This window comes from Miscanthus floridulus, chromosome 13 (assembly GCF_019320115.1).
Source record: "Miscanthus floridulus cultivar M001 chromosome 13, ASM1932011v1, whole genome shotgun sequence".
NCBI lineage: Eukaryota > Viridiplantae > Streptophyta > Magnoliopsida > Poales > Poaceae > Miscanthus > Miscanthus floridulus.
Genome location: NC_089592.1, coordinates 54,084,811 through 54,228,989, shown reverse-complemented (window position 1 = coordinate 54,228,989; position 144,179 = coordinate 54,084,811). Strand labels below are relative to the sequence as shown.

Here is a 144,179-nt window from a genome sequence, read left to right as displayed (position 1 = left end):
TCTCTAGGGATATGATGCAAGGTCACCATTAGAAAATTCTTCAAAAGTTCTCTGCACTCTTCATAATATTCTCTTAACACATTGTTCTTGCATTCATACTGATCATTCAGTTGATTAATCACCAACTCAGAATCTCCAAAGATTTCAACAGCAACGGCCTTTACTTCTATAAGAAGCCGAAGCCCTCTAAGCAACGCTTCATACTCTGCCTGATTATTAGTGACATGAAATTCAATAGGAACCGTGTACTCAAAAGTTTTTCCTTGTGGGGAAATCAAGAGAATACCAGCACCACCACCTTTGTTACAAGATGATCCATCGAAGAACAAGGCCCAAGGCACAATGCTTATCGCCTCAACAGAAAGATCCCGATGTTGGGTAATAAAATCGGCAATAATTTGACCCTTTACCGCCTTTGCCGATTCATACCTTAAATTAAATTCTGACAATGCTAAAATCCATTTGCCAATTCTTCCATTCAAAATTGGCATCGATAACATATGTTTGATCACATCAAAACTAGAAACTACCACGCATTCGGCATTCAACAAATAGTGTCGAGATTTGGTACATGAGTAATACACACACAAGCAAAGTTTTTCTGTAGCCGAATATCTTGTTTCTGGGTCTAGCAACTTTCGGCTAAGATAAGCTATGACTCTTTCTTTTCCTTCAAACTCTTGCATAAGGGCCGATCCTATCGTTAGGCTATCGGCCGCCATGTACAAATTAAAAGGCTTGTTAAGTTGTGGAGGTACCAGCACAGGTGGTGCCTTCATATATCGCTTGATCTCATCAAAAGCCTTTTGTTGCACGTCGCCCCATACAAATTTTTGATCTTTCTTGAGCTTTAATAACGGAGAAAAGGGTAAAACTATCTCTGATAGATTGGATATGAATCTTCTTACAAAGTTGATTTTGCCTAACAACGATTGTAATTCTGTGAGATTAGTTGGCGGCACAACTCTGTCTATTGCTTCCATGCTCTTTTTCCCAACTTCAATTCCTCCTTTATGAACTAAAAATCCCAAAAACTCACCAGCCGAAACTCCAAAGGCACATTTGTTTGGATTCATCTTCAAACCATGCTTTCTTGTGCACTCCAGAGTTTTTCTTAAATCGGCTAAATGTCTTTCATGATTTCTAGACTTGACTACTACATCATCAATGTAGATTTCTACAATCTTGCCGATCAACTCGTGAAAAATATAATTCATAGCTCTTTGATAAGTTGCACCGGCATTCTTTAACCCAAACGTCATGACTATCCATTCAAACAAACCAATATGACCAGGACATCTGAAAGCTGTTTTTGAAATATCTTCTATTGCCATAAAAATCTGATTATATCCAGCATTACCATCCATAAAACTAATGACTTCATATCCTGCCGATGCATCTACTAGTAAATCGGCAACTGGCATTGGGTAACCATCCATGGGAGTTGCCTTATTAAGATTTCTGAAATCTATACAAACTCTCATTTTTCCATTTTTCTTGTATACCGGTACTATATTTGAAATCCATTCTGCATACTTGCATGGCCGAATGAAGTTTGCTTCTATTAATCTTTCAACCTCCTTCTTCACATCGGCCAATACTTCCTCTTTGTATATCTTCCGTGGAGGTTGTTTGTAAGGACGAAATCCAGGTTTAATGGGTAACCGATGCTCAACAATGGAATGATCCAATCCAGGCATTTCTGTGTAATCCCAAGCAAAACAATCTTTAAATTCCTTCAACAGATTTATTAACTTTGATTTATATTCTGGGTCTAACTTCGCACTAATATACATCGGCCTTGGCTTAGAATCATCACCAACGTCAATTTCTTCCAATTTATCAGCCGACATAAAACCACGTCCCAACTTTCCTTTGTTGCCATCGACAGGATTTCCCATTAAAAATTGCTATGAGAGCCGACTACTTGGATCGGCTGTTGGCCTTCGCTGAAAACATTTACAGGACCTTCTTTCCACACTTTTCTAGAGAAACAATCGATGCCCTCATATTCTCAATAGGTAGATTCTGTGGTAGCAACACTCATCGAATTATCAGCATGTACAACTTCAACATCATCTCCAATCCATTGAATGAGAATTTGATGCATAGTTGAAGGAATGCAACAATTAGCATGGATCCAATCTCTGCCCAAGAGTAGACTATATGCCCCCTTACCATCAATGACAAAAAAGGTAGTAATCAGAGTTTTCGATCCAATGGTCAGCTCGACATGGATAGCACCTCGGGTATCGGAAGGATTGCCAGCAAAGTCCCTAAGCACCATGTCAGTTTTCAACAATTCTTCATTAGTCATCCCAAGTTTCCTGAAGGTAGTATAAGGCATGATATTGATAGCAGCCCCTCCATCAACAAACATCTTGGTCAAAGGCTTGCCATTGACATATCCTTTTAAATAGAGTGGTCTCAAGTGACGATTCTTGATTGGTTTGTCAAAAATAGCCTGCTGTGTTAATACAAGCTGAGCCATCAAATCCTGACATTCACTTTCATCAAAATCAGAATACACCTCTTCTTGGACATCTTGGCTTTCGGGAGCTATAAACTCTGATGAAAGGAAGAAAGCCATGCAAGCATTAGCCGAAGGACCACATCCATCAGGCTTCTTTTTAGGACGCCATATTTGCTTTGTTTCGGTAACTTCCTGTTCCAACTCCCTACTCCTCAACCGTTGCACTCTTCTTTTCTGACTTTTCCTCAGGCCTAGAGGACACCACTGTCCTTTTTGCCATACGTATTTATAGAAGTCAGCTTCTTCATCATGCACTCTATCATGAATCCAACCTGAACCTGTAACTCTTTTCCTTTGCTGATTCTCAAAGTCATCTATTTTTAAGCGCCGATCATCTTCAGGAACTTTCGTTCCAAGTCTTTCATAGACGGGACGACGGTTGACTCGAGATTGCCTATACTCGGAGTACTAAGCACTACACTCCGGACAATTATTTCTTGCAGGCAACCTCAAGCCTTCATTCCAACAATGCCTAAAGAACGAACAACCCCAATGAGACTACTCCTGTTCTGTCATGTATTCTTCTTGATCCCTTCGGTATACTTCTTCCTCATACCTCCGGCATTCTTCCATAAACCATTGTTTCTTACAGTATTCCTTCTATTGTTCCCTCTGCCACTTGTTTAGCAAAATACGTGACGTAACTCTGGGTTTGGAAGTTTGACCTTTCTCGGTTCGGCTATTCTGAAACCGAACTCGTTGCTGCAGCTCTTTACTGGTGACTTGTCAATCCGGGTCAACAGCACCACTCTCCTTTGCTCTATCAGAAGTCAACACTTTCACCTTGCCTTTACCTTTGAGATCATTGGCAGAGACCATATTCACAGAGAAAGAAATCATATTTTGTGGAAAAGGCTGATCATCAATTTTCATCTTGCCATCAAACCTCAAGTGTCCCTCTTGGATAGCTTTCTGGATTCGTATTTTGAACACTCGGCAATCATTGATAGAGTGAGAATTAGTGTTATGAAAGCCACAATACTTTTTGTCTTTCACTCCTTCAGGACGTAACATAGGATGTCCTTCTGGCAACTTGATGCGTCCTTCCTTTATCAACAATGCAAAAAGTCTGTCTGCTTTAGTAACATCAAAATCATAGGTTCCCTTTTGTTGTTTCAACCAGCGTTGACTAACTTGGGTGGGTTCCTTTGCCCAATTTAACTCAGCTGCAGCTATCTCATCTTCATCAATATACTCAGTCGCTTCATCCAAAAAGCCTTGATACACCTCATTAGTGGCATTGTTCTTCTGAAAGCGATTATCTCTCCTAAATCCTTGGGCTTGATTACTCATAGCTGCTAAACGCTGTGCAAGTTGGCCAAGATCATCAAACTCTAAACCGAACAACTTTTCCCTGATATTCGACAACATTCCTGCTATAGCTATTCCAGGTAGTTGATCATCTGGTAAATTTAGAGAATAACACATATTCTTGGTCTCCCTAAATCTGCGAAGATATTCCAATGGTGTCTCATTTGTTCTCATCCTCAGACTCATGAGATCAACCAACTTTTTCTCATTAATACCCGTATAGAAATATGAATGGAACTTCTGTTCTAGTTCTGCCCACGTACCAATGGAATGAGCTGGTAGAGATGTGAACCATGTAAAAGCCGGTCCTGTAAGAGACAAAGGAAAATATCGAATCCTCCAAGCTTCATCTAAAGCAGCTTCTCCAAGCTGCATTAAGTACTGACTAACGTGCTCTATGGTACTAGTATCATCTTGACCAGAAAACTTGGTTAAATCTGTTGGAGGTTTCACCCTTGGAGGTAACGCCACTCTGTTGTACCATTCTAGATAAGGAGACTTGTATGAATAGGATTGATTCTTTGGTTTCAAGCCGAACTGATTTTGCATCATATCAGCCATCCTATGCATCAAAACATCGATGCCTGGATCCTGACTTCCTTGTACTTGCACTCCAGAAGGCAATCCTGAAACACTTCTATACCCTGGATTTGGCACAGCATTGATAGCACTGTAATCAGTAAATTCTTGATACCCATCTCCATACATATTCTTCTGCAATCTGTTTGATGCTGGAGAAACTCTATAAGCTGAAGGTGGCACTTCTCCTGTGGTACCAAATGTCACCTGGCCATAGGTGGGATGTAATTGCTTTTCAGTGTGAGTCAATCCACCTATATTTGAAGGCGACGCTACTTCTTTTCCAACAGGCTTCTCTTGATGCTTTGGAACATTGAAAAGCGTCGGCCCACTGAGTGGTCCAACATTTTCTTCGAAATATTTATCAACCATTGGACCAAAAGTACTAATCATGATTGCTCAAAAGGTATTCAGAAAAGCCATGTGATGGTTTGTCATAGTTTCTCCCATAGCTTTATAAACTAGGGCTGCCATCTTCTGAGCATCCTCCTCTTCAGTGTAATCAGTTTGATGTGGAAGAAGAACCCTTGGCATTGACTGCTTTTGAAACACTTTATTGCTCTTGTTTTTGGAAAAAGACATCAAACACTTCCGTTGATATTGCTCACATGCTTGAAGCACTAAATCCTTGTAATTATCTGGCAATTCTGCCATGCTTACATCTAGAACATGATCATTGTTGATCTCAGATGCCATCTTGAACTAGCAGATTGTCCCACCAGGCGTGCCAAAAAGTGTGTTGACACAAAATGTGACGCACTGTGCCTCACACACAGCAAGCCGGAAAGCGTAGCTTCAATCGGGTTCCCAGGTGTTTCGTTATCCGGAAGCGTGCCAGTCAGTTTGACCTGAAAACTAACAAGGGATAAAACAATTAAATGTCAAACCGGAACATGTCGGGTAATACCAGACAGTTTCACATATACGGCCCTGAAGCCACTTACAACGACATACAGCTATAGAGAGCTGTCTGCCAACAAGTTCATAAACCATTCAGCTAATCATAAGGTGAATGCACGTAAAGACCTAATTGCCGAATGCATGTGCATGGGAAGACATGTTTGAACAAGTGAAATTAATTATGAGTTAATGCATAACCAAGCTCAGCAATCCAGTCGAATTGGGGTCCATGAAGAAGGAACGTACAAATAAAAACGATTAAACTAAACTAAAACCTGCATCTGCCGCACGACACCTAGTTTCGTTAAAGCTTAAACATAATTAACATGCATGAACCCACAACATGTGACAATCTAGATTAAAACAATTCAGCCATTATGAGCATGTTATCTATTTTGCAAAGGTAATATAAAAGACAATGATCGTTGAAGCACGAATAAAACCACGAGAGAAAGAAGGCCGAACGATATCAATCTAAATTGGGCAGAAGTGTGTTACGAATATATAAAAAGTTTAAAACATGCAACACTGGATAACTTAATGAATCTATTTAGATTTGCCATATCTAATATAGAGCCGATAACTATCTCGCTTTCACTAAGCATATTGAGCAAACGCCTGCCGCACGGTATCTACTCATAAACAAAGCGTAAGCAAAGACTTCTTGATTGTCAAGCAAAGATCCGCCGCACGACCATTGAAGACAAACAAGACTACTTGCATCATGTCTAAATCCACCGCATGATACTAAACATGATAACAAGGTTGTCAGAACTTACGGAGGTCGACGGATCGATGACTCCTCTCAAAGAACTCGACGACACGACAAGAGGACTCGAAAGTTGGCATGGGGCCGGTTGTATTAATTTAGTTGTGAACCCCTTTTACAATGGTCGAGGGTCAATATTTATACCCTAGACAAAACGTGAGTCCTAGAGGACTACGATTTACAAAGGAACTTTTAAACAAACTTGGAAACTTACGATTCCTTACCCTATTACAACTCTCATCTTTCCGATCGGTCTTGCCTGCCATCTTCTGTTTTCCCGAATGGAGTTACCGCCTTCTAGAGTAACCGACCGCACAAGCATTTAGCCGACCGCTTGTTTTGTTTGCCGAACACCCTTCTTCCCGCATGTGGGTCCACCTGTCATCTTCCAGAATCGACCAAAATCCAGTGTTAACAGGAGGATTTTGGGGTATTGATGGTTCGGAATTGATAGCTAAATCTTGGGATTGGAGTGGTTGTGATTTGGCTATTAAAACTTTTTCTTCTTGTTCGGGAGATGATTCCTTCTCTTCCTCAGGGAGTTCATTATGAATGCTAGTGCAGGGAGTCTTTTCACTAATTCTATCAAGCATAGATCTTGCTTCACTAACAGACAAATAAAGAAAAGCTCCTCTAGAGACTTGATCAAGGGTTTTCATAGAATCCTCGCTAAGACCCATATAAAAATATTGAAGGAGCATCAGGTCTAAAATAGTAAGGTCTAGGCTAGTGGTAATAAGATCATTAATATGTTCCCATGATGTGGCAAGAGATTCTTCTTCTAGTTGTCTAAAATTTAGAACCTCTTTCTGAAGGCTAACTACTTTAGAGATGTGAAAGAAACATAAACAAAATTTAGAGCATAATGTTTCCCAATCTCCTTGCATACTTCCTACGGTTTGACTGTACTAATGTTTAGCTCTTCCCATCAAAGAGAATGGAAAGAACTTCCATCTTATGGTCTTGTTAGACATGCCAGTGATACGTAAGCATCCACAGGTCTATTCAAACTCTTGTTGGTGTGAGTATGGGTTTTCGTTGCCTTCTCCCGAGAAGGATTGATCCCGAATCAGTTTTATTAAACATGGGCGTGGCTCATAGCCAGGTGTTAGGATAGGCTCTGAAGATTTTGGTGGCTTTAGGCTTGTGCTTGTGGGTTTAGCATATTGATATATAGGTGTATTATCCATGCTAAAAGAAAAAGAAAAAGAAAAGAAAGAATAAAAAAAAATGGTTAAGCTAGGTTCGTAGTTAATTCAGCAACCATTTCCCTAGCAACAGCCCTAGAAAGCTTGTTGGTATTTATTAACGCACACAGATAAGATCCACAAGCACACGGATAATGCTGTAGTTTTTACCTAGAAGTATTCCAAGTATCATATCTACAGAGAAACATGTGAGACTAACTACGGTGTAACTTAACAAGGGATAGCAACAAGGTTAGGATAAACAGGAGCGTAGAGAGGATAACTGAGGTTTTTGAATTCTAACTTGGGTAAGTTATGTCTTCTATTGTTCAACTGGGGACATTACTAGGAAAAGACACCAGTAAAGGACGCTTTCCTTCGTAACCGGGTCCTACTTGGCCTACAAATGGGAGGTACACTACAAAGGATCAACGATGCTATATAGTACTCAACAAGGCTATATAGTACTGATGTCACACACATGATCTACCTCTGATCCGGAATGTAGGGTGCATCCACGATTAACCTAAGTCTAAGCACTACGCTTACACTCATGATTAATACTTTACTCCCTCTAGAGCAGAAACAAAGCACTCAAAAGAGTCATGAACCTGATGAACAATATAAACAAAATGCTTGACACCTTTCAAATTGTTTTTGACTCATAACGGTACAAATTGACTTGTAGAACATCTTGACTGCTCAATATTGTTGATATGAGAGGGCAAAAGCATGGCACAAAGGGGTGCAAGGAGTCTTCTCTATGCCATCTCAAGTATTATCTAATGGCAAAACATTGACCATGTTGCTAATCTTGGTATCAATTACAAACACAACCTTCTATTTGGAGGGTTGATAGCAGTCCATAGAGAAATCCCAGATTCTGTACACTTTGGTTTTTAGTTCATATCTCACAAACTATGGCTCCATTGTGCACAAATTTTGGTAGGCATTTAGATCCAAGAGTCCTTTAACTATTGACCAAAATTCAGCTCAAACGAACATAGTTTGACTATCCAAACAAATCATCTACGAAAACTGCTATGTTCTAAAATTTTGGGACCGAACTATCAAAACATCTCTCAAATCCGATGCTTTACTCAACAAATCCCCAAACCAACTTAAGATATCGAAGTACCTTAAGCGAGGAATGAGATTACCAAGTTCTTTACTAGAGCAATCACGTGATTAATCTAACAAGCATTAGTAACCATATCAGGTGTATTAATTTGAGCATCATCATAACCATCAAGTTCCATCAATTAATGCTACGTTGCTGCTGCTCAGTCAAGTTCTCACTATCCGAGATAGATGGCGACTTGAATCGATTCCAATCAGCTGGGGAGTTATTCCTAACACAAACCTAGACATACCTACACCAAGGTAGTCTTAGGTCATCTTTGGTACAACTTAGGTATAGTCACGGGTCCGAGCAGTGCCGCACCCTCAGGGATACTACCAGTCTGCTAGGAAGTTTAGGCCTGGCCTACCCTTGCACTCATGCCACTGGTTCCTAGCACATCCTTACTGCCTCTGGTGTGCGCACTTTCACTTACCAAGTCCCGGCCTGAGTGAGCTACTCGGCTTCGCGGTCGAAACGAGTTATCCAGCCAACTAAGTGTTAGGCATGTGTTTAACATGACATGAGGATGTACAACGAATCGGTCCTTAACCGACATAGATGGGGATAAATAGGCACCAAGACCTCCATGCCTTGTTGCTTCTCTATCACAATCTTGCCCGATCTCCCTTTATTTATCAACACATGGTTATTTCCACGATAGCAAATATAGCCAACCGTGTTTTGGTATCCACCTATATCTTGTAGGTGACAGGAAATCACCTGACTTCTACCGATTTGAGCATTGCTAAGCATACATTTGATCCTGGACCTACATAAGGTTCAAGGTATATTTCTGGACAAGGTAGTTCTATGCATCAAGTGGTTCCAATCAACTCTTATAACCTAATGCATCAAACATAAAGGACTCAAGTGATATTTATAAAAAACTAGGAGGCTTAGAATGCTCTAGGGCTTACCTGGGATCCAACACTAGGTTAGTGTTTGTTAGACGACACTTGCTTGGTGAGCATCTCTAGTTCAGCCATGTACTCTAGGGGTCCTTCCATCTTCGAGATAGGTCCACCAACACCGTCTTCTGGTTCAACTCCATCATCATGTCCTTCACGTGGTCCACCAAAGAAGGTGTTCTATAACATTTTGAAAATATTAGTAAAAGCACTACAACTCTCCTATTATCACCAATACATGATTCCATTTTTAAATAAGCCAAACAATACAATCATTCAGATCTATACAGAGGACATGCAAAACCTGATAGCAAACTTCTAAAATCTATAACTCCTAAGCCATCAGGCCTAAAATCATAAAATTTTAGGACAAGCAATATATGGAAATTATATACAACTTTGGTATTCACCCCATTTATAGAAAACATCATTTGATCCATGAAGTTATCATCACAACAGAAAATGCACATGCAGCCATTTTAGAATATAACAATTTGATGTTTCACTTGTTTTGCTAACAAAGAGCACGCACACATGAGCCATTAAAGAACTTCAACCACCACTAACATACTTAGCAACACTTTATTGAACACCAATCAATCAAAGCATCACCTAATACATTTATAAGATTTATCTACAATTATGCTTTTATTAATCCTTTCTCCTAATAAACATATATATAATTTTACTAATATATGAGAAAAACTAGTTTAGGGCTGAGATTTTTACGAGTGGTAGATGTTATTAAAACATGGCTACTGCACGAATTTCACATGCTCAGGTTTTATAATTTAATTACTATGAAAAAGACAAATTGCTATTGCAAGAAAACATGTAAAAGCAAGATAAATCTAAAGATCATTATTTTCTATAAATATATAGCTATATTATGGTTTCTTAGGTCACAATATCACCATATAATGGCAAAGGAACCACATTTCACATTTTTGCATATATAAATTATTTATAAACCATTTAAAACCATTTATCAAGCATTAATCAAGTTAAATCAATAACTCCACCATACTGCATCTAATGAACATGAAATTTGTACCACATCACACATATATCATCAGTAGCCTACCATAAAAATTTCACAGCAATTGGAGCACCACAACTTTAGATATGAGAATAACAAGCAAAACAAGCTAAAATTGCCTATTTAACAAGATTAAATCAAAACATTATAAAAACAATACACAACTAGCATGTTTAATATTTTTATTAGCTAGATCATGTCATCACAAGATTAACACAACTAGAATTACCATTTTTGGACTCCTATAACTGAAGATATGCATCCGACAACTTAAAAGGATTTCTAAAGATACTTTATAAGAATAAATAAAAACATCATAAACTTTCTACTAACATATATCATATTATGACTCTAATGTGTATATCTACTCACAAGGATTCCAAAAGGTCCTCATTTGTTATTTTATAAATTTTCTACAATTTATTATGATTTTCCAAAGTTTTAGCCATAAAAGAAAAATAGATTTGCACCGAGGACCACGAACTTCCATGAAAATAAATTCTAGCGAAACAGTCCTTTTAGTCAATATTCACATGAGTCATAGACTTTGTAGATAACCCCTTGCACTTGTTCTAATTGTTGCGCAAGGTCCCTCATGCGGGTCAGAATAGAGGAGGCGAAGGAGGATCGCCGGCCAGGCGATTTTCGGCCGGTGAGGTCGTCGTCGGTGTCGGGGAAACAGTGGGGGAGCACCAGGGGGTCCATGTGCATCCATGGGATAGCTCAGCTTAGCCTGATGCAGCCCTAGGTGGCACGTCCATGACAGCAGCGGACCGACGGCCAGTGAGGACAGGCTCTAGGTCAGCCAACCTTGGCCAGTAGGGGCCGACAGCGGCGGGGAGCATCAGGGCTTGCTCGCGCACCTGTGGTGGGGGTAGTCTAGCTAGAGGTGAGCCAAGGTAGCTAGGCCACGTGCGTGCATAGCATGGAGAGACACTGCTCTAGCGGCAGTAGGCTATAGGCAGCGGCACTGCTGGGAAGGCGACATGAAAGAGGCAGTGCGAGGTGTTGGTGGAGGATTGGCACGCTGAGGGGCTGGAGGGGGATTTTGCAGAGGAGGAGCAGTGGCTGCGTGAGCTCTGCTACTCATCCATGGCGGTCACGGTGTGGCCATGGTTGGAGAGCGAGAACGAGTGGGGAGAAAGGGAGGGCGCTCGGTTCTCCAAATAGGCAAGCAGGGTGCGTTGGCGAGCATGCGAGCGAGTGCGAGGGCCCCATGGCGTGTCTCTTCTGCGCACGGTTGGCCATGAACACGAGGCACTTCAAACACTATCAAGCCAATACCACCACAAAAATACAACTGAAACTGCCAAATTTCCCATCCTCTATCTCCCGATCCGGTTGTATTGTGATCACGGCGCAAGAGGCAAAGTTGTAGATCATTGTGAGGTGAACAACATTGATTTTAGGATCAAGAGCTAACTTGGCCTAGATTTGGAGATATAGATCTTCAAAGGAGGATACCCAAAAACGGAACTCTGAATTTTGGTTTCAGGCTGACTGAAATGGCATTCTTCTCCCTCTTCCAAATCCTAATCCGTTTAGTTTTGGCACAAGTTGTAGTAACCAAAGTTGTAGAGCTACGTGAGATCTCCAACTTTTCTTAAAGTGTCCAAGTCTGATTCGGCCTAGTTAGAGAGATACAAGGATCCAAAGTGGAGTACCCGAAACTAAAATTCAGGGTTCGGGCATTCAGTCCAAACAGGGACAAAACAGTGCAAGGTTCTGTTTTTGAAATTCAATTTGAACATCCAAACGAGCTCCAAAAGTGATGAGACTTGTTTAGTTGTTTCCTACATAAAGTGTACTTCAACTCATATTAAGGAACCCACTTGAGGTGCCATGTAAATTTGGAAGATAAAATGTCACAAACTTGCCATCACGCTGCTACTGATCGAGGACTTAGAAAAATTTCAGAGTCAAAATAGCACTGCATTCAAAATTGAGACCACTATATGAGACACTTAGAAGTTGAATGAGGTCTTGGTCCAAAAATAAAGTTTGTTGTACTCCACTCAAACTTAAACTTTTATTTAAGGTCAAACTTCATATATGGTACAGAAACCATTTCTTCACCTTGGTCAAAGCAGCACCTCGTTAAACCCTGGAATTAGGGTTTACAACCAATTGAGGCCTTTTCTTGACATTTGCACAACATGAACTATTCATGACTTTTGTTGTAGAGTTCAATTAGAGTCATTTGGGCAAGGTAGAAAGGTTTTGTTGACATCTCATATTCCCATTTACTTAATAAAGCAATTCAATCAAGGTTATAACTTATCATTTCATGTGACTTCTTGATTTCAAACTTCATGAAACTTTTCCACTGGTCAAGATGGATGCATGTTGATGTAATGTACATGAAACAAGCATGTTTAACATTACTCATGCCTAACCTTAACAAGGGTCCACATGTAAGCAAAGGTGTGTTGTCCAAGTTCAAGTTGGGACTCAATTTCATAGATTGGACCTCAATACCTTCATTATTACTTCTAGATTATGAACTAGAGATCATAATCTTTGCTTGACATATCCTACTTACTTCTAATTTCCACTGCTTAACTCATGACTAACACCCGAGGTGTTACAGTTTATAATGGTTGTTAACTATCGTCAGCACCCAACAATTCGAAAGTGGTCTCCTTGCATCTAAATGATCTCCTTGCGACCCTTGAATTGGAATATTCACATGTGGTACAATGAAATTTCTTTAGTACACATTGATAAATGTGTTACAAGAGTGTGTTACAATTTTCTTGTTTTGTAGTAGTGAGAAAAACAACAAAGCAAGTCTCTTTTGTTCTTTTCTTAATAGAGCTAGTCGTCCATTAATTTGACTATTTGAGTATCAACTTGGCATAATTAAATCTTTGCTTGATCTGTTACTCTTTCATTGGGCGATTAAAGTAAACTAGAATATCCCACATTTATATGGACATGCCTTGCACAATTGATGAGACCATAGATATGCATGTGTCCATGTCTCTTTCACCTTTCAACTTATGCATCTTAAAATATCAATTATCATAATTTATGAGAAATAATCTTCTTCCTCTCTGGCAAAGCTCCCTCGATGCCTCCGTTCATCGCCACGCTAACTCAGTGGGGGACACTGAGCTCTTTCCCTTGCCCTGTCCAACTGCCTTCTCCCACTATCCAGCCGGCGGCACCATCACCACCACTGTCTCACCCCATGCCACCCCTGCTCCCACCCCCTACCGCCTTGTCCCATGCTGCCCCCTCACCCACCACCATTGGCGGTCTGGCCTTCTCTCGTAGCAATCCTTCTAAGCCCACCGAATTCGGGTAAGCTCCTGGACCATAACATTTACCTTGCCAAAGTTAAGAAAGAAAACCACATGACTTTCTTGGATTGGGTGTCATTCAAGTGAAGTTAGTTTTACACTTAAGAAAAGACTCTTGTAGATGCTCTTAGCCATATATTAGGTGGGTCAAAAAAGATTAGTCCCAAGTCCCAACAACATGATGGATTCATCGGAATGGGTTTCTTTATGCTGTGTAATGTTTGAGGTCTAATGAAATGCCCCAAGTCCATTCTACATTGGGTCTAGTCATGGACGAGGATGACACTGCCAAATTAAAAATGGCATCCAGGTCCACTTTTTGCAGAACATGCTGCCGGTGCATGCTTTGGTACTCCCCGTACCGACAAGGTCGTCACGCGTCAGCTTGGCTTGTGCAAGCACAACACGACAAAGCAGTACCCGCAGTCCTTTGGTTCATCAGCTTCAGTCAAGTCTCCTTTCAATATTTCAATTTTAATGATGTATCTCATCCCTTTCATTCATGTTTGACAAGTAGATATCGGACATGCATGCACATGATGAGTTCTCAAGGTTCTTTTTTGAAGCGTGTTCGTGAACATTGGTTATGTTGTTAGAGTAGGTGGCCCAAAAAAGTTTGAATAGAGATCTCAAAGAAAATTGAATTGACATAAGAGTTGATCAATCGATAAGAAAAACAAGGTCACTCAAGATAAATAAAGATAACAAAAAACCTTGATACTTCCAGCACTTCCATGGTCAAAATGATAAAAGTTTGTGACCGTGCCGTGCGGATTCAAGAACTATCTATTTCGATGGCTCCTAGCTAGGATGTTTCTAAGGAACCGTTTCTCTAGCCACGAAGGAGACCACCGGGCCCTGCTATGGCTGCCATCACCATAGGGTTCCCAAAGATCACCGCGATGATGATACTGATGATGGCGCCAACCATCTTCCAGAAGCGCTGGAACTCGGTGTTCTTCCGTGTTGTCCTAGGTAGGCTCTGCAGCAAGTGGTCCATGGAGGGCGCTGTGGCCTAGACAATCTACCCACTGCTGACCTAGCTCTAGCGCTCGGCGTCCTAGCTGAGGCGGGCCATCTCCTTCATGCACACCACGTGCAAGTCCTGTTAGGTTGATCTCCAGCAAGTTGGCCCAACGGCAAATTGGACCCTTGATCCACGCCCAGATCGGAGGCGCCCAGCCATTCTCCTGGCTGATGGGCCCCTGTCACGTAGCACTATAAAGAGGAAGGTGGGAGCCGAGGCTCATGGTACAAGGTTCACTGCTGCCACCAGTTCCCCACCGAGTCTAACCCTAGTCCGATCAAGAGGGAAATGCTGTGAGCGACGCGAAGTGCCATCATAGTTGCTGCCGCCACTGACCGCGCCTCCACGTCGATGCTTCCTCTACTCCGAGCATCTCTATGGCACCATGGCCACGACATTAGTCCGGCGAGGTACATCACCGAAGTCTTCTATCTAAGCCAAGAAGTTACCCACTAGATCAACATCTAGAGGTTCTATTTATCTATTAATTGTATCGGAGCCAGGTTTCTAGTATGTAGATCTAGACTGGGGTAGAAAAGTGAAAAGAAGTCAAGAAGGAGATGAATCAGATTGAACCCCAACCCTAACCCTAACCCTAATCCTAACCCTAACCCTAGATGGATGGACGAAGAAAGGGGAGGACCTACCCAATTCCTCGCTGTCGTCGCTACCACCACGCGTGGGAAGAAGCAATCGAGCCACGCTCGTCGCCATGCACGTGAGCCCCGACCGAGGGCACCATCACAAGACCGCTCGACGGTGGCGCGCTCACCCACTGGGGAGCGCATGCTTCGGCGAGGGGACCCACAGTGGCACCGCCCTTCTTCTCCCACGTCTATTGCTTTGAGGGCTGACAAAGGATAAAGGGATCTAGGGCTTAGGGAAGAGCGCATGTGGGGGCGCAAAGAGCACCACCGTGGTGCCACTCAACGGCGCCGTGCGCGGCTCCGGCCGCACATGTGCACCGGCAAAGGGAGCCATGGCGGCACCATCACTCTTCTCTTTGGCCACCATGTTTTGGGTGAGAAGGGGGAGATCAAGCCGATGGCTATGGCAAAGAGAGAGAAGGTGAGGAATGAAATGAGGTTAGGGTTTCAGGAGCGCGGCCGCGGATGCTATTTTTATTCCGAGCGAAACCCCTAGACGACCGTCGATCTCCATCCAACGGTCGGTAGAACTCAAACCGGATTTGGCCTGGGCAAGTGTGGAGAATCCTAGCCTAGGCCCGGGTTACAGCCTGGGCACAGGGATGGTGCGGCACGCGTGGCTGAATGGGCCACGGACTGTTTCATCAGGCCGGGCTGAATGAACAGTAAAGATTGAGTTTTGGTTTTAGTATTTTCAGAAGTAAATTTTGATGTTTTTTGTCAAATTTAAATCTTTGTCAAAATTTGAACCAACAGGATAATTTTTTCAGAGAGTAAATAAGTATAGTAAAATGCTTCTAAAAAGTAGATAAAGAATTTTCTCATATTTCCGCTTCAAAGTTTAATGTTGATTATCTTCCAATTAAATTTGAACCAACAGAAGAATCTAATTCGAAGAGCAGTTACATTTAGTAAATTATGATTATATTTATCTTCTAATTAAATTGGAACTAATGGGAAAATTTAAATTAGAGGAGTAGTCCGATTTGTTTATGTTAGATTATGGTATTGTTATTTTTTACCAACGTTGATGATAACAATAGTATAATGAATTTAAGTTTGAAGTTTAAATCTCTGATAAATTTTACACCAACGTGGTCAATTTTTCAGAGAGTAGATATGGACCAAGAAATGCTCCTGAACTAGAAGAATGTATTTTATTATCAAGTTTCCGCTGCAATGATGCTGATTATCTTCTAATTAAATTCGAACCAATAGGAGAATTTAATTTTGAAGAGTAGTTATATGTATTTCAAGTTGATTTATGAGTTTTATGCATTAATTCTATTTTCTGTCCAATGGTGATATAGAATTGATGCAGAAGCACCTTGTTTATTTAACCAATGAAATCACTCGGCTGCATGCCAATGGGCTGCAATGTTGGGCTATGTGAATGAAAAGGCTTGAGTCAAGCCAGTTTAGGACTGTTTTTTGTTAGTTTATTAATTTTCTGATTAAATTAGAACGAATGGGAAGATTTGATTGAAAAATAAAGTATAAGGGAATGTTTTTATGATAAGAGTTTCAATAAGTAACATGCATGTCTAATTTGACCAACGTTGGATTAAGCATGCGTGTTTTTATATAGATTTATCCCGCATGGGGAGAAGTTTGGCATAGTACTTATGCTAGTTCATCCTGCATGGCGGGGGAAGTTTTGTGATGACTCATATGTTTTTGTATTCCGCATAGTGAGAGAAGTTTGGGTAGCTCTTATGCTATCCTAGTATTGACCATGGCACAATAGAAATGCACCATCATGGTCAATAGTAACCAAAAGATAAGAAAAGATGCAAGTGTGACTTACAAAAGCACCACCCATAAAAGACCTCATTGAGTTCTTGAAGTGGAATGGGGACAGTGTACTCCTATATAGATCAAGAAATAACTTTATTTGCATGGCATAATCATGTGAATGAAGTAGGTCATAAGTGTCTCTTCGTTCATAGTTTTTCTGAATAGTTCTAGAAATTATGGCGGTAAAGTTTATGCCATATTTCAAGGGGGAGAATTGTGAGATGAATTAAGAGTAAGAATTAAGATCAATTAAGAAACTACTCTTCATTAAGAGTGAGATAAAGATGTTGATAAATGTGTACTCTTCATTAAGAGTGAGATAAAGATGTTGATGAATGTGTACTTTTCATTAAGAGTGAGATAAAGTTTTTGATGAATGTGACCGTCGGTCATAACAATGATACCCCTAAGTAGAGAAACAGCTAAATTTCTAGATTTTTTAAAGTTCTGAGAGGAAGATAGCGTAGTCACCATCAAAGATATTAAAGCGATGCTTAAAGTGCCATATAAGGTTTTAACAGATTGAACCCAAATAAGAAATTAGAAGATACACTATCTTTATAAAAGATGGGACGATCTGAGGGAGCATGGTATGCAGAGACCTATGACTTGAAGAGAAGCGGGACTGCGTGCCCACTTTAGTGATTCAAAACAACGAACTTCTCGATACCTGTTGATGTTGTGTGACTTATACAACATCTGTTGTTGGCTCTTCAAAGAAAATGAATAATATAAACAAGGATCTTGTGATACAAGAGCCTGTAGAATCAATTGCCTCTTGGCAATGAAGAGCAACAATAGTCCCACATGAAAGTGCCAGTAGCTGATGCCCCATAAGGTCTCTAAAAATTAGTCAATCAGTTTTCTGATGACTATGAAGCCGATGTTAGTGAAGAGATTCAAATGAAGGGTAATCCCACCTCATTTGAAGAAGCCATGATAAGCATTTACTTGTTTGGATGGCAAGAAGCTATGGAAGTTGAAATGAATTCGATCAATACCAACAATGTTTGGGACTTAGAAGAAATTCTTAATAGAGCCAAAATAGTAGGTTGTGAAAGGGTCTACAAGACAAAATATGACTTCAAAGGGAATGTAGAAAGATATAAAGCATGACTTGTAGCAAAAGGCTTTACACAACGAGAATGAATAGATTACAATGAGAGTTTCCTCTCCGGTCTTATGCAATGATTCTTTTAGAATCATAATGGTGTTATTGTCACATTACGATTTAGAGTTACATCAAATAGATGTAAAGACGGCATTCCTCAATGGGGATTTGTATGATAACGTTTACATGGCACAACCCAAAGGTTTCATCATGGAAGAAAAAGAACATATGGGATGCCGCCCATAGAAATCCATTTATGGGTTAAAACAAATCTCTAGACAGTAGTATTTGAAGTTGATAAAACGATAAGAAAGTTTGGGTTTAAAGAAAATGAGAAGGACAATAGTGTTTATGTGAAGTTCTAGAATGGAAATTTCTTTTTCCACATCCTATGTATAGATGACATCCTACTCACTAGTAGTAATGTTAATCTACCATTGGAGAAGAAGTCTTTGTCCTCAAGTTTCAATGTGAATGATCTTGGTGAAGCCTCATTGGTTCTAGGAATTGAAATTTACCAAGATAGATGAAAAGGGGTATTAGGACTATCATAAAGGCATACTTAGAAAAGATTCTAAAGAAATAAAGTATGCATGCGAGTAAACCTATGCCTACTCCTATAGTCAAGGGTAATAGATTTGGGAACTTTCGGTGTTCCAGGAACCGATATGAGATCGATCAAATGAACATGGTTCCATATGCTTCAGCTATTGGTAGCTTAATGAATGTATAGTAAGAACTTGACGTAGATTACGTATCTGAGATATTTTGGAAGAAGTCCAGTCCAGATATAGATCACTAGAATAGAGTTAAAAATGTCTTGTAATTTTTGCAAAGTATCATAGGCCTCATGCTAAGTAAGAAAGAACAAGTACTCTCAAATAGTTGTGGGTACAAATATTAAGTTTTGGCGAGATGTGTAGTGAAATTCATAGTAGTTGCTAACACTCACAGTTGGAGTATTATTGTGGAAAAGCTTCAATGAAACAGTTGTGGTGTCATCAATGATGCATACCATAGTATAGCTTGTCATGAGGTCTCAAGAACAGGCAAAAGTGGTTAAGGGAATATGTACCTAGATTTAACAATGGTAGTCAACAGCAATAACCATTTAAAATAGTTAACTCCTAAGACAACAGGTCAAGTGTGTTGCCAAACACATTAACATTAAGTTATATGTTGTAAAGGAGAAAATCCAGAATCATTTTGAAAGCATTGAGCATATAAGTACCAAACAAGTACTTATGTATCTGCTTACCAAAGGCTAATGACCCAGTGCATTTAGAGAACACAGTCGACATGGGTTTACGAGAAAGCCTATGATTTCTTTATAGTAAGGGCCAACTTGAGAATCTGTTTCAAAATAGAGAGGTGCATTGTAGTTGTTTAATCTAATGACAACTGACCATGATGATGAGGCACGCTCTACGCACTGATCTATGATGGAATGGGAAAAAGATAAAGTAAGTTAAGTTTAGGTCATAAGGTGATATCAAGGGGGAGAATGTTAGGTTGATCTCCACCAAGTTGGCCCAACGACCAATTGGACCATTGATCCACGCCTTGATCGGGGGCGCCCAGCCATTCTCCTGGCTGATGGGCCCCCGTCGTGCAGCACTATAAAGAGGAAGGTGGGGGCTAGGGCGCAAGGTATGAGGTTCACTGCTGCCGCCAGTTCCCCACTGAGTCTAACCCTAGTCTGATCAAGAGGGAAGTGCTGTGAGCGACGGGAAGCGCCATCGTAGTCATTGCCGTCACTGACCGCGCCTCCACGTCGCTGCTTCCTCTACTCCGAGCATCGCTACGGTACCATGGCCACGACATCGGTCCGGTGAGATATATCACCGAAGTCTTCTATCTAAGCCAAGAGTTTATCCACTAGATCAACATCTAGATGTTCTATTTATCTATCAGGTCCGCGTCCTCGCTGTCGACGTGGGAGCGGTACCGCGCCCGCCACTAGCGTCGCACATGCCGCATGGCTGCAACGACGACTTGCGATGGAGCTTGAAGAGGTGCACGTTCGCCTACAGGTGGCGCTCTAGCAAGCACGCGCAGCATGGGTGTAGGTCTAGGTCCTCATCGATGTTGTGGCAGATGAAGCCGCACACGCGGTCGCCGCAGGCCCTGCCGCCGCCTCTGGCGTTGGTGTCCGGGGGCTCGAGGACGAACACGAAGGTGGTGCGCTGAACTCTACTACAAAAAGAATTTGTAGGGGCGGCTGGTGATGGTTTGTAGAGGCGGCTCGGCCAGCCACCCCTACCATACCGTCTCTACAAATCATGCATTTGTAGGGGCGGCTATAGTACCAGCCGCTCCTATAATACCTATTTGTAGGGGCTGCTACAGTACCAACTACTCCTACAGTACATATTTCCACCAAAAAATTCAAATTACCAACATGTGCTCCCCAAATCATCCTGTGACGAGTAAAATACATGATCAAGTATCCTAACAAACTTGACTGTAATATTATGGGCCCAAACAAGATTGTTTAGCTAAAAGTTTCTAAACATCTTCTATAGTACAAGAATCACAATAATAACAAACAGACTCATATTATGACAACAAAACATATATCTATATCACAAAAAGGCTAAGCAAGCACTCAAGTGCTAACAAAACAAAAAATAGTGGTAGTATGTGTAGTACAAGTAGATATGTCTAACATGTAATAAATTGGCAAAGAGGGTCAGAAGTTTCTTCTCATTTCATCAAGAACTAATAATTCAAACATTGAAATAAGCCAAAGGAATGGACTACATATATGAGGACGATAGTATTGACAATCAGCTATGACCACAGCTTAGCTGTTCATGACAATCAATTTTATGCAAGAGTCCCATCACGGCATCTAAATCCATTACCTCGTCCTAGCTTATGTAGTATCTACAATTAGCATATAAACTAAACACAACAGTAGAAAAACAAAATGAGAAATTCACCTTGCCGCTGAATTTCTTCTCAAGCTCCATGATGAGCCTGACGTGGATCTTCCTGAAGGCCTTGCGCAGGTGGTACGGGACGTGGATCACAACAGCCTTCCTGCTCTCGGCAACATCCATCTAGCTGCAAAGTCACAACAAGCATCGTCACCCAATGTCCAAACCAAAAACCATAGGCTACTACATCTCAACAGGCGACAATAGATAGTAGGAAAAAACGGTAACCTTACATAGCATTGTTGATGTATAGGTCCTTGAGGTCGCTCTTGAGCTCCTGGTTGCCGTTCTCTAGGTCGAAGAAAGCCTACAGGTACAGCAAAAAACCAGTTGAAAACACATCACAACCCCAACACATGGGCAACCACACATAGAGCACCAGTCCGAAGGAAAGGAAACACAACAGTGGGTATACAACTAAAGCCCTCAGTGTGTGAGCCTAGCTACATCTAAAAAGATGTGGGGCTGAGCGCTAATCGAGAGAACAAATGGCCTGGTTATGGAACTATAAAATTCAGCTCTGGATCATGTACCCCTAAATTCCTTGATCTACATCATTTTTGGATAGGAAGCAGAAATATTGATTAGAATTATAGATAGCCAAATAGCTTAGTCAGGGCTTAGGTGCTCTGTTTCACGCAGCAGGAAGGGAAACGAAGCAGATAGCCAACTTAGTCAGGGTTTGGGTGCTCGGTTTCGTGCAGCAGGAAGGGAAAAGGGGCCAGCATACCTAAGTGCTTGTTGCCGGTGAAGGGCACAATGAAGAACTGGGCAAGTTCTGCATTTGACAAATTGGTTACCATCAAATGAAATACTGAAAGGCAGCAAGCACCAATGACAGGCATAATACAAAGATAGGACATTTCCTTTTACCTACATAACCATATTGGTACCGATTTGCAGTAGCAGGAACAAAAACGTTTTGTCCATACATTACTTCAGGAGTCATTCCCATCTCCATGCAATTCACACTTCTGAACAAGCACCTTGTTCTACTCCAATGTTCAGAGTCAGCTGGAATTAAAAGTGACAGGGCTGTTATTAACAAATTAAATATGTCATTCCATACAAATTAAATATGACATTGCTGTTATTGGCTGTTTTGAATGATTCACAAGGTTCAGATTTCGAACACTTCAACTAGTAGTGATCTTTTAGAACAACAGCAAGCATACATGGGACAAGAGTCTAAATCTTGGAGGGTAGCAAGTAGCTTATATGTATTCATTCATTCTTCAAAAAAGGAGGACAACAGGCATGTTTACTTGATTGAAAGAATATCAGGGCTAGGGTCTCCGTCTTGAAATAAGAAAGAGTTTCTAATGCTATCTTTTTGCATAAACTAGATATATATTCCTCAGTGTATCCCTTTCTTTCGATTTCATTCAAGATTGAAGTAAACAACAAAAGGATAGAATTTGCAGCTCGGCACTAATCCCAACCTAGTGCATAGCATATAGCATAGACAGATACAGAAGAAGTTGGGTTACCTTGCTGCCCTAGATGGAGTAGCCTCCGATCCTTTGCGTTGCTGGTACAGAAGGCGGCCTAGAAAGGAGAAAGGAGGTGTCAGTCGAGGAGGATCTAGGCGGCCAACGGGGAAAACAAACAAAGTAGCGGCAAGGCGGCGTAGATCCAGCCATAAGATTCAAAACCACATCCGCCGATTGACTAGCGTGCGACCACAATCGATGGTGGATCTGGCCGAAGAAGGATCTGGTGCGGTGCGTGTAGACTCACCCGAGACGGAATGGAGGGAGGGAGTGAAGTCGCCGACGGGGAACGATTCCTTGGCCTGAGGAGGTGTAGAGGACGAGATCCTAGAGGCGAGGGCGAGGGGAAGCACGTGGGTTGTGGTTGACGGATGGAGGCGCCGTGTGCGAGTAACCCTAGCGCTAGGTCGGTTTGGATTGGTCGGGCCAGGCTGCGGTGCTAGTTGGATTTGGGCTGCGGCTTGTTGCCGGTGAAGGGCACGATGAAGAACTAGGCATCGCGGCGGCGGCGTGGCGTACGCATCGATGGGCGGCCAAACCCTAGGACAACGTGGCCACGCCGGAGGCCATCCGCCTAGATCGACGTGCCAGCTCAGGGGCCAGAGAGAAGGCCACGACGTTCGGAGGAGGCGACCTCACCGGGGGGCGATGACGGTGGTCGATGCTCCCGAGAGCAGCGGCAGGGGGGCGCCATCACGCCACCAGTGCCTCGCACGGGGAGCCAGCGGTGGGGGCGGCCAGGACGACGCGAGGGGGAAGAAGGAAGAGGAGGGGGTGGCCGCAGCTACCACGCCGCGCGCGCCAGTGGCCATCGCCCTGTCGGTGTCAGGAGAGCGAGGGAGGGAGAAAGCGAAGAAGAGAATGGAGGGGGGTGAGAAGAAGCCTCTAAAACGACTGAAGCCTATTGTACGTGTAGTATTTGTCGGGGCGGTTGGTGATTGAGCCACCTCTATAAATCGCAACACCAGGGGTGGCTGGTGAGTGAGCCGCCCCTACAAATCGACCCATTTATAGGGGCGGCTCGTATCACCAGCCGCCCCTACTATGCCATTTTTAAGGGCGGCTGGTCTCATGGGTCCCGAGCACGCCCACTGTAGGGGCGGCTCCATCTCTAGCCGCCCCTATAAAAAAATTGTATCGTTGCTACAAACGTTTTTTGTAGTAGTGGAACATGGGTGGTGTAGGGTGGGCACTGGTCTAGCGCAGCAGGCGTGGAGGTCGAAGTTGCAGCGCTCGTGCTCGCACCTGTACCGGGAGCCGGCGCCGTGGCCGGGCTCCAGGCAGCCATCGCACGTGAACGGCCGGTCGTCGGTGTTCACCAGCTTCAGCGTGTGGTGCTCCGGGTGGGCTGGGTGGCCCCAGATCACCGGAGGAATGATGTCGTCTGTTATCATCATGGCAGATTTATTATTGCGTCACTCGTAGTCTACTCTTGTACCCATTTTGATACTATATCTGATGAACACTACAAGACACCTATGATATGAGAAGAGCTTATAGTCGTGGAAATGGTCCCTATTTATGCAGGAGGACAGTTGACATGCCCGTCGTCCTCCAATTAAGTATAGCTAGTAGTGTTAGAAATTTAGACATTTTCATTATCAGTTTAATCTAGAAAAATAACATCAGTAGGTTCATGACGGCATATATGTGCATGTGTATATCTTTAACGAATGCTACAGCATGTAGAGATGACATACAGATAAATATAGTAAAAGCGCAGATTACGGTAATAAAAAAATTAGATAGTACCCAGCAGAGGGTCCCATGCCGAGAGCATCGCAGGCTCCATTCGCACTAGTCGACATAGTGCGTTGCTCGAAGTCGTGGACCACAGTCGATGCAGGACGATGATCGCAGTGCAGTCCCACGAACGGATCACTAGGAAGAAGACGCCTTGCTGTTCCGCATGCAATCACCGGGAAGAAGACAGGTTCCTAGAGCGATCACCACTAGGAAGAAGACGTACGTGGATGAGCAGTCACGGATCGCTCCCCAAAAACCTAATCGCCGCACACCCCATGCAAGGTTCTCAAGCGGGCGAGGGTTCCAGAGGCACCTGCTCTCCCGCTGCTCCGTGCGCACAGAGGTACGGGACGAGGAAGCCAGAAGGCTGCTAAGATGTGGTTTCTATCGGGAGCGGTTGCGAAAGATGAAGATCTGGACTTATGGAGGACTGTGGATTTATGGCTGCGATAGGAAGGGAGAGAGGCAGCGGAGAATCCCAGGAGACAGAGAAACGGAAGCGGAAAGGATAGCAACTGACGCAATCAGTTCGCCTCCACCATCAAAGGGAGTAACTCCCGTGATTATGTGGATTAAGTGGAAAAAGACTAGCCATGCCCGCCCGCTCACCTCCCACCTACCTGCCTACCTTGCCACGGCCACGGCCTCATCCTGGCCCACGCCCACGGCAACGGCCTGGCCCGGCCGGCGGCGGCGTCGACGGCGGCGCGCGCATGCGTGTGGCATGCCTTTATCCTTTTCTCAGCTTCTCAATTTAGATGAATAATTTCCAACCATATAAGCTGAGTCAACGTTTAGTCAAAATCCCGTATGGTATTAAACCACACAACGCTTAATGTTATGTACCATAGAGTTTTATTTGATTTATTAAATATTATATGGGCTAAGCCCATATTATATCCAACAATCCCCACCAAACTCTAGGGTTTGTAACAAAGTAGTCTTAGAACCATATTTCTTTTATATACCAGTGTTTTAATGGAGACTGTTAAGTTGAACATCCATCTAGAGCAATAGTTTCACTCAGTCACAACTAAACAATGGACTAAGCCTTGAATCGCCAGTTTTGTGTGAAGTGAATGTCACTAAAGTCCTTAGCTGATACTTGACTGCAAAAGGCATCCCCTCTATTTGAAGCATATAAGTCATACTCCAGTGCCTTTCCTGAGTATTTAGAGATCACCCAAATCTCATAGACTGTGACCAGCAGCCTGACTCATATAGGCGTGCTCCTCAAAGGATGTTCTGTAGGACAACATCTTTGCTTTAGCAAGCCACTTGGAACATATTAAGGTAAAAACCAACATGCCTTACAGATAGGAAAGATGTGCATCAGAAATGAGTCTTACTAAGGATCTTTCCTCATAATTTACTACTAGCTTGTTTCACCATTCTACTTCACGGGATCTCCGATCACATAGAACAGGTTACCACTATAGTAAATTTCAAGTGGGTCTCAAACCCATCTCTCTCGATGTATTTTCTATCACATTGCGTGATAGACCCTTATTGAACTGATCTACCAGATTGTTAGACATGTGAACATAGTCCAACGCTATTACTCTAGAGTTTCTCAATTTTCTGATAGATTTTAATCGTCTCTTAACATGCCTTGTGGACTTCATGTTGTCCTTAGAACTGTTAACCTTCGTAATCATAGTCTGGTTATCACAGTTCATAGAAATAGCCGGTATGGATTTTTCAACAACCGGTAAATCCATAAGGAGATCACGAAGCCATTTGGCCTTAGAGCCAGCAGTGTCTAATGCTATGAGTTCTACTTCCACTATAGACTTTGTTAAGATAGTCTGCTTGCAAGACTTCTAGGAAACAGCGCCACCTCCAAGCGAAAACACATATCCACTTGTGGCATAAAGCTCATCAGCATTAGAGATCCAGTTGGCATCACAATAGCCTTCCAACACTTTTGGATGTCCGGTATAATGAATATCATAGCTCATGGTTCCTTTTAGATAGCGCATTACTCTCTCAAGAGCACACCAGTGATCATCTCCTGGGTTTGACACAAACCGGCTCAGCTTGCACATAGCAAATGAGATGTCAGGCCTTGTTGCACTAGCAAGATACATGAGCGAACCAATGATCTAGGAATATCTCAACTAATCCCTTGCTATTCTCTGATTTTTCCTCAATAGCACACTAGGGTCATAAGGTGTAGGAGCAAGTGCACAGTCACTAAACCCAAAGCGACCCAGCACCTTTTCCACATAGTGGGATTGTAACAGAGCTACCCCACCATCACCTTCTATCAGAAGCTTGATATTAAGAATAACATTAGCCTCTCCCAAATCTTTCATCTCAAAATTATTAGTTAAAAATTCCTTCACCTCCTCGATCACTTTGAGGCTAGATCCAAAGATAAGTATGTCATCAACATATAAGCACAAAATGACTCCTTCACCCCCACCATACCGATAGTACACACATTTGCCAGCTTCATTCACAACAAAGCCAGCAGATGTCAAAGTTCTATCAAACTTCTCATGCCACTACTTAGGAGCTTGTTTCAGGCTATATAATGACTTTAATAACTCACACACCTTGCCTTATTGACCATTTGCTACAAACCCATTCGGCTGATCCATATAGATCTCCTCCTCCAACTCTCCGTTTAAGAAAGTTGTCTTAACATCCATTTGATGAACGATAAGACCATAAGAGGCTGCCAGGGAAAGCAAAACTCGAATTATGGTCAGTCGGGCAATAGGTGAATAAGTATCAAAGAAATCCTCACCTTCCTTTTGAGTATAGCCCTTGGCCACAAGCCTTGCCTTGTATCTCTCGATAGTACCATCGGGCCTAAGCCTTTTCTTGAACACCCATTTGCACCCTATAGGCTTGCACCCATAGGGACGATCAACAATTTCCCAAGTTCCATTAGATATAACATAATCCATCTCACCCCATACTGCTTCCTTCCATAAGTCAGCATCATGAGAGGAATATGCCTCTTCAATGGTCGTTAGTGTGTCATCCACAAGGTACACAATATAGTCATCACCAAAAGACTTTGCAGTCCTCTGTCTCTTACTTTTTCTTGTGACTATAGTGTCATCCTCCTTAGGATTTTACATATAGGGTTCCTCGGTTTGTTCTATCGGAATAAAATTTTCATGCTCATGAGGGATTATAAATTCATGACTAGTCCTGCTAGGTGCATTTTTCATAGGAAACTCATTCTCAAAAAATGTAGCATCTCTAGATTCCATGATTGTATCAACAGTCATCTCTGGAACACTAGAATTTATAATTAAAAATATATAACACACGCTATGAATAGCATAACCAAGAAAGACACAATCAACAGTCTTTGGTCCAAGCTTTCGCTTTTTATTTATTGGCACATTCACTTTTACCAAACAACCCCAAGTTCGTAGGTAAGAGAGATTTAATCTCTTCTTCTCCCATTCCTCGAATGGTATAATTTCTTTGTTCTTTGTGGGCACTCTATTCAGGACATGACATGATGTCAATATAGCCTCACCCCACCATTCCTTAGATAGTCCCGCAGTCTCTAACATGGCATTTACCAAATCTGTTAGAGTGCGGTTCTTTCTCTCTACAATCCCATTGGACTGTGGTGAGTATGGTGGCGTCCTCTCATGAATAATTCCATGCACCGCACAAAACTCAGAAAATTCATTTGAGAAATATTCTCCCCCGCGATCGGACCGCAAACGCTTGATTTTCTTCTCAAGTTGATTTTCTACCTCAGCTTTATAGACTTTAAAATAATACAACGCTTCATCTTTAGTTTTTAATAAATACACATAGCAAAATCTAGTACAATCATCTATAAATATCATGAAGTATCGTCTACCGCCTTTAGTCAATTTGCCATTCATTTCACATAAATCAGAATGAACGAGTTCTAATGGTACCAAGTTCCTCGCCTCAGTAGCCTTATGAGGCTTGCGCGGTTGCTTCGATTGTACACACACTTGGCACTTAGAATCTTTGACTAAGTTAAATTTTGGGATTAAATTCAGATATGCAAGCCGCGTGAGACAGCCAAAATTAATGTGACAAAGTTGTGAATGCCAAATATTCGACTCATCCGAAACATTAACATTGTTCACCACTTTATTACACCCATCATCAAGCAAAGATAAGTGAAACAAGCCTCCGTAATCATAACCTTTTCTAACAAATGTTCTATGTCTCGACACAACACATTTATTGGACTCAAGCATAATTTTAAAGTTATCGCGACATATCTAAGAAGCACTAACAAGATTCTTCTTGATGGAGGGGACATGTTGCATGTTCTTTAATAGCACTGTCTTTCCCGAAGTAAACTTTAGAACGACCGTACCAGCACCAAGAACACGCGCATGCGAACCGTTTCCCATTAGCAAGGCTCCAGTCCTGTCAGCCTGATAGGAAGTAAATAAAGAAACATCAGCACACATATGAATATTAGCACCGCTGTCCATCCACCACTCAGGTAAAAGATAAACTGAGAGAACAAAAGGTAAAGAATTACCATACCCAGATGTTCCTCCTCTAGTCTCGCTAATTAACATGTTTGCTGATTTCTTTTTTTTTTTTGCTTATATTTGCGGTCTGGGCACGCACTTGCCCAATGCTCATCACTTCCGCAAACAAAGCAACCTCCACCTTTCTTGTTGTTTTTCTTCTTGAACTATGCAGTTTGCTTAGGCTTTGCATTGTTGTTCTCTTGCATATTCTTCTTCTTTTTATTACGAGATGCAAATAAGTTTTTCTTCTGCACCATATTGGCAGCGGAAGACTCAACTCTTTTTCCATGGTTGTCTTTTGCTCTCGGCCTCTCCTCAACATCAAGAGATCTAATAAGCTTAGTCATGCTAAACTCTTGTCTCTTGTGTTTTAGAGAAGTAGCAAAATCCCTCCAAAAAAGTGGCAACTTAGCGATTATACCGCCGACCACAAACTTGTCGGGCAACAAACATGGAAAATGTTCTAGTTCCTTTGCCAGCGCATGTATCTCATGAGCCTGTTCGACCACAGAACGGCTTTCAACCATTTTATAGTTATACAGCTGCTCCATAAGGTACAGCTCATTGCCAGCATTAGAAACTCCAAACTTTGCCTCAAGAACATCCCATAATTCTTTGCCTGATGTGCAAGATATGTAGTTTTTCTCATACTTGGGATAAAGTGCACTGATCACGGCGTCTCGAAACAGGTTATCGGCAGCCAAGAACTGTTTCTCCTCCACAGGAGTAAATTGTTCAGGCTTCCCCTATGCGACGTGATAGCAGTTCATCGTAGTCAACCACAATACCATCTTAGCACGCCATATCATGAAATTCTTGCCATCAAAATTATTTGGCTTCAAAGCAGCAGCAAAACCACCGACAAAAAATTGCCTAACATTATGTTTTTGGATTGTTAGTAATTTAGGCATTTTCATTATCAGTTTAATCCAGAAAAATAACATCAGCAGGTTCGTGACGGCATATATGTGCATGTGTATATCTTTAACGAACGCTACAGCATGTAGAGATGACATACAGATAAATACAGTAAAAACGCAAATTACAGTAATCAGAAAGATTAGACTGTACCCAGCGGAGGATCCCATACCGAGGGCATCGGAGGCTCCATTCGCACTAGTCGACATAGTGCGTTGCTCGAAGTTACGGACCACAGTCGATGTAGGACGATGTTTGCAGTGCAGTCCCATGAACGGATCACCAGGAAGAAGACGTCATGCTGTTCCGCAGGCAATCACTGGGAAGAAGACAGGTTCCGAGAGCGATCGCCACCAGGAAGAAGACGTACGTGGACGAGCAGTCGCGGATCGCTCCCCAAAAACCTAATCGCCGCACACCCCGTGCAAGGTTCTAAAGCGGGCGAGGGTTCTGGAGGCCCCTGCTCTCCCGCTACTTTGTGTGCGCAGAGGTACGGCACGGGAAAGCCAGAAGGCTGCTGAGATGTGGTTTCTATCGGGAGCGGTTGCGGAAGACGAGATCTGGACTGACGGAGGACTACGGATATATGGCTGTGACGAGAATGGAGAAAGGCAGCGGAGAATCCCAGGAGACGGGAAAACGGAAGCGGAAAGGACGGTAACTGACGCAATCAGTTCGCCTCCACCATCAAAGGGAGTAACTCCCGTGATTATGTGGATTAAGTGGCAAAAGACTGGCCCCGCCTCGCCACGGCCCAGCCGGCGGCGCACGCGCGTGTGGCACGCCTTTATCCTTTTCTCAGCTTCTCAATTTAGATGAATAATGTTCAACCATATAAGCTGAGTCAACGTTCAGTCAAAATTTCGTATGGTATTAAACCATACAGCGCTTAATGCTACATATCATAGAGTTTTATTTGATTTATTAAATATTATATGGGCAAGCCCATATTATATTCAACAAGTAGTGTCTTCTTACTTCGACTGGAAGGTACAGACAAATTAATTAAAGGATCAAGTGTCGTCGTTGTTGTTGTTGTAACGAGTGAGTACACTATCTAATGGGTCATCCATTTCAAAATCCGACCGTCCTATTCAGTGCTATGCTACAGAGATGTTGAGCACAAGTGTCGCGTATGTATATCCAGTCAATTTTCTTAGGATTATTAGGAGTGTATATTATATAATATAATATATATATATATATATTCTGTTGGCGTAATGACATGTCGTGAGTGTAATTGCATGGATGGCTACTTTTTCAGCGGACAAACATGCATCGATGGCACGAGTCACAGCACTTTCTGAGAAATTCACAAATCACAACAGGCCTGGTCAGTCGTACGCGGCTTATAATCAAGATGATCACGACGCGGCACATGCAATTTAACATCTACAAGTACGCGTGGCGTGTGCTTGCACAGATGGACTTGTCAGTTGTCACACATAAATCCTTCGTTAGCAAGCTGCATTTCTTTAATTTTGGTTGCGCTGACCTATGAAAGCAAGCTGGACTAAGACATTCTCTTCAGTTAATTGGCCAGCGTTGGTCGGCACGGCTCTACATACATTGGCGGAGACCCTAGCTACTGGTCGTCTCTGAAAATCTGAAGTCGTGGAATCAGAGGTTACCTAATAAGAGCCTTGGTTTCGATGGTTTATTAATTTTATTTGCAAGAAATTTCCTGATTAATAGGGCCGTCTACCTGTCCATGTTTTTAGGAGAATTTCACTTCTAGCTATGCTCCGCTTTGGCGAACATCTGTGCATATATGGATTCTTTTCATACATCATTTTCTTTTGCAGTTCACAGAAATAACATGCATTTTCCAAGAAATTACAAAAATAGTCATCATCCGCCATAGCGGTATATATATGCACAAAAAGTGGTGCAAGCAATTAATTAAGCAATTCGATCATTGTATAAGAAGAGATTGGAACTGTTGGCACTTTCACCCAAAGTATCGATTTCCACTGGGAATTTCAAGGGCACTAGGTAAGGATAGTATTTCATCCTAGGATAATGATGAGATAAGAGATGGGTATGATTTGGACATAGGAGGGACCTTTTAAACCGACAATAATCATGTATGACGAAATACATACACGATTAGAGTATACATGGTGACAGTGCTAGAAACTTTTATGACCATTATTATTATGCATAAATATTTATCTAAAAAATTGTAGTGTTTCTTTTTTGTACAAATAAGATATCCCTTTGAATTTTATTGACAAGCCCATGTAGCTGCCTGGAGTCGCCGAGCGGTGGTTCTATCACTAAATATACATAGCAACCAAATAAATGTTTGTATTGCAATATAACAAATCTGAAAACTAAAAAAAGGACACCAGATATTTCAGTAAAAAGAGAATAAAATTAATTAACCCTAGGGAGAGCATTAATCTCAAATAATATAAATGCTATTGGAGATCAATTTGGAGGGAGAGCACACAAGAAAGCACTAATTACATTGAACAAGCTAAAATTAGAGTGTACTATGGAGTACGAACTAGACATTTGGTAGGCAATAATAAAAGGAACAAAAAAGATGGAGAACATAATAGAAAAAACTAATTCTTAATTATGTAAGATCATATTAGAGAAGAAATTTAAGGCCAATCTCAGTGGAGAGTTTCATGGCATTGTTTCCAAGACTGCCATATCATCTGAAATGAAATGAAACTTGGATGAAACACCCACTCTCAGTGAAGAGTTCCATTCTATAGTTTCGTAGGCATTTAATTTTATGGCTCATAGAGAGTTGGTAATTGTGTGAAGAGAGTTTCATCATTTATTCTCTCTCTTCTTAAATATGCTGCCATGTCATAAAAATGCCTATGTGGCAACCTATTTAATGCAAATAAAACTCACATGAAGTACCATTAACATCATTAACTAGCTGATTGGAGTATTTGGATGGTTTGGAGGAATGCTGGAGGAATTTGTGAGAGAAAAACACTATTCCGGATGAAAAAATAAGCAGATCAAGCCATGTTTAAGGGCACGCGAACGGGGCCTTAGATAGCTAATCATAGAGGTGTATTGTGGGGGCATAAAAATGTTAGGAGGTGTCAGGCCCTCCTGAGGACCCCCTTCCCTCTGCCACTGGAGAGGACTTCTCTAAAGCTCCCTCGTATGATGATGAGAAAAGAGATGACTGTTGTGGACCAATTATGTTAATTGGGCCACGGCCCCATTTTTAGAGATAGGCCGCACAAGTGTTCTCTTCAGTACAGTTGCTTATGAAGTTCACCTTTGAAAGAAAGTCTCATTTTAGAAATAGACATTTTTGGTCTCTGCTACGAATGGCACTGGGGCAGTCTCGGGTTGTATATCCGCAAAAACCGACAGTGATGATTCAATATCACTGCTAGTTTATGGCTAAAACCGACAGTGATGACTATCACTGTCTGTTTTAGCCACACACCGATCGTGATGGGCTAGCACCGAAAGTCAGTTCTGTAGTAGGGTAATGAAAACCAACATGTGCCCAAAGTTAATAACTATACGAAAACCAATGCTAGGTGGAGACCAATATGACTTGGACATAATCATGCATTTGATGAATAAAGGATAATAAACCAATTTGGATTCTAATCTCTAACTCATCATATATTCTTAGTGTAAACCTGCACTACGTCAGAATAGCCCATCACTGCCGGTTCAAAATACCCCATCACTGCTGGATTTTGAGCCGGCACAACCATACCGGCAGTGATGAGGGTAAGCTATCACTGTCAGTTCCTACAAACCGGTAGTGTTCTTTAACTTCACTGCCAGTTCTTTATACAACCGGTAGAGTTCAGTTCCATCAACACTGCCGATTCATAAGACCACCCGCTAGAGTTCATTTCCACCAACACTGTCGGTTTGTTGCTAACCGGCAGTGATATTTACGACAACACTGTCGGTTTTCTGCTAACTGGCAGTGATGTCACGTTCGCATTTTATTGTTTTATAATTTATTTTAATTTATATTTTTTCGTGGAATCAGGTTTCGCTTTATATACGCTACGTAGACGACAGGTCCATCAATATTAAATATTACAAATGTTACTGTTAAAGTTCAAATGTTCTTATCAAGATCTCGATCCATCAAAATAAAAAAGAAATATTCTCGGACTTCACAGATTGTGCAATGCTTCTCAGAATTCTTACAATAATCTGGCGAGTCGCTCTGGGCCATACTGGTTCTTGAACTTCATGGATTGTGCAATGGAAAATACTCCATCTTTTTCCAATACCTCGGCTAATATGAATTTTGCCAACTCCGATTGCAGCACGACGATCTCCATGTCTAACAGCCTTTCGTGGTTATATTTCTTGCGCTGTCGTTCAAAAAAGATGATATCCAAAGAGGAATTAATAAATTATTTTGTTGAATGATTAATAGACATAAATGAAATGGAGATTATACACACCAACTTGTCGGCTTCTTTTGATTTCCCGCCGATGTAGCGAAGCATTGCCCACATTACATAAAACTCGCATTCATTGTTTCTCGCCGGCTGTTTTAGGTACTTTCCCTCCATTTCGACAACCTTGAATGGGACCAGCGTCCCACCGATATGTCTTCTTCAAACACTGAGCAATATTAAAAGAAGAAACATTAGAAAGCAGTATGTGTCATTAGAAAATAATATGTTATTAGCATCGCTTACTAATTCAGCACTGCCACCAGTGCATCTAGATGATGAAATTGTTTTTTCTTCGAGTTCCACACCTCGATCAGATTTTTGGCAAGATTAACACAAATAAAGACGAAATGGTTGCTGCAATCATAGAATCCTAATTATCTAATAATCTTAACAAAAAAAGAAGCATAAAATTAAAAGTCGAGAACACATACTCGCAGTTGTAGGCTAGAAGTATGTGGGTTTTGTTCTTCATCTTGAATTCGTCGAAAGCATCAATCAATCTCTGTTTTAGGTCTTCCACATCACATCCATGGAGGCCTAGACATGTCTTCTCATTGACTCGCAAGGGGTCCAAAAAGCCTATGTTATCCTATTTGTTTTTTAGAATGCAAAATTTTGCTATACACCTACATAAAATCATGGGAAATGCTCAAAAGTTAACAATTTGTGTCCTGAGAGAGTAGTTAATTGTAATATCATGCATGTAGGGTACTTACATAGTCCACAACATCAACATTTATGTATCGAGAGAGTGTTTCTAGTATAGCTGGAACAAGCACTCCCGCTAGACATTGAACTTCTCTTCTTCAGGATAATGAAAAACATGTGGCGAACGGATAATAACCTTAAAACCAAAGTCCTCCGTCTCTGTTGCTTGAGCAATGTAATATTCATGCAACTGGCACATATATGTTGTCAAATTTTTATACTTGTGATCGGGAACCAAAAGATTGCCCCTTTCATACTTTATTGCCAGTGTTCCCATCCCTTGTACATCATAATAGATGTCCGCGGCCTCTTCCATGGTTAATTCGGGGTTGTCTTCGATGTACTTCTGTATCTTCCTTAAATCTTCATTGTGTATTTCATCGGCTCTTGTTGTAGCGTACTGATTCTATGTTTGCCTTTCGAATTCAGACTTCAACAAAAACAGAGGCAGTGAGGCACAGAGATTGAAGAAACTAATACAATCTTCCTTCGAGATGTGTGCTGCAAATTTTCCTTCCATCAAGTTTGTAACGCTGCCACTGAACGGCCTTTTCTTTTTTGTTGGTCCACTTTAGGAGCATTAGCGACCGAATCCAAGGACCTTTCTGCTACTGCGAGGATGCCTTTGATCTTGTTTTGGGCTAAGGTGGAGGAGGAGGAGGAGGATGACGAGAATTCTGTTTTCCTGGGGCTGATGAAGATGGAGGAGGAGGAGGAGTCTTCTCTTTTCTCGGGGCTGATGGAGATGGAGTCAGACAAGGAGGAATAGAAGGAGACCTCTGTCTTCTCGGGGGTGATGGCATGGGATGAGGAGGGGAGTGATCTCTGTTGGGAGATGGTGAGTGATCATCGTGGGTGGGTGAAGACTCACAGTCGTCCTCATCATCAGAGGACAATTGGTGGTCAAGCTTAATGAAGCACTAATGCCAGGCCACTTGAGAGCCCTTGTTATGACCAAGTTTTGGCCTGTCTTTGCTATGGGGTACTCAATGTGTATCTTATTATACTTCTTATCAAGTATTCTATCAATGGTGACACGAGCGTACCCCTGTGGAATTGGGCAGCCATTAATGGTCCCATCTCCCGTAGGCCAGGCCTAGCCGAGCGCCACCTTGTCCTTTGTCCATTCCTGACGAATGTACAACTTGACATTGATAGGTTCAGTGATGCCGTCCATCGGATGACGCACATTCGCATCTTCTTCGTCGAGCGGGGTCGATCCATAGCTACTGCGACCCCTAAACTGTGGGCTAAAGGTAGTAGGAGTAGGGTTTTGTGCTACTCCTGACCCCTTGGATAGCAAAATTTACTGGACTCATGCTTCAACAGTCGCCTCAATCCATGCGTCCATTCTTTCTTCCATCTCTTTTAGTCACCTCAAATACTCTACCTCATGATCCGCTCTACCCCTCGAGCGGCTCTGGTAAGTGTTAGATTCTTGGGGGAATGCTAGTTTCAAAGGAACAACACCGGTTCCTCCAATGCGACCAGGGTGCTCCTTGGTTCTGAGTGCTTGGGTGAGCACGTCTTTCTCCCTATTAGAAGTGCAAGTCCCTTGCCTCACCTCCTCAGTTACCTGGGAGATCCTCTGGATGAGTTCGCACATGGGTTGATTTGTAGAGCTAAACCTCCCGTCCTCTGCATGGCGTACATTCCTCCCCATACAGTATATTACCGATCTTGGCTCCCAATCGGCGATCTCAACCTGAACGCCTTCCTCAGTAAGGCGATCCATGTTTTCAAGTTCTGCTTCAAATTCTGGCATCTTTTTGGTGAAGCCATGAGAGCCGAGATGATGAGGATTCATCACTTTCTGCGAGTTCTCCTTATTCTTTCTGCTCAGTTCTAAGTACTCCTCGGATAACCTGTATTCCTTGAAATCCTACCAGAAGTCCTTCTGCTTGCTAAACTGTCCACCATCGAAATTTGGTTCTTTATTTTAGAGAACAAAATTCTTATACAATGACCCCTTGAAATTCTTGAAGCATGTCCCCATGATTTCTTTTGCTTTTTTCTTGACTAACTCCTTGTCATACTCCGTTGGAAAAGTGAAATACTCTAGGATCTTGATATCCCATATGTAATCCTTCTCACTTTCGGGAATCCTCCATGGGACATCATCTTTCCCAATCCACTTCTTGTACCTAATCGGGGTGAAGTCCCTAATAAGTAACCCGAGAATAGTCTTGTATTTGGTCAAAGCTATAGGCAGTGAGAGTGGATCTCCGAATTCATCGAACTTAGTAATGTGCTAGTGTGCATTCCTACCAGTAGGAATCTTTGACACGCCTCGCTTGGATCTGGCCTTCCTGCTACCCGAACCCTCTGGCTCCTTGGCCGGCGGAGGCTCCTGCTAGAGACACCAAGTAAGCTATGACCCTCTCAATTGATTAGCGTGTGTGGCTACATAGTCACATGATACCAAAGTTACTTGGCCATCTTGATCATTTTGACCCAGATCGAGCACGCCGGACGGGGTCCATGGCTGCTCATTCTCACCATCCTGATTAACACCATCACCATTTGTCGGATCATGCGGCTATCCCGTCCCAGCAGTAACAGGCGACGATGAGTCATGGCTGTGACACGATCATGGTTAATTTTGGCTGCGGACAACTACTAATAGCATATGTTTATATTATATATATATATAATATGTTTAATGCAAAGTCTAATAATAAGTCCACATACAACAAAGTCCTCCTATGGTTCTACGAAACTAAGACTACATCAACTTCTAAATAAGAAAAGCAATGACCATAGCCATAAATAAAAGCATGACATCTTTCCAAGACCAAGGAGCAATTCTCCTAATCTTCACATCTTTGGTAGGTGGCTTCTCTTCAATCTCTAGTGCCAGCGGATGGCCGTGGTTTGCATTCATTGGACCATAGTAGGTCGGTTGCCCATGGTTTGCAAGGTAGGCCGGATGACTATAGTAGACCCTCAAAGCTTCAGCTTCTGTGTTATACTTTTTATGCAAATTACCAGGGTAGCGATTGACTTGAGCATAGCAATCTTCCCAGGTTCGATAAATCCCAGGCATATGACCAACATGCACTACATACCATGCCATGGTTGCCTATACATTTAAGTAAATTAGGCATGTGGTAAGTGGTAATGGTAACTCATTGAACAAGAGTTATTATTCAAGTTATATGGCCAAACTAAATCTATTTAATGATCTTTATCCTTGACATGATAAAAAATTACCTCAATAATGGGATTGTTTATTATTCGGAGATCAATGTGGTTTAGTAATCATACTTGCTAGCATGCAGCATCATATGTCAATGGTTAATAGTTAGCAACAGGGGTGCTCATGTGAATTTCTCAAGTAAGCAAGCATACTTTACTTTGGACAGGCATGGACACCCTTGCCTGTAACAAACAAAACATTGAAGTAGGTTGCTAGAAATGCAAATAAAAGCATGTTACTCATCCTCCAAGCAATCCATGTTACATTTCAAATGAAAATTTTGCAGGGCTGCAAAGTCTATTTTACTAAATCACATAATGCACATAAAATACTCACTTTGCAAACCACTGTAATAGAAACGTATTAAAGACTAGGAACATCAAAATAAAATAGAAAGCTCCAAGCATAAACCGGTGAACAGATGCAGTTTTATAGAGCAACCAATGCACACATCACATCCAATAGTAACTATGTGCATATGGGGAATGGTACAAGGAAGTTCTAGATATGGAAATTGTTTCTGTACATCAAAAAGGGAGTTCTAGGTCTTAAAGTAAAAGCACCTCAAAGTAATTAGGAACAAATCTCTACTAGTGACACTTAATTCGAATCTACACTACTCTTATTCCTTGTTTACAAATTAGAACCATTGATTTTGCCTTAGTATTCACAAACTTCACATTAGGTTGGTTGCTAAAGCACAGGTTCTTCTATTAGACCAGATCCTCAACAAGCATGAGATAATTTAATGTGTGTTCAATATGAACAAATCCTCTAGATAAATTGAAACATATTTGAATAACTATAACCTCACTTGCGTCCCTGTTTAGGTCTGAATTGTTGTGTTGACAAACACAGCACACAACCTCCTTTCAAAATTTACTTCTTTAGATTTCTAACAATAGGGAGGCAAACCCTTGTCCATAATCAGCAGTACACGAATAGCCAAAAAATATAATCACATACTGTCACTTAATGTAGACATAAGTCAACTTTTTTCTTCTTAGAAGTGAATTGATAAAAATGTGTTACACAAACGTAAGCAGCAACACCTCTATTGATTCAAGTAAGCAGCAACACCATGGAGCATTTCATCAAACACATAGCGGGCAGTGAGCCACGCACTCACCGTGGGGGTGGCAAAGCAGCTGTCCACGCGCTCCTAAAGACCTCGGTGGTGGGAGTGTAGGCGTGGAGGAGGAGGGGCATGGCTGGCGTCGTGGACGAGGAACGAGGGCATGGATGGCGCGGTGCTGCTTGGGTCGATGGACGGCGTGGGGTGGTGCTCTAGCATGGGGCGCTGCTCTGGCGTCGGGCAGTGCATGGGCATCGGCATCGAAGAAGAGGAGCGCGGGGCTGGGAACGGCAGTGCAGGGGGCAATGGATGGGTGCGCGGGGAACGGTGGTGCCCGTCGGCGCGGGGTGGTGCTCCGGGAATGCGGGGGGTGGCATTGGCGCGGGGTTGAAATGAATTTGGATAATTTCAACATGCGCCTCTTTTATACTAGTAGCTCATCACTGTTGGTTCTAATTATAAACCGACAATGATGGAGGTACATCACTGTCGGGTATACCCCAAACCAGCAGTGATGTGGTGTAGCAGTTAGATGTTAAGTAGGATAACTATTCATTTTCTTTTGAATTCCTTTGACTGGCTCAACGGCTAAGACCCCTCAACTTAGCCCCTGAGACCCGTGTTCGAGTCCTAGGCGGCCCAAATTTTTTTGTTCGATTTTATAAATTATTAAATGACTTTAGGAAATGGCTCATCACTACCGGTTGTAAGTATAAACCGATAGTGATGAAGAAATATCACTGTCGGGCCATTCTTTAAACCGGCAGTGATTGCGGTGTGGCGGTTATAGCATAAGTAAGTTATCTTTTCCAGTCCTTTCGAATACCTCCGACTGGCTCAACGGTTAAGACCCCGCAACTTAGCCCCCGAGACCCGTGTTTGAATCCCAGGCGGCCTAATTTTTTGGTTTAATTTTATAATTTATTAAGCGGCCTAAAGGTCAAAAAGAACAAAATAAATAAACCTTAGCACACATCATATACTAGCGCAGCAGTTAAGTCTCTGAACTCTGCAGCCCAAGACCCGAGCTCGAACCCGAGGGCTGGCACAATTTTTTTTAATTTTTTATATATTACTGCCGTTATTCAAAATAAATCAGCAGTGATAACCAGCATCACTGTCGGTTTCTTCTCATCAATGCCGGTTTTTGAAACCAACAGTGATGTTTATATATATTAAAAAAATTCTTTTATATACTGAATAAATAAAAGCATATGTATTCCTATGTCGAAATGGCTTGAAATTTTTTAGCAACCTTGTACACCCAAATTAAGACCCCACACAGGATCTTAGGTTTTTCTGATCAGTTTTTTTATTTATTATATTTTTCTATGTGCTGAATGAGACAAAAGAGGGTGAATTTCATCTTGGACCAATAGATTTTTTCATCCACCTCCACAAAATTCTTATCCCTAGGGCACATTAGAGCCTATGTAAAAGTTTGGCACCATTCAGGATCTTTTTATGGGTAAACTCAGTTCAACCTATAATTAATCGGTGTCATCGCGCGGAAATTCAATTAAACCTCAGAAAGTAGCAAACCATCTCTAAAAAATCCCAAACTAGGTGTTTCCTTCACACGTGGCACGTGCAAGCCTAAGAAAAAGTTTGAGACCAATATGACACCGGAATGCATCCCTTGGCTAAGGCATCCAGTTGAATACCCAACTTTATTTCAAGCAAGCGACGTCGTAACCAGTTGACAAATTCCTCCTTATGTTTTTTATCTAGCCAAGCCTGTGACCTGCTCGGATATAGAGTTTACAGCGATTGCCTATGCTCGTCAATGTATGGCATCACACCCTTGGCTTGCTGGAGAACAGCGAACTATGCCTGTCTGAAAGAAACAGGGTCGTCTACTGTAACAGATTTATCCCCGATCGTTCCTTTACCACGTAGTCTTCCCTCGTGATGAGATTCTGGAACTCCGACCCTTTTGATATGCAGTTAATATGTGCAGAACTCAATGGCCTCCTCCGTTGACCATCCTTCAACCATGCCCTCTTCTGGCCTGAATCTGTTCCTAACATACCTCCTGCAAACTTTCATCAATCTTTCGAAAGGGAACATCTGATGTAGGTACATTGGGCCAAGGGCTCTAATTTGATCAACAAGATGAATGAGCAGATGCAATGAGATATCAAAGTAAGTTGGCGGGAAATGCATCTCAAGCCTAATGAAAGTTTTGGCTATGTCCTGCTGCAGCTGCTCTAGCGTGGACACATCAATGACCTTTTTGATATCGTGTTGAAGAACAAGCAAAGATTTATGATTGGGGTGTGGACCTTTGGGAGAGGATACCATGCAGGGCAATAGGGAGCAGCTGAGTCATAATGACATGACAGTCATGGGCCTTCATAGGGCCATAGTTGAACTTGAGTTCTCTCATGTTCACTAGCCTCTTCAGGTTCACATAGTAGCCCGTCGGGACTTTGAGTTCATTGAAGAAAGAAATAAGCGCAAGCTTTTCTTCCTTCTTCAATGTCCATGACGCAACTGGAAGTTCGAACTAGCCATTCTCTAGCTCCACGGGATGCAGCTTCTTCCTGATTCCCAAGTGTTGCATGTCTAAGCGTGTGGCTAGTGAATCCTTCGATGTCCCCCCGGTGTCCATCAAGGTGTTAAGAGTGTTAGCGCACACGTTTTTAGTGATGTGCATGGGATCAAGACAGTGGTATACACTCAGAAATAGCTAGTAACGTAGTTTCAAGAAAATCAATTTTTTTCTTCCAAACACTCCCATCTGGCGCTACTACTGCATTGTCCCCCTTCCCAAGGACAACCTCTAGTTTGTTGAGTTCTCGAAGTATCGCAGGCCCGTCTCAATATTTTGGAGCTAAGCATTTCTCAATAGTACCGCTAAAATCTTTTCTATTCCTGCAGTAAGGGTGATCCTTAGGTAGGAACCTACGGTGTCCCATATAAACTATCTTTGACTTATTTGGTAGATTTACCACATCGGTGTCGTCCAAGCACTCAACACATCCAGTATAGCCTTTGTCTTCTCTCCAGACAATGAACCTCGACCTAGCAGGTCGGTGATTATAGCGATAAGTGCTCCCTTGATCGTGACATGTTCCTTTTTGTACTCGTCCCAAACATCCGGCACACCCTTCTCAAATATCTCCACTAGTTCATCGATCACTGGTTCTAGAAACACATCGATGTCATTCCCAGGTTGTCTTGGCCCTTAGATCAGTAGTGGTATCTGGATGTACGACCTCTTTATACAGACCCAAGGTGAAAGGTTGTATATATAGAGCGTCACTGGCCAGGTGCTATGATTGCTTCTAACCTGGTCAAAAGGATTCATCCCATCTGTGCTCAAAGCAAACCAAATATGTCTTACCTCTCCACCGATGTCCTTATAGAACATAGTATTGATAGTCCTCCAGTCATGCCCATCGGCGGGGTGCCTCATCATTGTATCTTTCTTACGCTCTTCGTCATGCCAGCGCAACAGCTTGGCTGACTTTGCACATTCAAAACAGCCTGTGCACCCGGAGAGCTATAGGGAAATACCAAACGACCTTTACGGGACCTCCTATGGTCTTGGTACACTCATCTGACGGCCCTTCCTTGTACCGTAGAGCTTCACACTTGGGGCACTTGTCCAAGTCTTTGTATTTTTCTCCACGGTACAATATGCAATCATTGGGATTTTTCAACCTCGAGGCCGATGGGGCAGATCATTTGCTTGGCCAAGTATGTCTTTTCTAGCAACTCGTTTTTTTCTAGGAGCATTTTCCTTATTATACCTAACAACTTATCAAAGCCTTTATCATTCAATCTGTTTGTTGATTTGAACTCTAACAGCATGATGTCGGCTTCCAGTTTGCTTATTGGACAATTTCTATACAATGGTGTTTTGCCATCTTGTCTCATTTTCTCTAGCTTTCTCAGCTGTCTTTCACTAAGACATCCGGTCTCTACATTACATAGCATTTGAGAAATGCCATCGTTATCATCGGTGTCGTCAGCTAGCGTATTCCTAAACACAATATTAACTGTGGTCATAAGTTCCATATTGACACCGGGTTTCTCATCAGCATCGTGGATGGCTACGTTAGGCATGTCCACATCATCATCGTTTTCCTGTAGAACATTCACACCAACCTCACCATGCATAGTCCATATCATATAGTTTGGCATGGACCCTCTAGTAATCAAGTGCGATCGTATAGACTCAATTTTACGAAAGTTCCTTTGATTCTTGCAATCTTTGTATGGGTAGAAGATAGGGTTCCCATTTTCAGTATGGGCTTTGGCATCGGTGATAAACTAGCTGACGTCATGCATGTACCGCTTGTCCGTTCGGGACAGATGCATCCACTATCGATCCATTTCTGCACAAAAAATACTGAGACAGTAATTATAAAGAATTAATAAGAAATCAAGCTTCATGAACAACAATTGTAGCTCGAAAGTACCATTTTTAGAAAACATTATTGTACACTAATTATTGAAAAATTAAAATTGGTAGCCCCGGTCCTATAAATTAAAAATCATAGTAAAAAACAATTATTGCACAATAATGAAGAACATCTACTCTACTCTACTTCTAAGAAGTAATTATAGCATCACATACTAACAATGATGATCTTGACCACCATGGAACTATTAGCTAAGAATTTAAGTATGTTCATATACACCAACCGTTTGGATGATGGATTCACCACAATTTGAGTCTTGCACAAATATTCAATTGGAAAAGTATTCTCTAGAATGGAGAAAGAACTAAAATGAGAATCAAGCAATGTAGCCATCAAAACGAAGCTAATTAAGCAACAAAATCAAAGGAGTGGATGTTTGCTACTAACTTAAAGCAAAAAGATCAAGCCATTCTTCAAAATCCAAGCGCTAGCTTCATGGTGAAGAGTAGCCGCAACAATAGAGGGAAGGGCCCAAATGTGCGCCTCTGTTCTCGGGACGGAAGAGAGGAGGAAGGAGAGGACGGCTGCAGCTTTTTTGTGTTGTAGGTTTATCACCGTCGGTTCTTGGCTAGAACCGACAGTGATAGAGCCCAATCACTGTTGGCTCTTGGCTTAAACCGACAGTGATGAGTGGCCGCCAAAACAATGCCGGTTTAAGCCATAAACCGGCAATGATGTGGTCCTTCACTGTCGATTTTAGCTCGGCCCCAATCATTTTCTCATTTTTAAGCTCATAACCGGCAGTGAAGGTACATCACTGCCGGTTATCACAAATCCGGCAGTGATGTCCAAATCTGGCGTAGTGCTGGTTAGGACTCTTATGCTCCATAGAGTGAAGAATACACACACGGATAAGGAGAGAATGTGATGGATCAAAATTGAGAGGAAAAAAATTCAGCTGTTTAATTAAGAGATACAAATTATTACTACGTAACTACGGAGCAGTTTGTTCATGCGAACCAAGACATCGCTATTAGCTAGTACAGTTTGTTCATATATTCATATTTTCTCTTTCATTTGAAGCTTGAGTGGAAGAAGGAATAGTTCCTACCAACGGAACGGCTAAAAGCAATTCAAGAGCAATTGGTAGGATTTCTTCTTGAGGAGGTCGTATACAAAACTGGATATTTCTATATGATTGAAAAATATGTAACTACGGAACGGCTCAAAGTAATTAAGAGATACAAATTATTAGTGCGTAACTACGGAGCAGTTTGTTCATGCAAACCAAGACATGGCTTTAGCTAGTACAGTGAGAATGAAGCAGCATCACATAATTAAGGGCGGAGCAGGCTCTAGCATGAATCAAGCAGCAGGCTATCACATAAGGGAGCAGGCGTTGGGGTTATCGTCGCTGAAGAGCGTGGCGAGGTGCTCCTCCTGGCCAGCCGCGGGCGCGACGATTTGTGCGTCCACCCTGCGGACGTGGCCCGGCGGCGCCCTCTTGTCGTACACCGGCGGCGCGATGTAGAGGTTGGTGTAGGGCACGTAGGGCCACAGCTCGACGCGCTTCCCCGTGGACTGGGCGCGCCTCAGCACCCGCTGCGCCTCCACGAACCCCTTCACCGTCACCTTCTGCTGCTTCCGGTTGATCTCCACCGACTCCACCCCTGCACCATGCAAATTGCAACAGTGTGAAGGTGGCTGCCGGTCAATGCATGCATCATGCATGGGGTCCAGATCAGAATAATTGTGTGCGTGACAACAACGAATGAAGCAAATTTTACGGTGGAGGATATAAAGAGAGATGCTATGTTAATTTGAATGCATGCATGAACTTTGATGATCTGCAGAACACGATAGACGATACAGGTTCGTCCAGAATCGATCACTGAGAAAATTTTCCATGCTGAGTGCTAACCTAAAGGACGTACATACGGCCGCCTGCCTAACGTGTCACCTGTGACACCTCATCTTTAAGATTCGAGACTGACTACTCCTGGCCACCATTAGATCAGCATTAGGTCCGTTGCGTGTGTCGACTTCCCAATATGGTTCTTCCAGGAATCAGATGTTGGGGTTTAATTCAATCCACAATAATGAAAAGGGTTTAATTTAGTTTTAAACAATTGAATACATGTTTTGCAAGAGGTGGACATCTAACACTGATAAACTCAGTGCTTAGTAGTCTATCTTTATACATGCATGATGTCCTTTTTTGCAATTCCAACAACATAGGTGTTGATGAAATTAGACTACTTTCGCTAAGATTTTTTTTTTGGCAAAATGATGGCCAAAAGAGAAAGTATCGTGTTTTCAAATGAAGCATACTTTGTCAGCCAAAAGATCAAGGGGGGGTTAGGAAAACAACTGATGAGACTACTAAGTAAATGGCTTTTCAAGTTATACAACTGATGGGACTTGGCAACAAATAATATGGAACAAGCATTTAGGTTCCTATGGGGAGTCACATTTTTGGGGTAGTCATATGAACTGGATTTTCTCCATCTTGGGTCCATCACAATCAAAGCCGAAGTGAGATTTGAGGAGGATAAATGGTTGTGAAACTCCACTTTGAGGGAACAATACTCTTATATAATATCACTAGACACAAGCATGATACTATAGTTGAGATCTTTACTCTTTAGTACATGTACATCACCTCTAAAAATTTCATGGAGACATGATTTGATTGAACCTAAATTAGTAGCTTGGAATGAACTTCTTCCTCATATTGTTATATCAGGCTTACACAAGAGCATATTTGTTTTATTAGAATTTTGACCCAAAGAGCAAGTTCTCGGCTTTGATTCATATAGATATTCTCAACTTTAATAAAATCATTTGGAATTTAAAGGTTCCACTGACTAAAGACAAAAAAAAATCTTTGGTATTTTCATGGAGTAGTGATTCAAACAAAAGATAACTTAGCTAAACGCAGTTAGCAATGAGTAAAGAGTGTTGCTTTTGTCATAAAAATGAGACAATTAAGAACCTCTTGTTCGAATATCATTTTGCTCATATAGTTTGGGGCTACATACATATTGCTTTAAGCATTCCTCAACCTCATAGTATTTCTCATATGTTGGGGAGTTTGCCTCGAGGGTTTGGAAGGGATTTAAAACTTTTTAGTTTTGCTAGGGCGGTAGCTACTTGTTGGTCGCTTTGGTTATACAGAAATGATTTAGTACTTGAAAGAAACATGCTTATTCTCCTTTGTAAGTGCTACATTCGATTATCTATTGGCTCCACATATATGCGTTGTCCACCAGAAACTTACTTTGTAGGCTTTGGTTGCAGTAGCATCGCGCAACAATTGGTGTAGGCGACCATGGTATTTTTCTCCTAAGCACATGGATGATGATCTAATCTTAGGATTATAGTCATTAGAGTGCTAGGGCTTTTGCTTTTTTAGGCTATGTGCTTTTATGCATAGGCTAAAAGTGGGTTCACAATTATTGTATCAACTCGATGTAATGATTATCAATTAATAAAATCATATATTTATTGAAAAAAATTTGTAATTATATATTAAACTTTTGAGTAAAGTCTGATTTACTCTTGAACTAATTTGAAAAATCCTTTTGAACTCTAAAACCAGACAACATACACACCTTAACTTTTAAAACAGGATAAAATAACTCCTTGACAATCTAAAAGTGATTTCTTGGATGATTTTGCTGACATGGTGGTGAAGCCCACATGTTAGGTGGTCTCTTTGTTCATCATATATAAAAATTATACAATTTTCATACAAAGTCGGATGAATACAAAGTTTGTATGAAAATTGTAGAGGTCCATGCGATTAACATATATGTAGTTGACAACTGTTTATTTGAGATCTATTAGACTCTCAAATATTTATTTCAAATTATCAGATTTTGAAATTCCTTTTTAAAAAAATTTCAACGACCTAGATGTTGACATGGCGTATACCAAGTTGTAGCTCTGAAAACAATCTACACCATTGTTGTTGATAACTTTTTTTGTATCTAAGAGCATTAGAGCCTCAAATATTTGTTTTAATTTTTTAAAGTTTATTTCTTTTAATTTTTCAAATGATCTTGGATGTTGACATGGTATATGCAATAGTTGTAGTTCTAAATACGGTCTACAACTTTGTAGTTAAAATATTTTTATCTAATATTATTTAGAGGCTCAAGTTTTTATTTTTCATTTCTCATATTTTAAAAGTTCAAATTTTTAAAATTTTCAAACAACTTTGGACATTCACCATGTTCGCTTGAACTACTTTTCAGCCAACGAATAGTATTTTTCTCTCACAACAAATCAGCATAAGCCAAATTTCAGCATAAGCGAATGGGATGATCGACATTATCAATACCAAGGTTATAGATCTCCATAACATCTATAACATTGTAGTTGACATACTTTTTGTTTGAGATCATTTAGACACCTAAATATTCATTTTAAGTTCTCTTAAAAATATTCATTTTAAGTTCTCTGAATATGAAATTAAATTTTTTGAATTTTTTAAATGACCTTGGATGGAAACACGCTTATACTAAATTTACAATGCTTGAAGAGGTCTAAAACTTTTATAGTTGATTTTTTATTGAGATCATTTAGAAGCTAAAATATTCAATAAAAAATTTTATGGCTAAAAAGACTCAAGACATGTGGGCCCATAGGCCCTATTAGCCAAAACTATCCTGGTAACCACCCTAAACTATTTTATGTATGTAATTTATCCAGTTATAAAAGTGAAAGCAAGTAAGTTGTCCAGTATTCGAGTTTCAGGGTGTTTTTCTAAATTCAACGACAATTTTAGGTGGCAAATTGGATTTTACTCTAAACTTTTTGCAAAAATATTAACCCCTATTTCACTTATAAAGTTGTTTAGGTACTTTTGTATTTTCACAGCTATTTGTAATTTGGTCGTAGGTCATGTCGCCATGTCCATGTCACCTAAAATAATTAAAAATTAAAGTCAAGTTTGAAAAACAAATGATTTTGTTTATTGAGAGTGGTGGATGGTGACGAGATCCTAACATATGGGTATGTTAAGGCTCGGGTTTAATGGTTCCCGAACGATGAAGACCCCCCCGACCGACCACTCTAGGATCGTCCGGGGGCTCGGGAGCTATACCCATCGGGTACGCTCGTGCGCACCCTCTGGGAAGAAATTCGGCCAAGTCTGACTCCGCCACGACCTCCGCTTGAGGCTCGGGGGCTTGTCTGAGCCCTGAGACTCCCGATCTACGACTACACTTTGGCCTAGCCCTTGGCTTCTGCCCCACAAACGATGCCAGCCAAGGCCTGGGTGCAAGAAGACACGCCCCGAGCTACCGAGGCTCTAGGGCTCCCCGGGGCTGCCCCTTGGGCACGGCATGGCCGACCACTTTTCCGACAAGGTCACGCACGGGGCGTGACACAAGAAGACAAAGCTTTCCAGCGGCCTTCAAGGGCTCGGAGGCCCCCGAGCCCATGCGTCAGCCCCTGATGCCGACCTCCTTCACCGCCAAGAAGACTCCAGAAGGTCCACCTGGGGGAGGCCGGTCCAAACCGATACAGCCTGACACGCAGAGTGTCAGAACAGAGCAGCCGGACGATGCCCAAAGCTTCTTCAGCTCCACAACATCGCCACGGTCCACAGCGCGTCGCTGCAAGGCCCTCCTGAACTCCGGCATATGTAGACCATAGACTAGTTCTCCCAAACCGCCATGTATCCAGCATATCTCATTATATAAGGGATAAGGTCGGACCTAGGAGAAGAGGGGAGACAGATCATTCGACTCCATTCCATTTCTTGGCCTCCGCTCAGCACCGAGAGCAAGGCAACCCACAGAGGGGCATCGAGAGCCCCTTCACCACATCCCGTCGTCTTCCTCCTCTCCGACGAGGGGAACGCTCCACCGACGACGAGGCAACCTTAAGCTAACCCGGTTCTATCTTTACTGCCGCATGTCCTTTATTAGCCGCTAGTGAAAAAATTCTTAGCATTGACAGAAACCATTTCTATACTATACTAGCGGGAGCTGCAATAATAGATTTTGACGGGAACATTTTTAAACATGAAAGATTGATTTGATTGACCGCCCAATTCCCATAGTTTTAGGACCAACAGGCAGAAATCTAAATTCTTAAGAACTAGACAAGAAACATTTCATCACGCTTAATACCATGGTACACTACTACGGCTAGTAGACCTTTGCCTGGCCCCGCCTTACTATTTCCAGAAGAGGCGACGCGTTAATCAATAGAAGCTATCTCTTGCAATTCGTTTTTTAGTAGTGAACTGTTAAGTGATCGAGCCAGACACATTGATATGTGTCTGGTCGATTAACCAGTATTTACGTGGACGGTGTGACCAGTAAGATCTATACACGTCATACCAAAATGCTTGGCATGACTCTAGTACAAGTACAAATACAAATCCACGTTCTCCTATCTTCATCCTCTCATAGGCCAACTATAAGCACATTTTGATGGCTCTCGTCATTTATTAAATTCTACAAATAGTCTACTCCATGCATGGTTACAAGATCAATTGAATAAGGACAACAGATTAAGATTCAGGGAAATTAAAACAACAAATTAATGCATACGTACCTCTCACGCGGGCAAGGGTGTTCCTGACCTTGAGCTCGCAGCCATCACAGTCCATCCTCACCTTGAGCTCCACCGTGTGGAACTGCTTCCTCTTCCTGCTCTGCCTCTCCCTGCTGGCTCCCACCAGCTCCGATGCCACGCCTCCCATTGCGCTACGAGCCCTTGGCTTGCCGGCCGGCGGCCGCCACTACAGCTTTCTATTCTACTAATTCACTTGAACTTGCAAGACTTGCTGGCTAATGGAGTGTGCCAGCTCCAAGGATCGGGTATAATCAGGCTTATATATGTGGCCAGGCATGCATGCCTATGAGCTAGCTAGGTTACGTTGTTCATGGGAAGGTGGCTTTATTTATTTCCATCACAAGATGCCGATCTAGATGAGTTATTCTTCCTACCTTTGGTTGTTGCTACAGTACGTATTGATCTCGTAAACCAGACTCTAGTATGCAATGGACTTTTTCGCTTTCGAAAGGAGATGTGTGGATCCGCCTAAGCGCTCTCGTCCCAAATAATTAAAGGTGCATATCACCAACCATTTCAATAAAGGATGCTACTGATCTATCATGTATTCTCTCGCAAACCTGTTCAAAGGCATCAGTCTACATTCTTCTCTGCTTATTAGCACCAATCTCGAGTCATCTAGATCCGCGGCGGCCCGGCCTAGTGAACTAAGCAATGTTCGTCTTTAAATGCCAACCGATGGAACTATCCATTGTCTTAGATTTGACATATATGTCAAATTCCTCATTGTCAAGAAAAACTGCCTCCATTTGTTAATTAGGAAATTATCCAAATTCATGTAGCTCTAGCTGATTATTGACAATTTTCGCCCTTTTAGAAACAAAGACTTGTATATATGCTTCGATTTCCATGGTTTGGAAGATCGATTGAGGGTGATCTTTACATCTACTGATATTGTTTTTTCGAATGAGGTGATTTTCTGCTAAAAGTTTGACTTTATAGGCATTCTTTGGAATGCCTTTCCATTATTTTATCCTTTTAAAAAGCAACGGCGAATTACTCATTGGTCATGCCACTCTCTTTCACGTGAAAAGTGTGTGCTTGGCTCAGTTTAGGCGGCGAGTTAAAGGTGTGCACACATGTAACACCCTACAATTTACTCTTTTCGAAAAAGGTATAAATTGATTTAATTTTATATTTTGTGCTCGTGAACTATAAGAAAAAGAATATTTTTTATTACATTAAAAATCCATCATAAGGAGTAGCAACATGGTTGTGCATACATGCCGGTGCATTTGATTTATTTTGTTGAGTAGTTTGGATTAAAATTCAAAATGGTTTAAATTGCTTTTGGGAATGAGTTTGAAATTAGCTTTGAAATAAAAGAAGAAAAATTGAAAATAAAAGAGTTTAAAAAGTTGTAAAATTTATTTTTGGAAAACTTACCAAAATTTCTCATTTCTATTTGAGTGAAAAGTATATTTGAAACTCTATTTGAATTTGATTTGGTTCACATTTGAATTTGATTTTGAAAACAAAATAGAAAAGGATTTAGAAAAGGAAAAAAAAACTCTTCTCCCTCTCTTCTGGCCCAGCCGGCCCAGCACGCCACCGCAGCCCGGCGGCAGTGTCGGCCCGCTCTTCCCTCCTCTCGGGCCGCTCCTCTCTCTTTTTTTACACCGCAGCCCAGCTAAGCCGGAGGCCCGCGCTACTGCCGCGCTCTCCCCCTGCTCTCTCCTGCTGAGGATGCGGCCCTACCTGTGGCGCCATCCTCTTCCTCGTGTCGTCGTCGCTCCGGACTCCACCGCCGCTAGGAGTCCGCGCTACCCCCGTCCCGCGTCGTTGCCGTGCGCCCTACGCCGCTGCCTTCTTAAATACCGAGCCCCCGCACTCCGCCGCCTCCCAACCGAACCCAAGCCCACGCAGCCGCACAATGGCCCAGCGCGGACGCCGCCCACTCCCCTTCTCCTCTTCTCCCTCACTGACGCCGTGACCCTAACTCTTCTCTGGCTGACTGGTGGGACCCGCCTGTCAGCCGCTTCTTCTACCTCGCCGTCGTCCCCAACATGGACTCTATCGCCGCGCTGACAGAGTTTGCGTCCGCCCCGCCTCGCTCGGTTGACGTGCTCCCCATGCCAGGCCGCCCCATATAAGCCGAGCTCGCACCGCGCTGCCCTCCCTCAACTAGAACGCAAGCCGCTGCTACCAAGTCGCCGCGCTGCCACTGTGGAAACCCTAGCCACCGAATCTTTGGCCTTGGTGAGTTCGCCTTGGTCCCCGCTTGCCTCCTGTGCCCTCATTTTGCTCTCCTATGGCCTCTAGGGTCGGTTTTAACTACGCCGGTGGGGTCTCTCACCGCTGGCCATGTCCCCCGCCGCGCCAAGCTACTGTTCCGGCGCCAGCATCTCTTCTACCTCCCCGTCTTCTAATCTCAGCCGTCTACTCCTGATCCAGCGGCCCAAGATTTTCCGTACCCCTTCATCAATCTCTTTTGCTAAAGAGCCCCTGAGCTTTTCTATTATTGAACTCGTCGTCCCTGGTTTCTTTCAAAAGGACCCCTGCCTTTTCTTTAAAGTGTGCCGCAGTCCTCGGCCAGATTTAAAAATCAGATTTTATTTATTTTAATTCAAAAATCAAGTTTCAAATATTTACAAAATTGCCACTACCTTCTATAGGCCATATCTTCTTTGTTTTAACTCTGATTTGATCTGTTCAACTTACGTTAGGTTCGTATTTATGTTGTCTACGTGTTTAAACTACTATTAGATATGTTTTCAACTTTTAAAATTTGAGGTTAGATTTAATCTATTCTTTTATTAAAGGAACTCTTGTTTAAATCGTAACTTATTCGTTTTAGCTCCGATTCGATCCATTCAAGATGTGTTGGATTCGTGACGACGTAAAACTACCCATTAGTAACAATGTTAATCTTGTTACTAGTTCTGGAATTTCATGGTTTAACGCCTAACTTGAATAATGATTATGCAATTGGATTTTTCTAATTAAAAGCAACTTAGGTTTTTTCCACTCCGATCTTTTCTAAATAAAGTAAGATTATCTCTCTCTTGGTTTTCTAAATCAAAACTAATTTGACTTAATATGATTTAGATATTTGTATAGAATATTCTATATATACTTTTATAAAATAAATAAAGACTATAGTTTTCTTTTCCACGTATAAAGTAAATCTTTCGGTAGTTGTATCTTTTTCGTTATAGCTCCTATTAGAGTATTTTTCGCGTCTGTGTGTTCATAGCGAGACGTAGATTCGTTTTATAAACTTTTCATCCTGATTTTATGTTTGGTGTACTGTTCTAATTTAGATCTATTGTTTGCTTCGTGTATGATTGCATGGATGCTTGTGTGGTGCTTTATGATCCTGTCCAGTCGGTGAGCTTTACGTGTTGCTCAAGGAGTTTCTTTGAAGTTTTTAACTTGAAGAAGGATCAAGTTTTAAGGCAATCCCCTTGTGTATAGGCTGCGCGTCATTGTGCCATCGGGAAGGGGGCTCTACATCTGTTTGCCGAGTAAATCTAATGGCCCTAACTTGCTAGACGAATCTTTGAAAGGCTTCATAGTGAACCATGTTGACCTTTTGTGGTAGTGGGTCAAGAGGATGATCTTCTCGGGCGAAAGGGTAAATCACGACTCATAGTGAAAGTGTACAACCTCTACAGAGTGTAAAACTGGTATATCAGCCGTGCTCACGGTCACGAATGGCCTTGGAACCCTTACGGAATAGATGATGAACACTGATGATACTGATGATAAAAATGCTCACTAATGATTACTGTTTATGCTATTTATTTTTTATATTTACCTGATCATGTGTTTATGGGCTTACGATAACTTTGTTGCCACCCAATTGCTAAAATTGTGACTCATTAAAAGCTAATCGCAGTTAAACCAGTGGCAGCCTTTTGAGCCTCATGAACCCCATATTATATTTGTTGAGTACGACATGTACTTATGCTTGCTTTACTTTTTAAATCTTTGGAAAAATTGTACCAGATTGCTAGAGTATGGAGGAATTAGACTTGTGATCAACCAGTCAGTTGTCCTTGTGGAATTGGAGTCTTCACCCAAGGATCGGAGTTGTCTTTCCACTATTTACTATCTAAGGTTATATCCTTTATACTAAGTACGTTATATATTGAGCATTGTCTTTTGATATTACCCTTATTTGTAGCTGTAGCATCGATTTTAAGAACAAAACTAGATACACACTATATGTGAGCCTAGGAAGTCAAATCTCACTTATAGCCACAAGTAAAGGTAATATCAAAAGACAATGCTTAAATACATAGCGTATTAGTATAAAGATTATAACCTCAGAGTATAGACAACGGAAAGACAACTCCGATCTTCAGGTGAGACTCCACTTTCACAGGGACAACTGACTGGCTGATCACGAGCCTAATTCCTCCAAACTCTAGCAATCTGGTACCCATCCGGGATTTTTCCAAAGATTTAAAAGTAAAGCAAGCGTAAGTACATGTCGTACTCAACAAATATAACATGGGGTTCATGAGGCTCAAAAGGCTGACACTGGTTTAACTGCAATTAGCTTTTAATGGTCACAATTTTAACAAAGGAGTAGTGACAAGTTTATCACAAGCCCATATAAACACATGATCAGGTAAACATGAATAATGAATAGCATAAACAGTAATAATTAATGAGCATCTTCATCATCCATATCATTAGTGTTCATCATCATTAACCATTAGTGATCATCTATTCCGTAAGGGTTCCAAGGCCGCTCGTGACCGTGAGCATGGCTGATATACCAGTTTTATACTCTGCAGAGGTTGTACACTTTCACTATGAGTCGTGATTTACCCTTTCGCCCAAGGTAGCTAATCTCTTGACACACTTCCAATGAAGGTTAGCAGGGTTCACTATGAAGCCTTTCAAATGTTCGTCTAACAAGTTAGGGCTATTAGATTCACTCGGCAAATAAATGTAGGAACCCCCCTTCTCAATGGCACAATGACACGCAGCCTATACACAAGGGGACAGCGGTTGTCCTATACCCGATTCGTCAAGTTATTCTTACGCCAATAAAGGTAACCACTAACAAGCTAGAAAAGGTCCTCATACTGAGCTAACGCCAGAGCCATATAGCCCTCACAGTTATACTGTAAGTCCCAGATGATCACTTATAGATAAGTTCTTAGGGAGAGGAATCTAGAGCACCATAAAAATAGCCCAATGCTCTAGCCCCCATGTTCCATGTTGCTAAAAAGCATCTTTTAATGTTTATTGCATAATCCATTAGTCAAGTTACAAGATCATGATTGTAGTTGAGCACTAGCATCATACTACTCAATGCAATACCCCATAGGTATCAAGGCACAAGGTACAAAGTACTAGGAAATCCTTAGTGGTAGTCAAGTTAGACACATGCAGTATGAATTAAATGGTTAAAAGAGTATAGGATAACAAGGAAGATCCCATGCTATACTTGCCTTAAAACACCGATCCTTCGGTAAGCTTTAATCTTCAACGCTCTTCTTCTTCTTCTTCTTCTTGATCATCACGTATATCTCACTGACTAGACGTAATCATAAAGCGCCACAAAAGTATCCATACAATCATACACAAAGCAACCAATAGATCTAAATTAGAACAATACACCAAACATAAAATCAAGATGAAAAGTTTGTAAAATGAATCTATGTCTCGCAACAAACACACAGACGCGAAAAGCACGCTAATCGGAGCTTTGGTGAAAAAGATACGTCTACCGATAGATCTGCTTTATATGCAGAAAAGAAAACTATAAGCTTTATTTATTTTAACTTTATAAAATCTTATATAAATTGAATTAAGTCAAATTTAGATTCGAATTATAAAACTAAAGTAAAACAAATTATATTTTATTTATAAAATCCAGTTGCATAATTATTATTCAAGTTAGGAGTTAAACCATGAAATTTTAGAATTAGTGACATGATAAACATCGTTACTAATGCGTAGTTTATGTTGTTGTGAATCCAACGCAACTTGAATGGACTAAAACGGAGTTGAAACGTAGAAGATATGAAATAAACAAGATTTCCTTTATTAAAATAGTAGATTAAATCTAACCTTGAATTTTAAAAGTTGAAAACATACTTAACAGTACTATAAACATGTAGATTATGAAATTACGAATCTAACGCAATTTGAACGAATCAAATAGGAGTTAAAACGGAGAAGTTATGGCTAAAACAAAATCAGTGGCAAATCTGTAAATAAGTGAAAACGCATTTTTGATTAAACCGAAGAAACTACGCTTTCCAAAGAAGAAAACATAATCTGTGATTGCGCTATGGTCCGCAGGTTGATTTCAGAAAACCTCGGGGGCTCTTTTGTAAAACGGCCGAAGCTGGCGGGGTTGACCCTATCGTTGTCCACGTAGTCGACGCTTGGCAGAAGGGAACTGGCCAAGGTGGTGAACCGGCCGTGGACTGGCTGAGGTGGAACTGTGGACCAAGCCCACCACTGTGCTCATGGACCAGAACGAAGGGGTATGCGGGTTCTAATCTGGACGGTTCATCTAGGATCGGACGGCTGAGGACGGTTGGGGAGGGAGTGCGCCACCGGAACAGTGGCCCATGGCGGCGATTTGGCCGGCGTTTGGTGATTGCTCGCTGGCGCAATTAGGGAAACACCTACGGGCTAAATTAGGCTCAGATTTTGGCACGGGGGCTAGAGAGGGCTAAGTCGAACTCGACTAGGCAATCAATTGCAGCTATCGACGAACGAAGACGGCGAGCGACGACCTATGGCGGCGGCGGAGCAACTGCTATGCGGTGCAGAGCAGCCCAGGAGGAAAAGGAGGAAGAAAAGGGGTTGCATAGGTTCGGAAACTTGACTAGAAGCTCTAGGACATGCTTACCGTGATGGACGAGCTGCTAATCGACTCGGCGTCTTCGGCTTCACCTCGGCGGCTCGGGATGGCTGCAAAACTGGAGTTCCTAGCGGCATAGGGCTTGCGCTGGGGATTGGTGGGGAAGGCTCGGTCGTAGGGCTTCGCTATTTAAGGGGCTGGCATGGCTTGGGGCTCACGCCATTGGGCAGGACGTGGACGGGGCGGACATGGACTGCGGCCCAGAGTCCGGCTCCGGTGCGAGCTGGAGGTGGGAGATACTCCTGACAGCGGGGTCCCACCAGTCGGTGATGGGAGAAAGAGGGGCCAGGCGGTCAGCGAGACAGAGGGGATCGGCGCACGGCAGCTTCGGGCTAGGCCGGCCCACGAGCGAAAAGGGGGGGCAAGTGACGCTGGGCCAGGGGAAAGAAGAGCTGGCCTGCGCGCTGGCGTGGGCCGAAGTGTCAGCGGACAGCAGCAAGCTGGGGAAAGGAAGTGGCCGAGCTGGGCTCGCGCAGGAGAAAAAGGGTAGGGAGAAGCAGGCCGGCTGCTGGGCCGAATGGAGAGAAAAAGATTTTTCCTTTTTATTTTGTTTTCCTATTTCATTTTCAAAACCAAATTCAAACATGACCAAAGTCAAATTCAAATAGGGTTTCAAACACACTTTTCAATTCAAATAAAAATGGAAAATTTTAATAGGCTTTCAAAAATAAAGTTTATAACTTTTTAAATTCTTTTATTTCCCAATTCTCTTTTATTTCAAAGCCATTTTTAATATATTTTTCGAAAGCATTTTAAATTCATTTTGAATTTTGGATTCAACCACTCATTACAATAAATCAAATGCACCGTCATGTATGCACAACCATGTTGCTAAACCTTATGATGAATTTTAATTTAATGAAAAAATTTATTTTCCTATATTTCATGAGCACAAAAATACAGAATTAAATCATTTTAATCCTATTTTTAAAAGAGGCTAATTTTGGGGTGTTACAGTTGCTATATGTGATATTTGACTTCCTGGGCTCACATATGGTGCGTATCTGGTTTTGTTCTTAAGACCGGGTGCTACAACACACCATATATTGAAGCTCTCAAAGTTTGTAACAGATTCCTTTGCCTTCCATATGACTAATCTTCGGCTATCATTTCTGTAAATAGCTTTTGACTTTGCTTTCGTCTCATGCATGCCAGTTCGTTAAAAAAAGGGGAAATTGGCTGACGGACACCCACAGTGGTGGCCGTTTGCTGGTGGACACCCAAAGTAGAGTTGTATGCTAGAAGACACTCTGGTTTGTTGTAATTATGTCAGAGGACACTGCGGGCCGGTTTCCACCGGTTGAGGAGAGAGAAAAATTCAGTTTGGACATCCGGTGCCCCTGAGCCACGTTTGGTCTGGTCCAACCAGACCACAATGAAGTGGTACAGCGGGAACGACCGGCTGTCCATGATCCGGTTCGCCATCTATCGGTGCTGTCAGACTGACCCATGTGCGCTCCCCTGCAGGCATCTCAACGCCAGAATCTTCGGCACCGGCAACGATGGCCACATGCTGCCGTCGGAGGTCGTCCGCGCGATGACGCTGGTGCGCATCAACACCCTCCTCCAGGGCTACTCCGGTATCCACTTCGAGATCCTGGAGGCCATCACCAAGCTGCTCAACACCGGGGTCAGCCCGTGCCTGCAGCTCTGGGGCACCATCACCGTGTCGGACGACCTGGTCTCGCTCTCCTACATCGCCGGCCTCATCATGGGCCGCCCCAACGCGCAGGCCACCACCGTCGACGGGAGGAAGGTGGACGCCGCCGAGGCGTTGAAGACATCATCAACGGCACCTCCGTGGGCTCCGCGCTCGCAGCCACCGTGATGTACGACGCCAACGTCCTCACCGTCCTATCCGAGGTCCTATCCGCCGTCTTCTACGAGGTCATGAACGGCAAGCCCGAGTACACCGACCACCTCACCCACAAGCTCAAGCACCACCCGGGGTCCATCGAGGCCGCCGCCATCATGGAGCACATCATGGATGGCAGCGCCTTCATGAAGCAAGCCAAGAAGGTGAACGAGCTGGACCCGCTGCTCAAGCCCAAGCAGGACAGGTACGCGCTCCGCACGTCGCCGCAGTGGCTGGGCCCCCAGATCGAGGTCATCCACGCCGCCACCAAGTCCATCGAGCACGAGGTCAACTCCGTCAACGACAACCCAGTCATCGACGTCCACTGTGGCAAGGCGCTGCACGGCGGCAACTTCTAGGGCATGCCCATCGGCGTGTCCATGGACAACGCCCACCTCGCCATCGCCAACATCGGCAAGCTCGTGTTCGCGCAATTCTCCGAACTCGTCAACGAGTTCTACAACAACGGGCTCACCTCCAACCTAGCCGGTAGCCGCAACCCTAGCCTGGACTACGGCTTTAAGGGCACGGAGATCGCCATGGCCTCCTACTGCTCTGAGCTTCAGTACCTGGGCAACCCTATCACCAACCATGTCCAGAGCGCGGAGCAACACAACCAGGACGTCAACTCCCTGGGCCTCGTCTCCGCTAGGAAGACCGCGGAGGCCATCGACATCTTGAAGCTCATGTCGTCCACCTACATTGTGGCGCTGTGCCAGGCCATCGACCTGCGCCACCTCGAGGAGAACATCAAGACGTCGGTGAAGAACACGGTGACCCAGGTGACGAAGAAGGTGCTGACCATGAACCCCTCTGGCGACCTCTCTAGCGCGTGGTTCAGCGAGAAGGAGCTCATCACCGCCATCGACAGTGAGGGCGTGTTCACGTACGTGGAGGATCCGGCCAGCGCCAGCCTGCCGCTGATGCAGAAGCTGCGCGCCATGCTGGTGGACCACGCCCTCAGCAGCGGCAACGCGGAGCGGGAACCCTCCGTGTTCTCCAAGATCACCAAGTTCGAGGAGGAGCTCCGTGCGGTGGAGGCCGCCCGCGTCGCCGTGGCCGAGGGCACCACTCCCGTGGCGAACCGGATCACGGACAGCCGGTCGTTCCCGCTGTACCGCTTCGTCGTGGTCTGGTTGGACCAGACCAAACGTGGCTCAGGGGCACCGGATGTCCAAACTGAATTTTTCTCTCTCCTCAACCTGTAGAAACCGGCCCGCGGTGTCCTCTGGCATAATTACAATAAACCAGAGTGTCTTCTAGCATACAACTCCACTTTGAGTGTCCGCCAGCAAACGACCACCACTGTAGGTGTCCGCTAGCCAATTTCCCCTTAAAAAAAGTTAGTAAGAGATTCTTCTCAACTATAGTAAAAGATTGTACCAGCAGTCAGATCGAGGACACAGCAGCTGAGCAGCGCAAAACCGTTGGTGTATCTTTTTTCACTGAAAGAGACAAAGAGTATTGTAATTAACAGATCTTATATTCTTATACCTAGGACTCTAGGGTACATGCACCTTTGAGTAAGTCAATAAAAACGGACGGCCATAACTAACTGTATGTGGAAGTGACAGTTTGCAAAGCATATATATTTCTCAAATAGAGTTGGCAAAGCACGCATAAGTCAACTAGAAACACATACATGAGTTCCACTGAGTATCATAGGAATTTCATATTTCCTCCGTTACATAGTTTTTGCTATATATACGCTTAGATATACACTATATCTAGATGCATATATATAGTAAACGCATTAAGAAAAGTTAAAATGTCTTATAGTTTGGAACGGAGGAAGTAGGAAATAGTACAATATAATACCCGTTACATAATATAATAATGGATCGAAGGACCAGTTAATTTTTCCGACTCCCAATTTCCCAAATAAGAACTACAACCACTGCAAAAGTAGCTAGGTTTTCTCTCCACCTTCCCTATATATGCCCGTTAGCCTCAGCATATGAGAACCACAAATAATCAGAAGCATTGGACAACTTTAAGGACTTATCATTGCATCAACACACATTATATGAACAGATAGTCTCGTGACCTTTGCATGCATAGCTAGCTGAGCCAGAAAGGATGAAAGCTGATGGAATATGAGAACTTTGGTGATGAGGGGGTGTGTCGACTGTGGGACTGAGCTAGGAAACAGTGACCTTCTACCCAAAATGGAACATATACCTTGCAATTATTGGCGGAACACGTTGTCATGTTTGCTAAGGAATGCCTTTGTCTAGAACCCTTCAGATGTGTGATTGTGATCTAACATATCTATGCCTAGGTATATATAGTTATTTCTGATGCATCTCGATCTAATAACCCAGTTTCAAATGTTATGGCTTTATTATTACTGGGATAAGTATATTCAATAACCTCCAACTTATATCGTAGTCCGATTTTCAACCTTGAACTATAAAACTGGATATAACACACCCTCCAACTATCGAAACTGGACAAACTTGGTCCTTTGGCTAGATTCAAAAGTGTTTTTTTTCTATTTTCTAATAATAATAAAAATCTAGTTTGATATCTATAAATTCATAATCAGTTTATTTTAAATCATGAAATTATGAAACTAGTTCCAGTTTTCTTCGAAAAATATCATCTATCTTTAATGATATCTTTAGAGTTATTCAGATCTTATTTCATTTAAATAAATAATGAGTGCAACTACGAGCAATACATACAGCAATACGAACAGAAATAAATCAATTATAAATACGTATATATAGATCATAAACAAGTAGACTACATATTTAGAAAAAAGTTGGTACTAGTTTCATATTTTCTTGATTTAAAATAAATTATTTATGAATCTTTAGACAGTAAATCAGATTTTTATTATTTTTATAGAATAGAAACCAACCTATAAAACCAGCACTAGGACTGAATTTGTGCGATTTTGATAATTGAAGGGTGTTTGTTGCTTGGTTTCGTAGTTTAAGGTAGAAAATAAGAATAAGACTACAATCAAGTTTAAGACTGCCTAATGTGCGTATACCTGATCACTCAAATTATTAGAAACAATTTTTTTTTGAAAGAAATGCACCCAAAACAAACGCATCGTATGGCTCCAGCAAGAATCAGAATCTCACACACTACTGCCTATACGTTTTTCTTCGCCATGTTTTCGATACCGCCAGAGGCCAGAGATTGCGCATCTCCCTGTTGATTGGTCTGAATATGTGGCCATAAATTGGTCAAGATTACTGCATATATAGCATAATAATTTCGGCCGATGGTGACGCATGATGTATGCTGGGATCGGAAACAGGAACCTTCGCTATAGCAAAGGAAGCGACGATCCATGAAGCATGAAAATAGAGCCACTCTTTTGGAGAGGAATTTGATATTTTGGAGCATCGCCGGCCTGCCGGTGGAAGCTACATACTGATTCGGACTTGAGAGGATGTTAGTTTTGTAGGGCATGTAGCTGTCGCTATCGGATCACCAATTAAAGGTTTTGGGTGATTCTCTAACCTGACAGCCATGCTAGCTAGCTCTTTTTGGATGAAGTTTCCTTGGCACCAAAAGAGGTCATTTGGTCCTACTCATACAGAAAGCAGGGCATGAATTATTGACTCCAGTTCTTGTGATAAAACTGAACATATGTTAACGCACAAATGGAGTATACTCCGTATATATTTAGAAAGTTGAGTATATATCAAACAAACCCGAAGTTGAAAAAATAGAGCTTCTATTTTGCTTTGACCTAGCGGTATTTGATATTACTATTATTATATTATCAAAGAAAGTTTCTTAGGTTTATCAAAAAAAAAATCTTAGGGAAGATACACATACATCGATATATGAAGTGAATATCATTTAATTTCAAAAATCAGCAGAACAGCACCAGTGGTCTAGTGGTAGAATAGTACCCTGCCACGGTACAGACCCGGGTTCGATTCCCGGCTGGTGCATTGTTTCTTGTTTTTTGTTAATTTTAGTCCCTTTCTGACAGCCACGGCTTTACACGCTTTTCCAACGAGACTTTAATAATGTTTTATTTATGCTTCTTTATTTGTTCTCTCCATCCCATGACGGACGCTGGTAAATTCTTGTACAGCTGAGTGGCACAAGCTTTCCTAAAAATATCGAATCACACTTACAGCTGAAGAAAAATGCAAGTGGAAACAAATCTTCTATTCATATCAGAAAAATGCAAATGGCAAAAGCTGCCAGAGCGTACTATTTGTACATACTTTAGGATTTATATTGCTTTGTTCACTTGAGATTATTTAGCACTACTTTTCAGCCAGGAACAGTGTTGCACTACTTTTCAGCTCTGGAATAGTGTTTTCTCTCACAACATTTCAGCCTAAGCCAAATTTCAGCATAAGCTGTAACACCTCGGGTGTTAGCCTTGCATAACTTGACTTGCATAACATGAGCATGAGCATCAAGCATTCATAAATCATCATTTACAATTGAAACATTTGATCGAAACATATGAAACCTTGCTTGTTATCTCGTGTTTCTTGGAGCATATGCATATGATCTTGTACAAATGAATGCAAGTGGGTAATGCTAGTCACTAAAACACCTTAGCCACACTTAGGTTAACAAAAGGAACCTTGTTCATGAAGGCCACATCTCATGATCAAGCATTTAAGTGATATTTCATGTGTTGACCTGGATAGCTCTATGTGTGACCACTGCATAAAATGATAGGATGACCTTGCAAATTGCTCAAACAAGCTTAGGATATCATTAGGAACAACTTTGGTATTTAGTGCTAGGGCTAGTTTGGTCATTTAGCCATGGTTTGAATTTGTATCATGATTTCAAAGTGACATGTTTGACTAAAGTTGAACTAGGTGTTAGAGACCTTGCATGGAGGAGTTTACTAAAGCAAAGTTGTAGTGTTTGGCATAGGGAACAACTTTGATTTTTGGGTCTTTGACTGATTCAGCTCCTAACATGTTTGAAATTGGATCACAAGAATCATCAAAATCTTGATTTCAACACTTAAGAAATTTTTCTAAGTCAAGTTCCTTGAACAGCCTGACAAGCTGACCTTCATGACAATATAACTTGAATTCGGTTGAGAATTGAGACACGATCATTGAACAACATTTGTAACTGGTACTTAGGTCTACAAAGTTGGTTTAGTAACCTAGCGCTAATTCGTCACGGTTTAGAAGTTAATTCATCACCAAAACTCGTCGTGAGGCACTGCATCGCGCGACTGACGAACTGAATCGACCGGCACAATGGCCGACCGGTTTCAGACACCGCGCGCCGCGTGGCGCGGGAAACGGCCGCGCGTCGCCGCTGGTCTGTCCGCGCAGGCCACGACGCGCCTGGGCGCGCCTTCATCACCGCCAGCGCCCGCCCGAGCCACCCCGCGCCTCATTTCCCAATTTCTGCTCCGTCTTCCTCGCCGCAGCGACAGCCGAGCTCGGCCGCACCTCCGCAGTCGCCATAGCCAACGCCAACTCGCCCTCGCTGCTTCTCCACCCCGGCAACGCCTCCACTAGTGCCTCAGCGACCCACTGCTCCCTCCCGTGCTCGCTGGCCGTGCTTGGTAAGCCCCAGTGCTGTGCAACGCCTCACCGGAACTCTTCCGCCACACTCCGTCACCGTGGTCCGGCTGACTCCGACCACCGCATGCCACGTTTGAGCGCGTAATAGGCCAACCATAGCTCATAGATGCTCGTTCGAGCTTGTGTTTGTGTCACCGTAGCTTCCACCGGCGTTTCACCGTCGACCCGCACCTCCACCCCGCCATGGCCGCCGCCGTCAGCTCTAGGGTCGGCAATAGGTCCGGCCAAGTAGCTCAATCAATGCGCCAGGTCACCTAGGTCATGCCGTGATGATGTCACCGCCGGCGAGTTCGTCGTCAGCGAGCTCTGGCCGCGCCAGCGCTGTGCAGCGCCGCTGCCCTGTTTCGTGTCACTGACGCATGGGGTCCCCTAACCAGTGGGTCCCACCTGTCAGTGACAGCAGTAGTGAAGGCTAACTCATTTTGAATCCAGTTTTTGATTTGTTTTGTGAAATTTGTATCTTCAGTTTGGTAGCTCCAAAAATTGTGAAATAAATATGATTGTGTTGCTTAGGAAGTGTAGTGTTTAGTAAAAATATGTTCTTGGCTTCAACAGTAGAAATTTCTGGAGATTTAAATAAGGATTTGAAATGTGCTTTTGAATGCATTCAAATTTGTTTATTTTATATCTAGAGTTCCTGTGCTCCAAAAATTATGAAATTTTTGTGGTCAGCTAGTCTTAGCATATGTGAACTCTGGTAAAAATTTGAGGACCAGTGCATGTGTAGATCTATAGTTATAGATTTTTCTTTTATAAATAGTTAATCCTTGCATGAATTTTTATAAATTAATTATGAGTCCAAAATTCATGAAATTTATTGGAGGTGATACTAGTACCATATGGATGTTAAGAAAAATAAGAAATCTGTTGCTTGACACTTTTCAATAGGATTTTCCATTTATGCTATTTCAAGCCTTGCTGCCTTATCATTTTTATATAGAATATTCTACTTAGTAAAATGACATGAAATTTTTATGGTAGTCCTTTGATAGCATTAGTGAGGCACTGTAAATTTTTGAGAATTTATGAAGTACATCTGATATATGTTTATTATTTAACCTAGATATCTAAATAAAATAATAAAGGCATTTAAATAAATAGTTTGGACTTCACCATTACATCATCTTAACTGTATTTGGTATGCTTAAACTGGTGGTAGAGTCTAGGTTGTCAAATTTTGAATGATTTCATGAAGTAGAAGTATTTTTACTTTACATTGCATGTTAAATAGTTTCCGGACTGATTCTAGAATGTGATGAGTTGCATGTTGAAACTGATGTAGACTGTAAAAATGGTTAATAACAAAGTTGTGGAGAATTTGATAAGCTTTCCAGAAAGTCCAGGATCACTGTTTTTGGATTTGTAGAACTCCAGTTATGAGTGAAACAAGTAGCTACTGTTTGTGGCATAATCGATGCATTGTAGAAGTAGTTAAGTAATAATCGAGAAGAGATATGCACCTACTCAAACAACGTGATGCACTTGTTAACATATATGCATTCGTAATACTTATACCATACCCATGCATCTAGGATCGGAGGAAGAGATCACGTTGCTGGAATTCGAAGAAGCAGAGGAAGGGAACCCGCAGGAGGATCCGCAAGCCACAGCTCCCGAAGGCGTGGAGCAGAACCCTGAAGAGCTTCCAGAGTGCCCTGACCACCGCCCTACTTCCTTTCTGCGAGGCAAGCCCCGGAGCATTATAAGTCTCCCAATAATTTACAAATGTTTACTTACGTATTTATGATTGATGCATTAGGTTATAAGAGTTGAATGAAACCACTTGATGCATGTACATTCCTTGTCCAGATATTAACCCTTTAACCGGTATAGGTCTAGGATCGAATATATGCTTAGCCATGCTTAGACCGGTAGAAGTCGGGTGATGTCCTGTCACCTGCGAGATATAGGTGGATACCGAAGCACGGTTGGCTATATCTGCTATCGTGGAACAGAACCATGTGGTAAAAGTAAATCGAGACCGGACGGGAAGTTGATAGAGAAGCAACAAGACATGGAGGTCTTGGGTGTGGACTTATCCCCGTCTGTGTCGATTAAGGACCGTACCGTTGTTGGCGCTTCTGACAAGATTGAACGCATGCCTCTCACTTAGCTGGCCAGATAACTCGTTCCGACCGCGAAGCCGAGTAATTCAACTCAAGCCGGGAACCGTTCTGTTGTGCGCTCCTTCCGAGGAACGATCAGACTGAGCCCAAGGGCAGGCTTGGCCTGAGCATCCTGGCATCTGGTGTTCCAGATTGTGCGGTGCGGTATGGACCCGCGAAATGTGTACCTGAGTTGTACCAAAGGTGACCTAAGACTATCATGGCTGATAGATCTGGGTTTGTGTTAGGAATAAATTCCTAGCTGGTTGAAATCGATTCGAATCGCCGTCTCTCCCGGATAGTGAGAAACTTGGCTAGTCCCAACATCGTAGTAACTATATTATGAAACATGATGGTTTAGATGAATATGGAATTACAATACCTGTTATGGTTACTATTGTATGCTTCTAAATGATATACCACATGTTTGGCACAGGATAGTTGCTAATCTAGAAATGGATAGTCATAATTAACTTGACAAAGGAATCAAAATGGTACAACGGGTAAATTGTCTTTTTCGCAAAATGTTGTCAAGTTACGTCCACTTATACAGCCTTGCATAATCCTTGGAGTCATTTTATTTCTGGTTCATGACGGGTAAGTCTAGCTGAGTACCTTCTCGTACTCAGGGTTTATTTTCCCATTGTTGCAGATGGCACTGTGTATCATGGTTATTGCAAGAGTTGCTTCTATCCCGCTGTGGATGAGGAGTAAGCCTTGGGCAGGCTTCTTTAGTAATTCCTATCTTTGCTTTTGTGGACCATGATCTGGCTTGGCACTGTATCAAACTATGTTGGAAACTTTATCTTCGAACTTATTTGCTTCCGCTTTATTTATCAAACTCGGTTTGTAATAACTTTTATTCGTACTCTGATGATGAAAAGTATCTGTGAACTTTATGTAATATGTGGCATGTATGTTGAATCCTATACGATCTTAGTTGTTGTAAATCGTTTATTGAGACCCATCGTGGTACTCGACGGACTACCGGATTTATATGGGTTCAAGTACGATAGTGCGACCACTTGCGGATTGCCATTGTACTTGTATTCTTATAAATTGGTCGGTTCTACGACAGCTGGTATCAGAGCAGGGTTCAACGTTAATTGTCACAAGTGTATTTAAAACAAAAGTTTTTGTGTTCCAAAAAAAACCTTCTCTAGCAACTAATAGTTAGTTAATAGGTATTTGAAAGCTAAAGTGTGCCAATGATCACTTTCCTTATGCCCAAATTAAGGACTATTAGGTGGCTATTTAAGTACTAACATGGGGGTTTTTACTTCGTCGTCCATACGGCGTGCTATAGTATGGATGCCATTCACTTGAGTGGTAATGTATGGATCAAATGCCTCTACGCCAAGGTAAGATGAGTGTATGACCTCAAGATGTGAGCGTGCGGTCGGGAAGAGTTAGCTTTGGTACGGCTATGTATGCATGCTTGCATGTGTATATGGTACGTATTTAATTGTGGGTTTAAATTATTGTTGGGTAGATTGATACGGAAGTATATGTATGGGGATACATATATGAAAGTATTTATAATTACATTCTGCATATTTCATTATGGGTTTAGGGCTGAAATGAAATTTTATGCAGGTACACTAACAATGAAACGTGTAGCTCGACTAGTTATGGTCTATATGAGAGAACGTATGTATGCCACCATGTCTACCGTTAGAAACAAATTTTTCCTAAGTTTGTAAGGACGTATGGAACGAGCATGCATCATGTTAAATTACCATTCACATAACTACATGGTTCCTCCCCTTATAAAATTCTTACTCGGTTATGTAACTCTTATCCATTATGGCATTGTCTCACAAAAGGGTACATGTTGATGGTGCAGATGGCACGCACCAAGCAGACTGCTCGCAAGTCCACCGGAGGCAGAGCTCCTAGCCGTCAGCTTGCTCCACGTACCCGTCAACGTCACACGTTCCTTGGAGAGTTTGGGATGCCTACACTCTTGTGGAGAGTGCTTAGCTATGTAGGTTATCCCGATGGAATGGAACCCCGCTACTTCTGGGCGAATGAGCGGTTGGGAGAAGGTCTCTTAGTTACAGTGGAGGCCATTGTCCGTCCCCGAGGTGACGATTCTGAGTGGACAGGTTGGTGTTATGAGTCGACTGGTAGGACTGCTGAAGAAGCAGCTGGCAGGGTAGCCTTTGGGATCCTGAGAGATATCATGGATCGTTTTCCTCAGGAGCTGGCAACCGCTTTGGTTGGAGTCTTTCCAAGAGGTAATCCCTCCACTAACTCATGGCAGCAGGCAAGAGGAAGATCTTTGGAGATTGGTGCAGCGGAAGGGCAGAACAGCGATAACCCTTCCATGAGCGCCATGTTCGCAGTGATGAGAGTGTTAGATGGAGTTGAAGGTAGCCTCAGACGTGTGTCTGGTGCTCTTGGTCATGCCCGCGAAGACTGACGTCAGCTTCAGAGGGAGCACGACGCCGAGATTGAGAGGCTCACTGAAGAGATGACTCGGTTAACTCACCAGCGAAATGCAGCTTGGTCTAGGGAAGATGTCCTGAGGGCTCGATAGTTTGAGCTAGGACAGCAGCTGGCCAATGCGGAAAAATACAACGATAATCTGCATGAAGAGGTTCATCTACTGCACAATCAGCTCCACCCTTATGCCCCACCTGGAGCCGCAGAAATGGATCTAGAAGGGTACGAGGAAGAAGAAGAAGTGGAGGCTGAAGAAGAAGTAGAACCTGAGGAAGGAGATGATTTTGCGTCTGACCACGATAGTGATCATGATGAGGATTAGGTCGCTTAGCACTTAGTAGGACTCGTGTATCGCCTTTATTCGTGTAATGGACCTGTAGTTCCAAGTTGGCATTAGTAACCAGACCATCATGTAATGTTAATCGCACGTTTGGTTGAATGTCAATGCAATTCCAGTACTCTGTCGGTAATCACGCTTTAAAATTGCATGCGTTATGAGCACGATAAGTGGTCAAATTGGCGATGTCATGTTGCGAGAATGAATTATTATGCCTCTGTTTTTATTGTGCTTTTGAGAAAATTTCTCCAGTAATTTCAGTTTTGCATGAGTACCTAATTCATCTGCAATCTCTTAGCATCAACCAATAATCGCTTATTGTTGCAACTTCGCAGATGACGCGCACCCGTGCTGGAGCTGGTGGCAGCCAGGATGGCAACCAGGATGACTTGCCACCCCCACCGCCACCGTCTGCTCAGGAATTCTTTACCCAGTTCCTTGGGAGCCAAAGGACAATGGAGGAAGCTTTGCGTCTCATCGCGCAAAACACTGCTCGTGGCCACCCATAGCAACCAGGGGCCGAGCCAAATCAGCACAGTTCATTCAAGGAGTTTCTGGACACGAAGTCTCCGATCTTCAAGGTGGCTGAGGAACCACTGCAGGCCGATGAGTGGCTGAATACCATCGAGCAGAAATTTCGTCTGCTAAGGGTCACAGAGCACCTGAAAGCTGAATATGCTTCTCATCAGCTGCAAGGACCAGCAGGAATCTGGTGGACGCACTTCCTGTCGTCTCTGCCTGCTGATGCGAGAGTGACCTGGGATCAATTCAAGCTGGCTTTTAGGGGACACCATATTCCCCCGGGCCTGATGCGCATGAAAGCAGCTAAATTTATGAGGCTCACTCAGGGAACAAAGTCACTCACAGAATATATGCACGCATTCAACAACTTGTCAAGATATGCTCCAAGTTTCGTGGATACTGAAGAGAAAAAGATTGAGAGTTTCAAGCGAGGTCTGGGTACCAAATTAATGAAGACTATGGCAAATTCTCGATGTGCCACGTACAACGAGTTTATTAGTGATGCCTTGACCCAAGAAAACCACAACAACATGCATGCAGTTGCTAAAGGTCGCAAGAGGGCATATGAGGCCGGTGCATTCGGATCTTTCCAGTCAAAAGCGCCTATCGCAGCTAGGCCACAATTCCGTCCACCTGCACCCAAGTTTAGGCCTCCACCACCGAAAGCTCAGAATAACAGGCCACAGAAACCGTTTCGTAAGGCATTCACTATTGCCTTACCAAAAGGAAATGGCAATCAGGACAGCTCCACCGGATTCAGAAGTAATCAACCTTGTTTCAACTGCAACCAACTGGGTCATTGGTCCAAGGAGTGCCCCCACCCCAAGAGGAATAGCAACTCAAATCAGAACAATCAGAGGCAGGTGAATGCCAGGGCACGTCAGGGACAAGTGCATTATACCGCTGTGAAGGAAGTGCCCGCCGGAGAAGTTATCACGGCTGGTATGTTTCTCGTCAACAAGCATCCCGCAGTTGTTTTATTTGACTCGGGAGCTTCTCATTCATTTATGAGTCAAGCATTTGCATCTAGACATGATCAAGAAATTATAGAAGTAAGTAAAGGGGGTTTAACATAAGTTCAGCAGGGGGTACTGTTACTACCAAAAAGATAGTCAAAAATGTACTCATCTTGATACAAGGGAGAGAGTACACAACAGATTTGATAATATTGCCGGGGTTGTTGATAAGTGTAATCTTAGGCATGAATTGGATGAAGGATCATGGTGTTCTTATTGACACTAGCACCCGCACCATTATGTTGAGAGAACCCACGGGAGGGAAAGCTTTTCTAGTCCCACTCTCCCGCGATTTCGAACCCCAACATTTAGCCTGTGCTATCCAAGCCACCACCATATGTGATATTCCAGTGGTTTGTGAGTTTCCGGATGTATTTCCAGAGGAATTACCAGGTCTACCACTGGATAGGGATGTGGAATTTAAGATTGAATTAGTGCCAGGTACCGCACCCATATCCAGAAGGCCCTATAGAATGCCACCCAATGAGTTAGCAGAACTTAAAGTTTAATTGCAAGATCTATTGGACAAAGGTCTTATCCAACCTAGCTCATCTCCGTGGGGATGCCCAGCATTGTTTGTGAAAAAGAAGGATAAGTCACTGAGAATGTGTGTAGATTACAGACCACTCAATGCTGTGACCATCAAGAACAAATATCCATTGCCCCGCATTGACATCTTGTTCGATCAGCTAGCAAAGGCAAAGGTATTCTCCAAAATTGACTTAAGATCAGGGTACCATCAAATAAAGATCAGACCGGAAGATATACCTAAAACCGCTTTCTCTACTAGGTACGGCTTATACGAGTATTTGGTTATGTCTTTCGGACTAATAAATGCCCCAGCCTATTTCATGTACCTAATGAACTCGGTATTCATGCCCGAACTGGATAAGTTCGTGGTCGTGTTTATCGATGACATATTGATTTATTCCGAAAATAAGTCAGATCATGAAGAACATCTGAGGATTGTCCTATCCAGATTGAGGGAGCATAAGCTATATGCCAAGTTTAGCAAATGTGAATTTTGGATGAGCAAAGTACCTTTCTTAGGTCACATTTTATCGAGAGATGGAATCTCAGTAGACCCATCAAAAGTACAAGAGGTCATGGAGTGGAAAGCCCCAACTTCGGTTCATGAAGTTCAGAGTTTTCTAGGGTTAGCAGGATACTATCGTCGGTTTATTCCAGATTTCTCAAAAATAGCTAAGCCTATGACCAGACTACTTCAGAAAGATGAGAAATACAAATGGACACCAGAATGTGAAACCGCTTTTCACACCCTCAGAACCTTGTTGACTATAGCACCTGTGCTAGCACAACCAGACATTGAAAAGCCTTTTGATGTATTTTGTGATGCCTCAGGAATAGGTTTGGGATGTGTGCTTATGCAAGAAGGGAGAGTAATTGCATATGCCTCTCGGCAATTGAGAAAACATGAAGTCAACTATCCTACACATGATTTGGAACTGGCAGCCGTTGTCCATGCATTAAAGATATGGAGACATTACTTGTTGGGCAATGTATGTCATATCTATACTGACCACAAAAGCCTCAAGTATATCTTTACCCAGCCAGAACTGAACATGAGACAACGTAGATGGTTGGAATTGATTAAGGATTACAATTTGGAAGTGCATTACCATCCGGGTAAAGCAAATGTAGTAGCTGATGCACTTAGTCGGAAGTCCCATTGCAACACTATGGAAGCACTATTGGAAGATGGATTCAACTTGCTACATCCTGCCGTACTCCATAATATCACAATCAGTTGTTCGCTTGAGGGCAAAATCATAGAGCTACAGCAGACAGATGTAGGAATAAGTCACATCAAGAGAAAAATGCAAGAGCAAGAAACCAAACATTTTAGATTGGACGAAAGAGGTGTATTATGGTTTGAGGACCGACTAGTGGTGCCAAAAGACCGTGAGCTAAGGAATCAAATCTTAGAAGAAGCTCACTCGTCCAAATTGTCTATCCACCCGGGTAGTAGTAAAATGTATCAAGATCTAAGAACCCATTTTTGGTGGACTAAGATGAAGAAAGAGATCGCAGCCTATGTTGCTAGGTGTGATAACTGCAGTAGAGTGAAAGCCGTCCATATGAAAACTGCTGGATTACTTCAGCCACTGCCTATTCCAGGATGGAAATGGGAGGAAATCAGTATGGACTTTATTACAGGCCTTCCAACAACGCCACAAGGTCATGATTCAATCTGGGTCATTGTTGATCGTCTTACCAAGTCAGCACACTTTATACCCGTGAACACGAGGTATATAGTTGGGAAATACGCTGAGATATATGTATCCTAGATCGTGAAATTGCATGGAGTACCCAGGACCATAATCTCGGATAGAGGACCACAGTTCATAGCTCGTTTCTGGGAACACTTACACCAAGCTTTGGGAACCAAGCTAATCAGAAGTTCAGCTTATCATCCGCAAACTTCAGGACAGACAGAGAGAGTAAACCAAATCCTAGAAGATTTACTTAGAGCTTGTGTTATATCTTCAAAAGGGTCATGGGAGAAATGGTTACCTTTAGCTGAATTCTCCTATAACAACAGCTATCAAGCGAGTATCAAATTGGCTCCATTTGAAGCCTTGTATGGCCGAAAGTGTAGGACTCCATTGAATTGGATTGAGCCCGGTGAAAGGAGATACTTTGGTATTGATTTTGTCAATGAAGCCGAAGAACAAGTACGTATCATCCAACAGCACATGAAGGCAGCTCAATCACGACAGAAGAGTTATGCCGATAGAAGAAGAAGACCACTAACTTTTGAAGTGGGTGACTATGTATACTTGAGAGTATCACCCATGAAAGGTGTGAAAAGATTTGGGATGAAAAAGAAACTTTCACCAAGATATGTTGGGCCATACAAAATTTTGGAACGAAAAGGAAATGTTGCGTATAAGCTACAACTACCACCAGAGATGAGTGCAATCTTTGATGTGTTCCATGTTTCTCAGCTAAAGAAATGTCTTCGAGTACCGGAAGAAGCGATTGCACCCACCAACGTGCAGCTTCAATCGGATTTGACCTATGAAGAAAAGCCAATTCGAGTAGTAGAAGAAATGGAGAGAGTGACAAGGAGTAAGATTATTAAGTTTTATAAGGTGGTGTGGAACAATCATAGAGAACAAGATGCTACATGGGAAAGAGAGGATTATCTGTGAGAAGTTTATCCCGCCTTTTTCCAAGAATGGTAGGTCTTGCAAATCTCGGGACGAGATTTTTATAAGGGGGAGGGGCTATAACACCTCGGGTGTTAGCCTTGCATAACTTGACTTGCATAACATGAGCATGAGCATCAAGCATTCATAAATCATCATTTACAATTGAAACATTTGATCGAAACATATGAAACCTTGCTTGTTATCTCGTGTTTCTTAGAGCATATGCATATGATCTTGTACAAATGAATGCAAGTGGGTAATGCTAGTCACTAAAACACCTTAGCCACACTTAGGTTAACAAAAGGAACCTTGTTCATGAAGGCCACATCTCATGATCAAGCATTTAAGTGATATTTCATGTGTTGACCTGGATAGCTCTATGTGTGACCACTGCATAAAATGATAGGATGACCTTGCAAATTGCTCAAACATGCTTAGGATATCATTAGGAACAACTTTGGTATTTAGTGCTAGGGCTAGTTTGGTCATTTAGCCATGGTTTGAATTTGTATCATGATTTCAAAGTGACATGTTTGACTAAAGTTGAACTAGGTGTTAGAGATCTTGCATGGAGGAGTTCACTAAAGCAAAGTTGTAGTGTTTGGCATAGGGAACAACTTTGATTTTTGGGTCTTTGACTGATTCAGCTCCTAACATGTTTGAAATTGGATCACAAGAATCATCAAAATCTTGATTTCAACACTTAAGAAATTTTTCTAAGTCAAGTTCCTTGAACAGCCTGACAAGCTGACCTTCATGACAATATAACTTGAATTCGGTTGAGAATTGAGACACGATCATTGAACAACATTTGTAACTGGTACTTAGGTCTACAAAGTTGGTTTAGTAACCTAGCGCTAATTCATCACGGTTTGGAAGTTAATTCATCACCAAAACTCATCGTCAGGCACTGCATCGCGCGACTGACGAACTGAATCGACCGGCACAATGGCCGACCGGTTTCAGACACCGCGCGCCGCGTGGCGCGGGAAACGGCCGCGCGTCGCCGCCGGTCTGTCCGCGTAGGCCACGATGCGCCTGGGCGCGCCTTCATCACCGCCAGCGCCCGCCCGAGCCACCCCACGCCTCATTTCCCAATTTCTGCTCCGTCTTCCTCGCCGCAGCGACAGCCGAGCTCGGCCGCACCTCCGCAGTCGCCATAGCCAACGCCAAGTCGCCCTCGCTGCTTCTCCACCCCGGCAACGCCTCCACTAGTGCCTCAGCGACCCACTACTCCCTCCCGTGCTCGCTGGCCGTGCTTGGTAAGCCCCAGTGCCGTGCAACGCCTCGCCGGAACTCTTCCACCACACTCCGTCACCGTGGTCCGGCTGACTTCGACCACCGCATGCCACGTTTGAGCGCGCAATAGGCCAACCATAGCTCGTAGATGCTCGTTTGAGCTTGTGTTTGTGTCACCGTAGCTTCCACCGGCGTTTCACCGTCGACCCGCACCTCCACCCCGCCATGGCCGCCGCCGTCAGCTCTAGGGTCGGCAATAGGTCCGGCCAAGTAGCTCAATCAATGCGCCAGGTCACCTAGGTCATGCCGTGATGATGTCACCGCCGGCGAGTTCGCCGTCGGCGAGCTCTGGCCGCGCCAGCGCTGTGCAGCGCCGCTGCCCTATTTCGTGTCACTAACGCGTGGGGTCCCCTGACCAGCGGGTCCCACCTGTCAGCGACAGCAGTAGTGAAGGCTAACTCATTTTGAATCCAGTTTTTGATTTGTTTTGTGAAATTTGTATCTTCAGTTTGGTAGCTCCAAAAATTGTGAAATAAATATGATTGTGTTGCTTAGGAAGTGTAGTGTTTAGTAAAAATATGTTCTTGGCTTCAACAGTAGAAATTTCTGGAGATTTAAATAAGGATTTGAAATGTGCTTTTGAATGCATTCAAATTTGTTTATTTTATATCTAGAGTTTCTGTGCTCCAAAAATTATGAAATTTTTGTGGTCAGCTAGTCTTAGCATATGTGAACTCTGGTAAAAATTTGAGGACCAGTGCATGTGTAGATCTATAGTTATAGATTTTTCTTTTATAAATAGTTAATCCTTGCATGAATTTTTATAAATTAATTATGAGTCCAAAATTCATGAAATTTATTGGAGGTGATACTAGTACCATATGGATGTTAAAAAAAATAAGAAATCTGTTGCTTGACACTTTTCAATAGGATTTTCCATTTATGCTATTTCAAGCCTTGCTGCCTTATTATTTTTATATAGAATGTTCTACTTAGTAAAATGACATGAAATTTTTATGGTAGTCCTTTGATAGCATTAGTGAGGCACTGTAAATTTTTAAGAATTTATGAAGTACATCTGATATATGTTTATTATTTAACCTAGATATCTAAATAAAATAATAAAGGCATTTAAATAAATAGTTTGGACTTCACCATTACATCATCTTAACTGTATTTGGTATGCTTAAACTGGTGGTAGAGTCTAGGTTGTCAAATTTTGAATGATTTCATGAAGTAGAAGTATTTTTACTTTACATTGCATGTTAAATAGTTTCCGGACTGATTCTAGAATGTGATGAGTTGCATGTTGAAACTGATGTAGACTGTAAAAATGGTTAATAACAAAGTTGTGAAGAATTTGATAAGCTTTCCAGAAAGTCCAGGATCACTGTTTTTGGATTTGTAGAACTCCAGTTATGAGTGAAACAAGTAGCTACTGTTTGTGGCATAATCGATGCATTGTAGAAGTAGTTAAGTAATAATCGAGAAGAGATATGCACCTACTCAAACAACGTGATGCACTTGTTAACATATATGCATTCGTAATACTTATACCATACCCATGCAACTAGGATCGGAGGAAGAGATCACATTGCTAGAATTCGAAGAAGCAGAGGAAGGGAACCCGCAGGAGGATCCGCAAGCCACAGCTCCCGAAGGCGTGGAGCAGAACCCTGAAGAGCTTCCGGAGTGCCCTGACCACCGCCCTACTTCCTTTCTGCGAGGCAAGCCCCGGAGCATTATAAGTCTCCCAGTAATTTACAAATGTTTACTTACGTATTTATGATTGATGCATTAGGTTATAAGAGTTGAATGAAACCACTTGATGCATGTACATTTCTTGTCCAGATATTAACCCTTTAACCGGTATAGGTCCAGGATCGAATATATGCTTAGCCATGCTTAGACCGGTAGAAGTCGGGTGATGTCCTGTCACCTGCGAGATATAGGTGGATACCGGAGCACGGTTGGCTATATCTGCTATCGTGGAACAGAACCATGTGGTAAAAGTAAATCGAGACCGGACGGGAAGTTGATAGAGAAGCAACAAGACATGGAGGTCTTGGGTGTGGACTTATCCCCGTCTGTGTCGATTAAGGACCGTACCGTTGTTGGCGCTTCTGACAAGATTGAACGCATGCCTCTCACTTAGCTGGCCGGATAACTCGTTCCGACCGCGAAGCCGAGTAATTCAACTCAGGCCGGGAACCGTTCTGTTGTGCGCTCCTTCCGGGGAACGATCAGACTGAGCCCAAGGGCAGGCTTGGCCTGAGCATCCTGGCATCTGGTGTTCCAGATTGTGCGGCGCGGTACGGACCCATAAAATGTGTACCTGAGTTGTACCAAAGGTGACCTAAGACTATCGTGGCTGATAGATCTGGGTTTGTGTTAGGAATAAATTCCCAGCTGGTTGAAATCGATTCGAATCGCCGTCTCTCCCGGATAGTGAGAAACTTGGCTAGTCCCAACATCGTAGTAACTATATTATGAAACATGATGGTTCAGATGAATATGGAATTACAATACCTGTTATGGTTACTATTGTATGCTTCTAAATGATATACCACATGTTTGGCACAGGATAGTTGCTAATCTAGAAATGGATAGTCATAATTAACTTGACAAAGAAATCAAAATGGTACGACGGGTAAATTGTCTTTTTCGCAAAATGTTGTCAAGTTACGTCCACTTATACAGCCTTGCATAATCCTTGGAGTCATTTTATTTCTGGTTCATGACGGGTAAGTCTAGCTGAGTACCTTCTCGTACTCAGGGTTTATTTTCCCATTGTTGCAGATGGCACTGTGTATCATGGTTATTGCAAGAGTTGCTTCTATCCCGCTGTGGATGAGGAGTAAGCCTTGAGCAGGCTTCTTTAGTAATTTCTATCTTTGCTTTTGTGGACCGTGATCTGGCTTGGCACTGTATCAAACTATGTTGGAAACTTTATCTTCGAACTTATTTGCTTCCGCTTTATTTATCAAACTCGGTTTGTAATAACTTTTATTCGTACTCTGATGATGAAAAGTATCTGTGAACTTTATGTAATATGTGGCATATATGTTGAATCCTGTACGATCTTGGTTGTTGTAAATCGTTTATCGAGACCCGTCATGGTACTCGACGGACTACCGGGTTTATATGGGTTCAAGTACGATAGTGCGACCGCTTGCGGATTGCCATTGTACTTGTATTCTTATAAATTGGTCGGTTCTGCGACATAAGCGAACAGGGTTAACTGATGCACAGGCAAGATAAGCTTCCAGATTTATGTTTTACTATGGAAGATGATTTTTATTTTCCCCTAAAATAATGCATCATTGAGAAACATTAGTTGTGTCGCACACAGCCAGCACATCATAATATCTATTAGTATACACCTTTGTAGTCTTTTTGCTCCTGGTTGTTCCAACAGCTGCCTCTGGTTATGATTATGATCACATACTGCATTGGAATGAATATTGTCAGTGATTAGCAATGAACAGTTCTAAATGAAAACACTTAAGATACTATATGTTTATACCGAATCATAACAGAAAGAGGTTTTCTCTATATTGCAGATATGATACTTCAATTCTATGCACTGGTGTTATATTATATGGACAAACTACATGCAAATCAATGCGCTGAAAGAGTTATAGGGAATCAGAGACAAGCTTCAGAACATATATGGAGTGGAGCGCTTAATTGCATTGACATATCATAAGGTTTCACCACTGCATGGGTATCACATGCTGCCTAGATAAATTTAGACAGTGTGGGACTGCATCCAGTCGGCCTGGCTAATGGGCAAATAATTAAGACAACCAAATAGACATGAGGCTTTGGAAGCAGGTGTTACTGGCTTTCTGCAATTCATGCTACTCTGCAAGGCATAATTAATTGACGCAAATATGGGTACATATAATCAATTATTCCAAACCACTAACACAAAATCAATTGCTGGCTTGATCTATAAATGTGGATGCATCTATAAACACTATCACAAAATCAATTGTAGCAAACCAATGATCTAGCCAAATTTAGGAGGCAACCTAGTAGTCTTCCACTGAAGTTGTGTTCAGGTCTCAGGAGTCAGCAGATACAAGATTCAGTTATGCATAGGGTGGCATTGTTCTTCCTTTGGACACCAGCATGCTGCCTGGCCGCTTGTGCCCATCATCTAGCATATAAATCCCTTTTTGATATCGTGTGTAGCACATCGGTTGACATGATTGCAACACACATCTGCATACCTGGATTAAAAGGGGATGAAGTTTGTTACAGAAGAAGAGTACGGCTAGGATAGAAGCATTTGCATCTTAAACAAGTCTTAGAGCATCTCCAAGAGTCTTTCTAGAACTTACTCTCTAAATCATCATTAAAGAGTCATTTGAATAAAAATCCCTTTTCTATTTTTTCCACTCTCCAACGGCTTTTCTATATCTTGTGCGCTCTCCAGAGAGTCAGCCTCACTCCATCTTTGGCTAGCGAGAAATCCGGAATAGAAGATGGATATATCTCGATAACCGATTAAAGAAGTTGTTGGAGGGTATTTTTAGAACCAAAATCTCTATTCCTAACAATTAGGAAGGATATAGAGAATCTTTTGGAGTGGGTCTTATGCCTTTGTGACTACAACTATGAGCAACACATTGCCTGTGCGTTGCAACAGGAGCAACAAAAATTTGCATGATCTATTTGGTAGCAAGCCAAAATAAGATCGGGGTAATTAAATTTTGCATGTGTACCAAAAGAAAAATTATCCATACCACAAAAATCAAGACAACACAGTGCATTCTTTGGCCAGGTAGAATGAATGAATATAAATAAGAGTGGAGATGATTTTTCTGATTTGAAAACTTCTCATTCAAAACTAAAACAAAATTAGCAATCATGAATCCTAATTAACTTTGCACAACAGTAGCATAGACCTTACAGGAGTAAAATAATCAAACTGCAATTCAAATTTCTCATATACTAAATAAATTCTACAAGTTTCAAGAAGCTAGTCCAACTTACCAAAAAGCTCTGAAGTTCACAATTTAGTTCAGTGGTAATGGAATCATCGACCGCCACCTCCACGCCCACAGATCAGTTCTGGATCCAGCCCACTTTAGTTCACCAATATGAGCCTAAGGATCCACTTTTATCGCTTCGATGAGTGGCTAGGGTTGTCGTTGGTAGCTCTGCTATGGTTGGTGAGGCTGTAGAGTGGTGGCGGACCGACTTGACTTAACCCTTGAATATGAGATGATTTCACCCTTCATAATATCTAAACAGAGAGGAGGAATGATAAGCAATATGCTCTATACACAGCTTCAAACTTGAACTATCAAATAACTCACATGAGCTCCAGGGTATGCACCAGGCCACCCATCTGCAGTGTGGTGCCTTGTGTGCTTCCCCTCCAGGATCATTGGGTCCCCTCCTAGATCCAAAAACAATTCAAAACCCAGCACACTGATGGCATATGGATCGATTTAAACGAGATCATGGGAAGAGTTCCATCACCTGGATCATGTCCAATCAGAGTAGGAGGCCCGTGGCCACCTAGGACAATGGCGACATAGTCGGCGGCGGTGCCCCATGGTGGTAGGAGAGAGACCCTGGATCACGGTGGCCTTGGACCGGAGCATGAGATACTCACCACAATTAGCTGATAATACCATTGATCGGTTGATCTACTGTTTCTAGTGAACAGCTTGTTTGACTATCTGCATCGTCTTTGTTTTACTAGTAACTTGAATACCATAAGCACAGTACCTCAGCTGCATAAGGTACCTTTTGCAACCACATCCATATCAACTGCAAATCATGGCCAGCTAGCTTCAGATTCAGAATACACAGACCTCTATAGTCTACCTGTTCCAAATCTATTAGCACGCAAGACGCCACTGCACACTTACATCAAATCTCGAGTCCAGATGAAATCGCCTTTTGTATCCACTTTCAAATCAGAAGGTAGTTTAGTACACTCCTGCTGGAAGTTGTCCTGCGATAACCAACACTAAGTAACAATTCTTGAGGGCCATTTACTTTTGTGCTCCTAGAAACTTGATTTCAAGAAGTACTATCCACGGCCATATAACTTGGCAATAACTTTCTCATTTCTTTCAGTGTCTAGACTGAAAATCATGAACGAGAGGGGAGTTCACTTGACCCTTTCTATCTGTGGACCCTTTTCTGATCGCAGTGATTTCTACCCAAATGTGAATTAAAATATGACCATCATCAATGCCGAACCTTGTCAAGGCATGAACATGACTTGAACTTGAGGTTCAAAATAAATTTGGAGGAACTTTTTTTTTTAGGAAACAGGAGGGGTAGCCCCCTACTGGTTAATATATATTAATTAATAGCAGAAAAAGATGTGTCCAAGCAAAATAATTCAAGAAACGAAAAAGGACAGAAAGAATATTAAGAAGATCACAATTGGTGCTCTAGCCATTCTTCTATAAGAGGGAAATATTTTTTCTTCGCTCTATGGATAACCAGAGAGAACTCTTTTTTTAAAATTGCCCTGCAATTTGGTATAGATGGCTGAATTCCTTGGAATATATGGTCATTCCTTGAGACCCAAATGCTCTAGCTCATTAGTATGATGATTTCCATGTAGAAGTTGACTCCCAACTGGTGCTTGAAGTGTTCCAGAGTAATAAAGAGTTCATCATCGGTGTCAATGCTAAGATTAAGACCGAACCAGCAAGCTTGCGCGAAGTCACACTTGAAGAATAGGTGTTCCAGGGTTTCCTCCGTAGGCTGGGTGCATAAGACACAATCATAAGAGGGGAGATCCATGTTCTTCCTTCGGAGAAGTTCTCTTCTGCTGAGTCGGTCCTTTAGGAGTAACCAGAAGAATACTTTAGGTTTGTATTGACAAGATGACCTCCAGATCCATTTGAATGCCGGGTGTACCTCTGTGTGACCAATTAGAACTCTATAAGCCTTTGTCGTGTTGATTTTGCACTTCAAAGGTTCTCTGTCTGACCAATTTGAATGGAGAGACTTTCAAGTGCACACATAATTATAGCCAGCTAGCTTTACAGAACACCCAGACCTCCATATTCTACTGGGCGTACCCAGTGCAGAGAGCTCCCGCTCTGCGCGGGGTCTGGGGAAGGGTGTCAGTGGCAAGCCTTACCCTCGCCTGTGCAATGCGAGGAGACCGCGACTCGAACCCGGGACCTTCCGGTCACAGGCGGTAAGTCTCTACCGCTTGCACCAGGCCCGCCCTTCAGACCTCCATATTCTACTGGTTGCAGATTTTTTACCATGGCAGGATGCACTTACGTCCGATCTACAATCCAGAAGATATCACCATTTGCAATCACTATCAAATCAGAATGTAGCCAAAGTCTGTTGAGTTCTCTCACGCCTGAAGTTTTCCTGTGATAACCAATGCATGCTCATGGATCTTGAGTAACTCATGGAATGATTTGTAACAGGTTCTTCCATTTCCTTCTACTTCAGCAAGTAGTGTAACTTTTGTGTTTCATAAAGTACTATCCACACCATAACTTGGTAATAGCTTTCTCATTGCTGCATGTGCCAGACTGGAAACCTTGGACCGGAAATAAGTCCACTACACAGGTGTGCACAAATTTAGTTGACCTGACAGTGAACCTGGACATGGTAACGTGGAGCATGTAAATACAGCTCTTGAACAATAAACTAGTTAACCTGACAAAGAATATTTACAATTCAACTAAAAAAATGTTTGAAGTGCAAAATCAACACGAGCAAGTAAACTACTGTCAACACTAACATGAACATAGTTAGCTTGGGCCATTGACGGATGCGGTAAACAATAATATAAGCTTAGAGCATGAGGTTGTGAAACTAATCTTTCAAAATTGTTTGGCCAAATCTTCACATAAATATTTGTATAGATCAACATAAATCTTCAGTTGAGATTCATTTCAGAACTGGATCACAAATCACAACATTAAGACAGGTTCTCTGGCAAAGAGTGCCTTAAGTCTAAGGAGCAAATAAATAGGCCAGCTTCCTCAAAAGGCAAAAAGGTTCTCTGGAGTAAATGGCACACATTTAATGAGGCAATAACTCCTAGGAAAATGTATCTTCCAAGGGTCCAAGACCAATCAAGACTGAGTGGTAAGCTGATCTTACATGGAGATGTACTGCATCTTAGGACAGAAAATTTCTGTCCTGAATGAATATTAGTGCTCAAGAAATTTCAGTGAAATGAATTCACATATTTATCAGGTTTCTGGATAAATATATATGATTTTACTTTGGACAAAAAATAATGCAGATACATGTACAGAGATGCAAAAGGAAAAGTATAAATAGCATATAGCCATATACACATTAACAAATACACGAGGAATCTAACTATGATATAGCAACACTTATCCATGGAAGCTACTCCTAAATTTCAAGATACACTTCAGAGATCCAAACCAATAAGTCGAGCAATAAGCAGGTGCCATAACACCAAACGATATTTTTTGCCTTCAAGTGTCAGTAAAATAAAGATATGAACATACATCCTTAGAGTCATATGAAATTAAATTGAAACTAGTACAAATTGTTTTCCCAGGAAAAGGAAAACCAGTATACTTAAAGTAGCATCAGTTTTAACACATTATACTTTTCGACCATTCAGTTTCACCTAAAATAGTAGCAATGCTTTCATCAACAATCACAGTGGGAAGCCAGACATGAACAACAGTGACAAACTTTTAGCAACTTGCCTTTTCATTGCACTCTGTTCAGTTTTACATCTATACTCAGGTCAAATATGATACCAACTAGTAGTCAATCTGATAAGTGCTTCCACACTTCAGTAAAGGAAACATCATATTTTGTTGAATTATAGCAAACAAAAGATAGAGCTGATAAATATATAGGCAAAAGCATGAAGCACCATGAATTCCATACAATAGAGTAAATTAGAGGACCACACTGAGGTAAGAAAAAATTGGTCAACTATACCATTATGCCCTTGATGTGCAACAATAAAGGGCGTACCCAGTGCACAGAGCTCCTGCTCTGTGCGGGGTCTAGGGAACGGTGTCGGTGGCAAGCCTTACCCTCGCCTGTGCAATGCGAGGAGACCGCGACTCGAACCCGGGACCTTCCGGTCACACGCGGTAAGACTCTACCGCTTGCACCAGGCCCGCCCTTCCTTGATGTGCAACAATAAGCTTTTTAAAATAATGCCCTCTGTCGTCCTTGCAACCTGGGAGATAATGAAGGAGCATGGCACCCGAGTTTTTCAAAACACGGCAATAAGAAAATTTGACCCAACCCCACTGCTAGGGCAGATTAAAGAAGAAACAAATGACACAGTTCTTGGCAGGAGCAAAAAGTTCGCGCAAATTATACCTAACATTTAGCAGCTCGCATCTTTAGACCTGCATATTTCCATTTCTGTTTCGTTTCTGTAGAATTGAACTCAAATCTGAAAATTCGTTTTTGATATTAACATAACTGGCAACCTTCCAGCCTTTTCATTTCAAGGCAATGCAATCAAATTGGACTTGCTATTATCCTATCTAGCTCATGGTTAGTTCTTTCCATGTCATCAAAGGCTATTCCTTTCTCTGACATTTCCCTCTTCAGAGATGCTACCTTTGATTCATTTTCACATCTCGCATAGGTATCGACCATGATGCCATATATGCTACTGCTAGGTTCAACATTCTTGTGCAACATTTGCTGATACAGGCATTCCATATCATGAACTCTCCCTGCACTACCCAATGCATTAAGAAGTGGATGGTATGTTCTCAGTGTAGGTCTGATGCCATACTTGTGCATTTCTTGGAGAAGCTCCAATGCTCTATCAGTATCGCCCTTGTTGCAGCATGCTGACATTATAGTATTGTAGCTAACAACGTCAGGTCTCAGCCCTTGATTTGTTAAGTTGCAAATCAATTCTTCAGCTTCATCTATTTGTGAATTTTTGCAAAGACCTTTTAGCAGCAAATTATAGGTAAATATACTTGCAGATACTCCACTATTTTTCATCTTCTCAACCAGAAAGAAAGCCTGCTCAGTGTCACCTGACTCTATATAAGCATCAATGATTGAGTTGTACACCTGTGCATTTGGTACAACATCTTTGTGTATCATATCATCCAAGATAGCTACAGCTTCTGGGATTTTTCCTTTCTTGCAAAAAGCCTTGACAACCGAACCAAAAGAGATAACATTTGACTTTATCCCCTTGTCTTGCATATCAGACAAAACAGTGAAACACTTTTCGAGTTGCCCAGCCCTCCCATAAGCGTCAATCAGTGTATTGAAAGTTTCCACGCTCGGATCCACTCCGCTCTTCTCCATCTCCATCACCAAATCCTCTGCTTCAGTGATCATTTCCAACTTACACAAACCATTTATGAGTGCATTGTAGGTGATGTGATCTGGCCTAATATGACGTGATTTCATCTGCTCAAAGATGGAGAAGGCCCCTTGGAGGTCACGAACCTGACAATAGCCATTTATTAGAGTGTTGTAGATCGCTGTTGTTGGCACCAGCCCTGTGTGTACCAACATCTCCAACACCTGTTCTGCCTTTGCGACCTTCCCATCCTTGCATAGACCATTCAGCAAGATACTGCAAGTGTATGCTCCAATCATGACACCCTTCTTCAAAGACTCTCCAAACAAAGAAAGCATGGTCCGTGAATCTCCAGTTCGTGCGAGACCATCAAACAATATGCTATATGTGAAACCATCCGGCAACATGCTATATGATGCCATCTCATCCATCAAGACTCTTGTCTCATCCATCCTGCCAGCACGGCACAGCCCTGATAGCAGCACATTGTAAGTGACTACATTTGGCTTCGGGCCCTCATGTAGCATTTGATCCCGCAGTCTGAAACCAGCCTCCAGGTCCCCACCCTTGACATGCCCATCAATCATCGTGTTGTAGGTGATCTGGTTAGGCGCGACTCCCCTGTCCACCATTTCATCGAACAGCTTGAGGGCGTCGCTGCCCTTCCCGGACCTCCACAGCCCTGCGATGACCACGTTGTACGAGAACGCGTCGGGAGGAGGGGCGCCTTCGCTACGGCCCATCCGCCGCAGCATGGCAAGTGCCTCGTCGAGGTCGCCCGCCGCAACGCAGGCCTGGACGACCTTGTTCCACGCGAAGGTGTCCGGGCGCGCACCGGCCGCCACGAGGAGGCCGAACGCGGCGCGCACATCGGCGTGGCGGCCTACGGATAGGAGGGACTCGAGGAGGAGGTTGCAGGACGATAGAGACGGCAGCGGCGAGCGCACCGCGCTGGCACAGGCGCCGTCGCCCGCGCTGGCGAGGAGGGAGAGCAGGCGGAGCGCGCCGTCGGGTTGGCAGAGACGCGCGGACGCGACAACGAGGGCGGAGGCCGCGTCGCAGAGGAGGGAATGGGGGCGCGCCCGCGGGTCGTCCTGGGTGTCGGCTGTGGCAGCGAGGGCGTGGTAGAGGTCGGGGACGCTGACGGCGGGGGGATGGGAGGAGAGGAGGGATTTGGCGAGGTCGACGGCGCGGTGGAAGCGGCCGGCGGCGAGGAGGGAGGCGAGTTCACTGAGGGGGGCAGTAGAGGCGGAGGAGGAGACGTGGCGGCGGCGAGGGAGGAGGCGAGACATTTGCGAGCTACCTCCAGTCCTGTACGGCTGCACCCATGGTTCATCTTTTATTCCTTATATGACATTCCGTTAGATTCTACATCCTAGAACCATTAACTACCACGTGAAAAGACAATTTTGCCTCTATGAGCCCCACCACCCTTCTCCCTCCTCTCCTCCCTTTCTCCCTCCTGTCACGCTCCTTCCTTCCTCTTCCTCCCTCCCTCTCCTCTGCCTCCCAGAGTCCAGGAACATTCCGGCGCCCAGCTTGCCCTGCGCGTCTTCCCGCTTCCGCTTCTCCACCAGCGGGATCTCCCGCTCTTTCCTTGCCGCCGCGAGCTGGCCCTAGAGCTCCTCGGTGCGCTCCCTGGCCGCGGTCTCGCTGGCCCTGAGTCCCTCGAGGGCGCGCTCTTTCTCCGCGACGGCCTCCTGCAGTCCGGCATTGTCGCCGGTCGCGGCCTCGAGCGCCTCGGCGGCCGCGTTAGCCTCCTCGACCGCCTGCTCCAGCGCGCGGCGTGGCGCGGTGTTGTCGTCGGCGAGCGCCCGTCGCGCCGCGTCGATCTCGGCGGCGCTCTCCGCCCGCGCGGCGGCGGCCTCCTCTGCGCCACGCGCGCGCTCTAGCAGCGCCTTCTCCCTGGCGCGCCACCCGTCCGCGGCGTCCTTCCAGTCGGCGGTGAGCGCGTCGACGCGCTCGGTTGCCGACCACAGCTCTGCCTCGGCGCCCTGGAGGAGGCCCCGGAGCCGGTCGCGCTCGGCGTGGGCCGCCTCCAGCTCGTCCCGCGCGTCGCAGAGCCACGCCCTGACCTACTTAGCCTCCCTGCTGACCGTGGACAGCGCCGCGGTGAGCTCGTCCGCCGCCTTCCGGCTTCGCTCCTCGTCCTGCGCCGATGCGCGGAGCCTGGCATGAAGACCGTTGATCTCCTCGTCCACGCCGCCGAACATGAGGTCCATGACACTCCACTGCTGCTGTGTATGTGTCTGCGCCTGCGCGGCCGGCCCGGTGGCGGCGGCCTCGCCCTGCTGTTGTTGATGCCGTAGCGCGGCGACCTCGAGCCTGGCCTCCTCGAGATCGATCTTGGCCTGCTCCAGCTCCTTGGTCTGCTGGACCAGCGACTCCAGCATCTTCATCATCTCTCGCTGCTTGGCCGACGCCGCCTCCCGCTCTAGGAGCCGCATCACACGCTCCATCGTGGGCGGACAGGAGGGAGAAGGGGAGGAGAGGAGGGAGAAGGGTGGTGGGGCCCACAGGGGCAAAATCAACTTTTCACATGGCAGTTAACGGTTCACGGATGGAGAATCCAACGGAATGTCATATGAGGAATGAAAGATGAACTCAGTGTCAAATAGGGAACGGAAATTTTTTGAGGGCCAAGAAAGGAACAGGTCATTTGTTCGATGTCAAATAAGGAATTCTCTCTTATGGCATAGCGGCATTTGGCTCCTCTGCAAACCAAGGATTTCTCAGATGTGTACGAATGCTTAGAGCAACTCCAAGTGATGATGTATATTTCTCTTCAGCCAAAATTTAGATTTGTTTAACAAAAACAGGCATCCAACGGATTATGTATCCGGTCTTCCAAAATTCGAAGCCATCTGTGTTGTGAAATCCGTTATCCAAAAATGGGCATTTACATATTTATCATTATTACGGATAGCATCTTACACTGTGTCACTGACATGGTATTTTATATACCGATCACCGCGTAATGATGATAAATATGTAAATATTCCCAAAAATAGCCTTCCGCGGCGGCTCGCTATTCCTTTTCCCCGCGTGAAATTTTGCTCTGCGCTCCCCTTCCCGCTCCGCGGGAGAATTGTTTCCCGCGTGCTGCAGCACGACGCCATCTCCGTACCCTCCCTCTTCTGTGCAGCTGCCTTCAGACGGCCCTTCACCTCTGTCCCCCCATCCGTGCAGTTCCCTACGTCCCATGTCCCATCCGTGCGCCTTCGGACGGGCCTTCCCCGTCGACGCGTCTCCCTCAAATGGCCACTGCCCGGTCTATGCGCCTCTGGACGGTCCTTCTCCATCGGCGAGGCTCCCTCAGTTGACCCTCCCCGTACGCGCCAGCGCTGCAGCCAGGTACCACGTCCTTACCCTTGTGCTCGTCAGTGTGCCTAGTCTCGGACACCCGTTCCTAGCACGCGCGGCAGCCAGCCGCCCCTTCTCCGGCCCTTGCATGTCTCTAATCTGCATGTGTTTCCTCACAATGTCGCATCTATCTGATGGGGCTCCGCTCGCCGTGCGCTGGGAAAACCCCAATTCTGCTTCTATGTACGCGTTCCCTATGTTCCCGATGGCTGACGGGTGGGAGCAATTGGAGTCGCCGTCGTTGGCTTGGTTGGAAAATGCGAGGGTTCCTATGCATCGGCGGCAAATTATTCCTCCCAATGTCGTGGCCACTGCATCGGCCTCCTTCACCAACATGAACTCTGGTGAGCTGGACAGACATATATGTAATTTTTAAGTTTCTTTGTTGCGATATATGACCCGTGTTGTGAAGAATGCATGACACGTGTTCGAAAAGTGTTTTGTGTTGCCACTGAAAAGAAAGTGTTTAGATTAAAATCAATGACATGTTAGACAAAATCACAGAATTGCTTCCAGCTACTAATGTACTTGGGACAAAAACAGTCATGCACAATTCTATTTCAATCATATTCAGAAATCTGAAATAAGCTACATGTGTCCTGAAAGCATTCAACAATTTAAGTGATCTTCTCTTGCCTCCGCAACTATATTCCTAGAAGTCATTTCTGCATAGCTAATTGCAAGTTAATTTATGGCTTAGGTATTTTGATTAGTTGTTTCACATCTAGGCAATGTTCTGAAGAGAGTATATGCATAACAAGAGCCTTCACAGCTCTGAAAATAATTGCAGTGAGCTAACTTGACAAAGTTCAGTCATGGACACTCGATAGAGAAAGCAAGCATGTAGTTCTTCTGAAGTCCTCAACTTTATATGTCTATGGGAGTCCTATTCTCACGAGGGCGAAAGCATATATTTTGAAACTGTTGCTTATCTTGCACGCTTTAGTTTTTTCTACTTGCTGAAATCATAATTCGAGTCGTCGGTGTTTGCATCTCTGTTCTAACGAAATATAAGAAATTAAGATAGCCCTAGGGTTCCGGATGCATTCCTCTTCTGCACCAAATAGTCGTCATACTCCTCAACAACATTTGTTATACGTACAAATACATGACGCCGCATTCAAAACCTGTGGCACCCGATATAAAATTAGCCATAAATTGAATGCATGTGCTAAACATAATTGAACAAAATATGAGAAAATTAACCTGCACCTAAAATAGCTCGGCCCATACGTAGGATTATCTGAGAAATAATCTTCATATAGTCTGATGTGCCCCAACTGCCTATCACGATTCAAAACATGATGTCCCTCTATAGAACCACGATGGCATGCTAAATTTGCAATGTCTGACACTACTACGTGTGCTGCTGCAGTATAAAGTTCATCGTCATCATCCGAAGATGACGACGACGAATCCATCATTTCATTCGATACATCTTCCAAATCCATTATAGACCTTTGAGTAGGAGAATCCTAGGAATTTGTTTGAGCACCTACACAAGGATTGAAAAATACGATGTCTGGTAATTATTTCACATGCAATGTTACAACCTCAATCTGCTCATCGGATAACGTGATCAAAATAAATATTTCAAGCAAAAATTAACACCAGAACATCATGCATAAACATCGTACATCTCAAGGTCGTCAGTGTTTACATCTCTGTTCTAACGAAATATAAGAAACTAATTGTCGGGTACCGTAAAAGGGGGTCCCCTAAGCAAGGATCGAAAAAATCGCTTAGACCTTGTAAAAATCAAAACTAAGAGACAACCACCGGTAAACCCCCACCTCATCCGAGGCTCGGCTGGGCCGCCCGGCCCACCTCGAACAATATCCGGGCTCACCCGCACGTAAGGCCTCGGACGGGGAGCCGATTCTCCGCCTCGATCGAGGCCCCGCACGTAAGGCCTCGGACGAGGTACCGATTCTCCGCCTCGCTCGAGGCTGACTCGGCAACAACCCCGTCACCTCTGCCTTGACCAACTTCTCTAACAGGACGTCACGAAAAGGATGCGCGAGGGTCGCACAAAAAAGACAGAGAAACTCCTGATCGCCCTCTCGCTCCGTGCAGAGGCTCGGGGGCTCTTCCTGCAACCAAGCCGAGACCCAGCGACCCAAACTCGCACTTGAGGGCTCGGCAAACAACCCCTCCTTCCGAACAAAAAGAATGCGCGAGGGTCGCACAAAAAAGACAGGGAAACTCCTGATCGCCCTTTTGCTCCGAGCGGAGGCTCGGGGCTCTTCCTACGACCAAGCCAAGGCCCAGCAACCCAAACTCACGGGGCAAAACGTGATCAAAGGCACCGAGCCTGTTACGGTCCAGGGGTTCGAAGGCTGGGCCCCCGAGGGTTTCGACAGCCGCCCTAGGACAAACAGAGTCAAGGATGACTATGGGCGAGCCCGTACATGGCCGAGGCCCAAGCAAGCAATTGCTTAGGATGCCCTAAGTCGTGTTCGAGACCGGCAGGGAAGTCTTTGAATGGGATCCCACCGTAGGGAGGAACCGAGCCCTCGGAGCCAATCAAACGGCCCTGGGACCCACTAGAGAAGCCCTCTGGTACTTTTGGAGTGCGTCTCTAGACCGCTAGCCGACCCCTACCGAATGGGGCATGGGCCTCCACTCGAACTTACCCGATAACAGCTCACCGAAAGTGTCACCACTCGCGCCCACCGAGGGTAGCCTGGCATATTCCACCCCTCCTTCCGAACAAAAATGATGTGCGAGGGTCGAACAAAAAAGCCAGGGAAACTCCTGATCGCCCTCTCGCTCCGTGTAGAGGCTCGGGGGCTCTTCCTAAAAACAAGCCGAGACCCAGCGACCCAAACTCGCACTCGACGGCTCGGCAAACATCCCCTCCTTCCAAACGAAAAGGATGCACGAGGGTCACACAAAAAAGACAGGGAAACTCCTGATCGCCCTCTCGCTCCGTGCAGAGGCTCGAGGGCTCTTCCTACAACCAAGCCGAGACCCAGCGACCCAAACTCGCACTCAAGGGCTCGGTAAACAACCCCTCCTTCTGAACGAAAAGGATGCATGAGGGTCGCACAAAAAAGACAGGGAAACTCCTGATCGCCCTTTTGCTCAGAGCGGAGGATTGGGGGCTCTTCCTGCGACCAAGCCAAGGCCCAGCAACCCGAACTCGCGGGGCAAAACATGATAAAAGGCACCAAGCCTGTTACGGTCTAGGGGTTTGAAGGCTAGGCCCCCAAGGGTTTCGACAGCCGCCCCAGGACAAACAGAGTCAAGGATGACTATGGGCGAGCCCGTACATGGCCGAGGCCCAAGCAAGCAATTCCTTGGGATGCCTTAAGTCGTGTTTGAGATCAGCAGCAAAGTCTCTGAATGGGATCCCACCGTAGGGAGGCACCGAGCCCCTGGGGCCAATCGAACGGTCCTAGGACCCACTAGAGAAGCCCTCTGGTACTTTTGGAGTGCGTCTCTGGACCACTAGCCGACCCCTATCGAATGGGGCACGGGCCTCCACTTGGACTTACCCGATAACAGCTCACTGGAGGTGTCACAGCTCGCGCCCACCGAGGGTAGCCTGGCATGCTCCACCCCTCCTTTCGAACGAAAAGGATGCGCGAGGGTCGCACAAAAAAAGACAGGGAAATTCCTGACCGCCCTCTTGCTCCGAGCAGAGGCTCGGAGGCTCTTCCTGCAACCAAGCCGAGACCCAGCGACCCAAACTCGCACTCAGGGGCTCGGCAAATGCAGTAAAACCCCTCACTCAACATGAGAAAAGCCCTTGGAGGAATAAATCCACTCCTCCAGGGCCTCGACGGCTACACCCGGTGGGTGTGCTCGCGCGCACCCAACGAAGCCTCGAGTACGAAACACCATCCCACCAAGAGCTGCCGCGAGCCAAGTCTCGTCAAAACCTCAGGGAGAGCGCTCACACTCTCCCCGAGGCTCGGGGGCTACTGTCGGGTACCATAAAAGTGGGTTCCCTAAGCAAGGACCGAAAAAATCGCTTAGACCTTGTAAAAATCAAAACTAAGAGACAACCACCGGCAAACCCCCACCTCATCCGAGGCTTAGCTGGGCTGCCCGGCCCACCTCGAACAATATCCGAGCTCACTCGAAGCGGGCTCGGCCCAAAATGAAACCGCAAGGCCTCGGACGGGGTACCGGTTCTCCGCCTCGCTCGAGGCCTCAAACCGCGAGGCCTGGATGAGGCACCGATTCTCCGCCTCGCTCGAGGCCCCGCACGTAAGGCCTCGGATGGGGAGCCGATTCTCCACCTCGATCGAGGCCCCGCACATAAGGCCTCGGACGAGGTACCGATTCTCTGCCTCGCTCAAGGCTGACTCAGCAACAACTCCGTCGCCTCCACCTTGACCAACTTCTCTGACAGGACGTCATGTCCAACTAACGCATTCAACCGCTCCCACGATATCAGCCGAATGACGGCTCGACACAGCGGAGTGGCCGACGAGATGGAAATCACATCAACGCCATGCCGCCCGGGACAGGACAGGGTAGGGGTTACCGACCGCTATGCTCGCCCTGCTTGTAAACCCCTACTATAAGCACCTTGGTGCAAGGAATACAAGATCGATCTCTCAGACTAGACGTAGGGCACCTATTGCCTGAACCAGTATAAACCTTGTGTCTCTTTGCATCACCATCCAGGATTAGGGGCACGCAGTACATTTTCACTAGTTGGTTGAGGGCTCGCCGGTTCAAAACACCGACAGTTGGCGCGCCAGGTAGGGGCCATACTGCGTGTTAGCTTCGTCATCCCAACAAGTTCTGGATGGCAGACCCCATGCGACCACTTCGTCTTGGCACGGTGATCTGGTTCGGGATCCTAGAGTTCATGTCTCTAGGATCTGAGTACGATATGGTACTCCTCACACCCAGAGCCCCACCGATCGATGACAACATCACACACCAGCAGCCCAGGCGCAGACGACGCTCGGGCCATCGCTGTTTTTCGTGCTCGCCAGGCACGACGTGAGCGGGACCACCCCAACACCACGTGAGCTCAGGGCGACGCACCACGCTCCACCGGTATCCCATGCCCGGCTGTTGGTATGGAGTCCCTGGTTGGGGACCCATCCAGCTTAAGCCTGGGCAAGGGAAAGACACTGGTGGCATGCAGCGATGCCCCGTCATCAAGCTCTGCCCCACCACCTCCTGAGGGGTCGACTCCGGCGGAGCGGAGCCCAGCGATGGCACCATCCCCGTACCCCTTCAGGTTGAGAAATGTCGCCGCTGCCTATGCTTCCGCCTACGCTTCCGCTCATGCGGAGCCCTTAGGACAACACCAACGCTTTGCCCTCGACCTCGATGCCACTACTTCAACCCACACCCATGCTGACTCCTCGGAGGAGGATGAGGCGTGGGCCAGAGTGGACTTCTCTGGGCTTCGCGACCCTAAAGCCATGCGCCGCTTCATGGCCGCGAGCGACTACTGCTTTGGCTACTCCGACTTCGACGACGAAGGTACTTACGATCCCACTCGTGAGTGCTTCTACGTCGAGTTCGGGATGCTGAGTGCGGGCGATGAGGACAAAGGGGCAGGCAGTCGCTTCCCGCCCTACGAGGGGGCAGGCGACCCCGCACCTCCATGCACCGAGCCTCCGGCAGCGCGGAACAAGAACCCCGCCCACGAGGAACTTCGACGCCTTGACCTGGAGCAGCTCCATGAGCTCTAGGCCAAGGTCGAGTAGGACCGACTCCTTCTGCAGCAGCTCCGAGACACCCTCGAGCAAGAGCAGCGGGGTTGCGGTGATGGCATACCATCCCGGCGGAGGGCTCGCGACGTCAACCACCGCATCAACAACGACGTAGGGGGCGAGCAACCCCCTATCTTCAATCGTGCTAGCCAAAACATTGCGGCAGTGGCGATGCTACTCCGGACTATGCCCGAGCCCTCTACCACGGAGGGGCGACTGGTCCACGATGAGCTCTGAGACCTCCTCGAGACCGCCGTGGTACAGCAGGCCAAAAGCTTTGCTTCTCGATGGCACGGAGGCGCCTCGGAACTACCCACGGCATCGCCTCAGTAGGGTAGAGAGGCCTCGGTTCATCCTCATCCTACTCGAGCACCAACGGCCAACAAGGCCCCCTCAGTGCACGATCGCCTTGGCGACCGACACGAGGCATAAGGCGACCACGATGTGGTCAGCAGGCGACAGCGCCATGACAACGAGGGTCTACCTGAGGCTACCACCCGCACCAAGGCAGTCGCTATGACAGTGGGGAGGACCGCAGCCCTTCTCTAGGGACACCTGGCCCTCGAGTCTTCAGCAAGGCCATCCGCGGTGCCCACTTCCCGACCCAGTTTCGGCAATCGGCCAACCTCGCAAAGTACAGCGGCGAGACCAATCCCGAGCTGTGGCTGGCCGATTACCACCTGGCTTGTCAGCTAGGCAGCGCGGACAATGACCTGCTCATCATCCGCAACCTCCCCTTGTTCCTATCAGACTCAGCGTGAGCCTGGCTCGAACACCTCCCTCCCTCACAGATCCACAACTAGCGTGACTTGGTAAAGGTCTTCATCGGGAATTTCCAGGGCACATACGTGCGCCCTGGGAACTCCTAGGACCTCAAGAGTTGTTGCTAGAAGCCAGATGAGTCTCTCCGAGACTTCATCCGATGTTTCTCCAAGCAATGCACTGAGTTGCCCAGCGTCGGCGACTCGGAAATCGTCCAGGCATTCCTCTTCGGCACCTCATGCCGAGACCTGGTCCGAGAGTTAGGCTGAAACATGCCGACCTCGGTGGCCGCGCTCCTCAACATCGCCACCAACTTCGCCTCGAATGAAGAGGCTATCAGGCCATCTTCCTCGACAACGATGCCAAGGGGAAGCGGAGGGACGAGGCCCCCGGGGCCTCGGCCCCCACCTCCTCAAGAAAAAGAAAAAGGGTCGCTAGGGGAAGCAGGAGGTCCTCGAGGCCGGTCTCATCATAGCCGTAGATCGCAAGAATCCCTGAGGCCCTATCAGAGGCCCCGGGCTCTTCGACGATATGCTGAAGAAGCCCTACCCTTACCACCAGGGCCCGGTGAAGCACACCCTCGAAGAGTGCACCATGCTCCGATGTTACTACGCCAAGCTCAGGCTCCCCAACGACGATGCCAAGAAGAAAGGCATCGGCGACAACGATGACGACAAGGACGACGGGTTCCCCGAGGTGTACAACGCCTTCATGATCTTTGGCGGGCCTTCAGCGTGCCTCACGGCACGTCAGCAAAAGAGGGAGCGCCAGGAGGTCTTCTCGATTAAGGTGGCCACTCCCCGGTACCTCGACTGGTCTTGGGAGGCAATCACCTTTGATTGGGATGACCACCCTGATTACATCCCAAACCCTGGGCAGTACCCACTTGTCGTCGACCCGATCATCGGCAACACCCGGCTCACCAAGGTGTTGATGGACGGAGGCAGTGGTCTCAACATCCTCTACGCCAACACCCTGGAACTCCTAGGGCTCGACCAGTCACAGCTCCGAGGTGATGCTGTGCCTTTCCATGGCATCGTGCTAGGGAAACGCACGTGACCCCTCGGGCGCATCGACTTGCCCATCTGCTTCGGCACTCCCTCCAACTACCGCAAAGAGGTCCTCACCTTCAAGGTGGTTGGGTTCAAGGGGACCTATCACGCCATCCTGAGACGCCCGTGCTACGCCAAGTTCATGGCGATCCCCAACTACACCTACCTCAAGCTCAAGATGCCGGGCCCCAACGGCGTCATCACTATCGACTCCACGTATGAGCATGCATACAACTGCGACGTCGAATGCATCAAGTATGCCGAGGCTCTCATGGAAGCCAAGACCCTCATCGTCAACCTCGACCGACTCGGCAGCAAGGCGCCTGACTCCAAGCGTCATGCTAGGACTTTTGAGCCCATAGAGGCCATCAAACTCATCCTAGTCGACCCCACCTACTCCAACGGCTGGGCGCTGAGGATCAGCGCCACCCTTGATAGCAAATAGGAAGCCGTGCTCGTCGACTTTCTCCACGCGAATGCCAATGTATTCGCATGGAGTCCCTCGGACATGCCAGGCATACCGAGGGAGGTCGCCGAGCACACCTTGGACATCCGGGCTGGCTCCAGACTGGTGAAACAGCGCCTGCGCTGATTCGACGAGGAAAAGCGCAGGGCCATCGGCGAGGAGGTGCATAAGCTTTTGGTGGCCGGATTCATCAAGGAAGTGTCCCATCTAGAGTGGTTAGCTAATCCAGTATTAGTTAAGAAGAAAAATGGGAAGTGGAGAATGTGTATAGACTACACCGGTTTAAATAAAGCATGTCCAAAAGTCCCTTTCCCATTACCTCAAAACGACCAAATCATTGACTCCACTACGGGATGCGAAACCCTATCTTTTCTTGATGCGTATTCCGGTTACCATCAAATCAAGATGAAAGAATCCGACCAGATCGTGACTTCTTTCATCACCCCATTCGGCATGTACTGCTATGTGACTATGTCATTCGGCCTCAGAAACACAGGGGCCACATACCAGCGATGCATGACCTAGGTCTTTGGCAAGCACATCGGGCGAACCATCGAGGCCTACGTGGACGACATCATGGTCAAGTCCAGAAAGGCCGGTGATCTCGTCGATGACCTGGAGATAGCCTTCAAATGCCTCAGAGAGAAGGGCATCAAGCTCAAGCCCAAGAAGTGTGTCTTCGGGGTCCCCCGAGGCTTGCTCTTGGGATTCATAGTCTCGGAACGCAGCATCGAGGCCAACCCAGAGAAGGTCTCGGCCATGACCAACATGGGGCCAATCCGAGACCTCAAGGGAGTGCAGAGGGTTATGGGATGCCTTGTGGCCCTGAGCCATTTCATCTCGCGCCTTGGCAAAAAAGGCTTGCCCCTATATCGCCCCTTGAGAAAATCCGAACGCTTTTCTTGGACCCTCGAGGCCGAAGAAGCCCTCACCAAGCTCAAGGCACTGCTCACCAATCCTCCCGTCCTAGTGCCACCAACCAAGGGTGAGGCCCTCTTACTCTACGTCGCCGCAATGACCCAAATGGTCAGCGCGGCCGTAGTGGTCGAGAGGCAGGAAGAGGGGCATGCTTTACCCGTCCAACGACCTATTTACTTCATCAGTGATGTGCTCTCTGAGACTAAGACATGCTACCCCCACATCCAGAAGCTGGTCTACGCCATAGTCTTGGCTTGACGCAAGCTACGTCACTACTTCGAGTCCAACCCGGTGACCATGGTGTCGTCTTTCCTTCTAGGAGAGATAATCTAGAACCGGGAGGCCTCGAGTAGAATAGCCAAGTGGGCCATGGAACTCATGGGGGAAGCCTTGTCTTTTGCGCCTTGGAAAGCAATTAAATCTCAGGTCTTGGCTGATTTTGTGGCGGAGTGGACCGACACCCAACTGCCACCTGCTCAAGTCTAGGCGGAATGCTGGACCATGTACTTCAACGGGTCCCTGATGAAAACTGGGGCAGGCATGGGTCTGCTCTTCATCTCACCCCTCGGAGTGCACATGCGCTACATGATTTGGCTCCACTTCACCACCTCCAACAATGCAGCCGAGTACGAAGCCCTCGTCAACGGCCTACAGATCGCCATCAAACTTGGAGTACGGCGTCTCAACGTACGGGGTGATTCATAGCTCATCGTCGATCAAGTGATGAAGGAGTCAAACTGCCATGACCCCAAAATGGAGGTGGGGGAGGGCCCACCGAATGAGCCCATCACAGGGCCTAAGGCCCCCTCTGTCACCGAGGCCCCCGTGGCCGAGCTCGAGGCCATGGAAGTCAACGTAGAGCCTCCCGAGGCTAACTAGGGCACGGACTGGCGAATCCTGTTCCTTGATCACCTCATTCGAGGAGAGCTTCCTATAGACAGGACCAAAGCCCGATGGCTTGCGCGACGAGCCAAAACTTACATGCTCAGCAACGGCGAGTTGTACAGGCGAAGCCCATCTGGCGTCCTCCAACGATGCATCACCACCGAGGCAGGCCAAGCCCTACTTTGGGACTTGCACATAGGAGCCTGTGGGCACCATGCAACGCCTCGGACGCTCATCAAAAATGCCTTTCGACAAGGGTTCTACTGGCCAATGGCGGTTGTCGACGCCACCAAGCTGGTACGCTCCTACAAGGGATGTCAGTACTATGTGCGGCAGACGCACCTCCCGGCCCAAGCCCTCCAAACCATCCCATTACATGGCCATTCACCATATGGGGGCTGGACATGGTTGGGCCTCTGCAGAAGGCCCCCGGGGGCTATACCCATTTGCTGGTAGCAATCGATAAGTTCTCCAAGTGGATCGAGGCTCGTCCGATCAACCGAATCAAATCTGAGCAAGCAGTGTTGTTCTTCACTGATATCATCCACAGGTTTGGGGTTCAAAACACCATCATCACCGACAATGGGACATAATTCACCGGCCACAAGTTCCTGACGTTCTGCGATGACCACCACATCCGTGTGGCCTGGTCGGCCGTAGGACACCCTAGGACAAATGGCCAAGTAGAACGTGCCAACGGCATGATCCTATAAGGCCTCAAGCCAAGAATATACAACCGGTTGAAGAAATTTGGCAAGAGATGGCTTGCCGAACTCCCGTCGGTCATCTGGAGCCAAAGGAACACTCCGAGCTGAGCCACGGGGTTCACACCATTCTTCCTAGTCTATGGAGCCAAGGCCATCCTCCCCACTGACTTGGAATATGGTTCCTCGAGGCTATAGGCCTACAACGAGCAAAGCAACCGAACTGCCCGCGAAGACGCCCTCGACCAACTAGAGGAAGCCCGAGACATCGCGCTGCTACACTCTGCCAAATACCAGCAAGCCCTACGACGCTATCAAGCCCAGCGCATTCGAAGCCGAGACCTGAAGGTGGGTGACCTGGTGCTGAGACTGAGGCAGAGCAACAAGGGCTGCCACAAGCTGACCCTGCCATGGGAAGGGCCGTACATCGTCGCCCAAGTGCTGAAGCCCGAGACCTACAAGCTAGCCAACGAGAAGGGCGAAATCCTCACCAACGCTTGGAACATAGAACAGCTACGTCGCTTCTACCCTTAAATTTCCAAGCATTATATACATTGTTTCTCGAAATACAATAAAGAAGCGTTCTTTAGTTGTTTTAATTTTTTTGAGAAACCCCCTGAGCCCATCGATGGGGGATCGGTGTTATAATAATGCTATAAGGGAGACTCGGCTCTGCCTCTACAGAGGTGCCCACCGCGGGGCTTGAACAAGACTCGACTCTGCCTCTGCAGAACCGAGCCTCCCTCAGGGGCTAGAAGGGGGGGACCCCCACCTAAGTCCCTGGCACCATTTTTTAGTTGTTTTTCCAAAAAAATTTCTACACCAAACTCTCTAGCGTGCTCTAACAAATCGATTGTAAAAAAACCTAAGGACCGAAAGTCTATCTCAGGGCCAAAAGGCCGACCGCGCCGTGATACGGCCTACGCCTCCAGGCTACGGCAACTCCCTCACCACCTTTTGCTCAAGGGGTAGCTTTGGCTCTGAGGAAGTTTTTTGCAAGTGATATGTTCAGAGACGAGGCAGAGGGCAGAGGCTCAGAAATACAATAAAAAAACGATTAAAAAGCGTATACACACGAGTACTTTAAAAGGCATCGATGGCCACCAGCGTTATGATACGGTAACATAAGTCCTAATCTATTTACATGGCCCCTTTGGCCCAGGTCAGAACTCAGGATCGTCAACATCGGCGATCGGCGCAGGAGGAACCACCTCCTCTTCGAACAGCTTGGCCAGTGCCATGCCAGGGGCCTCAGCCGCCTCCACCAGCTTCATGACCTTGGCCTTGGCCACCTCGTCATCCTCAGCCAAGACATAATTGTCGCTGACGGCCTCGAGGTCGATGCCGGTGTAGTGTGAGGAGACGATGGCCAAGGCGTGCTTGACGCTCGTATGGAGCACCCCCTAGAGTCGCTCGTGGACTCGACCGCTTAACGTGATCAAGCAGCTCCCGAGGGAGCTGCCCGACTCGACCCCTCCGACTTCTAGGGCCTCGTAGGTGGTATGAGCGGCGCTCTGTAGCACATTGTGCTCCTGGATCTTGGCCTCGAGCACCACCTACACCTCAACGGAGGCCTCAGCTGCCCGGGAGACCTCCTTCTCCAACCCTACGCCAAGACAAGCAGGATGGGGTTAAGCACAAAGGGAAATAAGCCGGACAGGGGCGAAGGCCAACGAGACTCACCCTCGGCTTTCTCTTTCCAGCTCTAGACCTCAACTCGAGAGGCCTCGGCCGCCCTAGAAGCCTCCTTCTCTAGCCCTGCATCACATCGGGGAGTTAGGGGTTGAACGCAAGAAAAACAAATAAAACAAGGGGCGTGGCTCAACGAGACTCACCCTCGGCCTTTTCCTTCTAGGCTAAGGCCTCGACCCGGGAGGCCTCGGCCAGGTCACCTTTCATCAGCAGGTGCACGCCCTGCTCCACCCCCAGCTGCCTGGCGATGGCCTTGGCAGAGGCCTCCGCTTGTTCGGCCCAGGACATGAAGGTGTCCCGATCGTCGGCCACCTGGGTCAGCTCCTCCTCTAGTTCCTTGATCCGCACCGCCAAAGGGGTGGCCTGCTCTCGAGCCGTGACCACCTCGGCCTTCATATCAGCACAGCAAAGGCGGAGGTCCTCCACCTCCATGCTCCGCGCCGATAGAAGTTCGTTAGCATTGGCGAGCAGGTCCTTCTGCTGCCGAAGCTGGTCCTAGACATCCCTCTCCTGCTGGAGGAAGATTGACTTCCCGAGGGACCAGGCCTCGAGCTCCTAGATTGGCAGATCAGGAGTCAAGCACTACGAGAAGACTCAGAAAAAGACGACATAGCACCGAGAAAGAAAGCACGCACCTGGGCGACGCCGGGCAGGTCATCAGCCATGACAGACAGCGCTATCTGCAGCGACCGCTCTGCCAGCTGGCGAAATTGCTCGAAGGAGTCCTAGCGCCCCCCTTGGCCATGTCCTCGAGGGCAAACAGAGGCTCCCCCTCAGGGTCATCCCGGCTCCACCACAAGACACGCGGGTGATCCCACCCGCGGGGCTCAGGTTGTACCCGCATGAGGGCCGAGCTTCCCTCGCCAGAAGTCGAAGCCGGCTGCTCCACGGTGCTGGCTGCCTTAGCATCTGCCACCTCCTTCCCCCGGGAAGTATCATCGGAGGAGATCAAATGGACCTCCACTTCCCGGGCGCTCTCCTGCGATGGTGGCGGGCCTTGGACCGGGGGCGGTACTGAAGCTTGCCCCGCCTCCATCTCCACTTCCTAGGCCGCCGGCTCCACCGCGCCCACACCGGCCTCCGCCACCTCGGCCTCGGTGGTCCCAGTGGCTTCGGCCTCCACCACCTCGGCCTCGGTGGTCCTAGACGCCCCGGCCTCCGTCGCCTTGACCTCGGAGGTCCTAGGGGCCTCGGCCACACCCTCGGTGGCCTCAGCGGCTAAGGGCGCCTTAGCCTCATCTGACTCGTAGGGCATAGGCGCCTGCTCCCCTACCTACCTCATGGCCACCTCGGTAGCCTCTCCTTGGGCGACTGGCTCCTTCGGGTCGGCCCTGGCCAACGCCGCGCCGCGCTGTATGGCGGCTTGCGCCTCCATCACCCATTGGGTCATGGAGCTGGTGCTCACCTTGAGCGCCTTACGTGGCGCCAGGGCAGGCGCTTCTGCCTGACGCTTCCAGCTAAAGGCAAAGCATTCACGAGGTCAGCACACGGCCAAAGAACGAGTAGAAGATACCGCAAACTCCACCGACAAAACACTTACCCCGAACGAGGACACAACACCTTCTGCACTGCACCCCTCGTCCTCTGCAACGGCAGTGGCATGGCCCCCATGTCCGTCGGTGTCGGCCAGCCCTCGCCGGACCCCAGCGCCGCCTCGACCCTCTGCGGAGGCTGTTGGGTTGCCTCCTCTGTCGCCTGCTCCGCCTCTGCCATCGAGCCCACTGGGCTAATGGCGCGCTTCCCTAACACCCATGCCTTGGGCATGTCGGCCTCGGCCCCAGGGCAGGCGATCGCCGGCCCCGAGGCATCCTCTCCTCCTCCTAGAAACGCCAGGCTACTCGCCGACGCCTCGAGCGCCGTCCCCCTAACGTTAGGGAGATGGTCCAGGGTACCCCGCCCCGCCTCGCTCTCATCGTCATCGCTCGAGGAATCCGACAATGACGGTGATGGAGATGACTCCACCGGGAGACCGTCGTGCCTCTGCTACTAGCGATGTTTCTCCAGCTCCTCGCGCTCAAGGTTCTTCCTCTTGCGCCTTGCCTCCTCGGCGTCCTTCCGCTTCTTCTACACCTCAGCATGCGCCGTGTTCACCGCCCGCCGCTCTATGTCCTCAAGAACGGGTGGCAGGGAGGCTCGTACATCCCTCATCCCCTGCAGGAACAGCGAACGCCAATAAGGGAACAGGAAAATGCAAGGAGCAAGGAGGCCTCGGAGGCCATAGCATCGCGTGACTTACCAGAGAGAGGTACCCCCATGATGGGCGCATCGCGAATGGGGTCAGACCACCGCTCCTCAGCCACCCATCCACCATCTCTCTCACCCAACGTAGAATCTCCTCGTCGGAGAGGGCGACGGCGGACATCCGGACACCCTCGATTGGCTCATCCGGTGTCATGTCGAACAGGCGCTGCCGCCGAGCCATCAGCGGTAGCACCCTCTGGTGGTGGAAGGCTACCACGACCACAGCCGCCGTAAGGCCGCGGCTACGCAGCCTCTCTAGCCCCTCCAGGAGCGGCCGTAGCTTGGGCTGATCAACCGTCATGACGCCGTACCTCCACTTCTCTAGCTGGCTCTCCATGACCCGCCTGGTATAGGGGGAAGTCCGCCATCATCATTGCAGAGGTAGAACCAGCTATTGTACTAGCGATGGTTGGATGACGCAAGCTGGGCTGAGATGTAGAGGAGCTACCGGTCTTGGCGCACTTGGAGAGTGCAGCCACCGGCCCTCATTGCCTTCCACGTGCTCGTCGTGCTCGTTGGCTTGGTGGTGAGCCCCGCCCGGAAGAGGTGGAGCCATAGCTCCCAGTGGGGGGCGATGCCCAGGTACCCCTCGCAGACGGCGATGAAGATTGCCGCCTGCGCGATGGAGTTGGGGTTGAAGTTGTGGAGCTCCACGCCATAGTAGTGTGGGAGCGCCTGCATGAACTGGTCCACCGACAGGCCGAGACCGCGCTCGTGAAAGGCCACGAAGCTCACAATGTAGCCATCGTGTGGCCTCGGCTCTGGTTCGGCCCCCGGAGCAATCCACTCCGGTCTGTTGGGGTCGGTAACTGGGCGGAGGAGGCCGTCGTCGACAAGCGACTGCAGCGTCTCCATGGACACGTCGAATGGACCCCAAGGATCCACCTGGAGGACAACAGCATCGCCGGCCATGGGTGCGGTGGAGAATGCAGCTACGGTGGTAAGGCTCGCTCTCTCTCTCTTCCTCCCCCTTCTCCCTTCTCCCCGGTGCTCTCTGTTCTTTGCAACCGCTCGAGGGTAGAAAGGTCGAACATATGCAGGCAAGGTAAGGAGGGGAGGGGCGAGGCTCATCGCGTATTTATGAGGGAAGGGGGCGAAACGGACGGGTGACAAAACTGCGAAAATTTCCCTCAGATCTAGCGCAGTTAATCCGGATCCGATTAAACCGCCCACACGTCCACCTTTTCCTTATTAATCGTGCACACAGTAACGTCCCATCCGCAGACATCACGTCACATCCGACCGCAGCGACGGCAGGTGCCGTTTCGTCTCCCCGACAAACCGCCTCAAAAGGCGCACCTACCGTTGTTAGCCGATGGGAGGGGAATATCCCCCACCCGATTCCTTTCAGACAAAGGAACTGGGCGCCGAGCCCATTACGGTTTAGGGGTTCAAAGGCTGGGCCCCCGAGGGTCTCGACAGCCGCCCTAGGACAACAGAGTCAGTGATGACTATGGGCAAGCCCGTACATGGCCGAGGCCCAAGCAAGCAATCACTTGGGATGCCCTAAGTCATGTCCGAGACCGGCAGGGAGGTCTCTGAATGGGATCCCACTGTAGGGAGGCATCGAGCCCCCGAGGCCAATCGAACGGCCCTGGGACCCACTAGAGAAGCCCCCTGGTACTTTTGGAGTGCATCTCTGGACCGCTAGCCGACCCCTATCGAATGGGGCACGGGCCTCCACTCGGACTTACCCGATAACAGCTCACCAAAAGTGTCACCGCTCGTGCCCACCGAGGCTAGCCTGGCATATTCCACCACTCCTTCCGAACAAAAAGGATGCGCGAGGGTTGCACAAAAAGCCAGGGAAACTCCTGATCGCCCTCTCGCTCCGTGCAGAGGCTCGAGGGCTCTTCCTGCAACCAAGCCGAGACCCAGCGACCCAAACTCGCACTCGAGGGCTCGGCAAACATCCCCTCCTTTCGAACGAAAAGGATGCGCGAGGGTCGCACAAAAAAGACAGGGAAACTCCTGATCGCCCTCTCGCTCCGTGCAGAGGCTCGAGGGCTCTTCCTGCAACCAAGCCGTGACCCAACGACCCAAACTCGCACTCGAGGGCTCGGCAAACAACCCCTCCTTCCGAACGAAAAGGATGCACGAGGGTCACACAAAAAAGATAGGGAAACTCCTGATCGCCCTTTTGCTTCGAGCGGAGGCTCGGGGACTCTTCCTGCGACCAAGCCAAGGCCCAGCAACCCGAACTCGCGGGGCAAAACATGATAAAAGGCACCGAGCCTATTACGGTCCAAGGGTTCGAAGGCTGGGCCCCTGTGGGTTTCGATAGCCGCCCCAGGACAAACAGAGTTAGGGATGACTATGGGCGAGCCCGTACATGGCCAAGGCCCAAGCAAGCAATTCCTTAGGATGCCCTAAGTCGTGTCTGAGATCGGCAAGGAAGTCTCTGAATGGGATCCCACCGTAGGGAGGCACCGAGCCCCTGGGGCCAATCGAACGGCCCTGGGACCCACTAGAGAAGCCCTCTGGTACTTTTGGAGTGCGTCTCTGGACCACTAGTCGACCCCTATCGAATGGGGCAAGGGCCTCCACTTGGACTTACCCGATAACAGCTCACCGGAGGTGTCACAGCTTGCGCCCACCGAGGGTAGCCTAGCATGCTCCACCCCTCCTTCCGAACAAAAAGGATGCACGAGGGTCGCACAAAAAAGACAGGGAAACTCCTGACCGCCCTCTTGCTCCGAGCAGAGGCTCGGGGATCTTCCTACAACCAAGCCGAGACCCAGCGACCCGAACTCGCACTCAGGGGCTCGGCAAACGCTGTAAAACCCCTCACTCAACATGAGAAAAGCCCCTAGAGGAATAAATCCACTCCTCTAGGGCCTCGGGGGCTACACCCGGCGGGTGCGCTCGCGCGCACCCACTGAAGCCTCGAGTACGAAACACCATCCCGCCAGGAGCTGTCGCGAGCCAAGTCTCGTCAAAACCTTAGGGAGAGCGCTCACACTCTCCCCGAGGCTCGGGGGCTACTGTCAGGTACCGTAAAAGGGGGTCCCCTAAGCAAGGACTGAAAAAATCGCTTAGACCTTGTAAAAATCAAAACTAAGAGACAACCACCGGCAAACCCCCACCTCATCCGAGGCTTGGCTGGGCCGTCCGGCCCACCTCGAACAATATCCGGGCTCACCCGAAGCGGGCTCGGCCCAAAATGAAACCACAAGGCCTCGGACGGGGTACCGGTTCTCTGCCTCGCTCGAGGCCCCGAACCACGAGGCCTCGGACGAGGCACTGATTCTCCGCCTCGCTCGAGGCCTCGCATGTAAGGCCTCGGACGGGGAGCCGATTCTCCACCTCGATCGAGGCCCCGCACGTAAGGCCTCGGACGAGGTACCGATTCTCCGCCTCGCTCGAGGCCGGCTCGGCAACAACCCCGTCGCCTCCGCCTTGACCAACTTCTCTGACAGGACATCACGTCCAACTAACGCGTTCAACCGCTCCCGTGATATCAGCCGAACGATGGCTCGACACAGCGGAGTGGCCGACAAGATGGAAATCACATCGACGCCATGCCGCCCGGGATAGGACGAGGCAGGGGTTACCGACCGCTGTGCTCGGCACTATGCCCACGACTGACACCTATGCGGCACTGTGCTTCCTAACCCCATCTGCTCCGAGGACAGCGCGGCATGGAGTGTCAAGTCCGAGTCCCTGTAGCCTCGGAATCAGCACACAGGACCAACTGCTCCCTCCGAGCCTCGGCTATCCGCTTCGGGGTCTCGGTAGCCTCGGGATTCGGACCCGCCGAGCCCCCCATGATGGTTCAGCCTCTGCACCAACTAGGCCTCGGCTCTCTACGTTGTCAACATACAGCGACCAGCATGTCGCCCACAGTATGCGCCATGCCCTGCGTCAAGCCGTCACAGGAGCTCCCACGTCGCACAGGATCAGACGTGACCGGCGCATCGCTCCAGTGCATCGAGGACAAGGCCGCTCCACCGACCATGCTGCCACAGTGACAAGCTACAGGGCTCGGCATACCGCCTCCGCTCACGAACCGCCACGTAGAAAATGCATGTAACGCCCCCGTGCCTCCCTTCGATTATAAAAGGGAGTGACCGGGGCCGCTTCTAGGGGGAGACACGCACAGACGAGCGAACTCACGAGAACACGAACTCACACGCAGACAGAAGGGAGACTCACGCATAGGGACACCCAGGCACACACGAACAAGCAACTCACGCCACTACGCAGAGACCTGGGGCTAGCTCCCTCTCTCGCCCTGCTTGTAAACCCCTACTACAAGCACCTCGGTGCAAGGAATACAAGATCGACCTCTCAGACTGGATTAGGGGCACGCAGTATATTTTCACTAGTTGGTTGAGGGCTCGCCGGTCCAAAACACCGATACTAATTTAGTGTTGGAAAACTTACTTGACAGAACAGGGCAACGTATGATAGAACAGATGACGGGGATCTCTGATCTCGTGCGGAGGCAGCAATCTGTCGCCGCCAGAATCAGCGTCTCGTAGTGCATGCAGTCTGAAGTCGAAACCTAGAGCACTGGTCTGAAGTCGAAACCTGTAGGCCGCAGAGTTCTATTCTCGCAGGGGAGACGCAGTCCACGGAGTCATATTCTCGCGAGTGAGAAGCAGTCCGCAGGATCCCATCATTGCCAGAAAACTAGGATCGGTTGGGATTTAGATGACAAGTATGTTGACGTGGCTTGTTTTCAAATATAGAAGAGGCAAAATAGCTAGGTTGTTCTAGAGTCCTCTTTTTTTATGACTGTTCTATTTTATATAATGGCTAAAACAAGAAATTTGATTATTAGTTTTAGATTAACCGTTGAAGTTGCTCTTACAAGAAATGGAGATTTATCCGACTGAAAGGCTAACTGCCTCTGCTATGACGACCGTGGCCCCGTCCCCGTCGCCCATGTTGGCAACCTAGTGGCGTCCGGGCTTTTGCTGGTCGTGAGAGACCATCACGGATTCTGGTGTACAGCAAGTCAGCGGGGCCCACGAAGTAAAATCCATGCTGACCGTTCATCACTCCTTGGGCGTGCTTGTGCCAGGATTTTTGGCACTTCTGCTCACCGTCGTGCCGCCGTCGACGACGAGGTTGTGGCCGTTGACATACTTGGCGTCGTCGGACGCCAGGTAGAAAGCCGCCCTCGCGATGTCCTCCTCCTCCAGCTTGGTCCCGTACATCACGTTCAAGTCTATCTCCACCATCCGCTTAATCTCCTCGGCGCTTAATCCCCTCTCCGGATGCCACGAGGCGACGGTTGCCAGCGCCAGAGGCGTCGGGATGGCGTAGGGAGAGATGGCGTTGACGCGCACCCCGGAGGACGCCATCTCCGACGCCACGGCACGCACCAGGCCGATCACCGTCGCCTTGGAGGCGCTGTACGCGATGGCGCCCATGCCGCCGCACAGACCGGCGGCGCTGGCGGTGCAGATGATGCTGCCGCGGCGGCGCGGCACCATGACGCGCGCGGCGTGCTTGAGCCCAGCCAGCACTCCGCGGGCGTTGACGGCCATCACGTGGTCGAAGTCGGCGAGGTCCACCGCGCCGAGCGGTGGCCACCCGGGGGAGCCCGTGATGCCGGCGTTGTTGAACATGACGTCGAGCTTCCCGTGCCGGGCCACCGCGAGGTCCACGGCGTCAGCGACCTGCGCCTCGTCGGCGACGTCACAGCGGGTGTAACAGCACGCGTTGTCGGGGCCAAGCTCCGCGGCGACGGCGCGGCCAAGGTCGTCCTGGATGTCGGCGATGACTACCCTCGCCCCGTTTCGCACGAACTCGGCGGCGGTCGCCTTGCCGATGCCGCTCGCGCCCCCGGTGATGACGGCGATCTTTCCAGCCAGCCTACGAATCAACCGCACGTAGAAAAAAAAAGTGACTCCTCCGTGAGCAGTGAAAAAGTTAAAGCTGAACAGAAGTGAGCACGAGGAGGGACTGAGGGAGTGGTGAACCTCTGAGTTTGAGAGCTGGAAGCCGAGGACAAGGCATGGACCAAGCCTGGACCAATGATCCTGCTCTTCTTCTCCCTGAAGCAAAACATACGTAGTTTGTTAGACGAGCTCTAGCTCTAGGCCTCTAGCGCTGGTGGTTGTTGCATACAAATTAACCAGACTCTGATCGATCACAGCACGCACGCCTACCTGAGAATCACCTGCAAGGCTCTGCTGAACATCGTGCCTACTAACACAACTAAACAAGCAAGGGCAATGAAGCTGGTTTAAATCACAGTCCAATCGCACGAAGAGGCTGCATTAAGAGGTTGGAAGTTAGTGGCATGACATGGCTATTAGTCGATGAATGTCTTGCATGTTGAGAAAGAACTTGAGATGACGTAGATAGCTTGCATTAAGAGGTTGGAAGTTAGTGGCATGACATTGGCTATTAGTGGAAGATGATGTGTTGTGTTGTATATTGAGATAGAACTTGAGATGGCGTGGATAGCTTGAATTAAGAGGTTGGAAGTTAGTGGCATGACATGGCTATTAGTGGAAGATGATGTGGATGTCTTACATGTTGAGATCGAACTTGAGATGACGTGAATAGCTTGCATTAAGAAGTTGGAAGTTGTGACATGATGTCGGTGCGAAAAAGTGACCAACAAGTAAATATTTGTCGTTTTGCCGTACGTTGTGATCGGATGTGGCCTAGCACTCAATGACATAGGGTTTATACTGGTTTAGGCAACGTGCCATACGTCTAGTTTGAGTCGGTCGGTGAGTTTATTCCTGAGCCCAGATGCTCGAAGTTTGCTGTGGGGTTACAAACGAGTGAGAGTAAGATGGGGGTGTTAGAAGTCCAGTCCGACTCTGGACCGAAGGGCCGAGAGTGACGGGAGCTCCTACGTGCGCTATGTATTGGAACATATGCTCTGTGTAGCTTTAGCAGTCGGAATGATCCATCTGTTGTACGTCGTCTGTTGTCTGTCTCTGTTGAGAGATGACACATCCCCTTTTATATACGAAGGGATGGCCTTACAAGTGAGAGAGAGAGAGTGAGAAAAAGTGAGTGTGTGTGCTACCTAGTCTTGTTGCCCAAGCCGTCGGGTACAAGACGGTTTGTCGGCACCCACAATACTGTTGATGCCCAGATGCACGTGGTATGCTCCATTGTGTTCTTCTAGTATGGCAAATATCGGTGCCTACTATACTGTAGGGCAAATGTCGGCGCCTACAACACTGTTTGTGTTCTAACATGTCTGAAAGGTCGCAAAGCACCCTTCTAGCATGGGCTGTCAGTACTGCCCTGCAGGTGTGCATGGTACGGTCCTCGATATTGCGGTTGACTTGAGCAACCTTATCTGCTCCGCTTGATTTCTTGGGTCCTCACCGAGCGGGCGTCCCTGTTTGGTCGTTCCCAGTCGGCTCCAACCACATCGGTCGGAGAAAGAGCTATAAGCAGAGGTTCGGTGTACTTCCGGTCGGAGAAGCGGGTCGAAGTCGGAAGCGAGCGTCGTCCCCTCCTTGGCCAGGCCTTCCGGTCAAAGACTGGATTGCTCTTCCGGTTTGTCGTTAGGTATCTGGGCCAGCCCAAGAGTTACGTGTCGTTCGCAACGTCATCCGCTGGGCCGAGCTTTTGCTGGGAAGCAGGTCCATTAGGGACCCTGAGTTTATGAACCCGATAGGTGCCCCGAGCCCCTGGGCGATTCGGATAGAATCGTCTAGGGGATTTTTTGTTTTGTTAGTGGGTGCGCGCGAACGCATCCGGTAGGTGTAGCCCCCGGACGATTTGGGTAGAATCATCTAGGGGTTCTTCGACTTGCCAGCCGGTGCGCGCGAGTGCACCCGATGGGTGTTGTAGGGGACCATGACGCCTAAGAGGGGGTGAATTAGGCAACTTAAAATTCTAACTCTAAACTATGGCCTCTTTCTCTAACCCTAGCAAAACCTATGCAATAGATAAACTATCTAAATGTGCAACTATGGTTTTGCTAGTGTGTTGCTATCTATACCGCAAAAGGAGTAATACAATCAATGTAAATACGGAAGCTAAAGAGCAAGGTAGAGAGATATGCAAACTCCCGTCGACGACTCCAGTATTTTTACCGAGGTATCGAGAAGCGCGCAAGCATCCCCCTAGTCCTCATTGGAGCCCCTCACAAGGAATCCCTCGCAAGAGCCAAGCTCTCGGTCGGGTAACTCTGTGGATAGCCTCGGGCCTTCTCCACGCGCAAGTGGGTCTCCGACGTGCCTTCCGGCAAGCCTCTCCTGGATGCTCCCCACCGTCTTCACTATCAAGCTTCCGGCCAAAACGCCGCGGGCCTTGTTCCCTCCGGTACACGGTGGCGGCCACACCACAAACACGTTTGGTGTGATCTCGCAAGACTACAAGCCCCTCCGATGTACAACAATGGTGCGCACAAGCACCGAGTGGTAAGAGGTATGCAAACCTCACTAAACACTAGGCCTAAACCTAGAGCAAGCGCATAAGCAGTGGTCTAATCAACCTAAGCACTTTGCAAAGCACCTACACTAATCACCTAATGAATCACTAAGCACTATGCAAGTGGAGATCACTAAAATGGTGTATCAACACCCTTGATATGTTTCCTTAGCTCCACACTCTTCAAATGGCCGGTTGGGGGTCTATTTATAAGCCCCACTGAGAAAGTAGCCGTTGGGGACGAAATCCCGCTTTTCTGCTACTGACCGGACACTGATCACGTCCTGACCGGACACGTCCGATCGTCCCGACCGTTAGAGCGACGATCAACTGATTGGACGCTGCCAGCATCCGATCATATGCCATCGGACATGTGCGGTCGCAATTTCGCAGCACTGGAACCTTTCTGTACTTGATCAGATGCTGTAGTTCTATGTCCGGTCGATTTGCCACCAGTGTCCGGTCCATCATCCGGTCACTGCTGTTGACGCCTGTTGTAGTCAAGTCACTAATCGGAGCATCCGGTCAATCGCCTTCCAGCGTCCGGTCACCTCTGTGAGCTCGTATTTTCACGATCTTGCGTCCAGCTTGGTTCCTATCTTCATGCTTGGACTTTGCTTGATATCTTGGGTCTTCTCTTATGCTCCTAGGGTCTTGCTTATGGTGTTGATCATCGGATCATCACGTCGCCTTTGTCCAAGTCACGTCTTGCACCCTATTGAACTATAAAACAATCACTTGCAAATTCATTAGTCCAACTTGGTTATGTTGGTCATCAAACACCAAAATCCAAAGTAAATGGGCCTAGGGTCCATTTTCCTTATAGGTGTAGCCCCTGAGCCTACGTCCGACTGGTGAGTCGGTTGGAGGCTAAGTATCTTAGCACTCTTTCCTGGGGCCACAGATTCATGTGTTTCTGCCGTTCGGGGCATTCGTCCGTGTTTGTCCTGCCCTTGACCTATGTGGTCGGTTGATTTCTTGAGTCAGTGTCGGGCGACCTGAGCCCCGAGGCCCCGTTGGGTTCGGTAGGGGTTGGTTGAGTTCCATGCGTTACCCCGTCCGCAGTTTCTACAACCAGAGGGGCTGAGCTAACGTCGCTTGCCTTGATGGCTCGAGTGACACGCTCGGTGAGCTCACTAACGCGCTAGATGACCCTACCTGCTTCTGAGCAGATCGGGCGAGGGCCGCTGGGGCTCATCTGTGTTTTTCTCCCCTGGCTTTGTTTAACGTGAGGCAACCTTGAGCCTTTCACGGGCTAGCCTTCGAACCCCGGTCAGTCGTCGCTCATGTTGAATGAGGCAACTACCACTTCGTGACCCAACACGAAGCGTTGTGATGCATTAATTTGCATATGCAATGCTTTGGATGTATGGGATGAATGAATGTGTGAATGCGTGCATGAGAAAGGATGAATGAATGATCATGCGTCAGAAAATAAAGGAAGATGGTTTGGTAAAGTTACCTTGATGACTCGAGTGACGGGTTTGAGGAGCTCTTATCGGATATGTCCAAATGGGATCCATGTCCATCATTCATGACAGAGTTGGCATAGCCCATATGGGACATCCCTCTGCTCCTTACCTGTCTCTTGGCATTCGCCTGAGCTGTTCGATCAACTCAGGAAGCCCGTTGGTCTCTCTTTCGATGGAGATCCCATTGTTGGGCCCTTGCAAGTCCTGCCTGGTAAGGCAGAGGGTCGTTTGCGTGTAGTTGTGGCTTGTTTCCTGCACTCGACATGAGGTAGTGGTGGGCCATGCCCAAGCCACGTCCTGTCTAACCAAGCGTCGTTTCATTAGGCAGGGCGCATCCCATCAGTCAGGATGCGTCCCACCACATGCCTATCCACATTAAATAGGGGAAGGGAGAGGTTTTTTTGCCCCAATCCTTCGCCTTTCTCCAACTGCTGCGTCTCCTCCTTAAATAGGGGAAGGGAGAAGGTTTTCGTCCCATTCCTTCGCCTATTCTCCAACTGTTGCCTCTCCTCCTTCTTCCTTTTTGCCAAGCGCATTCGTGCGCTGCGATGGTTCCTAGGAGAAAGAGGGTAAAGCGGGGGAGGGGAGAACTCATAGATTCGTTTGTGAATCCGAAGCACAATGTCAAACTAGAGGCCATCCAATGTAGATGAGGCGGTGCTAGCCACCTTCACCGAGAAGGGGCTGCTTTCGCTAAAGGGGGTGGCACACTAGATTGCTCCTATACAGGGGCGGCTGTTCTATGACCTCAGGCCGATGAGGTTGTCTCCTTCCTCATCTTCCACGAGCGTGGGCTAGGATATCCTATGCACAGGTTCCTACGCGGGCTCCTAAATGAGTGGGGCTTGTAGCTGCAGCACCTCAATCCGACTGGGGTGCTGCACGTCGCCAGTTTCATGACCGTCTACGAGGCCTTCCTCGGGATGGAGACGCACGTGGAGTTCTTTTGGTGGATCTTCACTAGGCAAGTCTTGTCAGAGGGGAAGCCACCTAGGACCTTGCCGGTTGGGGGCTTCATGTTGCAGAAGAAGCCGAGGCCACCAGGCTCCTACCCTGTGTACTCCCCCTACGACTCCAATTGGGGGTGGCATGGGGAGTGGTTCTATATCAGGAATCTAGTGGAGGCGCCATTCCTGCCGTTCACCGGAAGGGGGCCAGAGAGGTGGGAGAGCTAGTCATGGGGGCCCTCTAGTCGGTAGAACAAGCTGGAGGTCATCGAGGCGGAGCTCCAAAAGCTAGTGTAGCACAGCCTTGATGGGCTACGGGTGTTCCACACCTTCTTCCAGCATTGAGTCACCCCACTGGCGGAGAGGAGGTGGCCGATGTGGAACTACTTGGGCCCAATAGATCCTGACCGCACGTCGCCAGAGGAGTTGGCAAAGGATGAGGTCTAGAGTCGACTCAACCGAGTGCTACAACTGAGGGCCCAAGAGTCCCTCAAAGGAAAGCCTAGACCCCTCCACGTCATGAAGCTATCCACTCTAGTATGCTCCCCTCTCCTTATTCCGTGTCTTTTTCCCTTTTGCTCTCCTATTTTTTGACTTTGAGTCATCCATTTCATAGGGACTCACCGGTTACAAGTCCCGCCACATCTTCCTAGGGGGCCGAAGGGTGTAGCTCGGCAAGCTGCCCAGAAGGAGGCGGCGAACGCCAAGAAGAAGAGAGCAGAGAAGGCTCGGAGGAGGCATGAGAAGGAGATCGCCCCTTGGGTGCGGGCCGGTGAAAACTGGAGCGACGTAGTGGTGGAGCTTGAGTCAGAGGAGCCCACGGAGATGGGTGGTGACACGAGCACCTCAAAGGAAGATGGAGACTGTGGCATCGTTGCGACCTTGGTGGAGTGTTGTGCGCCTGTGGCCGTGTCCGCCGGTGGTGGGTGGGATGCGGAGAGGTGCGGCAACATTCCTGTGTCAAGGAAGTGCACCGCAAGCTCAGACACCGTTGTCGAGCGAGAGGTGAAGCGGGAGCGATCGCCGCGCCCTTTGGAGGCATCGTTGGCTTCACCCCCCATTGCTCTAAGCATGGCGGGGCACACTGGCCGATCGAAGGAGCATGCTTGCACCCCCCACATCTTTAGGGTTGGTGCGTGCGCACGACCCACAACAGGGAGATGCCTCGTCAGTTGCCTCGGCAAGTGCCCCACGAGTCGATGGTCGCGGCGACTCACGGGCCTATCAGGAATCAGCCGGGTCGACTCCTCCCTCGGTCGATGTGAGGGGGTACAGGTTGGGGCTTCAGGGCCCTACCCCTTTCATCTAGGTATGTACTTATGTTTCTTTTTATCTCACAGTTGAGTTCTTTGAGTGTGACTGACCTGTACTTTTTTGACAGCGACCAGGGATTGATGGGATTGAGCATCCCGTGCGGGAGGAGTGGAGACCCAATTTGTAGCGAGTTGCGATGAGCAGTGGGGAAAGCAGGCTGGCGACGGTGCGACCTTCCCTTCTAGGGGTTGCGCCCTCCTGGCCGGTCGTGAGCACGACGGTAGTGGTAGCGGTGGTGATCCCCATGGCGACGGTGAAGGCTGGGTCAGAGGTGACCCTCATGATCCCTCCCGTACCAGTTGCAGTGGAAGAGAGGAGGGAGACTAGGCTCCCTGCCTCGCCCAGCAGAGGGACGCATAGCTCGCCCCCCTGGTCGGAGCTAGAGGTGTCAGGAGGTGATCCAACTAGGTAGGAGGTAGAACATCTGCTAGCAAGCCATGGGGTCGAGGTAGTGGAGATCCCCTGCTCCGATGAGGCGGGTGCTAGGGTGGAGCAGTCGTCTATCCCGCCATCGCAGGAGCTGGCGGTGATCCAGTCGTCGCACGATGTTGTGGCAGCTGGATCTTCCAGCGGGTTAGGGGCGACCCACGAGCTGGTGTGGCCCTACTCCAATGACCCAAGGAAGGCTCAGTTCATCCTGTGCGATGGGAAGGAGGTGGCACTCTGGCACTTCCTGGAGGAAAGAGGACTATCGATGGAGTCTGATCTCGCCCAAACCAAGGTGGCGCTCAAGGAGGCCTTGGAGCGGGTTGAATTCATCCATCAGGCGGTCTCAGTTGACCTGCCACATGCCACCGAGGTAAGCCTTTTGTGTTTTTAGTGTTCGTCGTCAACTCCTTGGTCTTCCACTGGTTGTCCCAGCGTGTTTGCTTCTTGCTTTACAGGAGTTAGAGGCGACGTTGATCTACAAGTCTCGTTTCCTTTGGGAGGACCACGGTCGTATGGAGCAGGAAGCCATGATGTCATGGCGGGTCGACGAGCTTGAGCGCCAGCTAGAGTCCGCCCACCGCAAATCCCAAGACCAGGCGACTGAAGCAACGGGAGCACGGGCGACGAGACTACTCATGGTGAAATGAGCGACCACTGCCGAGTGGGGACTCACGACAGCGAAGGTCCACCAAACGGAGACCGAGGCGGTAGTCTAGAAGTCCTTGGAGGCCCTAGAGTCAGAGCAGAAGGCCTGGTCGAAGGCTGATCGAGAAGTGCTCGCGCTCCGGGGGCGGGTGCTTGGGATGGAGGAGTCGAACGCTTGGCTGCTTGAGAAGGTGACCTGGCAGGAGGAAGGACTCTCCATTCTTGAGAACACATGCATTGGTATGTACCTATTATGCCTATGGTTGATGCCTTAGTTTTTCCTTTCCTTTGCTTCTGAACTTGTCGTCCTTTTCTAGAACTAGGCGAAAAACTTGGTTCTCTGGAGTGGGAGCTGGAGATGACCAAGGCGGTGATCGGTCAGAGCGCGGAGGCACTAGCCAAGTCCCTCGAAGAGCGACGTGCTCTCAAGGGGGAGCTCAACCAAATCTGCAACATCACCCAGGTGGTCATTTCTGAGGTGTTCAGGTCAGCGCTGAGCACTAGCATGCCCGCCATCCAGTTGGCAGAGGTCCCCAATGAGGTTTGAGCGCTCATCTCCGATGGGATGTTCTACGGAACGTCAGGGGTGCTGACCTCAGTGGCGACGCACCACCTGGACCTGGACTTTACTACCATTTGTAGAGGGTAGGCTGATGGCTGGAGCGCGGATGCCATCCATGCGCTCGGGGAGAGCTTGGTGCCATGCACACAGATGGTTGTCGAGCAAGTCTCCGCACAGTGGGTGATGGAGGCTCACCAGTGCGAGCATGGATGAAGGCGTGCATCAAGAAGACGTTATCCAGCCTACGGATGGAGTGGAGGCTAGGTCAGAAGCGAGTGCCATCCTGCCTCCAACCAAGCTGAACATCGCCTGGTCAGAGAGTGAGCCGCCCTTAGTCTTTGTCGGTCGCATCGTCAGCCGATGCCGCTGGGCGGCCACAGTAGAATTTAGAGTAGAAGTAGTTAGTATATGTAAAAGTTAAGTTTGTGGGGAAACCCCCATGTGAAAATTGTGTGTATTTCATGAATGCATCAGTTTTGTTTTGTGATGGAATCATTTATAAGGGGAAGCATGTCCCATCCATTCTTTGTTTTTATCCTAGCATAGCTTTGTTTTTATCCTTTCTTTTTTCATCTGCCTGTTTGACCCATAGGCTGCAACTTTAAGAACCCAGGCATGGCCCGCGAGGCTTAGCTGCTCGTAATCGTAGGTCATGGCAGGGTGTGATTGGTCGGAAGTTTAAAACAAAGTTACTGAAAGCATCTAGGCCCCTAGTTGGGTTTTGGTAATTAATGACAATACGTGATTACTGTGACTAACATGTGTTTTGCAGAGGCACTTAAGTTAGGTCACGGTAATGGAGATCGATTGGGAAATCAAGGTGGTCATGCCCCTACGATGGAAATCATTTTGGTTTTCAAAGGATGGACGACAAGGTTAAGGATGGACTAGTTCTAAGTGTCGATTGGAGTTGGAGAGACACTTAGAGTAGTTTAGGACTTTGTTTTCCTTTGGCCGTACTATTAAGGGGGGTATGGATGAGTAGCTTGACCTAGGTGAGTCTAGTGAGTTAGGTGTGGTGCACACTTGTTAAAACTAGCACTAGGTAGCTCCAAAATAGCCCTTAGATCCAATGGAGCAAACTTCATTCACATATGATCGAGAGTTGGAAGTGAATGGATGGTCAAATACTGACCGGACGCTGGTTTTGGGTTGATCGAACGCTAGCACAGAGTCTGGTCAGTTCATTTGACCAAGGTGAAATCATCTGGCGCGACCGGACGCTGAGAGGTGAAGTGACCAGACGCTGAGAGCCTGCGTCCGGTCGACTCTAGTAAGGTTCTAGAGAGGAAAATTCGTGACCGGACGTGTCCGATCAGTGCTGACCGGACGCTGGCCTGCGTCCAGTCACACTGTAAACGCTAGAGATCAGGGAGTACTGACCGGAACATCCGGTCAACATGATCGGAGCGTCCGGTCACCCCGCAGAGGCACATAATGGTTTGTTTTTTAGCCCATATTATAAATACCACCTCCACTCATGTGTGGGGGTACTTTTGCTCATTCCAACAGCTGAGAAACACCTTAAAGAGTGCCAAGAAGAGCAAGGTCCTAGTAAGGTGATTGAGATTTGAGAATCCCAAACAGAGCCCTCATTAGTGAGATCAAGAGTAGCAAAGTGTGCATCCACCCTTCTCATTAGGCTTGTCGTGGTCAAGTGAGAGTTTGTGCTTGTTACTTTTGGTGATCACCGTCACCTAGATGGCTTGGTGGTGATTGGGAGCTTGGTGATCATCCGGAGAGCTTATGGATGATCCAACTCAAGTTGTGAGCAGTTGTGGGTGATTCACCGCGATGGAGTGTCGAAGAATCAACCCGTAGAGAGCACTTGATCCTTGCGCGGATCAAGGGGGAGCTACACCCTTATGCGGGTGCTCCAACAAGGACTAGTGGGGAGTGGCAACTCTCTAATACCTCGGCTAAAACATCGCCGCGTTCCTCCTTCTCTATTTACTTTAAGCATTTACTTTGAGCATTTACTTTGAGCAATTCAATACTTGTCTTTACATTCATAGAATTGCCATGCTAGAGTAGGATTAGAACTTAGGTTGCAAGTCTTTTGTGCGGTAGAACATTTAGAAACTACTTTCTAGGCACAAGGGGTTAATTAGGCTAACCGTAGGATTTAATTATTGCAAAGAAATTTAGAATTAGCCCAATTCACCCATCCCTCTTGGGCATCTTGATCCTTTCAATTGGTATCGGAGCCTCATGCTCACATTTTTAGGCTTAACCACATAGTGAAAGATGTCTCACAGGGATGGACCTCCTCCTATCTTTGAGAGGGGACGATTTTCCATATTGGAAAATTCATATGGAGGCGTATATGGAAGCTCTAGATGTTGAAATACTTAGAGCCGTCTCACAAGGTTTCCCAAAACCTCGGGATGCCGCACACCCACAAGGCGATGAGTTGAACTATGAAAAGTGGAATGCAAAGGCTAGAAACACCATATTTAGAGGCCTTTGTAAAGATGTGTTCAACCGGGTGAGGAACCACAAAGACACCCATGCACTATGGTTGGACGTTTATGCGCTCCATGAAGGGAACAAAGAGTGAGCATGAGGAACGCTATCATCTTGTCATGAAAAAGCTCAACTCTTTTAAAATGCTTCCTAAAGAATGTGCTAATGAAATGTATTCATGTTTGAATGTTCTTGTAGAGGAAGTCAATGGGCTTGGGCTTACTTAAATGCAACCATCCGATGTTGTAAGAAAGATTTTGAGTGTCCTCCCTATTGACAAATATGGACATATTGTAACCATGCTACATCAAGGTGATCTTTCCACCGCTACATTGACACAAATATTAGGATAGATCAATGCTCATGAGATGTACATGCACATCACACCTCAAGATGGCTCATCCTCTACAAAGAAGAAAGAAAAAGACTTAGCATTCAAGGCTAGCCAAGAGAAGGGCAAAGCAAGACTTGAGTATGAGAGCTCAAGTGATGATGAAGTTGATGATGAAAGTCTTGCTCTCATGGTGAAGAAAACCGCCAAGATGCTAAAGAAGCTCAACAAGAGTGGCATCAAGTTTGATAGCAAGAAGAAGAAGTTCTTCACTAGCTCTAGAAGGAAGCCAATCTCCAAGATGGATTGCTACAATTGTGGAGAACTTGGTCATCTAGCTCACCAATGCACAAAGCCCAAGAAAGACAAGTTCAAGAACAAGAACAAGGGCAAGAAAGATGACTCAAGCAATGAAGATGAAGATGAGAAGAAAAAGAACAAGCCATACAAGAAGAGAAATGGCAAGAAGGACTTCCACAAGAAGAAGAAGAGTGGAAAGACTTATATCATCGGTGATTGGCTCACAGACATTGATTCATCTAGTGGATCATCCGATGATGATAGTGATAATGAGAAGGTGGCCGCCATTGTTATTGACTCATCATCTTCACCGCCACCACCAACATCATCCTCTACACACCTATGCCTTATGGCCAATGGTGAACGCAAGGTATCAAATGGTGATGATAGTAGTGATGATGAACATGCTAGTAATAATGATAGCGATAGTGATGATGATGATGAATATGAGTCACCTACTTATGATGATCTTGCTAGATTGCTAAAACAATACACTAAGATCATTATAAAGACTAGAGCTAAGAATGAAAAGCTAGAGGCTAAAAATGATTCACTTTTAGCAAAATGTGACATAGCGGAAAAGGCTAGTGTTGAGCTTAGAGAAGCAAATGATGCTATGTCATCCAAACTCAAGGAGCTCAAATCTTCTAAGAAAGAGCTTAAAGATAAACATGATAAACTTGAGTGGGTGCACAAAGAGCTCATCACTAGCCATGACAAGCTAAAAGATGAATATACTACTCTCAAGATTAATCATGATAATCTTGTCATAGCTCAAGAATTTCTATCCAATGAGCCACATGATGCTACTAACCATGTTGTTAAGATTGATATAGCTACATCATATGATGACTTGATCATTGAGAGCATTGAGCAAGGTTCTATTAGCAAGGGCAAGCAAGTGGTTGAGGTCGATAATTATGATGAGTTTGTCAAGCTCAAGAATGACAATGCAAAGCTCAAGAAAGATCTTGAAGAGATCAAAAGCCACAACACCATTGTGCTAGAAACTCTTGATCATGATGGTGACTTGATGCTTGAGAATGAGAAGCTCAAAGAAGAAAACAAGAAGCTCAAGCAAGAGAAAAACAATGATGCTCTTAAGGAAGAAAACAAGAAGCTCAAGTTAGAGAAAGAGCATCTCAAGATTGGATTGAGCAAGTTCACAAGAGGCAAGTATCTTCAAAGTGAGCTTCTAATGAACACCATCACGAAGATGGATAGAAGTGGTATTGGGTACATGGCAAAACAAGAGAAGAAGAAGGCTCAAGCTCAACAACAATAATCAAAGCCAAAGCCAAAGCCAAAGAGATGCTTTGAGTGTGGACAAGAAGGCCACTTTGCTCATGAGTGCCAAACTCCATCACCACAACCCTTGCCCAAGCATGCTAAACCATTTGCCTTCAATGCTCACTACATGCTTAGAAAGGATTCTAGTGGAAAGATGAAAGTGATGTTCTTAGGACCTCCAAATAAGAATAGGCCTAAGAAAATTTGGGTTGCAAAGTCACTTGTTGAGAAGGTGAAGGGCCCTCAATAAGTTTAGGTTCCTAAAGCTTGATCTCTTGTATGTAGGTGAACTACAAGACCAGTGGAAGTCATTGGGTTATTGATAGTGGTTGCACACAACATATGACCGGTGATCCTCGTATGTTCACCTCACTATATGAAGAAGTAGATGGACAAGAAAGAATCACATTTGGGGATAATTCAAAGGGCAAGGTTAAAGGATTGGGCAAAGTGGCAATATCAAATGATCATTTAATCTCAAATGTGCTATATGTTGCTTCATTGAGTTTCAACTTGCTATCTGTTGGACAATTGTGTGATCTTGGCTTCCAATGCTTGTTTATCGAGAAGGAAGTTGTTGTATCTAAGAAGGATGATGATCAAGTGATATTCAAAGGATTTAGATACAACAACCTATATCTAGTGGACTTCACCTCCGAAGATGCAAACTTGAAGACTTGCCTATTTACCAAAACAACACTTGGGTGGCTATGGCATAGAAGACTTGCTCATGTTGGGATGAGCTCACTCAAGAAGCTAATGAAGAATGATTTGGTGAGAGGGTTGAAGGATGTGAAGTTTGAGAAGGACAAGCTTTGTAGTGCATGTCAAGCCGGCAAGCAAGTTGCAAATACTCATCCAACCAAAGCTTTCATGTCAACCACAAGAGTACTAGAACTCCTTCACATGGATTTATTTGGACCAACAACATACAAGAGTTTGGGAGGAAATCTTTGTTGTCTTGTGATTGTTGATGACTATTCAAGGTATACATGGGTATTCTTCCTTCATGACAAATCCAAAGTTGCATCTTGCTTCAAGAAGTTTGCCAAGAGAGCACAAAATGAATTTGAAGTGAAGCTCAAAAAGATTAGAAGTGATAATGGGAAAGAATGTGACAACACAAACATAGAAGCCTATTGTGATGAAGTTGGAATCAAACATGAGGTCTCCACAACATATACTCCTCAACAAAATGGTGTAGTTGAGATGAAGAACCGGACATTGATCACTCTTGCAAGAACAATGCTTGATGAGTACAACACCCCCGAAGCTCTATGGGCGAAAGCAATCAACACCGCATGCTATGCATCCAACCGCCTACTTCCTTCAAAAGTTCCTTGGCAAGACACCTTATGAGTTGCTGAAGAGTCGAGATGGCGACTAGAGGGGGGTGAATAGTCTTTTCTAAAATTAATCACGTCGGCTAACCGATACAAGTGCAGAATTAAAACTATCGGTCTAGCCAAGACTATACCCCACTATTTATATTCACTAGCACCTTGCAAAGATAACAATTATGCAACTAAGGTGCCGGGCTAGCTAGAGCTCTCCTAAACAATTCTAGGAGCAAGGTCACACAAACCTATGCCACTAGTACTTTAAACAACAAGGGAGCTCCTACACATGCTAGTAAGCAAAAGCACAAAGCTAACTAAGCTCACTAGCAATGCTCAATAACAATGCAACCAATGCCTAATTAGAGAGCGCAAATACTTAGTTACACAAACTAAGCAATGTGACTAACAAGGTTACTAAAACCAAATTAGCCACGCAAGGGAGCTACTTCTATGCTACACAAGCAAGAAGGTAATTAGCAAGCTACACAAGCTATCTAATTACAAGAGCAACTACACAAGCTTAATATGTATAAAAGTAATTGCAAGCTTGTGTAATGGGGATGCAAACCAACAGGAAGAACAAGGTTGACACGATGATTTTTCTCCCGAGGTTCACGTGTTTGCCAACACGCTAGTCCCCGTTGTGTCGACCGCTCACTTGGTGGTTCGGTGGCTAATTAGCATCACCCGCTAAGCCCGCACGTCGGGCGCCGCAAGAACCTACCCCTTGAGTGAGGGTAGCTCAATGACACGCTTTACTAGAGTTGCTCTTCGCGGCTCCCGCGGGGCGAGCACAATGCCCCTCACAAGCACTTCTCCAGAGCACCGCACAAGCTTCTTGCGCGCTTCGACGGAGACCACCACCAAGCCGTCTAGAAGGTGGCAACCTCCAAGAGTAACAAGCACCACCGGCTTGCAACTCGATCACCTAGTGCCACTCGATGCAATCTCATGATGCAATCGCACTAGAATCGCTCACTCACACAATCGAATGATCACTATCAAGTATATGTGTGATGGAGGGCTTCCAAGCACTCACAAGCATGGACACTAAGTCCCTTGAGGTGCTCAGCTCCAGCCATGGCCGAAGGCCACTTCTATTTATAGCCCCAAGGGCTAAACTAGCCGTTACCCCTTCACTGGGCAACGGTCGGGCTGACCGGACGCTCTGGTCGTGTTGACCGGACACTGGACCTCAGCGCCCGGTCACTCGTAGACGACCACGTGTCCCGATTCCAACGGTCACTTGACCTGACCGGACGCTCCAGCTTCAACTGACCGGACGCTGAACCCCCAGCGTCCGGTCGTTTCCAGTAAGCTCCCGAGCATGACCGGACGCGTCCGGTCGAACGCGATCGGACGCAGCTAGCGTCCGGTCACACTCCAGCTATTACGTCACCATACGTCAGCCTGACCGGACGCAGCCTTCCAGCGTCCGGTGCATTCAGATCCAGCGTCCGATCAGTTGACCGACACCGGCATCTTCGCGACCAACTCGTTTTCACTTCTAACTTCTTCACCCTTGCACCAATATGCTAACCACCAGATTTTGCATTCGGCGCAATAGAAAATAGACATTCCATTTTCCCGAAAGCGCCGAATCCCGCCGACCCAAACCCATCTCAACCCTGCAAACACCACCTCCTTTGTAAATGTGCCAACACCACCAAGTGTACATCACCATGTGTATGTGTGTTAGCATTTTCACAATTATTTCCCAAAGGATGTTAGCCACTCAACTTGCCACGCCACTCGATCCTAGCGACAATGCAAAGTTAGATCACTCGAGTGGCACTAGATGACCGATATGCAAACAAGTTTTCCCCTCTTGATAGTACGGCCATCTATCCTAAACCCGGTCATAAACTTCTCTACACACCTATGACCGGTGAAATGAAATGCCGTAGGTTATACCTTTGCCTTGCGCATTCCAATCCATCTCCTTCAATGTCAATGCAACACATGCACCAACACGATCAACAATGATATGATCCACTTCATATCATCACATGATCATATTAGTTCATTGATCTTGACTCTACTTGCTCTTCGCCGTTGCCATCGTCCATCGGCGCCAAGTCTTGCTCAAGCTTCACCGCCACGCAGTCCATCACTCCAAAGCCTTCGACTTGCCCTTCACGCTTGCAACCGGTCCATCAAGCCAAGTCTTGTCTTGATCTTCTTCACCTTGATCACATGACTCAATGTCATGTCTCATGTGCATTTAAGCTCCTTCATCATCACATGTGTGAGCTTTGCAACATCTCCAAGCCATTTTCACCTCCATGGCATATGTTGCTCACACACATGTACCTATGGACTAATCACCTGTGTATCTCACATAAACACAATTAGTCCACCTAAGTTGTCACTCAATTACCAAAACCAAACAAGGACCTTTCAGTTGCTCAATGGGAAGAAGCCGGGCGTCTCCTTCTTAGGGTGTTTGGTTGCAAATGCTACATCTACAAGAAGCGGCAACACCTAGGGAAGTTCCAAAGACGTTGTGATATTGGTTTTCTTGTTGGTTACTCATCAAAGTCCAAAGCATATAGAGTATTTAATCATGCCACCAGCTTAGTTGAAGAAACATATGATGTGGAATTTGATGAATCTAACGGCTCCCAAGGAGCACATGAGAATCTTGATGATGTAGGTGATGAACCGTTGAGAGAGGCTATGAAGAACATTCCGGTTAGAGACATCAAGCCTAAAGATGATGAAGATGATGTACAAGTGATTGATCCACCCTCTTCATCAAGTGTACCACAAGATGGTGAAAAAGATGAGAGAGTAGAAAATAAAGACACTCATGTCTCCCATAAGCAAATGGTGGTACAAGCACAAGATGTTGATGCTCCATAACCTCCTCCTAAAGTGGTCAATAGAAGAAATACATCTCTACTACAAGATCATCCACAAGATCTCATCATAGGGAGTCCGTCAAAGGGTGTAATGACTCGTTTATAAAAACTTGCTTTATTTATCGCTCATCACTCTTTTGTCTCTTGTTTTGAGCCTACTAAGGTTGAAGAAGCTCTTCAAGATCCGGATTGGATAAATGCCATGCATGAAGAGTTGAACAACTTCACCCGCAATGAAGTGTGGACTCTTGAAGAGCGGCCAAAAGGTGCAAGAGTCATTGGAACAAAGTGGGTGTTCCGAAACAAGCAAGATGATCAAGGTGTTGTTGTGAGGAACAAGGCAAGACTAATTGCAAAGGGGTTCTCTCAAGTTGAAGGTTTGGATTTTGGAGAGACCATTACACCGGTTGCAAGATTAGAAGTAATTCATATCCTCCTTGCATATGCATCACATCATGAAATGAAATTATATCAAATGGATGTGAAAAGTGTATTTTTAAATGGCTTTATTAATGAACTAGTCTATGTTGATCAACCTCCTGGGTTTGAAGACCCTAGATATCCTAATCATGTTTATAGGTTATCCAAGGCATTATATGGGCTTAAGTAAGCCCCAAGAGCTTGGTATGAGTGCTTTCGGGACTTCCTCATTGAGAAGGGCTTCACTATTAGGAAGGTCGATACCACACTATTCACCAAGAAGCTTGATGGGCAAATCTTCATTTGTCAAGTGTATGTTGATGATATCATCTTTAGGATCATCAAATGAAGATTCTTGCAAAGAGTTTGGTGAAGATTCTTGTAGATCGGTACCAATATACTTCTCCTCCACTCATAAGGCATCCTGTTCGATCGAAAAATATGGTTGAACAGCTTGGTTAGCCATACTATAGCTATGTCCCCGAGGCATCTCCACACCTCGATTGGGATACCATACGGTCCCATCGCCTTACCTCCTTTCATCATTTTCAACGCCTCTCTGACATCATATTCTTGGATTCTCCATACAAAGTGCCTATTGGTGTTATCAAAAGAGTCATCCAACTAAAAGGTTGTGTCCGTATTCTCACCATTGAATAATTTATCAAAATACTCTTGCCATCGATGTCGGATCTCATCCTCCTTCACCAAGAGATGCTCCCTTTCATCCTTAATGCACTTAACTTGGTTGAAGTCCCTTGTCTTTCTCTCATGAACCCTAGCCATCCTATAAATGTCATTCTCTCCTTCTTTCGTACTCAAACGTTGGTAAAAATCCTCGTACGCTCTACCCTTTACCACACTTACAGCTCGCTTTGCAGTCTTCTTTGCCACCTTGTACTTCTCTATGTTGTCCACACTCCTGTCATGGTACAAGCGTCTATAGCACTCTTTCTTCTCCTTAATAGCCCTTTGGACTTCTTCGTTCCACCACCAAGTATCTTTAGCCTCGCCTCCGCTTCCTTTGGTTACTCCACACACCTCTAAGGCCACCTTCCGAATGTTGGTTGCCATCTTCTCCCACATGTTGTTTATGCCCGCTTCTTCCTTCCAAGAGCCCTCTTTGATAACCCTTTCCCTGAATACCTCTAACGTCTCCCCTTTCAGTTTCCACCACTTTGTTCTTTCAATCTTAGCTTGTTTATCCCTACGGGCACACACCTAAAAATGAAAGTCAGCCACCAAAAGCTTATGTTGAGAAACAACACACTCTCCTGGTATCACCTTGCAACCTAAGCATGCTCGTTTGTCCTTTCTTCTTGTGAGGACAAAGTCAATCTGGCTAGAGTGTTGTCCGCTACTGAAGGTCACTAGATGAGATTCTCTCTTTCTAAAGAAAGTGTTGGCTATCATCAGGTCAAAAGCTACCGCGAAGTCTAGAACTTCCTCTCCCTCCTGATTCCTACTACCATACCCAAAACCTCCATGAACTACCTCGAAACCTGCGTTTATAGTACCTACATGCCCATTAAGATCTCCTCCTATAAAAAGCTTCTCACTACTGAGTACAGCTCTAATCAGGCCATCTAAGTCTTCCCAGAACTGTCTCTTAGCACTCTCGTCGAGGCCTACTTGGGGGGACAAATTCACTAATTACGTTCAAGACCATATCACCAATGACAAGCTTGACTAAGATAATCCTATCTCCTTGCCTTCTCACTCCCACCACACTATTCTTTAGGCTCTTATCAATCAAAACTTCTACTCCATTTCTACTCGCAACTGTCCCTGTGTACCAAAGCTTGAAACCTGTATTGTCCACCTCCTTCGTCTTCTAACCCTTCCATTTAGTCTCTTGAAAGCATAATATATTTACACACCTCCTAGTCGCGGTATCAACTAATTCTCTTAACTTACCTGTAAGCGACCCTACATTCCAACTGTCTAAACAGATCCTAGTTGGTTCGACTAGCTTCCTTACCCTTCGCACCCGTCGAATCAGATGTGAAGACCCTTGCTCATTTTTCACTACACTCGGGCGCCAATGTAGCGCGCCACTAAGGATGCGATGACCCGATCCTTGATCACTTGACACCGTACCCAGATCGCGACACGGCGCGTCACGGGGGTGACGACCCGACCCTTGCTCATTTAACACCATACCCCGGTTCCGATATGACGCGTCGCTAAAAGGGTACGTCCCAACGATTTTCTTTCAGGTTTCATCTCCATTAGAATGGCTAGATTTAACGTTGGCTCGCCACGCCTAACACAACCCTCCTCCTTTACCAGGGCTTAGGACCTGCTATGTTGAGACAACATAGACGGAGTTTAAGAATATTTACAATTCAACTAAAAAAATGTTTGAAGTGCAAAATCAACACGAGCAAGTAAACTACTGTCAACAATAACATGAACATAGTTAGCTTGGGCCATTGACGGATGCGGTAAACAATAATATAAGCTTAGAGCATGAGATTGTGAAACTAATCTGTCAAAACTGTTTGGCCAAATCTTCACATAAATATTTTTATAGATCAACATAAATCTTCAGTTGAGATTCATTTCAGAACTGGATCACAAATCACAACATTAAGAAAGGTTCTCTGGCAAAGAGTGCCTTAAGTCTAAGGAGCAAATAAATAGGCCAGCTTCCTCAAAAGGCAAAAAGGTTCTCTGGAGTAAATGGCACACATTTAATGAGGCAATAACTTCTAGGAAAATGTATCTTCCAAGGGCCAAGACCAATCAAGACTGAGTGGTAAGCTGATCTTACATGGAGATGTACTGCATCTTAGGACAGGAAATTTCTGTCCTGAATGAATATTAGTGCTCAAGAAATTTCAGTGAAATGAATTCACATATTTATCAGGTTTCTGGATAAATATATATGATTTTACTTTGGACAAAAAATAATGCTGATACATGTACAGAGATGCAAAAGGAAAAGTATAAATAGCATATAGCCATATACACATTAACAAACACACGAGGAATCTAACTATGATATAGCAACACTTATCCATGGCAGCTACTCCTAAATTTCAAGATACACTTCAGAGATCCAAACCAATAAGTCGAGCAATAAGCAGGTGCCATAACACCAAACGATATTTTTTGCCTTCAAGTGTCAGTAAAATAAAGATATGAACATACATCCTTAGAGTCATATGAAATTAAATTGAAACTAGTACAAATTGTTTTCCCAGGAAAAGGAAAACCAGTATACTTAGTAGCATCAGTTTTAACACATTACACTTTTCGAACCATTCAGTTTCACCTAAAATAGTAGCAATGCTTTCATCAACAATCACAGTGGGAAGTCAGACATGAACAACAGTGACAAACTTTTAGCAACTTGCCTTCTCATTGCACTCTATTCAGTTTTACATCTATACTCAGGTCAAATATGATACCAACTAGTAGTCAATCTGATAAGTGTTTCCAAACTTCATCAGTAAAGGAAACATCATATTTTGTTGAATTATAGCAAACAAAAGATAGAGCTGATAAATATATAGGCAAAAGCATGAAGCACCATGAATTCCATACAATAGAGTAAATTAGAGAACCACACTGAGGTAAGAAAAAATTGGTCAACTATACCATTATGCCCTTGATGTGCAACAATAAAGGGCGTACCTAGTGCAGAGAGCTCCCGCTCTGTGCGGGGTCTGGGGAAGGATGTCAGTGGCAAGCCTTACTCTCGCCTGTGCAATGCGAGGAGACCAGCGACTCGAACCCGGGACCTTCCGGTCACATGCGGTAAGACTCTACCGCTTGCACCTAGGCCCGCCCTTCCTTGATGTGCAACAATAAGCTTTTTAAAACAATGCCCTCTGTCGTCCTTGCAACCTGGGAGATAATGAAGGAGCATGGCACCCGAGTTTTTCAAAACATGGCAATAAGAAAATTTGACCCAACCCCACTGCTAGAGCAGATTAAAGAAGAAACAAATGACACAGTTCTTGGCAGGATGCAAAAAGTTCGCGCAAATTATACCTAACATTTAGCAGCTAGCATCTTTAGACCTGCATATTTCCATTTCTGTTTCGTTTCTGTAGAATTGAACTCAAATCTGAAAATTCGTTTTTGATATTAACATAACTGGCAACCTTCCAGCCTTTTCATTTCAAGGCAATGCAATCAAATTGGACTTGCTATTATCCTATCTAGCTCATGGTTCGTTCTTTCCATGTCATCAAAGGCTATTCCTTTCTCTGACATTTCCCTCTTCAGAGATGCTACCTTTGATTCATTTTCACATCTCGCATAGGTATCGACCATGATGCCATATATGCTACTGCTAGGTTCAACATTCTTGTGCAACATTTGCTGATACAGGCATTCCATATCATGAACTCTCCCTGCACTACCCAATGCATTAAGAAGTGGATGGTATGTTCTCAGTGTAGGTCTGATGCCATACTTGTGCATTTCTTGGAGAAGCTCCAATGCTCTATCAGTATCGCCCTTGTTGCAGCATGCTGACATTATAGTATTGTAGCTAACAACGTCAGGTCTCAGCCCTTGATTTGTTAAGTTGCAAATCAATTCTTCAGCTTCATCTATTTGTGAATTTTTGCAAAGACCTTTTAGCAGCAAATTATAGGTAAATATACTTGCAGATACTCCACTATTTTTCATCTTCTCAACCAGAAAGAAAGCCTGCTCAGTGTCACCTGACTCTATATAAGCATCAATGATTGAGTTGTACACCTGTGCATTTGGTACAACATCTTTGTGTATCATATCATCCAAGATAGCTACAGCTTCTGGGATTTTTCGTTTCTTGCAAAAAGCCTTGACAACCGAACCAAAAGAGATAACATTTGACTTTATCCCCTTGTCTTGCATATCAGACAAAACAGTGAAACACTTTTCGAGTTGCCCAGCCCTCCCATAAGCGTCAATCAGTGTATTGAAAGTTTCCACGCTCGGATCCACTCCACTCTTCTCCATCTCCATCACCAAATCCTCTGCTTCAGTGATCATTTCCAACTTACACAAACCATTTATGAGTGCATTGTCGGTGATGTGATCTGGCCTAATATGACGTGATTTCATCTGCTCAAAGATGGAGAAGGCCCCTTGGAGGTCACGAACCTGACAATAGCCATTTATTAGAGTGTTGTAGATCGCTGTTGTTGGCACCAGCCCTGTGTGTACCAACATCTCCAACACCTGTTCTGCCTTTGCGACCTTCCCATCCTTGCATAGACCATTCAGCAAGATACTGCAAGTGTATGCTCCAACCATGACACCCTTCTTCAAAGACTCTCCAAACAAAGAAAGCATGGTCCGTGAATCTCCAGTTCATGCGAGACCATCAAACAATATGCTATATGTGAAACCATCCGGCAACATGCTATATGATGCCATCTCATCCATCAAGACTCTTGTCTCATCCATCCTGCCAGCACGACACAGCCCTGATAGCAGCACATTGTAAGTGACTACATTTGGCTTCGGGCCCTCATGTAGCATTTGATCCCGCAGTCTGAAACCAGCCTCCAGGTCCCCACCCTTGACATGCCCATCAATCATCGTGTTGTAGGTGATCTGGTTAGGCGCGACTCCCCTGTCCACCATTTCATCGAACAGCTTGAGGGCGTCGCTGCCCTTCCCGGACCTCCACAGCCCTGCGATGACCACGTTGTACGAGAACGCGTCGGGAGGAGGGGCGCCTTCGCTACGGCCCATCCGCCGCAGCATGGCAAGTGCCTCGTCGAGGTCGCCAGCCGCAACGCAGGCCTGGACGACTTTGTTCCACGCGAAGGTGTCCGGGCGCGCACCGGCCGCCACGAGGAGGCCGAACGCGGCGCGCACATCGGCGTGGCGGCCTACGGATAGGAGGGACTCGAGGAGGAGGTTGCAGGACGATAGAGACGGCAGCGGCGAGCGCACCGCGCCGGCACAGGCGCCGTCGCCCGCGCTGGCGAGGAGGGAGAGCAGGCGGAGCGCGCCGTCGGGTTGGCAGAGACGCGCGGAGGCGACAACGAGGGCGGAGGCCGCGTCGCAGAGGAGGGAATGGGGGCGCGCCCGCGGGTCGTCCTGGGTGTCGGCTGTGGCAGAGAGGGCGTGGTAGAGGTCGGGGACGCTGACGGCGGGGGGATGGGAGGAGAGGAGGGATTTGGCGAGGTCGACGGCGCGGTGGAAGCGGCCGGCGGCGAGGAGGGAGGCGAGTTCACTGAGGGGAGCAGTAGAGGTGGAGGAGGAGAGGTGGAGGCGGCGAGGGAGGATTGCGAGCTGCCTCCGGTCCTGTACGGCTGCACCCATGGTTCGTCCGTATCATCACAGACGTTTTTCACAGTTTTACCATCTTTCGCTACTTTACCGTTATAAAATTGATGTGAAATACATTTTGGATAGTTTTAATTTGTGAAAAAAAGACGTCTCCTACCATTTCTATTCCCTGCTTGCTCAAAACGGATCGGCCCTCTCTCCCATTACTCCCTCTCCTCCATCCCCCGCGGCAGCTTTCGGCGACCGCCGGTCGCCCCCGCCGCAGCCGTCCGCGTCGGCGCTAGGAGCTTCCTCGACTTGGGCGTCACGGCCAGGCGAGGCAGACGACAGGAGCGGGCGCTTCTGCATGGGCATTCCGGCCGCTGGCTTGGCTTGACGCGCGGCGTTCCTGCCGGGAGGGAACGAGGAGGAGGATGAGGACGTCCCCGTGCGCCAGCTCCCGTTCAGCCGAGTGACGGCAGAGGCCGTCGGCCGGAGGTGTCCAGTCCACCCGCCAGCCCTGGCGGCGGCTGCTTCCGCCGTTGTGACGTCGGCTCGAGCGCTCCCTTCGCCTCCAAGGCGTGGGATCTTCGTAGTGTTGTGGACCCGCGAGCAAGCTCGGGTTCGTCGTGGCGGACTGGCGGCGGCGGCGGCCGGCCACCCTAAGTTGTTCTTGTTCGGTCGAGCCAGCTGCGCTGGCAGTGTCCGCTTCGTTCCTCGCGGCGGTGGAATCGCTTCCATCACCGCTAGGGCCTTGGATCTTTCCATAACATGCATGCTTTCGTCATGTCGCACGGTTCCGGAGGCGCCGTGCTCGTGACGGCAAGTGCCGGCGGGCGCATCTGGGGTGGATTGTCGCTTGCCAAAGCTGTTCTGCCAAAGCCGCCAGCCACAGTTGAATCGGCCCTCTTGTTCATCGTGGTTCAGCTGCCTACTGGAACAGTTGGCTATTTTTCTTGCTCCTGAATCGTGTACGTCTACAGTCTTGTGTTTTCTATGTGTTTTTCTCCTCTCCTGTTCGTCCTTCAATTGGTCGATTTAAGGGCGTTTTTGTTCGTTCTTTGTTAGTTGATTCGAGCAAGGATATGTGCTAATCAAATCCCCCAAGAGATTCAACTAATTTGGTACGAGCTCGTAGATCGATCCAATTTTCGATTTAGGGTGAAACCCCCGTTCTTGCCCCAAATCTTGCATTTCCTAGAGTTTAAGCTGAAATTGGGCGATGATCTCTTAGAGTATGCTCACCAACTCCCTTGTGATGGTATGTGTAATGTTTGGGAGCGATTCGTTTTGATTTCGACCGGTTTCGTCGATTTTTGTGCTCGCCCCTTCTCTATTCGTGCACTCGTGTTTGTTCTGTTCTTGTGTTCGAGTTCCAGATGGCCGCATCGGTGTGGGCTTCGTTGGTCACCGATGCAGTCAGGCACGGTGTGGGCGGCGCTGATGCCGCTGGGATGGAGGAGCTGATCCGTTTTGTGTTCGATCCGTTTCGAGGAAGATAACAGGAGACAGGGGTAGAAGTTGAAGGAGATGTCTTCTTTTTTTCCCACGAATTAAAACTACCAAAAATATATTTGAGCGGGTTACACCAGTTTCATAATGACAGACGAGTAAAATCATTTTGAGGGATGATAAAACTGCAAAACTCATTTTTGATGATGAGTGAAATGCCAAAATCCCTCGTCTAAGGGGGTTATGGCATAGCGCTATACTGCTATGTTGTGTCTTGTCCAGCATTTGGCTCCTCTGCAAACCAAGGATTTCTCAGATGTGTACGAATGCTTAGAGCAACTCCAAGTGATGATGTATATTTGTCTTCAGCCAAAATTCAGATTTATTTAACAAAAACAGGCATCCAACGGATTATGTATCCAGTCTTCCAAAATTCGAGGCCATCTGTCCTGTGAAACCCGTTATCCAAAAATAGGCATTTACATATTTATCATTATTACGGATAGCATCTTACACTATGTCACTGACATGGTATTTTATATACCAATCACCGCGTAATGATGATAAATATGTAAATATTCTCAAAAATAGCCTTCCGCGGTGGCTCGCTATTCCTCTTTCCCGCGTGAAATTCTGCTCTGCGCTCCCCTTCTCGCTCCGCGGGAGAATTGTTTCCCGCGTGCTGCAGCACAACGCCATCTCCGTACCCTCCCTCGTCCGCGCAGCTGCCTTCAGACGGCCCTTCACCTCTGTCCTCCATCCATGCGGTTCCCTGCGTCCCTTGCCCCATCCGTGCGCCTCCGGACGGGCCTTCTCCGTCGGTGCGTCTCCCTCGAACGGCCACTGCCCGGTCTGTGTGCCACTGGATGGTCCTTCTCCATTGGCGAGGCTCCCTCAGTTGACCCTCCCCGTACGTGCCAGCGCGGTAGCCAGGTACCACGTCCTTACCCTTGTGCTTGTCAGTGTGCCTAGTCTCGGACACCCGTTCATAGCACGCGCGATAGCCAGCCGCCCCTTCTTCGGCCCTTGCATGTCTCTAATCTGCATGTGTTTCCTCACAATGTCGCATCCATCTGACGGGGCTCCGCCCGCCGTGCGCTAGGAAGACCCCAATTCTGCTTCTATGTACTCGTTCCCTATGTTCCCAATGGTTGACGGGTGGGAGCAATTGGAGGCTTGGTTGGAAAATGCGAGGGTTCTTGGGTAGCGGCGGCAAATTATTCCTCCTTCACCAACATGAACTCTGGTGAGCTGGACAGACCTATATGCAATTTTTAAGTTTCTCTGTTGCGATATATGACCCGTGTTGTGAAGAATGCAGGACACGTATTCGAAATGTGTTTGGTGTTGCCACTGGAAAGGAAGTGTTTAGATTTAAATCAATGACATGTTAGACAACATCACAGAATTGCTTCCAGCTACTAATGACCTTGGGACAAAAACAGTCATGCATAATTCTATTTCAATCATATTCAGAAATCTGAAATGAGCTACATGTGTCAACAATTTAAGTGATCTTCTCTGGCCTCCGCAACTATATTCCTAGAAGTCATTTCTGCATAGCTAATTATAAGTTAATTTAGGGCTTAGGTATTTTGATTAGTTGTTTCACATCTAGGCAATGTTCTGAAGAGAGTATATGCATAACAAGAGCCTTCACAGCTCTGAAAATAATTACAGTGAGTTGACTTGACAAAGTTCAGTCATGGACACTCGATAGAGAAAGCAAGCATCTAGTTCTTCTGAAGTCCTCAACTTTATAGGTCTATGGGAGTCCTATTCTCGCAAGGGTGAAATCATATATTTTGAAACGGTTGCTTATCTTGCATGCTTCGGTTTTTTCTACTTGTTGAAATCATAATTCGAGTCATCAGTGTTTGCATCTCTGTTCTAACGAAATATAAGAAATTAAGATAGCCCTAGGGTTCCGGATGCATTCCTCTTCTGCACCAAATAGTCGTCATACTCCTCAACAACATTTGTTATACGTACAAATACATAATGCCACATTCAAAACCTGTGGCACCCGATATAAAATTAGCCACAAATTGAATGCATGCGCTAAACATAATTGAACAAAATATGAGAAAATTAACCTGCACCTAAAATAGCTCGGCCCATACGTAGGATTATCTGAGAAATAATCTTCATACAGTCTGATGTGCCCTGACTGCCTATCATGATTCAAAACATGATGTCCCTCTACAGAACCACGATGGCATGCTGAATTTGCAATGTCTGACACTACTACGTGTGCTGCTGCAATATAAAGTTCATCGTCATCGTCCGAAGACGACGACGAATCCATCATTTCATTCAATACATCGTCCAAATCCATTATAGACCTTTGATTAGGAGAAACCCAGGAATTTGTTCAAGCACCTACACAAGGATTGAAAAATACGATGTCTAGTAATTATTTCCCATGTGCTCATCGGCTAACGTGACCAAAATAAATATTTCAAGCAAAAATTAACACCAGAACATCATGCATAAACATCGTACATCTCAAGGTCGTCAGTGTTTACGTCTCTGTTCTAACGAAATATAAGAAACTAATTTAGTGTTGGAAAACTTACTTGACAGAACAGGGCAACGTATGATAGAACAGATGGCGGGGAACTCTGATCTCGTGCGGAGGTAGCAATCTGTCGCTGCCAGAATCAGCGTCTCGTAGTGCATGCAGTCTGAAGTCAAAACCTAGAACACTGGTCTGAAGTCGAAACCTGTAGACCGCATAGTTCTATTCTCGCAGGGGTGACGCAGTCCACGGAGTCATATTCTCGCGAGTGAGAAGCAGTCCGCAGGATCCCATCGTTGCCAGAAAACTAGGATCAGTTGGGATTTGGATAACAACTATATTGACGTGGCTTGTTTTCAAATATAGAAGAGGCAAAATAGCTAGGCTGTTCCAGAGTCCTCTTATTTTTATGACTCTTCTATTTTACATAATGGCTAAAACAAGAAATTTGACTATTAGTTTTAGATTAACTGTTGAAATAGAGATTTATCCGACTGAAAGGCTAACTGCCTCTGCTATGACGACCGTGGCCCCGTCCCCGTCGCCCATGTTGGCAACCTAGTGGCGTCCGGGCTTTTGCTGGTCGTGAGAGACCATCACGGATTCTGGTGTACAGCAAGTCAGCGGGGCCCACGAAGTAAAATCCATGCTGACCGTTCATCACTCCTTGGGCGTGCTTGTGCCAGGATTTTTGGCACTCCTGCTCACCGTCGTGCCGCCGTCGACGACGAGGTTGTGGCCGTTGACATACTTGGCGTCGTCGGACGCCAGGTAGAGAGCCGCCCTCGCGATGTCCTCCTCCTCCAGCTTGGTCCCGTACATCACGTTCAAGTCTATCTCCACCATCCGCTTAATCTCCTCGGCGCTTAATCCCCTCTCCGGATGCCACGAGGCGACGGTTGCCAGCGCCAGAGGCGTCGGGATGGCGTAGGGAGAGATGGCGTTGACGCGCACCCCGGAGGACGCCATCTCCGCCGCCACGGCACGCACCAGGCCGATCACCGTCGCCTTGGAGGCGCTGTACGCGATGGCGCCCATGCCGCCGCACAGACCGGTGGCGCTGGCGGTGCAGATGATGCTGCCGCGGCGGCGCGGCACCATGACGCGCGCGGCGTGCTTGAGCCCAGCCAGCACTCCGCGGGCGTTGACGGCCATCACGCGGTCGAAGTCGGCGAGGTCCACCGCGCCGAGCGGTGGCCACCCGGGGGAGCCCGTGATGCCGGCGTTGTTGAACATGACGTCGAGCTTCCCGTGCCGGGCCACCGCGAGGTCCACGGCGTCGGCGACCTGCGCCTCGTCGGCGACGTCACAGCGGGTGTAGCAGCACACGTTGTCGGGGCCAAGCTCCGCGGCGACGGCGCGGCCAAGGTCGTCCTGGATGTCGGCGATGACTACCCTCGCCCCGTTTCGCACGAACTCGGCGGCGGTCGCCTTGCCGATGCCGCTCGCGCCCCCGGTGATGACGGCGATCTTTCCAGCCAGCCTACGAATCAACCGCACGTAGAAAAAAAAAGTGACTCCTCCGTGAGCAGTGAAAAAGTTAAAGCTGAACAAAAGTGAGCACGGGGAGGGACTGAGGGAGCGGTGAACCTCTGAGTTTGAGAGCTGGAAGCCGAGGACAAGGCATGGACCAAGCCTGGACCAATGATCCTGCTCTTCTTCTCCCTGAAGCAAAACATACGTAGTTTGTTAGACGGAGCTCTAGCTCTAGCGCTGGTGGTTGTTGCATACAAATTAACCAGACTCTGATCGATCACAGCACGCACGCCTACCTGAGAATCACCTGCAAGGCTCTGTTGAACATCGTGCCTACTAACACAACTAAACAAGCAAGGGCAATGAAGCTGGTTTAAATCACAGTTCAACCGCATGAAGAGGTTGCATTAACAGGTTGGAAGTTAGTGGCATGACATGGCTATTAGTGGATGAATGTCTTGTATGTTGAGAAAAAACTTGAGATGACGTGGATAGCTAGCATTAAGAGATTGGAAGTTAGTGGCATGGCATTGGCTATTAGTGGAAGATGATGTGTTGTGTTGTATATTGAGATAGAACTTGAGATGGCGTGGATAGCTTGAATTAATAGGTTGGAAGTTAGTGGCATGACATGACTATTAGTGGAAGATGATGTGGATGTCTTACATGTTGAGATCGAACTTGAGATGACGTGGATAGCTTGCATTAAGAAGTTGGAAGTTGTGACATGACATGGTTATTAGCAGAAGATGATGTTTATGTCTTGCATATTAAAATAGAACATGTGTAGTGGGGATTAGTTTTATAAGAGATATAGATTGTGTAGGAATTTCATAGGACGTGTTCAATTCACAGACGCAGGAACATAAAATTTTCCCTGTATTCCAATCAGGCCGTAAAATACGGAAGAGGGGCACATTGTCTTTTCTGTTTTGTTTCACATTGTTCGGCAGGCTGTTTCACAGCCGCTGTGGCTGCTGCAGGCTGCATTCTTACTCACAAGTTACTGCAAAATTGTACCAGTTACAGCCAGCAGCAGCAAAAATCTTTGATAAAAACTAAGACCATTTTTTGTTTTTTTTCTGTTTTGTTTATCTTTTTACAAACTAAGGCCATCTTTTCGGTGGAGGGTTTCGTGGTCGTATTCAAGATAGGTATATATCATCTATAAACTCACGGTTGTGGAGGTATGAAATAATGCCTCCAATGAAGAGTTTTATGTCATGTTTTCATGAGAAAATTCCTTTCTTGGCTCTAAAAAAATTTCAGACTTCCTTCCTTCATCATCTTTTAGATTTGAAGTTGCCTATTTGGCTCGAAATCCAACTTTCCTTTCTTACATGGCCCCTCTCTCAAATTTGGTCACTAATGGTGTTAAGTGTGGGACAAAATGATGATTTTACCCCTAGACGAATAGATAGGTTCAGTTTTAAAATATTTTTATTTTAAGGATTGTTTAGACTATTTTTGCATGTTTCAAAGATAACGTTGGAAGTTGCTGCTGATCCTAACAACGAAGAGGAGTTATTGGCCATTTCAAAACAAGCAGTTATGGGTAAGTCCCAGAAGACTGAGAGCTGGAGGTTTTCTAGGTGGCAAGGAAGTATTGACCGTCCCATTCGTTTGAGCTATTTTTCAGTCATAGAACGGTGTTTTTCTCTCACAATATTTAACATAAACATCAACATAAGTCAAATTTCAGCATAAGCGAACAGGACCGATGCTATTGTGGCAATTTTTCTAGTTTCATCAGCGAGAATTTGACCCATGGTTGCTCCAAAATCAGAATTGTTCAAAAGCCTATCCAAGTAAAGATATATAGCAGATGGTGGTCTTATGTCTTGCACCAAGGAATGAGCCAACTGTGAGTGGTACTACCAGAGTAATACTTTTCACACCACTTTGAAGGTGGTGTTGCAACTGGGGTGCTACGACATTGTACTAGGTATGAACTGTATAGACAACGAACTGTCTACGGTAACTTTGTCAACTTCGAGATCTGCTATGTGTACATCCATAGGAGTGGATGTGTGTGTTTGTGGACATACATCTATATTGTGTACTTCACAAAAAAAAAAAGAATGGCTAGAAAAGAAGGTGAGGTGCCCACAGACATAGGATTTGCATACTTCCATTTATAGAGATAAAGTTTACGTGTGTGCGTTTATAAGAGTAAGTGCAATGCGTGTTTGTTGGCACTTGTATCTATATTGTGTAATTCAAAAAGGAAATAAAAGAGAGCTTAAAAATAAGTGTGGAGAGTATTCCTTAGAGCTTAGGGTGGATTGATGTGTAAATTGGTTTAATTTCCACCCTAATCCACCCAACATATGTGGATTGAAATGGATACAAGTACAACCAAACAAGTCTTCTAGTGACAAAAAAAAAAAACACCATCCACCCCAAGACCATCAAATTCTAAGTTCTACAATTTATTATAGTGTTATCCTAAGTGCTAAATAGTAAATAGTTTGTCACCCGTTGTTTACCGTTTAAACATTTAGACGGTGTTTAACGGAGTTACTGTCTAAATGGTTTTGTATAAGAACTCTAGAATATACATAAGTGAAATATGCTAGAAACTATACATATCTACACATGTAAAAAAAAAGTATGCTACCAAATATTTTTTTTAAAAGAAAACTACATCCTACAACACCTCATATACTTATGATATTAATTAGTTTGGTGCCAAATGTGGTAATTGTAATTCTCTTATTGACTAAATGGTGAATTAAATGTCTGTTTAGCTCATTTAATCACATTTAACTCGATTATGTTTAGACGGTTTTTAACAGTTTAAACAGGTCAACTGTTTAATTCACCATATAGGTTCTAAACGACACGAGTGGTCTTCGTTTACCGTTTAAACATTGTTTAAACAGACTGAGCGGTCGATTTGGCGAATAATGGTTATTATTAGCTGTTAACACCATACCAATTCTTCAATATACTAAAGTCATTGTTCAACCACACTAACAAGATAAGGAAGTCAACTCACAATGCACGATACAATTCATTAATTAAGCAAGAAAAGTATCGTCAGAAATGGCGACAAGCTGGACTGTTAATGTCCAATGCAAAACAATGCAAGCTATTCCGAAAAGAAAATCCCTATGGAATCCATCGGTCCGATTCTCCTCACTGTGGCGTTGTGGGCATGTGTTGGCACTTTGCTAGCCGTGAACCCGCCATCGACGAAGAGATTGTGGCCGTTCACGTACTTGGCCTCGTCAGACGCCAGGAACAGCGCCGCCCTGGCCACGTCCTTCACCTCCAACACCGGGGCCATCCATCTCGTTCATGTTCCTCACGATGCGCTGGCGCTCCTCGTCGCTCCTCCCGGGAAACCACACGGCCATGGCGTCCATCACCAGCGGCGTCGGGATGAAGTTGGGCGAGACGGCGTTCACGCGCACGCTGGGGCGGGCCAGCTCCCCCGCCGCGGCGCGCACGATCCCGAGCACCGCCGCCTTGGAGACGCTGTAGGGGGCCATCGCCACGCCGCCGACCACGCCCGCGGTGCTGGCCGTGCAGATGATGCTGCCGCCGCCGCGGCGCGGGACCATGACGCGCGCGGCGTGCTTGAGGCCCGCGAGCACCGCGCGCGCGTTCACCGCCATGACGCGGTCGAAGTCGGTCGTCCAGGTCGACCGAGGCCAGCGGCGCCGGCGCCATGTCGCCGCTGACGCCTGCGTTGTTGAACACGACGTCGAGGCGGCCGTACCGCGCCACGGCGAGGTCGATGGCCGCGGCGACCTGCGCCTCGTCGGAGACGTCGCAGCGGGCATTGCACGCGGCGGCGGCGTGGCCCAGGTCGTCCTGCACGTCGGCCAGGATCACCCTCGCGCCGTTCCTGACGAACTCTGTGGCGGTCGCCTTGCCAATCCCACTCGCGGCCCCCGTGATGACAGCTACGGAGAAGTGGTTGACGAAGGCGGACAAGGGTGCCTGCTGGGTCCTGCTCTTCCCCGTTACAACGCGCTGCATGGCTTGGAACATCCTGCTGGGTCCTGCTGCTTCTGCCTGAGATTCATCAGACGCAAGGATCAGATCGAGTTCGCGCCTCTATTCTTAAGAAAGACCTCCTGGCAGCCAGTGCACTGCAGATGGACCCGTCAGGCGTCAGCGTCATCACTTTTGTTGCGTGCAGCGTGTTCTGCTACCACCATGTTATAGTTTAGCTAATTCTTAGCTGTATGCCCAACTAACAACTATTTCACTAGCTAGCTGGACTAAACTAGCTAAGCTATATTAGTAGCTAACAGTAGGTGTGACCTGCTATTAGGTAGTTAACTATTAGCAGCTAATACGCTTACTCTCCTCATATACGGCGGCACCAGCTGTACTATATAGGGACCGATATTTGTCATGCACCAGTATGATGTGAATATGTGATTGGTCGTGACTCGTGAGCTGATGTGCATAGCATACATATACAATTTTTCTAGCATGAAAGCAACGATTCTGGAAAATCTATGAATAGAAAATACTAAGGAACAGGAACAGAGTCTGTTTAAGCATCAATCCTATCGGTTTTAAGAAGAACAATTAAACTACAAGATAGAATGTTTGAATGGAGTGTAAAAAAATACAGGATGCAAGAGAGTGACACAAAAGGAAGAAAAAAAATCATGAGAGTCAAACTCTTGGTGGAATTTCTCCAAAATTCCTATGAGACAAGCCATTCCATGGGGATATAGGATTTCAGTTCTTTAGAATTATTTCTTTTTTTCTCTCTCTCTCTTTGTTGGAAACGGGGCATAAACTGGTGTGTCCTTGTTTAAATGCTGCTACAGTAAAAAAATCCAAGCACTTGCCAAATTTATATTATGAGCACATGATTAGTGAGTGTTATTAATGTTAATTGATCTCAAACAATATTAACACACAATAAGAATGATTCAGATCTAGAAGAGTATAGTTACACAAATATGTACTATGATGATGGTGATGATTGTATATATAATAGCCAAACCAGTCCAAAACATGAGTGGCGGCCTATTACTGACGGGTCTATGTAGGAAAAGAAGGCTTATTTTTACTTGAGACCCAGAATTTGAGTGTCGTCCACTAGGCCTATTTTTAATTCATAACCTATTTTAGGTTTTTTCTTTAAACTAACTCTTTTGACCGTGCCACATGGGGCGGTAAAACCGCGCTACCGCGCCAGTGCACATAGGGTGCAACAAAGTGCCACTTGGCACCTCAGATCCAGCTTGGCCTGTCAATGCCCCCCCCCCCCCCCCCCCCCCCCCCCCCCCCCCCCCCCCGCCGAGCAAGTCACTTGGCGCACCAGCATTACCACGCCATCCCGCTTGGTGTGCCTAGGGCATATTAAGGGGGTCAGGCCAGCCCCTTCCTCTGCTTCCCCCATTTTCCTTCTTCTCTAATCTGAACCTTTTCAAGTTGTTGTGCATAGAACCGCATCTTTTGAGCAAAATCCACCAAATCTGATCCTTTAAGAAGATTTAGTTCCCTGCATTTAAGGTTGGTTTTCCACTCTCGAAGTAGTAATTTTGAGTCTCGATTCAATTAGTTTTTTCATTAGTGTTTAACTTAGTGTTAGTTGTTGAAACCATCATTTAATTTGAGTAAATGATATGTTTAGTGTGAGAGGATAGTAGTGGCTCGAGTTTAATATGAAAGAGTACATATTATGTAAATGCATTATTTTTTATGTTTGTTTGAGCTAGGGTTATGGATTAAGATTGCAATTAACCATGAGATGGATATTTTGTACGTAGGTAATGTTTAGAGCTACATAGCTATAGCAATTTTTGTTACGTATGCTAATTTGATTACAGAATAATAAGGTTGAGGGAAATTAGACATTGTATTCTTATTGAAATATTTTTTCGCGATGCATAATGAATTTTTGCAATATTTTTCTGCTCATGATGTTAGGTCCAATGTCTTGGTTATTCCCAAAGAACATGCCTGACTATCCCATGCATGCATGGTGATGATGAAAATGGATTGTGCTTCCCGCTATCCTATACCTAATTATGATCGTGGCCATCCTGTACAAGTAAATTAAGCAATCAAAAAGGCATTCCGAATCGACAGCGAGTGTTTACTACACATGTCAACTGAAGCTAGTATGGACCCTTCATTGGAGGGTTGAGCCATGTTGATCCTTTCGGTGGATAGATGGACCGAAAATGGTCGATCCTAAGGTTTGGCCTTTCCCATCCCATATGACAAGAGCAAGAGTTGGCCGTACAATAATGAGTTCAAGCATTGGGTGTCTTCTTCACTAAACCCTCCTGAAATGACAGACGGGGAAAAGGCTGATGCTAGTGCACTTCGTGAAGCGAACCATATATTCCCCCTGTGCCATTGTAAAGTTTGTTCAATGCTCCATGTTTGTGGGCAACATAGAATTTATTTGATTTGACATTGGGC

The 144,179-nt window shown here is 46.1% G+C and overlaps 4 protein-coding genes, 1 non-coding gene and 4 pseudogenes across 11 annotated transcripts; 2 read left to right on the top strand and 7 right to left on the bottom strand.

Moving 5' to 3' along the window:
* Positions 1-44,835: 44,835 nt before the first annotated feature.
* Positions 44,836-50,571, bottom strand: LOC136502015 (heavy metal-associated isoprenylated plant protein 23-like). The gene is made up of 2 exons (XM_066497505.1): positions 50,187-50,571; positions 44,836-45,283 (listed from the first exon to the last, which is right to left on the bottom strand). The coding sequence occupies exons 1-2, from the start codon at positions 50,332-50,334 to the stop codon at positions 44,994-44,996; spliced, it is 438 nt and encodes a 145-aa protein (XP_066353602.1). The 5' UTR covers positions 50,335-50,571; the 3' UTR covers positions 44,836-44,993.
* A 7,849-nt stretch (positions 50,572-58,420) lies between these two features.
* LOC136499839 (phenylalanine ammonia-lyase-like) lies at positions 58,421-60,108 on the top strand (annotated as a pseudogene).
* Positions 60,109-62,749: 2,641 nt separating this feature from the next.
* On the top strand, positions 62,750-62,820 carry TRNAG-GCC (transfer RNA glycine (anticodon GCC)). The gene has a single exon. It is a non-coding gene; the product is annotated as a tRNA-Gly (tRNA).
* A 15,697-nt stretch (positions 62,821-78,517) lies between these two features.
* LOC136500510 (pentatricopeptide repeat-containing protein At5g12100, mitochondrial-like) lies at positions 78,518-86,897 on the bottom strand. 7 transcript variants are annotated; one of them, XM_066495881.1, is made up of 7 exons: positions 85,053-86,897; positions 81,181-82,897; positions 80,786-81,079; positions 80,620-80,702; positions 80,294-80,546; positions 79,327-79,527; positions 78,518-78,736 (listed from the first exon to the last, which is right to left on the bottom strand). In XM_066495881.1, the coding sequence occupies exons 1-2, from the start codon at positions 86,873-86,875 to the stop codon at positions 82,777-82,779; spliced, it is 1,944 nt and encodes a 647-aa protein (XP_066351978.1). In that variant the 5' UTR covers positions 86,876-86,897; the 3' UTR covers positions 78,518-78,736; positions 79,327-79,527; positions 80,294-80,546; positions 80,620-80,702; positions 80,786-81,079; positions 81,181-82,776. The 7 variants fall into 7 exon arrangements, with proteins under 7 accessions (XP_066351978.1, XP_066351979.1, XP_066351977.1 ...); XM_066495882.1 differs by having other exon boundaries at positions 80,786-82,331; positions 82,515-82,897; XM_066495880.1 differs by having other exon boundaries at positions 80,786-82,897.
* Positions 86,898-86,998: 101 nt separating this feature from the next.
* LOC136499838 (uncharacterized) lies at positions 86,999-88,042 on the bottom strand (annotated as a pseudogene).
* Positions 88,043-108,359: 20,317 nt separating this feature from the next.
* Positions 108,360-109,510, bottom strand: LOC136500513 (momilactone A synthase-like). The gene is made up of 3 exons (XM_066495884.1): positions 109,479-109,510; positions 109,290-109,364; positions 108,360-109,182 (listed from the first exon to the last, which is right to left on the bottom strand). The coding sequence occupies exons 1-3, from the start codon at positions 109,508-109,510 to the stop codon at positions 108,360-108,362; spliced, it is 930 nt and encodes a 309-aa protein (XP_066351981.1).
* Positions 109,511-129,907: 20,397 nt separating this feature from the next.
* On the bottom strand, positions 129,908-132,355 carry LOC136500512 (pentatricopeptide repeat-containing protein At5g12100, mitochondrial-like; annotated as a pseudogene).
* A 4,600-nt stretch (positions 132,356-136,955) lies between these two features.
* Positions 136,956-138,099, bottom strand: LOC136502014 (momilactone A synthase-like). The gene is made up of 3 exons (XM_066497504.1): positions 138,068-138,099; positions 137,886-137,960; positions 136,956-137,778 (listed from the first exon to the last, which is right to left on the bottom strand). Exons 1-3 carry the CDS (start codon positions 138,097-138,099, stop codon positions 136,956-136,958), a joined length of 930 nt encoding a protein of 309 aa, XP_066353601.1.
* A 2,766-nt stretch (positions 138,100-140,865) lies between these two features.
* On the bottom strand, positions 140,866-141,773 carry LOC136499837 (momilactone A synthase-like; annotated as a pseudogene).
* Positions 141,774-144,179: the final 2,406 nt, after the last annotated feature.

What these genes read in the sequence shown, in the direction of transcription:
- LOC136502015 (XM_066497505.1), bottom strand. Translation starts at nt 50,334, where the DNA reads ATGGGAGGCGTGGCATCGGAGCTGGTGGGAGCCAGCAGGGAGAGGCAG. An exon ending in CACCCTTGCCCGCGTGAGAG is followed by an intron (nt 45,284 to 50,186) that starts GTACGTATGCAT and finishes TGCATGGTGCAG; the next exon opens with GGGTGGAGTCGGTGGAGATC.
- LOC136502014 (XM_066497504.1), bottom strand. Translation starts at nt 138,099, where the DNA reads ATGTTCAACAGAGCCTTGCAGGTGATTCTCAG. An exon ending in GCCTTGCAGGTGATTCTCAG is followed by an intron (nt 137,961 to 138,067) that starts GTAGGCGTGCGT and finishes GTTTTGCTTCAG; the next exon opens with GGAGAAGAAGAGCAGGATCA. An exon ending in TCCAGCTCTCAAACTCAGAG is followed by an intron (nt 137,779 to 137,885) that starts GTTCACCGCTCC and finishes GTTGATTCGTAG; the next exon opens with GCTGGCTGGAAAGATCGCCG.
- LOC136500513 (XM_066495884.1), bottom strand. Translation starts at nt 109,510, where the DNA reads ATGTTCAGCAGAGCCTTGCAGGTGATTCTCAG. An exon ending in GCCTTGCAGGTGATTCTCAG is followed by an intron (nt 109,365 to 109,478) that starts GTAGGCGTGCGT and finishes GTTTTGCTTCAG; the next exon opens with GGAGAAGAAGAGCAGGATCA. An exon ending in TCCAGCTCTCAAACTCAGAG is followed by an intron (nt 109,183 to 109,289) that starts GTTCACCACTCC and finishes GTTGATTCGTAG; the next exon opens with GCTGGCTGGAAAGATCGCCG.
- LOC136500510 (XM_066495878.1), bottom strand. Translation starts at nt 86,875, where the DNA reads ATGTCTCGCCTCCTCCCTCGCCGCCGCCACGTCTCCTCCTCCGCCTCT.